The sequence below is a fragment of the Mobula hypostoma genome, chromosome 28 (assembly GCF_963921235.1).
Source record: "Mobula hypostoma chromosome 28, sMobHyp1.1, whole genome shotgun sequence".
Lineage (NCBI taxonomy): Eukaryota > Metazoa > Chordata > Chondrichthyes > Myliobatiformes > Myliobatidae > Mobula > Mobula hypostoma.
In genome coordinates, this window is record NC_086124.1 from 35,629,598 (window position 1) to 35,773,776 (window position 144,179).

The following is a 144,179-nucleotide window of genomic DNA, read 5'->3' on the forward strand; positions in this document are numbered from 1 at the left end:
GAGTTGTGGTCACTCTGCTGTAGGAAGGGTGTGACAAAGCCGGAGAGGAGAGGAGGGCAGGAAGATTCAGCAGGATGTTACCAGGCTGGACCCGGACAGGCTGAGGGCTGACCTGACAGAGGTTTATAAAACCACAAGGGGCAAAGATAAGGTGGGCAATCACAGTCTTTCTCCCCCGTGGTCAGGAATGCTAAACCAGTTTAAAATGAGAGTGGAGAGATTCAAATGGATGACTTTTGTGCCCCATATCGAGGGAAGGGTGTGCTGGCATTGCAAGGGGTTCAGAAGAGATCCGAATCAGGTTTATGATTGTTGTGATATTTCTAAATTTAGCAACAGCAGTTCAATATTCTATATGATAATATAGAATGAAAAAAATAAATAAGCCAATTACAGTAATCATAATTCTGTGTATTGAATAGATGAAAATCAGAGAAAAACTGAAATAGTATATATTAGAAAAGTGAGGTGGTGTTCACAGGTTCAATGTCCAGTTAAGAATCAGAGGGCAGAGGGGAAGAAGCTGTTCCTGAATCACTGAGTGTATGCCTTCAGGCTTCTGTATCTCCTACCTGATGGTGACATTGAAAAGAGAGCATGCCCTGGGTGATGGGGGGTCCTTATAGACTCAGCTTTTCTGAGGCACCTCTCCCTGAAGAGGTGAGTATGCAAGATGGAGCTGACTAACTTTACAACTTTCTGTAGCTTCTTCTGGTTTTGTGGAGTGCCCGTCCCCCACACCAGACAGTGCTGCGGCCTGTCAGAATGCTCTCCACGGTGCATCTATTGATGTTTTCGAGTGTTTTAAGTGACAAACCAAATCCCTTCAAACTCCTGATGAAATATAAAGTAGCTGCTGTCTTGCCTTCTTTATAGTTGTATCGATATGTTGGTACCAGGTGAGATCATCAGAAATCTTGACACCCAGGAAAGTGAAATTGCTCACTCTCTCCACTTCTGAACCCTCAATGAGGACTGGTTTGTGTTCCCTCATCTTACCCTTCCTGGAGTTATGTACAAGAGTGTATGATCACTCTGGGCCTGTACTCACTGGAGTTACGTACAGGAGTGCATGATGACTCTGGGCCTTTATCACTGGAGTTATGTACAGGAGTGTATGATCACTCTGGGCCTGTACTCACTGGAGTTACGTACAGGAGTGTATGAGCACTCTTACGTACAGGAGTGCATGTTGACTCTGGGCCTGTACTCACTGGAGTTATGTACAGGAGTGTATGATCACTCTGGGCCTGTACTCACTGGAGTTACGTACAGGAGTGTATGAGCACTCTGGGCCTGTACTCACTGGAGTTATGTACAGGAGTGTATGATCACTCTGGGCCTGTACTCACTGGAGTTATGTACAGGAGTGTATGAGCACTCTGGGCCTGTACTCACTGGAGTTATGTACAGGAGTGTATGATCACTCTGGGCCTGTACTCACTGGAGTTACGTACAGGAGTGTATGATCACTCTGGGCCTGTACTCACTGGAGTTACGTACAGGAGTGTATGATCACTCTGGGCCTGTACTCACTGGAGTTACGTACAGGAGTGTATGATCACTCTGGGCCTGTACTCACTGGAGTTACGTACAGGAGTGTATGAGCACTCTGGGCCTGTACTCACTGGAGTTATGTACAGGAGTGTATGATCACTCTGGGCCTGTACTCACTGGAGTTATGTACAGGAGTGTATGAGCACTCTGGGCCTGTACTCACTGGAGTTATGTACAGGAGTGTATGATCACTCTGGGCCTGTACTCACTGGAGTTACGTACAGGAGCGTCTGTTGACTCTGGGCCTGTACTCACTGGAGTTACGTACAGGAGTGTATGATCACTCTGGGCCTGTACTCACTGGAGTTACGTACAGGAGTGTGTGATCACTCTGGGCCTGTACTCACTGGAGTTACGTACAGGAGTGTATGATCACTCTGGGCCTGTACTCACTGGAGTTATGTACAGGAGTGTATGATCACTCTGGGCCTGTACTCACTGGAGTTACGTACAGGAGTGTATGATCACTCTGGGCCTGTACTCACTGGAGTTACGTACAGGAGTGTATGATCACTCTGGGCCTGTACTCACTGGAGTTACGTACAGGAGTGTGTGATCACTCTGGGCCTGTACTCACTGGAGTTACGTACAGGAGTGTATGATCACTCTGGGCCTGTACTCACTGGAGTTACGTACAGGAGTGTGTGATCACTCTGGGCCTGTACTCACTGGAGCTACGTACAGGAGTGTGTGATCACTCTGGGCCTGTACTCACTGGAGTTATGTACAGGAGTGTGTGATCACTCTGGGCCTGTACTCACTGGAGTTACGTACAGGAGTGTGTGATCACTCTGGGCCTGTACTCACTGGAGTTACGTACAGGAGTGTATGATCACTCTGGGCCTGTACTCACTGGAGTTACGTACAGGAGTGTATGATCACTCTTACGTACAGGAACGTCTGATGACTCTGGGCCTGTACTCACTGGCGTTTAGAAGAATGAGGGGTCATAGCCTTGAAACCTTTTGAATATTGAAAGGCATATTTAGATTCTGAGGTACCACCAGGCTTCAGTTATCATGTTGCCTACGAAGAACATGATAGCCATCCTCAATGACTTTTGTCTAGTGGCACTTACATCCACAGTGATGAAGGGTTTTGAGAGGCAGATGATGAAGCATGGCGACTGCTGTCTGAGCAGTCAAGCGTCTGCACTGATTTGCCTGCTGTCACAGCAGGTCAACAGAAGATGCCACCTTGGTGGCTCTTTACTGAACCCGGGAGCGTCCGGACAGTGAAGACTCGGGAGACTCTTCATCGACTAGAGCTTGGACTTCATTGCTATCGTCCCCTCAAAACTAATCAATAAGCTTCAAGGCCTTGGCCTGAATACTTCCTCCTGCAATTAGATCCTGGATTTCCTCACTAGCAAACACTAGCAGACTTCCAATCCGCGCCTTGTAAGGCATGAAAATGCCTGACGCAGGCCTCTCATGGTCTGAGTCGACGTTCCCTCCCCCCAAACACTAGTTGGTTTGGATCGGCAACAACTTCTCCAGATGTCCATCAGCACAGATGTGTGTGCTTAGTCCCCTGCTCTACTCACTTTACACTTACGACTGTGAGGCTAAGCACAGCTCCAATGCCACACTGTATTCGAGTTTGCTGATGACACCACTGTCGCAGGCCGAATCGAAGCTGGTGATGAATCAGTGAAAATCTGGCATCATAACAACAGCCTCTTACTCAATGTTAGCAAGATCAAGTAGCTGATAATAGAGGGAAGCAGAGATCTTGAGCAACTCTGCGTCACGGGGTCAGAGGTTGAAAGGATCAGCAACTTTAAAAGCAAGAGAAAATGAGCAGATGCTGGAAATCTGCACAACACACACAAAATGCCAGAGGAACTCAACAGGCCAGGAGGTTTCTATAGAAAAAAGTACAGTCAACATTTTGGGCCGAAACCCTGTGTCAGGACTGACGAAGAGTCTCGGCCCGAAATGCCGACTGTACCTCTTCCTATAGATGCTGCCTGGCCTGCTGCGTTCACCAGCATTTTTTATGTGTGTTGGAGGATAAATGCGTGGCTGAAGGAATGGAGCTGGGGGCGGGATTCAGATTTCTGGATCATTGGAACTTCTTTTGGGGCAGGCGTGACCTGTACAAAAAGGATGGGTTGCACTTGAATCCCAGGGGACCAATATCCTGGCAGGGAGATTAGCAAGGGCTATTGGGGAGAGTTTAAACTAGAATTGCTGGGGGGTGGGAACCGAACTGAAGAGACTTGGAGACAGTGTGAGAGGGAAGATAGGCAGGTGATAGAGAGGGGACGCGCTCAGACCGATGGTTTGAGATGTGTCTGCTTTAATGCAAGAAGTATCATGAATGAAGCTTAGAATGTGGATCAGTACTTGGAGCTGTGGTGTTGTGGCCATTACAGAAACTTGGATGGCTCAGTGGCAGGAATGGTTACTTCGAGTGCCAGGCTTTAGATGTTTCAGAAAGGACAGGGAGGGAGGCAAAAGAGGTGGGGGCGTGGCACTGTTGATCAGAGATAGTGTCACGGCTCTAGAAAAGGAGGAAGACATGGAAGGATTGTCTACCAAGTCTCTGTGGGTGGAAGTTAGGAATAGGAAGGGGTCAATAACTCTACTGGGTGTTTTTTATAGACCACCCAATAGTAACAGGAACATCGAGGAGCAGATAGGGAGACAGATTCTGGAAAGGTGTAATAATAACAGGGTTGTTGTGGCGGGAGATTTTAATTTCCCAAATATTGATTAGCATCTCCCTAGAGTGAGGGGTTTAGTTGTTGGGGTCGAGTTTGTTAGGTGTGTTCAGGAGGGTTTCTTGACACAATATGTAGATAAGCCTACAAGAGGAGAGGATGTACTTGATCTGTTATTGAGAAGTGAATCTGGTCAAGTGTCAGGTCCCTCAGTGGGAGAGCATTTTGGAGATAGTGATCACAATTCTATCTCCTTTACCATAGCATTGGAGAGACATGGGAACAGAAAAGTTAGGAGAGCATTTAATTGGAATGAAGGGAAATATGAGGCTATCAGGCAGGAACATGGAAGCATAAATTGGAAACAGATGTTCTCAGGGAAATGTATGGAAAAAATGTGGCAAATATTCAGGGGATATTTGCGTGGTGTTCTGCATACTGCATAGGTATGTTCCATTGAGACAGGGAAAGGATAGTAGGGTACAGGAACTGTGGTGTACAAAGGCTGTTGTAAATCTAGTCAACTAGAAAAGAAGAGCTTACAAAAGGTTCAAAAAACTAGGTAATGATAGAGATCTAGAAGATTATAAGGCTAGCAGGAAGGAGCTTAAGAATAAAATTAGGACAAGATTAAGGAAAACCACAAGGCATTCTACAAGTATGTGAAGAGCAAGAGGATAAGACGTGAGAGAATAGGACCTATCAAGTGTGACAGTGGAAAAGTGTGTATAGAACCGGAGGAAATAGCAGAGGTACTTAATGAATACTTTGCTTCAGTATTCATTATGGAAAAGGATCTTGGCGATTGAAGGGATGACTTGCAGCGGACTGAAAAGCCTGTGCATGAGATATTAAGGAGGAGGATGTGCTGGAGCTTTTGGAAAGCATCAAGTTGGATAAGTCACCAGGACCGGACAGGATGTACCCCGGGCTACTGTGGGAAGTGAGGAAGGAGATTGCTGAGCCTCTGGCAATGATCTTTGCATCATCAATGGGGATGGGAGAGGTTCCGGACGATTGGAGGGTTGCGGATGTTTTTCCCTTATTCAAGAAAGGGAGTAGAGATAGCCCAGGAAATTATAGACCAGTGAGTCTTACTTCAGTGGTTGGAAAGTTGATAGAGAAGATCCTGAGAGGCAGGATTTCTGAACATTTGGAGAGGCATTATATGGTTAGGAATAGTCAGCATGGCTTTGTTAAAGGCAGGTCATGCCTTACGAGCCTGATTGAATTTTTTGAGGGGCTAAACACATTGATGAAGCCTTAGATGTAGTGTATATGGATTTTAGCAAGACATTTGATAAGGTACCCCATGCAAAGCTTATTGAGAAAGTAAGGAGGCATGGGATCCAAGGGGACATTGCTTTGTGGATCCAGAACTGGCTTGCACACAGAAGGCAAAGTGTGGTTGTAGGTGGGTCATATTCTGCATGGAGGTTGGTGACCAGTGGTGTGTCTCAGGGATCTGTTCTGGGACCCCTTCTCTTCGTGATTTTTATAAATGTCTTGGATAAGGAAGTGGAGGGATGGGTTAGTAAATTTGCTGATGACACAAAGGTTGGGGGTGTTGTGGATAGTGTGGAGGGCTGTCAGAGATTACAGCGGGACATCGATAGGATGCAGAACTGGGCTGAGAAGTGGCAGATGGAGTTCAACCCAGATAAGTGTGAAGTGGTTCATTTTGGTAGGTCAAATATGATGGCAGAATATAGTATTAATGGTAAGACTCTTGGCAGTGTTGTGGATCAGAGGGATCTTGGGGTCCGAGTCCATAGGACACTCAAAGCTGCTGCGCAGGTTGACCCTGTGGTTAAAAGGCGTACGGTGCATTGGCCTTCATCAATCGTGGGATTGAGTTTAAGAGCCGAGAGGTAATGTTGCAGCTGTATAGGACCCTGGTCAGACCCCACTTGGAGTACTGTGCTCATTTCTGGTCGCCTTACTACAGGAAGGATGTGGAAACCATAGAAAGGGTGCAGAGGAGATTTACAAGGACGTTGCCTGGATTGGGGAGCATGCCTTATGAGAATAGGTTGAATGAACTCAGCCTTTTCTCCTTGGAGCGATGGAGGATGAGAGGTGACCTGATAGAGGTGTACAAGAGGCATTGATCGTGTGGATAGTCAGAGGCTTTTCCCCAGGGCTGAAATGGCTAGCACAAGAGGGCATAGTTTTAAGGTGCTTGGAAGTAGGTACAGAGGAGATGTCAGGGGTAAGTTTTTTTACGCAGAGACTGGTGAGTGCGTGGAATGGTGGAGGTGGAAACGATGGGGTCTTTTAAGAGACTCCTGGATGGATGCATGGAGCTTAGAAAAATAGAAGGCTATGGGTAAGCCTAGGTAGTTCTAAGGTAAGGACATGTTGGGTACAGCTTCGTGGGCCGAAGGACCTGTATTGTGCTGTAGGTTTTCTATGTTTCTATGTGTCATGGTGAGGGTACTGACTGGCATGGATACTCAAGTGGCCTTGAATGGAAAATCCTACAAAAAGTAGTGGATAGAACCCAGTCTATCAGGTGTAAAGCCCTCCATATTATTGACCAGATCTACATGAAATGCTACCACAGGAATGCAGCATCTGTCATCAGAGACCCCCAACCATCCAAGCCAGGCTCTCTTCTCGGTGCTACCATCTGGAAGGAGGTACAGAGCTTCAGGGCTCACAGCACCATGCTCAGGAACAGTTATCAGCCCTCAACCATCAACCATCAGGCACTTGAATCAGACGTGGTAACTTCACTCACCCCAACACTGAACTGTTTCCACAATCTTGGACTCTTCATCTAACATTCTTGATATTTATTGCTTTTTTAATATATTATTATTATTATCATACACAAAATGCTGGAGGAACTCAGCAGGCCAGACTGCATCTATGGAAAAGAGTAAACAGTCGATGTTTTGGGCCCAGACCATTTGGTTGGACTGGAGAAAAAATGAGGAGGTTTAAAAGGTGGGGGGATGGGAGACAGAAACACAAGGTGATATGTGAAACTGGGGGGCGGAGGGGCGGGAATGAAATACATAAGAACATAAGAAATAGGAGCAGGAGTCAGCCATCTGGCCCATCGAGCCTGCCCCGCCATTCCGTAAGATCATGGCTGATCTGTCTGTACACTCAGCTCCATCTACCTGCCTTTTCCCCATAACCTTTAATTCCCTTACTATGTAAAAATCTATCTAACTGTTTCTTAAGTATATTTAGTGAAGAAGCCTCACCTGCTTCCCTGGGCAGAGAATTCCACAGATTCACCACTCTCTGGGAAAAGCGGTTTCTCCTCATCTCCGTCCCAAATATTCATCCCTGAATCTTGAGGCAATGTTCCCTAGTTCTAGTCTCACCTTCCAATGGAAACAACTTTCCTACTTCTATCTTATCTATCCCTTTCAAAATTTTGTATGTTTCTATAAGATCTCCTCTCATTCTTCTGAATTCCAGAGAGTATAGTCCCAGGCAACTCAATCTGTCCTCATAAGTTAACCTTTTCATCCCCGGAATCAAACTGGTGAACCTCCTCTGCACTGCCTACAAAGCCAGTAGATCCTTCCTCAAGTATGGAGACACAGTACTCCAGGTGCGGCCTCACCAGTACCCTGTATATTTGCAGCATGACCTCCCTGCTCTTGAATTCAATCCCTCTAGCAATGAAGGCCAACATTCCGTTTGCCTTCTTAATAACCTGTTGCACCTGCAAGCCAACTTCTTGCAATTCATGAACAAGCACTCCCAATTCCCTCTGCACAACAGCATGCTGCAATCTTTCACCATTTAAATAATAATCTGCTCTTCTATTATTCCTTACAAAGTGGATGACCTCGCATTTAACAACATTGTATTACGTCTGCCGGACCTTGGTCCACTCACTTAACCTATCTATATCCCTCTGCAGACTCTCCACATCCTCTGTACAATTTGCTTTTCCACTCAGTTTAGTGTCATCAGCAAATTTTGCTACGCTACACTCAGTCCCCTCTTCCAAATCATCAATGTAAATGGTAAACAACTGCGGGCCCAGCACCGACCCCTGTGGCACCTCACTCACCACCGACTGCCAACCGGAGAAGCACCCATTTATACCAACTCCCTGCCTTCTATTGGTTAACCAAACCACTATCCATGCCAATACATTTCCTCCGACTCCATGCATCTGTACCTTATTTATAAGGCTCTTGTGCGGCACCTTATCGAACCCCTTCTGGAAATCCAAGTGTACGACATCCACCTGTTCCCCTCTATCCACTGCACTCATTATGTCCTCAAAGAACTCCAGTAAGTTTGTCAAACAGGACCTGCCCTTTCTGAATCCATGCTGCATCTGTCTAATGGAACCACTCCTTTCTAAATGTTTCGCTATTTCTTCCTTAATGACAGCTTCAAGCATTTTCCTGACTGCTGATGTTAAGCTAACTGGCCAATAGTTGCCTGTCTTTTGCCTACTTCCTTTTTTAAAACTTTCTTTCTTTTTAAATCTTTTTATTGAGTAAGTATACAAAAAAGGTAAGCCATATAAACATTAATACAATGTTAAAGTACAATAAAATTCCAAAAGATAACAATACCAAAAAGAAAATACTACAAACAATGTAATTTAAGCATAAGAAACCAAGATAACATAATAGTATACTAGATTTTATATATATCAATGGAAAAAAAAGAAAAAAAAACCCCCCAAAAAAAAACCCACCGTGCAACTACCTAAAAGCAAAGCAAAGCAATGGGCTAACTTGAAACCAAACAGAGTTAAACTTAAAATCACGTCCTCAATCCCGACCTCCATTAAAACAGTGAAAAAAAAACAAGAAGGGTAAATATTACATTAAATGAAAATATCGAATAAAAGGTCCCCAAATCTGTTCAAATTTAAATGAAGAATCATAAAGGTTACTTCTAATTTTCTCCAGATTCAAACATAAAATCGTCTGAGAAAACCAAAAAAAGGTAGTTGGAGCATTAAGCTCTTTCCAATGTTGTAAAATACATCTTTTCGCCATTAAAGTAAGAAATGCAATCATTCTACGGGCTGAAGGGGAAAGATTACTAGAAATTTTAGGTAGTCCAAAGATAGCAGTAATCTCCTTTTTTAAAACGTGGTGTGATTTTTGCTGTCTTCCAATCTGCCAGGACCTGCCCAGATTCTAGAGAGTTTTGATAAATGATTACCAACACATCTACTATAACCTCTGCCAATTCTTTCAGCACCCTGGGATGCATCCCATCAGGACTATGGGACCTATCTACCTTCAGGCCCTCTAGTTTGCTCATCACTATCTCTTTAGTGACAGTGATTTTATCGAGGTCCTCACCTCCCATTTCGTCCATAACATCATTCTTTGGCATACTAGACGTGTTCTCCACTGTGAAAACCAACACAAAATAGTGGTTCAATGCCTCAGCCATTTCCTTATTACCCAATAGCAATTTCCCCTTAGCATATTCCAAGGGATCTACGTTGACTTTGGCCACCCTCTAAAGAGCTGGGAAGTTGATTGGTGAAGGAGATACAGGGCTGGAGAAAGGGGAGTCTGATAGCAGAGCACAGAAGGCCATTGAAGAAAGAAAAGGTGGGGGGAGAAGGGGAAGAGGAGCACTGGAGGACCTACACTCTCTCTTCACCTGTGAGTCTGTTGGGGTCATATACTGTGTCCAGTGGTCCCGGTGTGGCCTCCTGTATAGTGGTGAGACCGGACACAGGTTGGGAGACCGCTTCACTGAGCACCTACACTCCGTCCTTCAGAAGAAGCAGGATCTCCCAGTGGCCACCCATTTTAATTCCACTTCCCATTCTCATTTTGATATGTCAATACTCGGACTCCTCTGATGAGGCCACACTCAAGTTGGGACAACAACACCTTATATTCCATCTGGGTAGCCTCCAACCTGATAGCATGAACATTGATTTCTTGAATTTCTGGTAATGCTTTCCTTTGCCATTCCCCATCCCCTTTCCTCTCTCTCACCTATCTCCTTGGCTGCTCATTGCCGTCCTCTGGCATTCCAGCTCATCCATGGCCGTCTGTCCTCTCCTATCAGACTGCTCTTTCTCCAGCCCTGTACCTCTTTCACCAATCAACTTCCCAGTTCTTTACTTCATCCCCCCCCTTCAGGTTTTACCTATCACTTTAGAAAAGAGGAACATACATTTAGTTAGATTAGATTATGAGAACACACAGTCTTTTGTTGCCATTTAAAACAGAAACAAGGAGGAATTTCTTTAGCCAGAAGGTGATGAATCTATGGAATTCATTGCCACAGACAGCTGTGGAGGCCAAGTTATTGGGGGTACTTAAAGTGGAGGTTGATAGGTTCTTGATTAGTAAGGGTATCAAAGGCCATGGGGTGAAGGCAGGAAACTTTGGTTGAGAGGGATAAGAAATCAGCCATGAAGCAGACTCGATGGGCTGAATAGCCTAATTGGACAGTAAACCCTTGTGGTCTTATGATGGAAAGGAATGGATGTCATCGAATGCCAATGTCACTTGAAATCATTGCGTATTTGCATTCAAAATTAGGCGTCAATTAAGAAAACTGAAACTTATATTTTCTCGCAAACACGAGGAAATCCGCAGATGCTGGAATTTCAAGCAACACATATAAAAGTTGCCAGGCAGCATCTTTGGGAGACGTTTTGGGCGAGATCCTTCGTCAGGACCGAAACGTCGAGAGCTGCTGCCTGGCCTGTTGCTTTCACCAGCAACTTTGATGCGCGTTGCTTACATTTTCTATCGATTTACGGTGTTTGGGATCTAACTTAACCCTTCAAATGCTCCCCTCAACCCCCCCCGTCACTTGTCATCTCCGGGCTCTGATTGGTCAGTAGCCTCGCCGCGGCGGTTGGCCGGCAGTTAACTTGCCCGAGCCGGCGTTCGAAATTTGAAAAGCGCCCAATCGACGCGCGGCGTTTATATCAGTCCCGCACATGGGAATGGCAGGAAGGCGTTGATTGGTAGAACGACGCGGAGTGGCTGGACGGATTGGAGGGGGACTGGTTAGAAAACGCTGATTGGTTGGTGGGGGAGAAGGAACGGAGCATTTGTTCATTGGCCGGAAGAGGCCGGAAGGGTATTGAATAGCGGAGTCAGAATGTCGTCTTATGACTGGTTGGCGGTCTTTAAAGGGGGCGTGATTGGCGAGTGGGAGCCGATGCTGGTTGGGCGTATGTGCAGGAGGGCGGGAATGGGCGGTGATTGGCTGAGGGGTGGCGGTGGGGGCGGGAGTGACAGAGAGAGGCGGTGGAGCCAGGATGGCGGCGGTGAGTGCGGCCTAGTTAGCATTGCGGTCCTGGGTATCGCCGCGGAGGGCGAGGGAGCGGAGAGCGCCCCGGGAACCTGTAGGAGAGGAAAGAACACCCTGGGAACCCATAGAGCAGGGGGCATGCGGCGCCCGATAAGAGAGGAGGGAGCGCCCCGCTAACCCGTAAGAAACGAGGGAGCGCCCCGGAAACTCATAGAAAGGGGAGGATCGCACCAGACTCCCGCCGGGTGCGAAAGTGCCTCTGTGGAGGAGGGAGCGCCCCGGGGAGCCCGTGGGGTGAGAGAGTGTAATGGGGAGGCCAACGAGGAGGGAACGCAACGGAAGGATAGGAGGTGGGGGGAGTGGAGGGAGCACCTTGGGGTGGTGGTGGGGGGAGAAAAGGATGCTCAGATCCCCAGGGGAGGGGACGTTCTGGGGAGATGCGGGAACTCAGGACCCTGAGTAGGGAAATGTGGGAACCCGGAGCGGGTAGAGAGAAGTGGCTGGAGCCAGAGGGGAGACCTGGAGGGAGCCCAGGGAATCTGAGGTGTTGGGAGGAGAGAGGGAGAGAGACGGGGGGAGGGTCTCGCATAGGTTAAGTCCCCCTCACTACCCCGTCCCTCCTCCATGGCTAATTGGCAGACTTTTGTGTGGTTACAAAGGACTGGAAGGTGGATTTAATCTTTAATTTAGAGATAGGGCAGCCTTTACCCTACCATGCCACCCTGAGTGGTGGGGAGAAGATGTCTATGGTCACTCATGACTCTGGTGGATGGCTGGTGGAAATGGGCATTGGAGGAAAGCATGGAGGGCTGGAAGGTGTCAGAGGTAGTTTTCTTTTGACATAGAGAGTGGTGGGTGTGTGGAACCCTGCCAGGGGTGGTGGTAGAGACAGATACATTAGGAACATTTAAAAAACTCTTAAACACAAGGATGATAGAAAATGGGAGGGCTATGTAGGAGAGAAAGGTTAGATTGATCTTCAATTAGATTAAAAGCTTGGCACAATATTGTGGGCCAAATGGCCTGTTCTGTGCTGTAAATTCAAAGAGATGGGGTGAATTTCTTCCCTGGAGGGGGAGGAGGTACATCTCAGGAATTCTCTCCATCACATAAGAAACAGGAGCAGGAGTCGGCCATCTGGCCCATCAATCCTGCTCCGCCATTCAATAAGATCATGGACTCACCTCCACCTACTTGCCTTTTCCTCATATCCTTTAATTCCCCTACTATGCAAAAATCTATCCAACCTTGTCTTAAATATATTTACTGAGGTAGCCTCCGGTGCTTCATTGGGCAGAGAATTCCACAGATTCACCACTCTTTGGGAAAAACAGTTCCTCCTTTTCTCCGTCCTAAATCTACTCCTTAAAATCTTGAGGCTATGTCCCTTAGTTCAAGTCTCACCTACCAACTTTTCTGCTTCTATCTTATGTATCCCTTATATAATTTTATATGTTTCTATAAGATTTCCTCTCATTCTTCTGAATTCCAGCAAGTACAGCCCCAGGTGACTCAATCACTCCTCATAGTCTAACCCCCTTGTCTCTGGAATCAACCTGGTGAACCTCCTCTGCACTGCCTCCAAAGCCAGTATATCCTTCCTCAAGTAAGGAGACCAGAACAGCACGCAGCACTCCAGGTGCAGCCTCACCAGTACCCTGTAAAGTTGCAGCATAACCTCCCTGCTCTTAAATTCAATCCCTCTAGCAATGAAGGCCAACATCCCATTTGCCTTCTCGATACCTGCTGTACCTGTAAACCAGCCCTTTGTGATTCATGAACAAGCACTCCCAAGTCCCTCTGCACAGCAACATGCTGCAATTTTTGCCATTAAAATCTGCTCTTTCATTTTTCCTTCCAAAGTGGGTGACCTCGCATTTACCAACATTGTATTCCATCTGCCAGAGCCTTGCCCACTCACTTAACTTATCTATATCTGTCTCCAGACTCTGTATCTTTTGCACAATTTGCTTTTCCACTCCATTTAGTATCATCAGTAAACTCGGATACACTACATTCTTTTCCAGATCGTTAATGTATATTGTTCTGCGGGCCCAGCGTAAACCCCTGCGGCACACAGCTCTCCACTGATTGCCAGCCAGACTAACACCCACGTATCCCAACTCTCTGTTTTCTATTAGTTAACCAACCCTCTATCCATGCTAATACATCACCCCCAACTCTGTGCAACCTTATCTAATGGATAAGTCTTTCATGTGGCACCTGCCTCTTGCCTACATCCTTTTTTCGAACAGTGGTATGACAATCACCGTCTTCCAATCTGCTGGGACCTACCCAGAGTCTAGAGAATTTTGGTAAATAATCACCAAAGCGGCTACTATAACTCTCTGCCATTTCTTTTCTGGGATGAATTCCATCGGGACTTGTCTGTCTATAGACACAAAAGTTTGCTTGGCACTGCCTCTTTAGTGATAGCTATTGTATTGAGGTCCTCGCCTGCCAACACATCCGTCTCTGATGTGGAGACTGCAGAGAGACGGCATAGAAGGGCTCACCAGGGTTCGAGGGCATCAGCTATAAAGACAGATGAGACAAACTTGGGTTGTTTTCTCTGGAGTGGCTGAGGGGGGATCTGATAGAGGTTTATATGATTATGAGAGGCACAGGTACAGTAGACAGCCTGTACCTTTGTACTGTCTAGGGTGGTGCTGGAAGCATGAACGATAGAGGTTTTTAAGAGCCTCTTAGACAGGTACAAAGATGTGTAGGAAAAAGTCAGTGTGTAGGCAGAAGAGACTGAGGGCAGAGAGTGGGGTATTGGAATTAGTTTGGGATTGGCACAGGACTGTGGGCAGAGAGTGGGGTATTGGGATTAGTTTGGGATTGGCACAGGACTGGGCAGAGAGTGGGGTATTGGGATTGGCACAGGACTGGGCAGAGAGTTGGGTATTGGGATTGGTTTCGGATTGGCACAGGACTGTGGGCAGAGAGTGGGGTATTGGGATTAGTTTAGGATTGGCACAGGACTGTGGGCAGAGAGTGGGGTATTGGGATTAGTTTGGGATTGGCACAGGACTGTGGGCAGAGAGTGGGGTATTGGGATTGGCACAGGACTGGGCAGAGAGTGGGGTATTGAGATTAGTTTGGGATTGGCACAGGACTGTGGGCAGAGAGTGGGGTATTGGGATTGGCACAGGACTGTGGGCAGAGAGTGGGGTATTGGGATTAGTTTGGGATTGGCACAGGACTGTGGGCAGAGAGTGGGGTATTGGGATTAGTTTGGGATTGGCACAGGACTGTGGGCAGAGAGTGGGGTATTGAGATTAGTTTGGGATTGGCACAGGACTGTGGGCAGAGAGTGGGGTATTGGGATTAGTTTGGGATTGGCACAGGACTGTGGGCAGAGAGTGGGGTATTGGGATTAGTTTGGGATTGGCACAGGACTGGGCAGAGAGTGGGGTATTGGGATTAGTTTGGGATTGGCACAAGACTGCAGAGAGTGGGGTATTGGGATTAGTTTGGGATTGGCACAGGACTGTGGGCAGAGAGTGGGGTATTGGGATTAGTTTGGGATTGGCACAGGACTGTGGGCAGAGCGTGGGGTATTGGGATTGGCACAGGACTGTGGGCAGAGAGTCGGGTATTGGGATTGTTACGTACCCCGTAACTGGGTTGCCAAACCAGCAGAAATGGATCACTCAGTTGGAGTCTGGATCACTGGAACTAAGAAAGTTTTATTAAAGAAACTAGCAATAGAGTACTCTAATGAAAAGGATAATAAATGCAACAGTTCAGCAATGATAAACACACATGTACACAGAATTAGGATAACAGGATCAGTCAAGCTCTATCGTCGTCTAGGGGTAACTGACCAGTTTCAAAGTGACGCAAAGTTCAGTTCAGTTCACAGTAATCACTGCCGTGGGAGATGGACAGTGGGGGGAAGGAGAGAGAGAGCAAAAATGAACGAATATTCAAACGGCTTCCACACAGACCTTCGATATTCTTCGCAGTCAGCTTTCGGGCGAGCCCTTTGTGATGTCTTCTGAGGTCACCGACTGTGACCCCTCCGTTTCCAGATACGATCGTTTCTCTGCGGTGAACCTGGCACCCAGGCAAGGACGGATACACACCAGGTTCCCGCCGATCGTACCTTTCCACCCTGTGTGTCTATGGCTTGGTCCCATGTTCAGCCCTCCAAAACTCCCACCGACTTGTGGGAGGCGCACCGCTTCCAGGGTCTCGTTACCTCGGGGTGTCGTGTGTGTCCTGCCTTAGCGAACCTGCCCCTTTTTATCCCCCTGCTGGGGTGTCGCCGGTCCATCACTTCAAACAGTTCAGGGTTCAAAGGGGAGCCGGTCTTGACAGCTCTCCCGTCTCTTCATTAACATCTCCAAATGCTGCTCCATTGTTTTCCTTATCTCTCTTTCTCCTGAAGACAGGTGGCAGGCCAACTGCTGATCCCACTGGTGCCAGCACAGGACAGCTACATCTTAATCTATGTGTACTCTTGTCACACCCCTCACCTTTAAGGATTTTTACCGGGGTAAAAATTACAGACATGAATACATTATTTGATACACACAAATATACATCTTCATGAGCTATTTGACTAATACAGCGAATTTTAAGTTGTCAACGCCTGACAGTCAGCAATCACATTTTCTGTTCCTTTTATATGTGTTATTAATAATCCCTCAAACCAGGCTCCAATTTATCAAACTTCATAGTGGCCAAAAACACTGATGAATTGCGATCAATGTAACCTCTCATTGGGTTTCGTCCCGGACCACAATACCAAGGGTCGTCCCATTCCGACTTAGTTTTCTCTCGCAAGGGCTTAGTAGGAGGAGGAGGGGTAGTAACCGCAGAGTTATTGCAAACTTCCTACAGTACCCCACCATCTCAAAGAGCCTTCTGAGGGCCCTCTTGTCTGTCGGGGTTGGGATGTCAGAGATAGCCCGCACCTTAGCTTGCATCGCTGCCAGCTGTCCCTGTGTCACCATAATTCCCAGATAAGTGACCTTCGTGTGGCCGAACTCATTTTTTTCAAGGTTCACAATCAAGCTGGCTTCAGACAGCCGTATTACATCACCAATACACACCTCTGTGTTCGTCAGCCCTTTCGTCACTGAATTACTCATTCTATAGGGGTGTTGCTCACTAGGCTGACCTAGCGTGACAAACACCACCCAACGTCCCAGTTCTTTGCATTGCCTCGGGACAATCAAACACTCGTGTGCAAACCGTTTAATTACTTCTGCTAAAGATGCGCTTTGTTCGGGGATTAAGGGAGAGACCTTATCAGCAGAGCTGGCCAAAACAATAGCCTTCTCCCATCTGGTCGATACCATACTCATCTTTTCAAAATGGTGTTTTTTTCTTATCAGGGGGACCCTAGCTTCATTGATTTCCGCGCTAAGACCGACTAGGTTTGTTAGCATATCAAAACCCTGTGACCGTCTCAGTTCGCGTCGGCCATAATCAATAACATCCTTCCTCCGGTGCAGCCGGTAAACCTCTTTCATGATTCCACCAACTGTTTCCTCCAGCACCTCAAAATATCCACCGAGGGGTACCTTGTGGGCCAGGTTAAAAACCTCATCCCCATAACTCTTTTGCACCATCCCCCATTCCTCATCTGCGGGTACGGTACTTGGTCTCTCGTTCTTCCTGAGCACTTCCTCCTCTACACAATAGCCTACTGGCTCCCTTCTTAATTCTGTGTCAGAGAGAGCTGCCTCCGCCAAAACCATCAGCCCCTCGTCTCGCTCCTGTGCCTGCACAAATTCCTTCCTGGCTAATGCTAAGCCTGTCTCAGCTCCCTCACTACCTCTTGTTTCACTACACTCCTTCTTTTCACTTTCTACCTCCTCCTGGTACGTCTCAGCTAAATTTACTTCGGCAGTCCCGGGATGAACCTGTGAGTCCATGGGCAGGGCCTCCATGCTGGCAGGCTGACCTGTCAATCTCACGGCTGGGAACATGATTCCCCCGGCGATGTCATTACTGAGCAAGACTTCCACGCCTTTCATCGGTAATTCGGGCCTCACCCCGATCGTGACTAGTCCAGAGACCAGGTTGCTTTGTGGTGTATCTGGTGCAAAGGGACTGCCTCTGTCCCTTCCCCAATACCTTTGACCTTGACCTCCCCAGTCCGGGTCTCTGAGCTAAACTCTAATACACTCTTCAATATCAATGACTGACATGCTCCCGTGTCTCTCCAGATCCTCACTGGAACTGGGTTTAGTCCCTCCTTCACTGACACCAATCCGGCTGAGATAAACCTCTCGTGCCCTTCCTGAACTTTGGCAGACCTTTCCTCTCCTAGTGGTTCGTTTACCAGCTCGACACAGCCAGTCAAAATCGCCGTTTTTCCTTTTCTCGTCTCCTTCTTTGGGGCAAAACATCTGGACGCAAAGTGTCCGACTCTCCCACAATTATAACAGACGACCCCAGGAGACTTCCTACCAGACTGCTCCTGGTCTACCTTATCCTTCTCACTAGTCCCCGGCTTACTTTCTGACTTTTCCGGCGGACTCTCCCCGCCGTCCTGACTACCCTTCTGGTAGCCTTTACTCGGGGCAAACTTCATTTTATGCGTCAACGCGTACTCATCCGCTAACTTAGCAGTTGCGGCTAACGTGGCTGCCTCTTTCTCATCGAGGTAGGGTCTCATACCCTCAGGGACACAACCTTTAAACTGCTCAATCAGGATCAGCTGTAGCAGTCTGTCATAATCCCCCTCTACCCCCTTAGAGGCGCACCAACGCTCACAATATGTCTGCATCTCACGGGCAAACTCTAAATACGTGCGGTCCCACTGCTTCCTCGCTTTCCGGAACCTCTGCCGGTATGCCTCCGGGACCAACTCATAAATCCTGAGGATGGCCTCTTTCACCACCTCATACCTCTGGGCATCTTCCGCAGACAAAGCTGAGTAAGCTTGTTGGGCTTTCCCTTTCAGTACACTCTGAAGCAAAACAGCCCACTTATCCCTCGGCCAGTCCTGACTTGTAGCAACTTTTTCGAAATGGAGAAAGTACCGATCCACATCGGTATCGTCAAATGGGGGAACCAGCCTAACCTCCTGGGTCGCTCTGAACCCTCCACCTTGGTTCGGCATGGGCCCCTGCTCTGCCCTGATCTTTAACTTCTCCAGCTCAAATTCCCTTTCCCTCTGTTTCTCCAACTGCCTCTCTTCTCGCTCCCATTGCCTCTCTTTCTCTTCGTGTTCTAGCTACCGTACCCGGAACTCGTGCTCGAGTCTCAGTTTTTCAAGCTGCACCTGTACCGCGTCTCCAGCAGGTTTTTCAATAGACACCACCTCCAGCTCCCCTTGGGGAAACACACCTTTAGATACATAGTGCTCTACGATAGCTCTGTGTATCTCCTCTCTCCTCATTGTTGACTTCCCCTTAACAAGATTCAACCGTTTGGCCACAGCTGCCAATCCGCTTTCCTGGCATCCTCTAATGCCCCCAAGGTCGGCGCCTCAAATTCCTCAATCTCCATTTCTGCTGTTTGTCTTTTCTTTCTTTCGGGAATTTTAACCCAATCAATTTACTCCATCCCAAATTTAGCGTTCAAAATTGCGGACGAGAACCCCACTTATGTTACGTACCCCGTAACTGGGTTGCCAAACCAGCAGAAATGGATCACTCAGTTGGAGTCTGGATCACTGGAACTAAGAAAGTTTTATTAAAGAAACAAGCAACAGAGTACTCTAATCAAAAGGATAATAAATGCAACAGTTCAGCAATGATAAACACACGTACACAGAATTAGGATAACAGGATCAATCAAGCTCTATTGTCGTCTAGGGGTAATTGACCAGTTTCAAAGTGACGCAAAGTTCAGTTCAATTGAGTTCAGTTCCGTTCACAGTAATCACTGCCGTGGGAGATGGACAGTGGGGGGAAGGAGAGAGAGAGCAAAACGAATGAATATTCAAACGGCTTCCACACAGACCTTCGATATTCTTCGCAGTCAGCTTTCGGGCGAGCCCTTTGTGGTGTCTTCTGAGGTCACCGACTGTGACCCCTCCGTTTCCAGATACGATCGTTTCTCTGCGGTGAACCTGGCACCCAGGCAAGGGCGGACACACACCAGGTTCCCGCCGATCGTACCTTTCCGCCCTGAGCGTCTATGGCTTGGTCCCGCGACCAGCCCTCCAAAACTCCCACCGACTTGTGGGAGGCACATCGCTTCCAGGGTCTCGTTACCTCAGGGTGTCGTGTGTATTGCCTTAGCGAACCTGCCCCTTTTTATCCCCCTGCTGAAGTATCCACTGTCCATCACTTCAAACAGTTCAGGGTTCAAAGGGGAGCCGGTCTTGACAGCTCTCCCGTCTCTTCATTAACATCTCCAAATGCTGCTCCATTGTTTTCCTTATCTCTCTTTCTCCTGAAGACAGGTGGCAGACTAACTGCTGATCCCACTGGTACCAGCACAGGACAGTTAACATGTTCATCTATGTGTACTCTCGTCACAGGATTAGTTTGGGATTGGCACAGGACTGTGGGCAGAGAGTGGGGTATTGGGATTAGTTTGGGATTGGCACAGGACTGTGGGCAGAGAGTGGGGTATTGGGATTAGTTTGGGGTTGGCACAGGACTGTGGGCAGAGAGTGGGGTATTGGGATTAGGTTGGGGTTGGCACAGGACTGTGGGCAGAGAGTGGGGTATTGGGATTAGGTTGGGGTTGGCACAGGACTGTGGGCAGAGAGTGGGGTATTGGGATTAGTTCGGGGTTGGCACAGGACTGTGGGCAGAGAGTGGGGTATTGGGATTAGGTTGGGGTTGGCACAGGACTGTGGGCAGAGAGTGGGGTATTGGGATTAGGTTGGGGTTGGCACAGGACTGTGGGCAGAGAGTGGGGTATTGGGATTAGGTTGGGGTTGGCACAGGACTGTGTGCAGAGAGTGGGGTATTGGGATTAGCACAGGACTGTGGGGAGAGAATGGGGTATTGGGATTAGTTTGGGGTTGGCACAGGACTGTGGGCAGAGAATGGGGTATTGGGATTAGTTTGGGGTTGGTACAGGACTGTGGGCAGAGAGTGGGGTATTAGGATTAGTTTGGGATTGTTTTGGGTTGAGTTGTGGAATTAAGACAGTGCACCCCAGCACTGCACATCCAGTGTAAGGCTCCTCTGCTGTCTTAACCCTGCCTCTCTTCCTCCTCTTAGAATGCCAATGTTGAGAACCTCCCTCCGCATGTCATCCGGCAGGTGTGGAAGGAGGTGTCCACTCTGTCTGCGGAGCCGCCAGAGGGAATCAAGATTTTCACCAATGAGGAGGACATCACAGACCTACAGGCAACCATCGAGGGGCCAGGTAGGGATATGAGGAGACGAGAGAGGAGGTGAAGAGAGGTGGGTGGGTATTTGATTTTGCTGTCTGTTTTACTGAGTCAGTGGGAAGTGTAGACGGAGTCCATGGAGGGGAGGCTGGTTTCCGTGATGTGCTGAGCTGTGTCCACAACTCTCTGCGGTTTCCTGCGGTCCCAGGCGGAGCGGTTGCAGTTTACATATCACATGTAAGTTGAAAACTACAGAGAAATGTGTCAACAAGAGAAATTCTGCAGATGCTGGAAATTCAGGCAACACACATCAAAATTGCTGGTGAATGCAGCAGGCCAGGCAGCATCACTAGGAAGAGATACAGTTGACGTTTCAGGCCGAGACCCTTCGTCAGGACTAACTGAAGGAAGAGTTAGAGATTTGAAAGTGGGAGGGGGAGGGGGAGATCCAAAATGATAGCAGAAGACAGGAGCGGGAGGGATGGAGCCAAGAGCTGGGTAGCTGATTGGCAAAAGGAATATGAGAGGATCATGGGACAGGAGGTCCAGGGAGAAGGAAAAGGGGGGAGGGGAAAAACCAGAGGATGGGCAAGGGGTCAGAGGGAGAAAAAGGAGACTGAGAGAAAGAATGTGTATATAAAAATAAAAAACGGATGGGGTACGAGGGGGAGGTGGGGCATTAGCGGAAGTTTGAGAAGTTCATGCCATCAGGTTGGAGGCTACCCAGACGGAATATAGTGTTGTTCCTCCAACCTGAGTGTGGCTTCATCTTTACAGTAGAGGAGGCCGTGGATAGACATGTCAGAATGGGAATGGGATGTGGAATTAAAATGTGTGGCCACTGCATTAACAACCAACACACCGTAAGGGCAACCCGCAAGATTCAACATACATTCCTGCGTCAACATAGGATACCCAGAATGCTTGATAGAACAATATAACCGGTCCTTTATACACACACACACACACACACACACACACTGACACGGGCAGGCGTGCGCGCGCACACACGTGACTTTGGTGGGGTACTACACTCGGTTTTGGTCTCCCTGCGACATGAGAAGTGTTTAGAAGTTGGAGAATATTCTTTGAACACATTTCTACACAGAGGGACTCAACGGAGAGGAGATGGGCAGGTTGGGACTTTATGGAGGTGTATAAAACCATCGGGGCACAGATATGGTCAATGTGCACAGTCTGGGCAATCAAGAACCAGAAGGCACATGTTTAAGGTGGGAGGAGTGAGAGATTTAATAGGGAACCAAGGGGCAATTTTTTCACCCAGAGGGTGGTCCATCCAGAGGAAGTGGTTGTGCCAGAGATATGGAGAGGAAAGGATTAGAGGCATAAGTGCCAAATACGAAAAGATGGGGACCTTGGTTGGTATGGACTCTGCGATCCCAATAATCTGCTGGTTCACTGGGTTAATTGACCGCTGTGAGTGTGGTGGTAGAAACCGTGGGGAATGGACAGGAATGGAATGAGATCAAGTGGCTAGCACAGGCCTGTTGGGCCAAAGGCCATGCCTCCGCTGTCTGACTCTCAGGAACAACCTGGGCAGGGAATGCGGAGTGGAGCATGCATAAAGAAAGCACCCCAAGGTCATAGTGCACCCGTGTTGGGAGGGAGAGTTCATTCAGGCAGCCAGTGCAGCGTCTTGAGGGTCTATCGGATATGCATTTAGTCCAGGGAGTGAGGAGTGTTTCCTCACACTCCCGACCTGTAGACAGTGGATTGTAGACAAGTGCAGTGGATACTGTTTATAATGGCTCTCTCCTTCGATTCTCCACCCTCTCCCTCTCCCCGCCTCCACCTCTCTCCCCCGCCTCCCCCTCTCTCTCCCCGCCTCCCCCTTTCTCTCCCCCGCCTCCCCCTCTCTCTCCCCCGCCTCCCCCTCTCTCTCCCCGCCTCCCCCTCTCGCTCCCCGCCTCCCCCTTTCTCTCCCCGCCTCCCCCTCTCTCCCCCGCCTCCCCCGCCTCCCCCTCTCTCTCCCCCGCCTCCCCCTCTCTCCCCGCCTTCCCCTCTCTCTCTCCCCCGCCTCCCCCTCTCTCCCCGCCTTCCCCTCTCTCCCCGCCTCCCCCTCTCTTCCCGCCTCCCCCTCTCTTCCCGCCTCCCCCTCTCTTCCCACCTCCCCCTCTCTTCCCCGCCTCCCCCTCTCTTCCCCGCCTCCCCCTCTCTTCCCCGCCTCCCCCTCTCTTCCCCGCCTCCCCCTCTCTCTCCCCGCCTCCCCCTCTCTCTCCCCGCCTCCCCCTTTCTCTCCCCGCCTCCCCCTCTCTCTCCCCCGCCTCCCCCTCTCTCTCCCCGCCTCCCCCTCTCGCTCCCCGCCTCCCCCTTTCTCTCCCCGCCTCCCCCTCTCTCCCCCGCCTCCCCCTCTCTCCCCCGCCTCCCCCTCTCTCCCCGCCTCCCCCTCTCTCTCCCCCGCCTCCCCCTCTCTCCCCGCCTCCCCCACCTCCCCCTCTCTTCCCGCCTCCCCCTCTCTTCCCGCCTCCCCCTCTCTCTCCCCCGCCTCCCCCTCTCTCTCCCCCGCCTCCCCCTCTCTCCCCCGCCTCCCCCTCTCTCCCCCGCCTCCCCCTCTCTCCCCCGCCTCCCCCTCTCTCCCCGCCTCCCCCTCTCTCTCCCCCGCCTCCCCCTCTCTCCCCGCCTCCCCCGCTCCCTGCCCCGCCTCCCCCTCTCTTCCCGCCTCCCCCTGTCTCTCCGCCGCCACCCTCTCTCCCTCTCCCCGCCTCCCCCTCTCTCTCCCCCGCCACCCTCTCTCCCTCTCCCCGCCTCCCCCTCTCTCCCCGCCTCCCCCTCTCCCTCTCCCCGCCTCCCCCCTCCCTCTCCCCGCCTCCCCCTCTCCCTCTCCCCGCCTCCCCCTCTCCCTCTCCCCGCCTCCCCCTCTCCCTCTCCCCGCCTCCCCCTTCTCCCTCTCCCCACCTCCCCCTTCTCTCTCCCCGCCTGCCCTTCTCCCTCCCCGCCTCCCCTTCTCCCTCTCCCCGCCTCCCCTTCTCCCTCTCCCTGCCTCCACCTTCTCCCTCTCCCCGCCTCCTCCTTCTCTCTCCACCGCCTCCCCTTCTCCCTCTCCCCGTCTCCTCCTTCTCTCTCCCCGTCTCCCCCTTCTCTCTCCCCGCCTCCCCCTTCTCTCTCCCCGCCTCCCCCTTCTCCCTCCCCCTCTCTCCCCGCACTCCCCCCTCTCCCTGCCCTCCCCCCTCCCCCTTGCCCCCCATCCCTGTCCCCTCCCCCTTGCCCCCCATCCCTGTCCCCTCCCCCCTTGCTCCCATTCCTTTCCCCCTTGCCCCCCCATCCCTGTCCCCTCCCCCCTTGCTCCCATTCCTTTCCCCCTTGCCCCCCCATCCCTGTCCCCTCCCCCCTTGCTCCCATTCCTTTCCCCCTTGCCCCCCCATCCCTGTCCTCTCCCACCTTGCCCCCCCATCTCTGTGTCCTCTCCCCTCTTGCCCTTTCCCCTCCCTCTTTCTCTCACCTTACTCGACTCATCTCTCTTCCCCTTCACAGATGGGACACCATATGCAGGAGGCCTTTTCCGGATGAAGCTGGTGCTGGGCAAGGACTTCCCTGCCCGGCCTCCTAAGGCTTTCTTTATCACCCGCATCTTCCACCCCAACGTCAGCCCCAGTGGAGAGATCTGCGTCAATGTTCTGCAGCGGGACTGGAGGCCGGAGCTGGGAATTCGTCATGTGCTGCTGGTGGGTGTCTCTGTGTGTGAGGTGTGGGGAGGGGAAGGTCGTCTGGTCCACGACAGCTGCTCCCTCTGCTAACGCCACCCTCCTATTTCTGTTTGTCTCCTCCAGACCATCAAGTGCCTGCTGATCCAGCCGAACCCGGAGTCAGCCCTCAACGAGGAAGCAGGTCGCCTGCTGCTGGAGGAATACAGCGAGTACGCATCGCGTGCCCGCCTGCTGACAGAGATTCACGCCCGCGCCCGTGATAATGACCCCTCCCCTCCGCCATCTTCCTCATCCACTTCGCCCCAGCCCCGCCCCCCTGATGGGCCCCTCCCCAAAAAGCACGCCGGCGACAAGAAGCCCCCCAAGAAGAAGGGTGAGAAGAAGCGGGCACTCCGTCGGCTCTAGAATCTGCCCTTCCCCCCTCCCTCCACCCCTACGGGTCACCAGGCACTAAGGTAATCCTCACTCCATTGGGCACTAGGACCCTGCACCACTTCTCCCAGTGACTGGCTACTGTGCACTAGGACCCTGCGGCACCCCTTCAAGTGAATATTGGATATCAGCTGGGCGGACCCTGTGGCAGCTCTTTTCCAACGACTAAGGCACTTGATGCAGCCCAGGAACCTGCATCACCCCCAGCAACTACAAGTACTGAATGCAGGGCACTGGGACCCAGGAGCACCCCTTCCTGCAGATACTGGCTCTAATTTCTGGACTCTAGGACCGTGCAGCATCCTACCAGTGGCTATAGGCTCCAGCTGCTGAGTTCTAGGACCCTGCAGCACACCATTCCTGATGAGCCTGGGCTTCCGTTTGACCCACAGGGGGAGCTGGAGCAGAAGATGTGGTTGCCTCATTTGCTTTTGTAACAAAAAGAAAAGGAAGAGGAAAAAAACACAAATTTCCCACCCCGCCCCTCTGGTTCCTCTCCCACCCACCCAGAGTTGAAAGGTCTGACCACTCTACATAAGTTATTGCAGATGTTCTCCCGCCCCAGCACACTCATCCCTGTCCTGGGCATCCCAACTCACTCCCCACACTCACAATTTCATTTGTGCTCTGACCAAGTCCTGGATGTGCGTGTGTCCCCTCTCGCCATCTCTTGCATTTCACTATTCATGCTCAACTTTCTTCTCCTCTTCCCTTTTACCAACCCTCACCATCCTACATCCTCCAACCCCACCTCACTCTCTCTCCCCTCTCCCTTCCTTCCCTCTCTGACTCACTCCTTTGTGCCCAGGACAGTCTGGAGGGGGCTTCACTCTGCTTCTAACCCCAGGAGTGTGTGGAGGGAGCTTCACTGTGTCTGACCCTGGGATGATGTGGAGGGAGCTTCACTGTGTCTGACCCAGGGATGGTGTGGAGGGGACTTCACTGTGCCTGACCCCAGGAAGATGTAGAGGGAGCTTCACTGTGTCTGACTCCAGGATGGTGTGGAGGGGACTTCACTGTGCTAACCCCGGGAGTGTGTGGAGGGGACTTCACTGTGTCTGACCCCGGGACGGTGTGGAGGGAGCTTCACTGTGCCTGACCCCGGGACGGAGTAGAGGGAGCTTCACTGTGTCTGACCCCGGGAGTGTGTGGAGGGAGCTTCACTGTGCTTCTAACCCCGGGAGTGTGTGGAGGGAGCTTCACTGTGCCTGACCCCGGGATGGTGTAGAGGGAGCTTCACTGTGTCTGACCCCTGGAGTGTGTGGAGGGAGCTTCACTGTGTCTGACCCCGGGACGGTGTGGAGGGAGCTTCACTGTGTCTGACTCCGGGACGGAGTAGAGGGAGCTTCACTGTGTCTGACCCCGGGAGTGTGTGGAGGGAGCTTCACTCTGCTTCTAACCCCGGGAGTGTGTGGAGGGGACTTCACTGTGTCTGACCCCGGGATGCTGTGGAGGGGACTTCACTGTGTCTGACCCCGGGAGTGTGTGGAGGGAGCTTTACTGTGTCTGACCCCGGGATGGTGTGGAGGGAGCTTCACTGTGTCTGACCCTGGGATGGTGTAGAGGGAGCTTCACTGTGTCTGACCCAGGGACGGTGTGGAGGGGACTTCACTGTGTCTGACCCCGGGATGCTGTGGAGGGGACTTCACTGTGTCTGACCCCGGGATGGTGTGGAGGGGACTTCACTGTGTCTGACCCCAGGATGGTGTAGAGGGAGCTTCACTGTGTCTGACCCCGGGATGGTGTAGAGGGAGCTTCACTGTGTCTGACCCCGGGACGGTGTGGAGGGAGCTTCACTGTGTCTGACCCCGGGACGGTGTGGAGGGAGCTTCACTGTGTCTGACCCAGGGATGGTGTAGAGGGAGCTTCACTGTGCCTGACCCCGGGAAGGTGTAGAGGGAGCTTCACTGTGCCTGACCCAGGGATGGTGTAGAGGGAGCTTCACTGTGTCTGACCCCGGGATGGTGTGGAGGGAGCTTCACTGTGTCTGACCCCGGGATGGTGTAGAGGGAGCTTCACTGTGCCTGACCCAGGGATGGTGTAGAGGGAGCTTCACTGTGTCTGACCCCGGGATGGTGTAGAGGGAGCTTCACTGTGCCTGACCCAGGGATGGTGTAGAGGGAGCTTCACTGTGCCTGACCCCGGGATGGTGTGGAGGGAGCTTCACTGTGTCTGACCCCGGGATGGTGTGGAGGGAGCTTCACTGTGTCTGACCCCGGGATGGTGTAGAGGGAGCTTCACTGTGCCTGACCCAGGGATGGTGTAGAGGGAGCTTCACTGTGCCTGACCCAGGGATGGTGTGGAGGGGACTTCACTGTGTCTGACCCCGGGACGGTGTAGAGGGAGCTTCACTGTGTCTGACCCAGGGACGGTGTGGAGGGAGCTTCACTGTGCCTGACCCAGGGACGGTGTAGAGGGAGCTTCACTGTGCCTGACTCTGGGATGGTGTAGAGGGAGCTTCACTGTGCCTGACCCTGGGATACAGAGACATTTCCCCAGTGACCAGGTCCCTTCTCATCTCAGGTTCTGGTTTGTTCTCATTCCGCGTCCCTAGTCAGGTACTGTGTTCCGAGATAACAGCCTCCCGGAGGGGCAGTTCTATGGTGAGGTTCTTCCTCATGCCCGACTCCCCATCTACACCTGTAAATAAAGAAATGGATACATTCTGTTTATATTAAACATTATCTGCTGCAAGACGTTTTTGTCTGTGTGGTCAGGGTACACCAGATTTTCCACTCCCCCACCCCTGGGGCAGTGCTGCTGCTGTGGGCTGCCCTAGGGTGATGAGGAGACGGGAACTGTGCACGGTGTTCCCAGTGGGGGTCTGACCCAGGGGGATATGGAGACAGGAACTGTGCATGGTGCTCCTGGTGTGGGTTTGACCCAGGGGGTTATGGAGTCAGGAACTGTGCACGGTGCTCCCAGTGAGGGTCTGACCCAGGAGGATATGGAGACGGGAACTGTGCATGGTGCTCCTGGTGTGGGTCTGACCCAGGGGGTTATGGAGTCAGGAACTGTGCACGGTGCTCCCAGTGGGGGTCTGACCCAGGAGGATATGGAGACGGGAACTGTGCATGGTGCTCCTGGTGTGGGTCTGACCCAGGGGGTTATGGAGTCAGGAACTGTGCACGGTGCTCCTGGTGTGGGTCTGACCCAGGGGGTTATGGAGTCAGGAACTGTGCACGGTGCTCCTGGTGTGGGTCTGACCCAGGGGGTTATGGAGTCAGGAACTGTGCATGGTGCTCCTGGTGTGGGTCTGACCCAGGGATACGGAGACAGGAACTGTGCACGGTGCTCCCAGTGGGGGTCTGATTCAGGGGGATACAGAGATGGGAACTGTGCACGGTGGTCCCGGCGTGGGTCTGACCCAGGGGGTTTATGGAGACAGGAACTGTGCACGGTGCTCCCGGTGTGGGACTGACCTGGGGATATGGAGATGGGAACTGTGCACAGTGCTCCAGGTGTGGGTCTGACCCAGGGGGTTACGGAGATGGGAACTGTGCACGGTGCTCCTGGTGAGGGTCTGACCCAGGGATAGGGAGACAGGAACTATGCACGGTTCTCTTGGTGTGGATCTGACCCAGGAGGATACGGAGATGGGAACTGCATGGTTCTCCTGGTGTGGGTCTGACCCAGGAGTGTATGGAGATAAACTGTTCACAATGCCTTTTTGCATTTACTCTATCTAAACCCATCATAATTTTGTATACCTCTATCAACTCTTCCCTCAATCTTCCATGTTGCAAGGAATAAAGTCCTGACCTATTCAATCTTTCTTTATAACTCAGGTCCTCCAGACCTTTCAAAATCCTTGTAAATTTTCTCTGTACTCTTTTAACCATATTTACATGTTTCCTGTAGGTAGGTGACCAAAACTGCACACAGTAGTGCAAATAGGCCTCACCAGTGTCTTCTACAACTTCAACATCCCAACTCCTGTACTCAGTACTTTGATTTATGAAGGCCAATGTGCCAAAAGCTTTCTTAATGACCCACTTTTTATGAATTAAAAACCTGTATTCCCAGAACCTTTTGTTCTACCACGCTCCTCATTGACTGTGTAAGATCTACCCTGGTTGGGTCCTACCAAAGTGCAGTACCTTGCACTTGTCTGCATTAAATTCTACCTGCCATTTCCCAGCTGCTCCAGATCCCAATGCTAGGTTTGATAATCCTCACTGTGCACTGCACCCCCAATTATCTTCAAATTTTCTGATCCATTTAACTGCATTGTCAACCAGATCTTCGATACAGAGGACCCAGCATCGATCCCTGTGGCACGCCACTAGTCTCAGGCCTCCAGTCAGAGGGCTCCCGCAAAGCCAATGTTTAATCCAATTTACTGCCTCATTCTGAATGCCAAGTGACTGAACCTTCTTGACCAGTCTCCCATGTGGGACCCTGTCAAATCCATGTAGACAACATCCACTGCCTTGCTGTCATCCACTGCCTTGCTGTCATCCACTTTCCTGGAAACACCCTCAAAAAAATCTCAAGATTGGTCAGACATGACCCTGCCATGCTTACTATCCCTAATTAATTCCTGTCTGTCCAAATACTTACATATATCAGTTCATTAGAATACCTTCCAATAACTTCTCCACTACTGATGTCAGGCTCACCGGCCTGTAATTTCCCTGTTTATTTTTAGAGCCTTTCTTTAACAGTGGAACAACATGGGCTATCCTCCAATCCTGTACACACAAAATAATCTGCAGATGCTGGGGTCAAAGCAACACTCCCAACACGCTGGAGGAACTCAGCAGGTCAGGCAGCATCCTGACGAAGGGTTCCGGCCCAAAACATGGACCGATCTTTTCCATGGATGCTGCCCGACCTGCTGAGTTCCTCCAGCATGTTGTGAGTATTCCTCCAATCCTGTTGTACATCACCTGTTGCAAAGGATGATTTGAAAAGCTGCAATTTGTGCGCTTACCTCTCACAGGGTTTAAGGGAACAGCTTGTCAGGCTCTGGGGATTTGTCCATCCTGATTTACCTCAAGACAGCACTCTCATCTGTGATCTGTACAGGGTCCATGGATTTGCTGCTGCTTTGCCTCGCTTCTATAGACTGTCCATCTCCCGAGTAAGTACAGATACCAAGAAAAAAAAGATCTCCATCCCTTTCGGATCCACTCATGAATTATAACTGATTTACCAGAGGACCAATTTTGTCTCTTGCAATCCTTATGCTAGGTTTTGAGAGGCTGGACAAAGTTGGGTGGTTCTTGGCAGAGGCTGAGGTCCCACAGCAGTTCATAAGATTATGAGAGGAACAGATCGAGTGTAGACTGCTTTTATCCCGGCGGGAAATGATCCATACCAGTTCCCACAAGGGACACCCCGACCGTATCCCGGGGGGGGGGGGGGGGGCGGGGGCGGGGTATGAGCTGGGAGTAGATTTTGGACAAAGTTTGGTTGTTTTCCTCCTGTGATGGGGGCTGAGGGGAAAGAAGGGGGAGAGAAAGAGAAGTTTATAAAATGATATGGAGACAATTTATTTCGGTCAGTTCTAAAATATAGAACTGGTATTAGTTTTGTTACAAGGATTTACCCCTTAATAGTGATGAACAGCGAGGCACAGAGTGAATCTGTATTTGCCTGCAAGTTCACAAGCGTGTGAATTTACACAGACAAGTTCTTGTGCACACCTACCAAGTTTCCCTGACACTCCACGAACAGTCAAAGAATAGAAAAGTAATACCCAGGAAAAGTGTTCCTGATGTAATCTCCATATGTCCGTGGGGTCCTCCACATCCTCGATGGTTGGTCTCTGGAGAGTTGTCACCACTTTGCATTCAAAGGCTCTGCTTTTTTAGTCTTTCCTTACCAGTTCAAATATCCCATTTCATTCCCAATGGCTGTGGTCCAGGCCAGAGTCCATTTATTTCCCTCTTCGGCAGGTGATAACTGGTAATTTATGGCTCTTTGGTTGAAATTAGTTACCAAACCAGTAACCAGCTAAAATGACGCAGGGCTGACACAGACCCCACCATTCACAAACCATCAAGGATGTTCATACCACAGAATATGTAACAAATTGCTTCCTATTTGGAAATTCTCCCTAGTCCAGCAGATTACCTGGAGCATCATTGTCTCTACTTTAAACCATTGATTCAGCCAAGCAAAGCCAATCCACAAAGTGGCAGCCTTCTTTCCTCTGACCTCATGGCAATAACAAAGACAATTGGTCTGTGTGCTTCCACCGTTCTTGATTCATTTGAATTCGTTGATTTCTAGACTGCTGCTTTCTGGCTAACAGTTTATTATTTTCACGTGGAAACAGGGAAAATCTTGACTTTTGTATTCTATCCATACGGATCATTTACACTAGTGCATTGAGGTAGAACAAGGGAAAACAGTAACGGAGTGCAGATTAAAGTGTTACAGTTACAGAGAAAGGGCAGTGCAGGCAGACAATAAGCTGCAAGGATCACGACGAGGTAGATTGTGAGGTCAAGAGCCCATCTTATCGTACTGGGGGACCGTTCAATAGTCTGATAACAGCGGGGTAGAAGCTGTCCTCGTACTGGGGGAGCGTTCAATAGTCTGATAACAGCGGGGTAGAAGCTGTCCTCGTACTGGGGGACCATTCAATAGTCTGATAACAGCGGGGTAGAAGCTGTCCTCGAGCCTGGTGGGACGTGCTCTCAGGCTTTTGTATCTTCTGCCCGATGGGGGTGGGGGGGAGAGAGAATGTCCGGTGTGGGTGGGGGTATTTGAACACACCGTCTGTTTTACTGAGACAGTGGGAAGTGTAGACAGAGTCCATGGAGGGGAGGCTGGTTTCCGTGATGTGCTGAGCTGTTTCCACAACTCTCTGCGGTTTCCTGCGGTCCCGGGCGGAGCGGTCGCCGTACCGAGCCGTGATGCATCCAAGACACGTACGTTCGAATGCTGTTCATAGACTTCAGCTCAGCGTTCAACACAATCATTCCTCAGAAACTGACTGGAAAGCTGAGCCTGCTGGGCCTGAACACCTCCCTCTGCAACTGGATCCTAGATTTCCTGACTGGGAGACCTCAGTCAGTTTGGATTGGAAGCCATCAACCATTCCACAGTCAAAGTCACTTCGACCACATTTATTCCCCATTCTGATGTTTGATCTGAACAGCAACTGAACCTCTTGACCATGTCTGCATGCTTCTATGCATTGAGTTGCTGCCACGTGATTGGCTGATTACATATTTGCTTTAAAGAGTAGAGTTATTAATAAAGTAGCTACTGGGTGGACATGTAAAAAAGCAATACTGAATAACTGGGTTGCCTTTCACTCTAAACCTGAAAAACCAGGGGTTTATTGGGGTCAGTCATCATGTCTTTGTGTGGGGCATGTCATGGCTTATGAACTTCCCCTAGCAGAGGAAGTATTGAAGGAGATCAATCATGCTTGGTAATGGATGTCGTCTGTGTGGATCTCAGTGGAGTTCAGGGAGCTGGACTTTAGAAGAATAAAGGTGGGGGGGGTGTGGGGAGGGTGGACTCTCACTGAAACCTGTCAAATATTGAAAGGGCTAGATAGAGTGGATGTGGAGAGGGAGTCTCGGATCAGAAAACACAGCCTCAGAGTAGAACAGAGATGAGGAAGAATTTCTTTAGCCAGAGTGGTGAATCTGTGGACTAGTCCTGACGAAGGGTCTCGGCCTGAAACGTCGACTGCACCTCTTCCTACAGATGCTGCCTGGCCTGCTGCGTTCACCAGCAACTTTGATGTGTGTTGCTTGAATTTCCAGCATCTGCAGAATTCCTGTTGTTTGGGGATATCTAAAGTGGAGGTTGCTAGGTTCTTGATTAATCAGGTTGTCAAAGGTTTCAAGGAGAAGGCAGGAGAATGGGATAATAAATCAGCCTTGATGGTATGGCGAATCGGACTTGGTGGACTGAATCGTCTATTTCTGCTCCCTATGTGTTATGGGAAACTAATCCAGAGGCTGGAATGTATGGGACCCATGGTGAACGGGCTGTCTGGAATTGCAGAGAGCAGATGCTTGTGAGCAGTTTGTATGTTCTCCCCATATCACATGTGTTTCCTCCGGGTTCCTGCCACAGTCCAAACACTATGGTCGGTAAGTTAATTGGTCATTGTAAGGCTGGGGTTAAATCGTGGGACTGCTCGGAAGGGCCTTTCCCACACTGCATATCAATCAACAAATAAGGAGTCTGGCTGGAGGGATTCACAGGGATCGTTGCTGGGACTTCTGCTCTTTGTGCTACCTACCAATGCCTTGGGTGAAAATGTGGGCTCGTAAGTTTGCAGAGGGAGAGGGCAAGAGACCACCCTTTATATGCCAGTGGAGTTGGTCCTTGCCCACATCATCCGACACATCACCCTTCCACTGCGTACAGGTCGGGAGTGTGAGGGAATCCCCTGGACGAAGTGAGAATTCCCTCGAGAGGCCCATCCACTGAAATCCTGAATGTGTCACAGTGGAGCACTGTCACCCCAGCGAGTGCTGCTCTGTAGACTGTCCCGTGATTCCCTATCCATGTGGCTGTGGAAGCCAAGTTAATGGGTATATTTAAAGTGGCGGTTGATAGGTTCTTGATTAGTCAGGGTGTCAAAGGTTACGGGGAGAAGGCAGGAGAATGGAGTTGAGAGGATTAATAAATCAGCCTTGATGGATTGGTGATGCAGACTCGATGGGCCGAATGGCCCAATTCTGCTGCTATGTTCTATAGTCATGTTGGTTATGTTTAATTCCCAATACAGACGATAGGCTCAGGAAGGGATTACCGGACCGATTCCTGTGAAGACGGGCAAGACACGCCGGGAGCTTGTATGCACTGACGCTGGCTTTCGAAGACATTAAGTGGTCACATGGAATTGGTTTCAGCCGGGGAGGTAGTGGGGACAAGCTCCCACTGCCATTTAAATGCTCCCAATCACGTGTGTCTCAAATAGTCTCTGACAGCCGTCCAGCTCCCGGCCTTCAGGTGTGGTTAGCTACTCAGCCCGGCGGGACCGTTTCTATTCACGGGAGAAGGGGCAAGAGCAGGTTACTGGAGCCTTAAAACAGTCACTTTGGGCAGAAGCGGCTTGACAGCCGTGGCTGGCAGCTCATCTTGAAGAAGGAAAACTCGGATCTGAAACCTCCGCTGCCTTGCGGCTGTACCCACATGAGAGGTTTCGGGACCAAGCCTCCAGGGAAAAGTCCCTCCGTTGTGTCAACGCGAACCGGCCATTCCTCTCTCTCCGTCTTGTTTTACGGCGGTTGGCACCCAGCTTAATGGTGCATTACTACCACATTTTGCTCCGGAGTGTGCAATAGACTTACATTCTAAATCCCTTCACCGGCAACCCCTGCGACGCCGCCGGTGCCCAACTATGCCGGTCTCTGAGATTCCTTTGCCTGAATCAGCTGTGCGGAGAGCCGAAGCCTGGCAGACGGCGACGGCTCGCTCTCTGTATTGTATTGCCCCGGCAGACGGCGACGGCTCGCTGTCTGTATTGTATTGCCCCGGCAGATGGCGACGGCTCGCTCTCTGTATTGTATTGCCCCGGCAGACGGCGACGGCTCGCTCTCTGTATTGTATTGCCCTGGCAGACGGCGACGGCTCGCTCTCTGTATTGTATTGCCCCGGTAGATGGCGACGGCTCGCTCTCTGTATTGTATTGCCCCGGCAGACGGCGACGGCTCGCTGTCTGTATTGTATTGCCCCGGCAGATGGCGACGGCTCGCTCTCTGTATTGTATTGCCCCGGCAGATGGCGATGGCTGGCTCTCTGTATTGTATTGCCCCGGCAGGTGGCGACGGCTCGCTCTCTGTATTGTATTGCCCCGGCAGATGGCGACGGCTCGCTCTCTGTATTGTATTGCCCCGGCAGGTGGCGACGGCTCGCTCTCTGTATTGTATTGCCCCGGCAGATGGCGACGGCTCGCTCTCTGTATTGTATTGCCCCGGCAGGTGGCGACGGCTCGCTCTCTGTATTGTATTGCCCCGGTAGGTGGCGACGGCTCGCTCTCTGTATAGTATTGCCCCGGCAGGTGGCGACGGCTCGCTCTCTGTATTGTATTGCCCCGGCAGACGGCGACGGCTCGCTGTCTGTATTGTATTGCCCCGGCAGATGGCGACGGCTCGCTCTCTGTATTGTATTGCCCCGGCAGACGGCGACGGCTCGCTGTCTGTATTGTATTGCCCCGGCAGATGGCGACGGCTCGCTCTCTGTATTGTATTGCCTCGGTAGATGGCGACGGCTCGCTCTCTGTATTGTATTGCCCCGGCAGACGGCGACGGCTCGCTCTCTGTATTGTATTGCCCCGGCAGACGGCGACGGCTCGCTCTCTGTATGATATTGCCCCGGCAGACGGCGACGGCTCGCTCTCTGTATTGTATTGCCCCGGTAGATGGCGACGGCTCGCTCTCTGTATTGTATTGCCCCGGCAGACGGCGACGGCTCGCTCTCTGTATTGTATTGCCCCGGCAGATGGCGACGGCTCGCTCTCTGTATTGTATTGCCCCGGTAGATGGCGACGGCTCGCTCTCTGTATTGTATTGCCCCGGCAGATGGCGACGGCTCGCTCTCTGTATGATATTGCCCCGGCAGATGGCGACGACTCGCTCTCTGTATTGTATTGCCCCGGCAGATGGCGACGGCTCGCTCTCTGTATGATATTGCCCCGGCAGATGGCGACGACTCGCTCTCTGTATTGTATTGCCCCGGCAGATGGCGACGGCTCGCTCTCTGTATGATATTGCCCCGGCAGATGGCGACGGCTCGCTCTCTGTATTGTATTGCCTCGGTAGATGGCGACGGCTCGCTCTCTGTATTGTATTGCCCCGGCAGATGGCGACGGCTCGCTCTCTGTATTGTATTGCCCCGGCAGATGGCGACGGCTCGCTCTCTGTATTGTATTGCCCCGGCAATGGCGACGGCTCGCTGTCTGTATTGTTCTGCCCCGGCAGATGGCGACGGCTCGCTGTCTGTATTGTTCTGCCCCGGTAGATGGCGACGGCTCGCTGTCTGTATTGTATTGCCCCGGCAGATGGCGACGGCTCGCTCTCTGTATTGTATTGCCACGGTAGATGGCGACGGCTCGCTCTCTGTATTGTATTGCCCCGGCAATGGCGACGGCTCGCTGTCTGTATTGTTCTGCCCCGGTAGATGGCGACGGCTCGCTGTCTGTATTGTTCTGCCCCGGTAGATGGCGACGGCTCGCTGTCTGTATTGTTCTGCCCCGGTAGATGGCGACGGCTCGCTGTCTGTATTGTATTGCCCCGGCAATGGCGACGGCTCGCTGTCTGTATTGTTCTGCCCCGGTAGATGGCGACGGCTCGCTGTCTGTATTGTATTGCCCCGGCAATGGCGACGGCTCGCTGTCTGTATTGTTCTGCCCCGGTAGATGGCGACGGCTCGCTGTCTGTATTGTATTGCCCCGGCAATGGCGACGGCTCGCTGTCTGTATTGTTCTGCCCCGGTAGATGGCGACGGCTCGCTGTCTGTATTGTTCTGCCCCGGTAGATGGCGACGGCTCGCTGTCTGTATTGTTCTGCCCCGGTAGATGGCGACGGCTCGCTGTCTGTATTGTTCTGCCCCGGTAGATGGCGACGGCTCGCTGTCTGTATTGTATTGCCCCGGCAATGGCGACGGCTCGCTGTCTGTATTGTTCTGCCCCGGTAGATGGCGACGGCTCGCTGTCTGTATTGTATTGCCCCGGCAATGGCGACGGCTCGCTGTCTGTATTGTATTGCCCCGGTAGATGGCGACGGCTCGCTGTCTGTATTGTTCTGCCCCGGTAGATGGCGACGGCTCGCTGTCTGTATTGTATTGCCCCGGCAATGGCGACGGCTCGCTGTCTGTATTGTTCTGCCCCGGTAGATGGCGACGGCTCGCTGTCTGTATTGTTCTGCCCCGGTAGATGGCGACGGCTCGCTGTCTGTATTGTACTGCCCTGGCTTGCGTATCGCGTCAACAGCTGCGATGCAACGTGCGTTCTCGACCCCGACCAACGGAGGGAGGCACAGAGATCGCCCCGTGTCAGCGGAAAAACCCGCAGGCTTTGGACAGGGTGCAGGAGGTTCACCAGGGTGCTGCCTGCATTAGAGGGTGTGAGCTACAAGGAGAGGGTGGACAAACTTGGGTTGTTTTCTCCAGAGCGGTGGAAGGTGAGGGGAGATCTGATAGAGGTTTATAAGTTTATGAGAGGCACAGCTAGAGAAGACGGGGAATATCTGTTTCCCCAGGGTGGAGATGTCTAATACCAGAGGGCGTGTGTTTAAGCTGAGAGGGGGAAAGTTCAAATGAGATGAGAGGGTGACGTTTTTTTTAATCACACATAGAGCTTTAGATACCTAGAACGTGCTGCCAGGGGTGGAGGAGGAGGCAGATACAATCGAGGGGGTTAATCGGCGAGGACACAGACACATAGATGTGCAGGGAAAGGGGAGAGGTGGACGGTTCCTGTCTCCGTATCACCCAGTATCCGCGTCCCTGGGTCAGACCCACACCGGAAGCACCGTGCACAGTTCCCATCTCCGTATCCCTGGGACAGACCCGCAGTGGAAGCACCGTGCACAGTTCCCATCTCCGTATCCCTGGGTCAGGCGCACACCGGGAGCACCGTGCACAGTTCCCATCTCCGTATCCCTGGGACAGACCCGCAGTGGAAGCTCCGTGCACAGTTCCCATCTCCGTATCCCCCTGGGTCAGACCCACACCGGGATCACCGTGCACAGTTCCCATCTCCGTATCCCCCTGGGTCAGACCCACACCGGGATCACCGTGCACAGTTCCCATCTCCGTATTCCTCCGGGTCAGACCCACACCGGGATCACCGTGCACAGTTCCCATCTACGTATTCCTCCGGGTCAGACCCACACCGGGATCACCGTGCACAGTTCCCATCTCCGTATCCCTGGGTCAGACCCGCAGTGGAAGCACCGTGCACAGTTCCCATCTCCGTATCCCCCTGGGTCAGACCCACACCGGATCACCGTACACAGTTCCCGTCTCCATATCCCCCTGGGTCAGGCCCACACCGGGAGCACCATGCACAGTTCCTCTCTCCGTATCCCTGGGTGAGACCCACACCGGAAGCACCGTGCACAGTTCCCATCTCCGTATCCCTGGGTCAGGCGCACACCGGGAGCACCGTGCACAGTTCCCATCTCCGTATTCCTCCGGGTCAGGCGCACACCGGGAGCACCGTGCACAGTTCCCATCTCCGTATTCCTCCGGGTCAGACCCACACCGGGAGCACCGTGCACAGTTCTCATCTCCGTATCCCCCTGGGTCAGACCCACACCGGGATCACCGTGCACAGTTCCCATCTCCGTATCCCCCTGGGTCAGACCCACACCGGGATCACCGTGCACAGTTCCCATCTCCGTATTCCTCCGGGTCAGACCCACACCGGGAGCACCGTGCACAGTTCCCATCTCCGTATCCCCCTGGGTCAGACCCACACCGGGATCACCGTGCACATTTCCCGTCTCCATATCCCCCTGGGTCAGGCCCACACCGGGAGCACCATGCACAGTTCCCATCTCCGTATCCCTGGGTCAGACCCACACCGGGATCACCGTGCACAGTTCCCATCTCCGTATCCCTGGGTGAGACCCACACCGGAAGCACCGTGCACAGTTCCCATCTCCGTATCCCTGGGTCAGGCGCACACCGGGAGCACCGTGCACAGTTCGCATCTCCGTATCCCCCTGGGTCAGACCCACACCGGGATCACCGTGCACAGTTCCCATCTCCGTATTCCTCCGGGTCAGACCCACACAGGGAGCACCGTGCACAGTTCCCATCTCCGTATCCCCCTGGGTCAGACCCACACCGGGAGCACCGTGCACAGTTCCCATCTCCGTATCCCCCTGGGTCAGACCCACACCGGGAGCACCGTGCACAGTTCCCGTCTCCGTATCCCCCTGGGTCAGACCCACACCGGGATCACCGTGCACAGTTCCCGTCTCCATATCCCCCTGGGTCAGGCCCACACCGGGAGCACCATGCACAGTTCCCATCTCCGTATCCCTGGGTCAGACCCACAGTGGAAGCACCGTGCACATTTCCCGTCTCCGTTTTCCTGGGACAGACCCACACCGGGAGCACCGTGCGCAGTCTCCGTCTCTGCCCTGTGCACAATTTCCATCCCCATGTCCCCCGCCCCCCACCTTGATTCCTCGTTATAGCTGGGGGAGGGGGGAAGGGGGATGAGGTCCCAGTAACTATTAAATGCTCCCAATGGCGCACGTCTCAAACAGCCTCTGACAACCAAGTCCAGCTCCTGGCCTTCACGTGTGGTTTAGCTACTGAGCCCGGCAGAACCGTTTCCATTGACAAAGGGGTAAAGGCGGGTGACTGCCGCTTCGGGCAGATGGGCTCATCAGTCGTGGCTGTCAGCTCATCGAGACGGAATACTCTGATCTCAAACCTCCACTGCCTTGTGTCTATACCCGCTCACGGGGAAGAATTCGGGAGTAAACCCCAGATCCGGAGCTGCAGTCCCTAAGTCAATACTGACCGGCAACTCCTGAAGCACCGCTGGTATCAAACTGTATCGGCCATTCCTTCGGGCTCATCGTGGAGAGCGGGAGCCTCCTACATGGGTAGCGGCTTGCTCTCTATATCGTTCTGCCCCGGCTGGCGTATCAGGTAGACAGCCCAGCCGGAACGCAATATCCTCAGTCGACCTGGCCGACGGAGGCCTCGCTCACTCACTCATCGCCTCTGGGGCGGAATTGTTCGGAACTGCATGAAGACGTACACCAAGATTCCTTTATTCAATTCAAAACATCAAAATATCTGAACACAGAACAAAAACCCAGAATAAAGTGATCGCATGCCCTCCCCCTGTAACCCCACCCAGCACACCCCGCTGCAGGGAGGGGAATAACTTCCCCTGTCTTGCCAATAAAAAGCCTTGGTAGCTAAAATTGGTTTTACAAAGATATACGAGACAGAATAAAACTTCTTTTACAAAAGTTCGTCCTGGCTTTTAAAAAACACACACAAACTCGTCGAGATTGCCAGCTGCGTTCTAACGCCCGGGGTTGGGGGTTTACTATAGCGAATGGGATCCCAGTTCCCTCTACTTGGCCGTTATCGGTCCATGGCCAACGCTGTCCGCTCTCCGCCTGGGGTTAGGGGTCTCCAGGTGCTTGGGGCATCTATCTTCTGCACACCTCCCCCACCCCCCACAAGCGCCCATCCCTACATCTCTTCTTCCTGGAATAAGATCTTCTCGAGGGAGAGTGAAGTCATGTCTCCGACTGGGTTCTCCATCTCCGACACCGTTTATGCCGCTGATGTAGTTGTGCTGAGGACGGGGATGGGTTGGGGGCTGGGCTGAAGGTGGGGAGAATGGGGAAGGGGTTGGGAACTCGTCCCCCTCCCTCCCCACCTCCAGCAAGGAGAGAACATCAAACCCCAACCCCATCTCCACCATGCATAGCCTGGATAAGGAAATCAAAATAATTCCAGTCCCGACCACATAACTCCATCACCCCCTCACCTCCCTCCCCACCAACGTCTCAGTGCAGGCAAGGATTGAACCCCCTCCGTATTTCGTCTCCTGTGCTGGAGTACTCCGTTGGGCTTCATCACCAAATAAATGGCCCCCATCTGCTGATTAGAAGCAATGGCCCTGTCACCTTTCAATATACCCAAACAGTCTCAGACATGGATGAGGATAGTCCAATAGTTCAAGTTGGTTGGCAGTGGTCCAATGGCCAGTGATTTTCCAACTCCATCTGACATGGTTGATATTGGTCCGACTTCCTTTGCCATGGACAATGGTGACCCAACCCCTTGAACTTGGCTGGCATTGATTGGTCCAATCCTCGCTGCAATGGCTAACGTTGTCCCAAGCTCCTCTAACCCTGTTCGCTATTGGTGCAACTTTCTCTGCAATGGCCAATAGTTTCCTAAATCTCTCAAATGTACCCGGTATTTGTCCAATTGCCTCTACACTGTTCATTGGGGTCACAAACATCTTTAACTTGGTTGGTATTGGTTTGATCTTCTGTGCTATGGCCAGTGATGTCCTAAACACCTTTAACTTAGCCGTTATGGATAATAGTGTCCCAAATCCTTCTAATGTGGTCAGTATTGGTGCAAAACCACCGGGGGGGGGGTGGGGGTGGGACCAAGGATACACTGAATTAACTCATGAGAACTAGTCTTCACCTACAGTGGTGGGGAGTGTGTCAATTATCTTCTTCAAAATGGCTGACAGAACCAATCACCCTCTAAAATGGTGGATGGGAGAGATCTTTCTCTAAAGTGGTTGACAATCACTCTAGACATCTACAGAAGGTGCCTTGATGGGAAAAGTCCTTCTGGAATACCAGGCCTCAGCTCACCACCCAATGCCAACCTCTCTTCAGTGAAGACTATGGAGGGGAGCCCAGGGTGTCTCTGAAATGTGGCTGCCTCATCCAACATTCCCGCTGGGAGTTGGAAGCTCCTTGGAGTCGGCTGGGGTGAAGTGGGAGAGGGTGTGGGAAGAGGAGGTTCCCCCATGGTGTAGCTGAGGATGAGCAGGCAAACTGAGATGGGTCGACTGGATGCCAGGGACGTGGTGCCCAGCTGTCCTCGTCCAGAGAGCTCGAGGAAGAGGGGAAGAGGGAGAAGGAGGGAGGAAAGGGAAAGGAAGCGACTGTGAAAGAGAAGGAGGGTGAGAGAGATGGGGGGTCTCACCTCAGGCAGTGAGGAGGAAGGGGAGAGAAGGAGGAGAGGAGGAGTGTTGAAGAAGATAGGGGAGGCAGGGAGGGGGAAAGAGAACGGGAGAGAAAGGAGGGAGAGGTAGAGAAGGGGACAGAGAAAGAGGGAGGGGAATGATGAGAGAGGGGAAGATAGGAGGAGGGAGAGAGAGATGAGGGTGGAGTGGAAGGTAGTGGGAGGGAGGGAGGTGGACAGTTGGGCTGGGCGGTGGAGCAGCAATAGGGACGGAATGCAGAGAAGGAAAGAGGGAGGATGGAGAGGGATGTTTGAGAAGGGCGGGGTTGAATCTCAGACGGTGACCTCGGCCTTGGAGCCCGAGCGGATCTGGGTTGCCGGGTGCCCTGGCAAGGGCTGGAGTTGGTCCACGGTGCTGTGCCTCTTGGCGGCGAAGGCTTGGCGGCGCTCGGCACTGGGCAGAGTTGGAGTGACACCCACCCCTGCCCCTCCCCCACTCCCCCCTCCTCCCCCACCCCCTCGGGGAGAGCCGGCCGAGGGGTGGGAGTTCATCTTGACGATCTGGTGACGCTCGATCCAGGGACGGGAGGGCGAGGAGACGTTCCCGTAGGATAGGGCCTTCTGCGAGAGTGGCAGGAAGAAGGGGGATAGAGGTGGAGGGGGTGGAGGGGGAGGAGGGGGTGGGGGAGGGGGCGGGGCAGTGGGGCAAAGCCGCTCGCGGGAGCGGGAGGAGCGTGGCCGCGGAGGGGGGAGAGGGGGGAAGGAGGAGGTGGCAGGGTGTCCCGGCTCAGACAGCAGACGGTCCTGGGAGATGGCCCGTCTCGGGCAGGGGGAGGGTGATGATGGTAGGGCACTGGAGGAGGGGTGGTTTCGGGGTGGGCGGCGCAGGGGGAGGGTGCCCCGTCCGGGAGTCTCGGGGAGGTGGCGGTGTTGGCAGCAATCCTCAACGTCCCGGGCTGGTGGGAGAGAAGGGATGGAGCGAAAGGTGATGAGATGAGGGGGGAGGGAGGAAACAGAGTGGCAGAGTGGTAAGGAGAGGAGGAAAGAGGAAGGGAGGGAAAGGATAAGAAGTGAAGAAAGGGTGGGAGGGAAAAGAAGAGAGGGAAAGAGGGAGAGGGACAGAAAGAGAGGGGAGAGAGGGAAGCCGAGAATAAGGGAGGGATTAAAGTAGGGAATGAGGAAGTGAGGTATAGGTGAAGAGAGGCAGAGAGGAGGAAAGGGGAGGGAGAGAAGGTGAGAGAGAAAAGGGGGAGAGGATGAAAGAGAGGCAGGTCAATCCCATGTGTGAAGATGTCAATTTCCAATGTCTAAAGATCCCCATTCACACCTGTCCCCACTCAAACCTGTCCCTATCCACACCTGTCCACATCCACACCTGTCCCCATCCACACCTGTCTCCATCCACACCTGTCTCCATTCACACCTGTCCCCACTCACACCTGTCGCCTTCCACACCCGTCCCCACAAACACCTATCCCCTGCCACACTCACACTTGTCCCCACTCACAACGGTTCCCACTAACACTGGTCCCCATCCACACCTGTTCCCACTCACACCAGTCCCCACTCAGACTTGTCTCCATCCACATCTGTCCCCACTCACATCTGACCCACTCATCCCTGTCCCTACTTACACCTGTCCGCACTCACACCTGTCCGCACTCACACCCGTCCCCGGTCACAGCTGTCCCAATCCACATGTGCCCCCATCCTCACCAGTGTCCACTCACACCCTCCCCAGCTCACAACTGTCTCCACTCGCGCGTCTCCAGTTAAACCTGTCCCCATTCCACACCTGTCCCCCTCACACCTACCCATCCCCACCCGACTCCACACACCTGACCCTACACACCTGACCCCACTCACACTTGTCTCCAATCACTCCTGCCTCCATGGACACCTATCCACACTCACATCTGTCCCCATCCACACCTGCCCCACTCACAACTGCCCCACTCACATCTGTCCCCACTCACACCTGCCTCCACTCACACCTGTCCCCATCCACACCTGTCCCCATCCACACCTGTCCCACTCACACCTGTCCCCATCCACACCTGTCTCCATCCACATCTGTCCCCATCTGCACCTGTCTCCACTCATACCTGTCCCCATCCACACCTGTCTCCATCCACACCTGTCCCCATCTGCACCTGTCCCAACACACCTGTGCGCCAACACCTGTCCCTTCCCTCCCCGCCCCTCTCCCCCCAAACCCGTCCCCTGATGAGCTCACCAAGCCTCCGGAGCGAGGAGTATCTGTTAACGTCCTGCCGAACAACGGCCTCGTACGTGGGTGGCAGGTGGGAGAGGTTGTGGTAGGAACACGAGGTGAGAAGTCCGCTCTGCCGGGAGTGATGGTGTCCTCGGGAGCGGTCTGTGCAAGGATGGAGTGAGAGGGAGGGGTTGAGAGAGAGAGGGGAGAAGGAGGGGTGGAGAGTGGAGAGGGAGAGGGAGGAGGAGATAGGGGAGAGGGGAAGGGAGAAATGGGAAGGAGGGAGAGAGAAAGTGAGGGATTGAACGAGAGAATGAGAGATGGAAAGGTAGAGGGTTAAATATGAAGAGAGAAAGTGGAAGGGAGATAGTGGGAGTGAATGAGAAGGATAGATGGAGGGACAGAGAGTAAGAGAGAGAGTGAGGGAGGGAGACACACACACACACACACACACACATACAGAATGGGAGCAGCGGTGAGGGAGAGGATTAACGATCGAACACCGTGTCCCTGTATAACCAGAGCGCAGCCAGGAGAGGGTTAAACAGACTGGCTTGTGTCAGTGTCTGTCTGTCTGTGTGTGTGTGCGTGTGTGTGAGAGAGTCTCCGAGGGTGGTGTCTGTCTCTCTGTGGGTAGTGGAGGAAAAAGCAATGAGAGGGTTAATCCTCATCCGTCTCACCCACCGCTCCATCCACCTGGTTCAACAGAGCCACGACTCCAGGGTGGGAAGCATCTCTCCCAATCCTACCCCCTCCGCTGTCGAATCGACCTTTGTTGCCTGTTGCCGTATTGAAGCAGGGGAGGAGGACGTGGTGTGGGTTGGCGTCTCAGTCTATGTCGGCGTAGAGCAGGAGAGAAGGGTGGGGCAACAAGAAGGGAGGGGAGACGTGTCTGCCCGTCGCTTTCTCTCTCTTTCTGACGCTCACCTAGGGGCAAGGTTCCTGCGTGTCCTGGGCTGCTTCCCACCACGTGTTTGAGGTTGTGGTATGTGTTCCCTGGGGACGAGAGAGGAGGATGGTTATTTTTGCGATTCCCTGCTGTGTCTACATTCCTCAAACCCATTCAGAATAAAAAGACCCACAACGTATGCCCGTTGATGTATGGCAGAATGGGAGTGATACCCTTTGGAGGCTCCAGTCTGAAGGCAGAAACTGTTTGTAATGGAACCCATCGAATGTGATAGAGTGGACGTGGAGAGGACATTTCCTATGGTGGGAGAGTCTAAGACCAGAGGATGCAGCCTCAGAATAGAGGGGTGTCCTTTTAGAACAGAGATGAGGAGGAATTTCTTTAGCCAGAGAGTGGTGAATCTGCCGAACTCATTGACACAGGTGGCTGTGAAGGCCAAGTCTTTATGTATATTTAAGGCAGAGGTTGATAGATTCTTGACTGGTCAGGGCATGAAGGTACGGGCAGTTGGCAGGGGATTGGGGTTGAGAGGGGAATGGACCAACCATGATGAAATGGCGAAGCAGACTCAATGGGCCGAATGGCCTAATTCTGCTCCCATATCTTATTCTCTTAGGTCACCGTCGCTTTCCCCAGGGTGGAGGAATCAAAGGTTCAAGATTCCAAATTATTTAATGTCATTTCCAGTACACGAGTGTAGTGTAAAGAGGAATTAAATAGTTGTCACTAGGGAAGCAATGCCCACAGAAACACACAATGAGATAAAGTATAGGCATAAAGTATAGTCTCGTGAGACCATGGATTTGTGCCTTGGTAGGCTTCCACAGCGCAGGCCTGGGCAAGGTCGTATGGAAGACTGGCAGTTGCCCATGCTGCAAGACTACCCTCTCCACACCACCGATGTTGTCCAAGGGGAGGACACTAGGGCCGATACAGCTTGGCACTGGTGTCGTCGCAGAACAATGTGTGGTTAAGTGCCTTGCTCAAGGACACAACACGCTGCCTTAGCCAAGGCTTGAACTAGCGACCTTCAGATCACTAGACGAATGCCTTAACCACCTGGTCATGTGCCAACACGAGATAAAGTACACAATAATAAAAAAACACAATAAATATAAAAAACATAGGCTACTTATACACACAGATTGTATGTTCATAAGGTGAGACCAGGCACTGGAGTGTCTGTACATAAGGTGACCGACAGGAAGTGATAAAGTAGTGGTGGTTGGGGGTTACTGGGTGGAGGTGTTGATCAGCCTCACTGCTTGGGGAAAGGAACTGTTTTGGAGTCTGGAGGTCCTGATGTGGATGCTACGTAGCCTCCTCCCTGATGGGAGTGGGACAAACAGTCCGTGAGCAGGGTGTGTGGGATCCTTCCTGATGTTACCGGCCCTTTTCCAGCACCTTTCTGTATCTATGTCACTGATGGTGGGTAGGCGGGTGCCGGTGATGTGTTGGGCAGTTTTGATTATCTGTCGCAGAGCAGTTTCCGTACCAAGCAGAGATGCAGCTTGTTAGAACAAAAGGGCAAAGGTTTATGGTCCGACTTTGGAACTGATATAGAACAGAGGGACCCTGGGGTACAGGGACATGGTTCCCTGAAAGTGGAGTCACAGGTAGACAGGGACCCTGGGGAGTGTTGTAGAACAGAGGGACCCTGGGGTACAGGGACATGGTTCCCTGAAAGTGGAGTCACAAGTAAACAGGGACCCTGGGGAACATTACAGAACAGGGACCCGGGGGTACAGGGACATGGTTCCCAGGAAGTGGAGTCACAGGTAAACAGGGACCCTGGGAAACATTACAGAACAGAGGGACCCTGGGGTACAGGGACATGGTTCCCTGAAAGTGGAGTCACAGGTAGACAGGGACCCTGGGGAGTGTTGTAGAACAGTGTGACCCTGGGGTATAGGGACATGGTTCCCTGAAAGTGGAGTCACAGGTAGATAGGGACCCTGGGGAGTGTTGTAGAACAGAGGGACCCAGGGGTACAGGGACATGATTCCCTGAAAGTGGAGTCACAGGTAGACAGGGAGGTGAAGAAGACGTTTGCCATGCTGCCCTTCATCAGTCAGGGCATGGAGTACAGGAGTTGGGACGTTATGTTACAGTTGTACAAGACATTGGTGGGACCAGACTCGGAGTATTGTGTTCAGTTTTGATCACCCTGCTGTAGGAAAGATGCCATTGAGCTGGAAAGAGTGCAGAGGAGATTTACGAAGATGTTGCCAGGATTCGAGGGACTAAGTTATGGAGAAAGGTTGGGACTTTATTCTTCGGAGTGTAGGAGACTCAGGAGTGACGCTACAGAGATGTATAAAACCAAGAGGCACAGAAAAGCATAAGCCCATAAGATATAGGAGCAGAATTAGGCCATTTGGCCCATTTCATCATGCCTGATCCATTTTTTCTATCAGCCCTTCTTTCTTCTCCTGACCAATGAAGAATCTATCAACCTCTGCCTTAAATATACATAAAGACTTGACCTCCAAAGCTGCCCGTGGCAGAGAGTTCTACAGATTCACCACTCTCTGACTATAGAAAGTGGTTCTCATCTCTGTTCTAAATGGACGCCCCTGTATTCCGAGGCTGTGTCCTCTGGTCTTAGACTTTCCCACCATAGCAAACATCCTCTCCACACCCACTTCAAACCTTTTCACCAAATCAATGGGTTTCAATGAGCTCATACGTCACTCTTCTGAATTCCAGCGGACGAGTTGGGCCAAAGGGCCTGTGTGTGCTGTCTGACACCAACAGTCAGTCCAACCAGATGAACATGGACGTTCCATGGCTCACTCTGTGAGGGCCACTTCTTCACACCCTGACACCACTATCCTCTCAACTCCCAGACATACCTGCTGACGATATCCTCCCTCCCCTCAAGCTCTGCCTTGTGGATGGTGGTGGGCTGAGGGTGGGGAAGGTTGGGATCAGACCTACCTTGCATCCGCTGGAGGGTGCCGTCTCCAGACTGTCTCCTGCCCTGTGGGACCTGGCCTGAGGAGAGAGGCTGGAGTTAGAGGGTGTCATCCAACATTGGCCGCCAGCCCAGCTGTCTCTGCCACCCTTTCGAAACTGCCCCGTCTGCTTGAGTTTGGCTCATATCCCTCTAAGCCTCGGGGTCATCTACTATATCCAGCGCCCCTCCACATCAATGAAATCTGGCGCAGACTGGGAGACCTCTTTGTCAAACACCATTGCTCCCCGTCCACTGTGGAAGGCAGGATTTCTCAGTGGTCACCAATTTCATAGAAATTATAGAATATAGGTGCAGGAGTAGGCCATTCGGCCCCGAGCCTGCACCGCCATTCAGTATGATCATGGCTGATCATCCAACACAGAACCCTGTACCAGCCTTTCCTCCATACCCCCTGATCCCCCTAGCCACAAGGGCCATATCTAACTCCCTCTTAAATATAGCCAATGAACTGGCCTCAACTGTTTCCTGTGGCAGAGAATTCCACAGATTCACTACTCTCTGTGTGAAGAAGTTTTTCCTGATCTCGATCCCAAAAGGCTTCCCCTTTATCCTCAAACTGTGACCCCTCGTTCTGGACTTCCCCAACATTGGGAACAATCTTCCTGCATCTAGCCTGTCCAATCCCTTTAGGATTTTATACGTTTCAATAAGATCCCCCCTCAATCTTCTAAATTCCAACGAGTACAAGCCCAGTTCATCCAGCCTTTCATCATATGAAAGTCCTGCCATCCCAGGAATCAATCTGGTGAACCTTCTTTGTACTCCCTCCATGGCAAGGATGTCATGACATGTCACTCCTCTATAACACCGTGACAACCTCCTCTGTAACACCGTGACCACCACCTCTGTAACACTGTGACCACCTCCTCTGTAATCCCGTGACCACCTCCTCTGTAACACTGTGACCACCTCCTCTGTAATCCCGTGACCACCTCCTCTGTAACACCGTGACCACCTCCTCTATAACCCTGTGACCACCTCCTCTGTAACACCGTGACCACCTCCTCTATAACCCTGTGACCACCTCCTCTGTAACACCGTGACCACCTCCTCTGTAATCCCGTGACCACCTCCTCTGTAACACCGTGACCACCTCCTCTATAACCCTGTGACCACCTCCTCTGTAACACCGTGACCACCTCCTCTGTAATCCCGTGACCACCTCCTCTGTAACACTGTGACCACCTCCTCTGTAACACCGTGACCACCTCCTCTGTAATCCTGTGACAACCTCCTCTGTAACACCGTGACCACCTCCTCTGTAACACCGTGACCCCCACTCTGTAACACCGTGACCACCTCCTCTGTAACACCGTGACCACCTCCTCTGCAACACCGTGACCACCTCCTCTGCAACACCGTGACCACCTCCTCTGTAATCCTGTGACAACCTCCTCTGTAACACCGTGACCACCTCCTCTGTAACACCGTGACCACCTCCTCTGCAACACCGTGACCACCTCCTCTGTAACACCGTGACCACCTCCTCTGTAATCCTGTGACAACCTCCTCTGTAACACCGTGACCACCTCCTCTGTAACACCGTGACCACCTCCTCTGTAATCCTGTGACAACCTCCTCTGTAACACCGTGACCACCTCCTCTGTAACCCCGTGACCACCTCCTCTGCAACACCGTGACCACCTCCTCTGTAACACTGTGACCACCTCCTCTGTAATCCCGTGACCACTTCCTCTGTAACACCGTGACCACCTCCTCTATAACCCTGTGACCACCTCCTCTGTAACACCGTGACCACCTCCTCTGTAATCCCGTGACCACCTCCTCTGTAACACCGTGACCACCTCCTCTATAACCCTGTGACCACCTCCTCTGTAACACCGTGACCACCTCCTCTGTAATCCCGTGACCACCTCCTCTGTAACACTGTGACCACCTCCTCTGTAACACCGTGACCACCTCCTCTGTAATCCTGTGACAACCTCCTCTGTAACACCGTGACCACCTCCTCTGTAATCCTGTGACAACCTCCTCTGTAACACCGTGACCACCTCCTCTGTAACACCGTGACCACCTCCTCTGTAATCCCGTGACCACCTCCTCTGTAACACCGTGACCACCTCCTCTATAACCCTGTGACCACCTCCTCTGTAACACCGTGACCACCTCCTCTGTAATCCCGTGACCACCTCCTCTGTAACACTGTGACCACCTCCTCTGTAACACCGTGACCACCTCCTCTGTAATCCTGTGACAACCTCCTCTGTAACACCGTGACCACCTCCTCTGTAACACCGTGACCCCCACTCTGTAACACCGTGACCACCTCCTCTGTAACACCGTGACCACCTCCTCTGCAACACCGTGACCACCTCCTCTGCAACACCGTGACCACCTCCTCTGTAATCCTGTGACAACCTCCTCTGTAACACCGTGACCACCTCCTCTGTAACACCGTGACCACCTCCTCTGCAACACCGTGACCACCTCCTCTGTAACACCGTGACCACCTCCTCTGTAATCCTGTGACAACCTCCTCTGTAACACCGTGACCACCTCCTCTGTAACACCGTGACCACCTCCTCTGTAAACCTGTGACAACCTCCTCTGTAACACCGTGACCACCTCCTCTGTAACACCGTGACCACCTCCTCTGCAACACCGTGACCACCTCCTCTGTAACACTGTGACCACCTCCTCTGTAATCCCGTGACCACTTCCTCTGTAACACCGTGACCACCTCCTCTATAACCCTGTGACCACCTCCTCTGTAACACCGTGACCACCTCCTCTGTAATCCCGTGACCACCTCCTCTGTAACACCGTGACCACCTCCTCTATAACCCTGTGACCACCTCCTCTGTAACACCGTGACCACCTCCTCTGTAATCCCGTGACCACCTCCTCTGTAACACTGTGACCACCTCCTCTGTAACACCGTGACCACCTCCTCTGTAATCCTGTGACAACCTCCTCTGTAACACCGTGACCACCTCCTCTGTAATCCTGTGACAACCTCCTCTGTAACACCGTGACCACCTCCTCTGTAACACCGTGACCCCCACTCTGTAACACCGTGACCACCTCCTCTGTAACACCGTGACCACCTCCTCTGCAACACCGTGACCACCTCCTCTGCAACACCGTGACCACCTCCTCTGTAACACCGTGACCACCTCCTCTGTAATCCTGTGACAACCTCCTCTGTAACACCGTGACCACCTCCTCTGTAACACCGTGACCACCTCCTCTGCAACACCGTGACCACCTCCTCTGTAACACCGTGACCACCTCCTCTGTAATCCTGTGACAACCTCCTCTGTAACACCGTGACCACCTCCTCTGTAATCCTGTGACAACCTCCTCTGTAACACCGTGACCACCTCCTCTGTAACACCGTGACCACCTCCTCTGCAACACCGTGACCACCTCCTCTGCAACACCGTGACCACCTCCTCTGTAACACCGTGACCACCTCCTCTGTAACACCGTGGCCACCTCCTCTGTAACACTGTGACCACCTCCTCTGTAACACCGTGACCACCTCCTCTGTAACACCGTGACCACCTCCTCTGTAACACTGTGACCACCTCCTCTGTAACACCCAGACCACCTCCTCTGTAACACCGTGACCACCTTGACTACAATGGACTTTAAAAAAATCTTATTTGTTCCAGAAAACTCAGGCCACCCCACACTTGGAGTATGGGGTTGCCTCATTATGGAAAGTACGTGGGAGCTTTAGAGAAGGTACAGAAGAGATTTACCAGAACATGTCTTATGAGGAAAGGTTGAGTAAGCTGGGGCTTTTCTCTTTGGAGCAGAGAAGGGTGGGAGGTGACCTGATTTAGTTTTATTTTTGGATCGTGATGCAGTGCGGAATTCGCCCGTCAAGCCTCCCCACCCAGCAATCCCTCAATTTAATCCTCGCCTAATCATGGGACAATTTACAATGAACAAATAATCTACCTAATGGTAAGTCTTAGGACTGTGGGTGGAAACCAGAGCACCCGGAGGAAATCCACATGGTTGTGGGGAGAATGTACAAACTCCTTACAGGCAGCAGTGGGAAAATGAACCCTAGGTGAGGCATAAATCGAGTGAACAGCCAGATATCTTTCCCAGGGCAGGAATGGCTGATAGAAAATGATTGTATTGGTGACTGGAGGGAAGTATGGGGACAGGGTGTCAGAGGGAAGGTTTCACACAGAGAGTTGTGTGTGAGTGGAATGCCCTGCCAGAGGCAGCTATGTTAGGGACTTTTAAGGAACTCTTTGATGGAGATGGAGACATGGAGGCCACCTGGAAGGGAAAGGTTAGAATGATCCTGGAGTAGGTTCGGTGAGCCCAACATTGTGGGCTGGATCATCTGTACTATTTTCTAATTGCATTCTTTCATGTCAAAAATATGTATAATTTATGTTTGTGTTTGATGCTGTGATGCTGCTTTTCATTGCAAATGTGTAGACATGACTTCTGCATTTCAGAATAAACTTCACTTTGTTTTGTTCCCTGTATGCCACTCCCAGAATGGGATGGCCTTCCCAGTGTTGGATATCGTGAGAGGAAGCCCAAATGCCCTCACCTTTCAGAGTGTTATATCGACAGAGGAACCCCATACACCACTCCCGGTGTGGAATATCGATAGAGGAACCCCAAAAACCACACCCAAGGTGGGAATTCGATCGAGGAACACCATACAAGGCACCCAGTGTGGTATATCGATAGAACTACCTCATACACCACTCCCAGTGTGGTATATCGGGATGGGAACCCCATACACCACTCCCAGTGTGGTATATCGATAAAGGAAACCCCTACACCAGTCCCAGTGTGGTATATTGAGAGAAGAATGCCATACACCATTCTCACTGTGGTATATCCATAGGGGAAACCCATACACCACAGCCAGTGTGGTATATCGATATAGGAACCCCATACAACATTCCTAGTGTGGTATATCGATAGAGAAACCCTATACACCACTCCCAGTGTGGTATATCGATAGACGAATCCCATACACCACTCCCAGTGTGGTATATCGATAGAGGAACCCCATACACGGCACCCAGTGTGGTATATCGATAGATGAACACCATACGTCATTCCCAATGTGGTATATCAATAGAGGAACGCATTACACCATTCCCAAGGTGGTATGTATGCAGAGGAAACCCCCTACACCAGTCCTGGTGTGGTATATTGAGAGAGGAACCCCATACATCATTCTCAGTGTGGTATATCGATAGGGAAAACCCATACACCACTCCCAGTGTGGTATATCAATAGAGAAACCCCCTACACTACTCCCATGGTAGTATATCGATAGAGGAACGCCATACACCACTCCCAGTGTGGTATATCGATAGAGGAAACCCCTACACCACTCCCGGTGTGGTATATCTGGATGGCAACCCCCTGCACCACTCCCAGTGTGGTATACCGATAGAGGAAACCCCTACACCACTCCCGGTGTGGTATATCTGGATGGCAACCCCCTGCACCACTCCCAGTGTGGTATACCGATAGAGAAACCCCATAAACCACTCTCAGTGTGGTATATCGAGATGGGAACCCCATACCCCACTCCCAGTGTGGTATATCGATAGAGGAAACACCTACACCAGTCCCGGTGTGGTGTATTGATAGAGAAACCCCATACACCGCTCCCAGTGTGGTATGACGGTAGAGGAACCCCCTGCACCACTCCCGGTGTGGTATATCGATAGAGGAACCCCCAATACCACTCACAGGGTGATTTATCGATAGAGAAACCCCCTACACCACTCTTGATGTCGTATATCAATGGAGGAACCCCATAAACCATTCTCTGTGTGGTATATTGATAGAGGAACCCGCTACACTATTCCCAGTGTGGTATTCAGATAGTGCACCCCGCTACACTATTCCCAGGGTGGTATATCGATTGATGAACCCCATTCACCACTCCCTGTGTGGTATATCGATAGAGGAATCCCCTACACAAGACTCGGTGTGGTATGTCGATAGAATAACCCTATACACCATTCCCAGTGTGGTATATCGATAGAGAAAGTCCATACCCTGCTCCCAGTGTGGTATGACGGTAGAGGAACCCCATACACAACTACCGGTGTGGTATATCGATAGGAGAAACCTATACACAACTCCCAGTGTGGTATACCGATAGATGAACCCCATATGCCACTCCCAGAGTGGTATATAAATAGAGGAACCTCATACACAACTCCCAGTGTGGTATAGCGATAGAGGAACCCCATACAGCATTCCCTGTGTGGTATATCGGTAGAGAAACCCCATACCCGACTCTCAGTGTGGTTTACGATAGAGGAACCACATACACCACTACTGGTGTGGTATATCGATAGAGAAACCACATACACTGCTCCCAGTGTGGTATATGGATAGAGGAACCCAATACACCACTCCCAGAGTTGTATATTGGGATGGCAACCCCGTACACCACTCCCAGTGTGGTATATCGACAGAGAAACCCCATACACCACTCCCAGGGTGGTATATCAGTACATGAATCCCATACATAGAACATAGAACATTGAATAGTTCAGCACAGTACAGGCCCTTCGGCCCACAATGTTGTGCCGACCCTTAAACCTTGCCTCCCATATAACCCCCACCTTAAATTCCTCTATATACAGTCTCTTAAATTTCACTAGTGTATGTCCCTCCACCACTGACTCAGGCAGTGCATTCCACGAACCAAGCATTCTCTGAGTAAAAAACCTTCCTCTAAAATCCCCCTTGAACTTCCCACCCCTTACCTTAAAGCCATGTCCTCTTGTATTGAGCAGTGGTGCCCTGGGGAAGAGGCACTGGCTGTCCACTCTATCTATTCTTCTTAATACACCACTCCTAGTGTGGTATATCGATAGAGGAATCCCATACACCACTCCCAGTATATATCTAGAAGGGAACCCCAGATGCCACTCCTAATATGACATTTCAAGAGGGGAACTCTAAACTGCCCTCGCAGGTTCAGGTACTTGTACGTGTGACAATAAGGCTGAAATCTGATAGCCCCAGCTGCATAGCACAGCCCTAGTACAATGCGAACCTCAGAACCCCTTCCCCAGCTCTGCTTACCTGAGGGATTCTTGCAGGCTTTGCTTGGGGTGTAGTGGTTCTTGACAATATGAGGCTGGTTGTCCGGAGCTGGCACGGTGCTCCCAGTGTTGGTCAGGTTGTTCTGTTCAGCATCTGGCGTGGAGACAGACTGGTGGCGCAGGATGCTCACCAGAGCTCTGTACCATCAGGAAAAGGAGGCGGTAGGTGGGGAGAGATTCAGGAGACAGTTCAGAACCGGTATGGCACGGTGATAGATTAACTGTGGTTGGAGGGGGCAGGTTTATCTGTTAACCAGTGTGCGAATCTCATCCGATACTCCCAATGTGGGATATTGAAAGTGGAATCCTGTGGACACCTCCCAATGTAGGATATCATGAGGGGAGCCCAGTAGCCCAGTATGCCTCTCCCAGTGCAGCATGTTGAGTAGGAAATCGAATATGGTATATTGATAGGAGACTCCCTGTACTTCTCTGAAAATGGTGATCCGTGAATAGCGTTCCCAATACTGCTGAGAGGGGCGCCCCATACACCCTAATATGGGACATCAAGAGAGGAACCTGGTACCACCCTCCCAGTGTGATATACCAAGTGAAAAACTTTGTAATGCACTCCCAATATGGTTCATTGAGACAATAACCCCATACATTCTTCTCAATACCGTACATTGAGAGGGGAACCCTATACGACCCTCCCAGTGTGGTATACAGAGTGAGGAACTCTGTATAACACTTGGCAATATTGTACATTGAGAGGGGAACCCTGGACACCCCTCCAGAAATGCTACATCAAGTGGGGCTGCCCTGACCAGGGAACTTACCTGGAGACGTTAAGGTGGCGGGGTCCGCGGGCAGCTTTGCGGAATGCAAGCCTGGCAGCAACGCCAGCGCCCAGAACCAGGGCCAGGCCGGCACAGACGACGTAGACTGCGGCATTGGCTCGACCAGCTCCCAGGCTGCGCTGCTCCTCATCGTCTTCTGCGTCCCCTGGGAAGTTGGCCGCCCCTGCCCTGGCACCCGCTCCGCCACCCCCATGGCGGGGGCCGGTGCCTGGGCTGGGCACCCCCTCCGCCCAGGCGGGGAGCCGGTAGTTGTTGCAGGAGGCCTGGGCCAGCCGGTAGCTGTGGAACTGGCAGCAGAAGCGGTAGTGACAACTTCCGCAGCAGTACAGGTAGGGGCCGGCGCTGCAGTTGAATGGTGGGTCCCAGTGGCCCATCACGTCGTAGTAACCCCAACAGGCATCCGTCACCTCCCGCTCTCCCCTCTCTTGGCTCCCGTCACTGGGTCCTGAGGCTGTCAGCCCCCTTGGGGCCAGCATCAGGCAGACGGTCACAGCTTGCCACCACATCTTGGCCTGGGGTCCTCTCTCCTCTCCTCCCCACCCTCCTGAAATCCTTCTCTTCTCCCTTTCTCCTCTCCTCTCTTTGCTCTTCACACTCTCTCCCCTCCTCTGCTCTTCCCTCTCTTCTTTGACCCCTGTCTCCACTCACCCACAATCCTCTTTCCTGTTCTCTGCTCCCCACCCTTCTCTCTCTCTACGCTCCTGTGATCTTCTCTTCCTGCTCACTCACTCTCTCCTCTTTGATCTCCCCTCTCTCCTTCTCTCTTCTCTCGTTTTGCTGTCGGCTCTCCTCTTCACTCTTTTATGATAATCTCTCTGATCTTTCTCTCTCCCTCTGCACTCTCACACTATTTTCTCTTTAGTTTCACACACTCTCTGCTATCTTTCTGCAATCTTCTCTCACTTTCTCTTCTCCTTTTCCTCCCTGGTGTCTCAGAGAATTCCCTTGACCCTCACTCTCCTTCCCACTCCCTCATGCTCTTCTGTCTCCTCTTTTCTGCTCTGTCTTTCCACTCCTTTTTAATTCTCTCTCTTCCTTCTCCTTCTCTTGCAGTCTTCTCTCCTCGCTCTCTTGCTTTCTCCTCTCCTCCCTCGCTCTTCCCTGGAGGATAAAGCGGAAGAGGTGGGGAGGGGGGGAGTTTATTCCGCTGAGAAATCCTTCTTCTTCCGATGGCAGGCCAGATGCTCTCCCTGTAGGACACAAGGAGGAGGTGAATCTGCAGCACGGAAGTGTGAAAAACCCCACACAACCGTGGAGATGCATTAAAGTGTCTCCTAATATAGGTGTCTCTCTCCCCCTCTCTCCCCCCTCTCTCCCCTTCCTTCCCCCTCCCTCACTCTCTCCACAGAAAATGGTGGATACAGCCAGTCCATCACAGGTAAAGCCCTCCCACCTCTGAGTGGGGCACTGCCATAAGAAAGCAGCAGCCATTGTCAAGGACCTCCAACGTTCAGCCCTGATCCCTTCTCACGCTGCCATCGGGCAGCAGGTACAGGAGCCTCAGGTCCGACCCCAACAGGTTCAGAAACAGCCGTCAGGCTCCTGAACCAGTATAGTTAACTTCACTCATCTTACCAAGAATTGACACTACAACCCACGAAATCACTTTCAACGAACCTTTGCAACTCATTCTCAGTAATTATTTTTCAAATTTGCCTCTCTCTGTTACAGAGGGTCTTTCCTCATTACCCCTGTTACAGAGACACTCTCCCCTATCACCCGTATTACAGAGGGAGTCTTTCCCGAATACCCCTGTTACAGAGGGAGTCTCTCCCCATCACCCCTGTTACAGAGGGAGTCTCTCCCCCATTACCCCTGTTATAGAGGGAGTCTCTCCCCATTACACCTGCTACAGAGGGAGTCTCTCCCCCATTGCCCCTGTTACAGAGGGAGTCTCTCCCCCATTACCCCGTTACAGAGGGAGTCTTTTCCCCATTACATAGAACATAGAACAGCACAGTACAGGCCCTTTGGCCCACATTGTTGTGCCAACCCGCAAACCCTGCCTCCTATATAATCCCCCACCTTAAATTCCTCCATATACCTGTCTAGTAGTCTCTTAAATTTCACTAGTGTATCTGCCTCCACCACTGACTCAGGCAGTGCATTCCACGCACCAACCATTCTCTGAGTGAAAAACCTTCCTCTAATATCCCCCTTGAACGTCCTACCCCTTACCTTAAAGCCATGTCCTCTTGTATTGAGCAGTGGTGCCCTGGGGAAGAGGCGCTGGCTATCCACTCTATCTATTCCTCTTAATATCTTGTATACCTCTATCATGTCTCCTCTCATACGCCTTCTCTCCAAAGAGTAAAGCCCGAGCTCCCTTAATCTCTGATCACAATCCATACTCCCTAAACCAGGCAGCATCCTGGTAGATCTCCTCTGTACCCTTTCCAATGCTTCCACATCCTTCCTATAGTGAGGCGACCAGAAATGGACACAGTACTCCAAGTGTGGCCTAACCAGAGTTTTATAGAGCTGCATCATTACCTCACAACTCTTAAACTCTATCCCTCGACTTATGAAAGCTAACACTCCATAATCTTTCTTAACTATCCTATCTACTTGTGAGGCAACTTTCAGGGATCTGTGGACATGTACCCTGGAGCATAGGAGATTGAGAGGAGTGTTTCCTCCACACTACCAGGCATCCTGCCATTTACTTTGTATTTTGCCTTGGAGTTTGTCCTTCCAAAGTGTACCACCTCACACTTCTCCAGGTTGAACTCCATCTGCCACTTCTCAGCCCACTTCGGCATCCTATCAATGTCTCTCTGCGATCTTTGACAATCCTCTACACTATCTACAACACCACCAACCTTTGTGTCGTCTGCAAACTTGCCAACCCACCCTTCTACCCCAACATCCAGGTCGTTAATAAAAATCACGAAAAGTAGAGGTCCCAGAACTGATCCTTGTGGGACACCACTAGTCACAACCCTCCAATCCGTATGTACTCTCTCCATCATGACCCTCTGCCTTCTGCAGGCAAGCTAATTCTGAATCCACCTGGTCAAACTTCCCTGGATCCCATGTCTTCTGACTTCTGAATAAGCCTACCGTGTGGAACCTTGTCAAATGCCTTACTAAAATCCATATAGATCACATCCACTGCACTACCCTCATCTATATGCCTGGTCACCTCCTCAAAGAACTCTATCAGGCTTGTTAGACATGATCTGCTCTTCACAAAGCCATGCTGACTGTCCCTGATCAGACCATGATTCTCTAAATGCCCATAAATCCTATCTCTAAGAATCTTTTCCAACAGCTTTCCCACCACAGACGTAAGGCTCACTGGTCTATAATTACCCTGACTATCCCTACTACCTTTTTTGAACAAGGGGACAACATTCACCTCCCTCCAATCCTCTGGTACCAGTCCCGTGGACAACGAGGACATAAGGATCCTAGCCAGAGGCTCATCAATCTCTTCCCTCACCTCGTGGAGCAGCCTGGGGAATATTCCGTCAGGCCCTGGGGACTTATCTGTCCTAATGTATTTTAACAACTCCAACACCTCCTCTCCCTTAATATCAACATGCTCCAGAACATCAACCTCACTTATATTGCCCTCACCGTCATCAAATTCCCTCTCATTGGTGAATACTGAAGAGAAGTATTCATTGAGGACCTCGCTCACTTCCACAACCTCCAGGCACATCTTCCCACCTTTATCCCTAATCGGTCCTACCTTCACTCCTGTCATCCTTTTTTTCTTCACATAATTGAAGAATGCCTTGGGGTTTTCCTTTACCCTACTCACCAAGGCCTTCTCATGCCCCCTTCTTGCTCCTCTCAGCCCCTTCTTAAGCTCCTTTCTTGTTTCCCTATATTCCTCAATAGACCCATCTGATCCTTGCTTCCTAAACCTCATGTATGCTGCCTTCTTCCACCTGACTAGATTTTCCACCTCACTTGTCACCCATGGTTCCTTCACCCTGCCATTCTTTATCTTCCTCACCGGGACAAAAACATCATCCCAATTCACACCTGCAAGTTCTAACCTTATAGCCTCATAATTTGCCCTTCCCCAATTAAAAATTTTCTTGTCCTCTCTGATTCTATCCTTTTCCATGATAATGCTAAAGGCCAGGGAGCGGTGGTCACTGTCCCCCAGATGCTCACCCACTGAGAGATCTGTGACCTGACCCGGTTCATTACCTAATACTAGATCTAGTATGGCAGACAAGTGGGTCATGGTTAGGAGGGGGAAGGGGAAGAGTCAGGTAATAGAGAGTACCCCGGTGGCTGTGCCCCTTGACAATAGGTACTCCTGTTTGAGTACTGTTGGGGGGGACAGCTTACCCGGGGGAAGCGACAGTGGCCGTGCCTCCGGCACAGAGTCCGGCCCTGTAGCTCAGAAGGGTAGGGAAAGGACGAGGAGGGCAGTTGTGATAGGGGACTCGATAGTAAGGGGGTCAGAAAGGCGATTCTGTGGACGCAGTCCAGAGACCCGGATGGTAGTTTCCCTCCCTGGTGCCAGGGTCCGGGATATTTCCGATCGTGTTCAAGATATCCTGAAGTGGGAGGGTGAGGAGCCAGAGGTCGTGGTACATATAGGTACCAATGACATAGGTAGGAAAAGGGATGAGGTCCTGAAAGGAGAATATAGGGAGTTAGGAAGGGAGTTGAGAAGAAGGACTGCAAAGGTAGTAATCTCGGGATTACTGCCTGTTCCACACGACAGTGAGAGTAGGAATGCGATGAGGTGGAGGATAAATGCGTGGCTGAGGGATTGGAGCAGGGGGCAGGGATTCAAGTTTTTGGATCATTGGGACCTCTTTTGGCGCAGGCGTGACCTGTACAAAAAGGACGGGTTACACTTGAATCCTAGGGGGACCAATATCCTGGCAGGGAGATTAGCGGGGGCTACTGAGGTGACTTTAAACTAGAATGGTTGGGGGGTGGGAATCAAATTAAAGAGGCTAGGCGTGAGGAGGTTAGTTCACAACAGAGCGATGGGAACCAGTGCAGAGAGACAGAGGGGTGTAAAGTGAGGGTAGAAGCAAAAAGTACTGAGGAGAAAAGTAAAAGTGGCAGGCCGACAAATCCAGGGCAAGCATTAAAAAGGGCCACTTTTCAACATAATTGTATAAGGGCTAAGAGAGTTGTAAAAGAGCGCCTGAAGGTTTTGTGTGTCAACGCAAGGAGCATTCGTAACAAGGTGGATGAATTGAAGGTGCAGATTGTTATTAATGATTATGATATAGTTGGGATCACAGAGACATGGCTCCAGGGTAACCAAGGATGGGAGCTCAACGTTCAGGGATATTCAATATTCAGGAGGGATAGACATGAAGGAAGGGGAGGTGGGGTGGCGTTGCTGGTTAAAGATGAGATTAACGCAATAGAAAGGAAGGACATAAGCTGGGAAGATGTGGAATCGATATGGGTAGAGCTGCATAACACTAAGGGGCAGAAAACGCTGGTGGGAGTTGTGTACAGGCCACCTAACAGTTAGAGTGAGGTCGGAGATGGTATTAAACAGGAAATTAGAAATGTGTGCAATAAAGGAACAGCAGTTATAATGGGTGACTTCAATCTACATGTAAATTGGGTGAACCAAATTGGTAAAGGTGCTGAGGAAGAGGATTTCTTGGAATGTATGCGGGATGGTTTTTTGAACCAACATGTCGAGGAACCAACTAGAGAGCAGGCTATTCTAGACTGGGTTTTGAGCAATGAGGAAGGGTTAATTTGCAATCTTGTTGTGAGAGGCCCCTTGGGTAAGAGTGACCATGATATGGTGGAATTCATTAAGATGGAGAGTGACATAGTTAATTCAGAAACAAAGGTTCTCAACTTAAAGAGGGGTAACTTTGAAGGTATGAGACATGAATTAGCTAAGATAGACGGGCAAATGATACTTAAAGGGTTGACGGTGGATATGCAATGGCAAGCATTTAAAGATCGCATGGATGAACTACAACAATTGTTCATCCCAGTTTGGCAAAAGAATAAATCGGAGAAGGTAGTGCACCCGTGGCTGACAAGAGAAATTAAGGATAGTATCAATTCCAAAGAAGAAGCATACAAATTAGCCAGAAAAAGTGGCTCACCTGAGGACTGGGAGAAATTCAAAGTTCAGCAGAGGAGGACAAAGGGCTTAATTAGGAAGGGGAAAAAAGATTATGAGAGAAAACTGGCAGGGAACATAAAAACTGACTGTAAAAGCTTTTATAGATATGTAAAAAGGAAAAGACTGGTAAAGACAAGTTTAGGTCCCCTACAGACAGAAACAGGTGAATTGATTATGGGGAGCAAGGACATGGCAGACCAATTGAATAACTACTTTGGTTCTGTCTTCACTAAGGAGGACATAAATAATCTACCAGTAATAGTAGGGGACAGAGGGTCTAGTGAGATGGAGGAACTGGGGGAAATACATGTTAGTAGGGAAGTGGTGTTAGGTAAATTGAAGGGATTAAAGGCAGATAAATCCCCAGGGCCAGATGGTCTGCATCCCAGAGTGCTTAAGGAAGTAGCCCAAGAAATAGTGGATGCATTAGTAATAATTTTTCAAAACTCTTTAGATTCTGGACTAGTTCCTGAGGATTGGAGGGTGGCTAATGTAACCCCACTTTTTAAAAAAGGAGGGAGAGAGAAACCGGGGAATTATAGACCGGTTAGCCTAACGTCGGTGGTGGGGAAACTGCTGGAGTCAGTTATCAAATATGTGATAACAGCACATTTGGAAAGCAGTGAAATCATCGGACAAAGTCAGCATGGATTTGTGAAAGGAAAATCATGTCTGACGAATTTCATAGAATTTTTTGAGGATGTAACTAGTAGAGTGGATAGGGGAGAACCAGTGGATGTGGTATATTTGGATTTTCAAAAGGCTTTTGACAAGGTCCCACACAGGAGATTAGTGTGCAAACTTAAAGCACACGGTATTGGGGGTAAGGTATTGATGTGGATAGAGAATTGGTTGGCAGAGAGGAAGCAAAGAGTGGGAATAAACGGGACCTTTTCAGAATGGCAGGCAGTGACTAGTGGGGTACCGCAAGGCTCAGTGCTGGGACCCCAGTTGTTTACAATATATATTAATGACTTGGATGAGGGAATTAAATGCAGCATCTCCAAGTTTGCGGATGACACGAAGCTGGGCGGCAGTGTTAGCTGTGAGGAGGATGCTAAGAGATGCAGGGTGACTTGGATAGGTTGGGTGAGTGGGCAAATTCATGGCAGATGCAATTTAATGTGGATAAATGTGAAGTTATCCACTTTGGTGGCAAAAATAGGAAAACAGATTATTATCTGAATGGTGGCCGATTAGGAAAAGGGGAGGTGCAGTGAGACCTGGGTGTCATTATACACCAGTCATTGAAAGTGGGCATGCAGGTACAGCAGGCGGTGAAAAAGGCGAATGGTATGCTGGCATTTATAGCGAGAGGATTCGAGTACAGGAGCAAGGAGGTACTACTGCAGTTGTACAAGGCCTTGGTGAGACCACACCTGGAGTATTGTGTGCAGTTTTGGTCCCCTAATCTGAGGAAAGACATCCTTGCCATAGAGGGAGTACAAAGAAGGTTCACTAGATTGATTCCTGGGATGGCAGGACTTTCATATGAAGAAAGACTGGATGAACTAGGCTTGTACTCGTTGGAATATAGAAGATTGAGGGGGGATCTTATTGAAATGTATAAAATCCTAAAGGGATTGGACAGGCTAGATGCAGGAAGATTGTTCCCAATGTTGGGGATGTCTAGAACGAGGGGTCATAGTTTGAGGATAAGGGGGAAGCCTTTTAGGACTGAGATTAGGAAAAACTTCTTCACACAGAGAGTGGTGAATCTGTGGAATTCTCTGCCACAGGAAACAGTTGAGGCCAGTTCATTGGCTATATTTAAGAGGGAGTTAGATATGGCCCTTGTGGCTACAGGGGATCAGGGCGTATGGAGGGAAGGCTGGTGCAGGGTTCTGAGTTGGATGATCAGCCATGTTCATAATAAATGGCGGTGCAGGCTCGAAGGGCCGAATGGCCTACTCCTGCACCTATTTTCTATGTTTCTATGTTTCCCCCTAGTCGGCCTGTCCACATACTGTGACAGGAATCCGTCCTGGACCCTTGGAACTAATCAGGAGTCAATCAATATTAGGGAAGTTAAAGTCACCCATGATAACAACCCTGTTATTTTTGCACCTTTCCAAAATCTGCCTCCCAATCTGCTCCTCTGTATCTCTGCTGCTACCAGGGGGCCTATAGAATACCACCAATAGAGTAACTGCTCCCTTCCTGTTCCTGACTTCCACCCATACTGACTCAAAAGAGCATCCTGCTACATTACCCACCCTTTCTGTAGCTGTAATAGTATCCCTGACCAGTAATGCCACCCCTCCTCCCCTTCCCCACGTCTCTATCCCTTTTAAAGCGCTGAAATCCAGGAATATTGAGAATCCATTCCTGCCCTGGTGCCAGCCAAGTCTCTGTTGTGGCCACTACATCATAATTCTATGTATGTATCTAAGCTCTCAGTTCATCACCTTTGTTCCTGTTGCTTCTTGCATTGAGGTACACACATTTCAGCCCTTCTACCATACTGTCTTTACACCGTTTATTCTGCTTCTCTTTCCTCAAAGTCTCTCTGTATGTTGGATCTGGCTTTACTCCATGCACTTCTTTCACTGCTCTATCGCTCCGGGTCCCATCCCCCTTGCAAATTAGTTTAAACCCTCCCGAACCATGCTAGCAAACCTACCTGCAAGGATATTGCTCCCCCTCGAGTTCAGCTGCAACCCATCCAATCTGTTCAGGTCCCACCTTCCCCAGAAGAGATCCCAATGATCTAAAAATCTAAAACCCTGCTCCCTGCACCAACTCCTCAGCCACACATTCAACTGCCATCTCCTCCAATTCTTACCATCACTGTCACGTAGCACTGGCAGCAATCCTGAGAACGTCACCCTTGAGGTCCTGTTCTTCAGCCTTCTGCCTAGTTCCCGAAACCCACACTTCAGGACCTCATCCCTCTTCCTGCCTATGTCGTTGGTCCCAACATGTATCACGACTTCTGGTTGCTTTCCCTCTCGTACCAGGATGTCGTGCACCCGGTCACAGACATCCCGGACCCTGGCACCCGGGAGGCAACAAACCATGCGGGTGTCCTTCTCACGTCCTCAAAATCTCCTGTCTGCTCCCCTGACTATAGAGTCTCCAATGATGACAGCTCTCCTCTTCTCCATCCCACCCTTCTGCACCACAGGGTCAGACTCAGTGCCAGAGGCCCTGCCACCCTGGCTCACACCTGGTCGGTCGTCCCCGCCAACAGTATCCAGGACGGTAAACTTATTATTCAGGGGAATGGGTACAGGGGTGCTCTGCACTACCTGTCTGCTCGCCTTCGCTTTCCCCCCTCTGACTGTCACCCAACGACCTGCTTCCAACAGCCTAGGTGTGACTACCTCCCCGTAGCTCTCATCTATGACTGCCTCATTCTCCCTTATGAGTCGTAGGTCATCCAGCTGCTCCTCCAGATTCCTTACATGGTCTTCCAGATCGTCCAGCCGTATACACTTCTGGCAGATGTGACTCTGCGGGAGAGGGGCGTTCCCCCAAGACTGCCACATCTCACATGAGAGGCACATCAGTTACAGAGGGAGTCTCTCCCCATTACCCCTGTTGTAGTGGGGTTTCTCCCCCATTATCCCTGTTATAGAAGGAGTATCTCCTCATTACTCCTGTTACAGAGGGAGTCTCTCCTCCATTACCCCTGTTGGAGATGGAGTCTCTCCCCATTACCCCTGTTACAGATGGATTCTTCCCCATTACCCCTGTTACAGAGGGAGTCTCTCCCCATTACCCCTGTTACAGACAGTCTCTCCCCATTACCCCTGTTACAGATGGAGTCCCTCCCCAGTACCCCTGTTACAGACAGAGTCCCTCCCCATTACCCCTGTTACAGACAGAGTCCCTCCCCATTACCCCCATTACAGAGGGAGTCCCTCCCCCCTGTTACAGACAGAGTCCCTCCCCATTACCCCTGTTACAGAGGGAGTTACTCCCCATTACTCTGTTACAGATGGAGTCTCTCCCCATTACCCCTGTTACAGAGGGAGTTACTCCCCATTACCCTGTTACAGATGGAGTCTCTCCCCATTACCCCTGTTACAGACAGAGTCCCTCCCCATTACCCCTGTTACAGACTGAGTCCCTCCCCATTACCCCTGTTACAGATGGAGTCTGTCCCCATTACCCCTGTTACAGAGGGAGTCCCTCCCCATTACCCCTGTTACGGAGGGAGTCCCTCCCCATTACCCCTGTTACAGACAGAGTCCCTCCCCATTACCCTTGTTACAGAGGGAGTTACTCCCCATTACCCCTGTTACAGACGGAGTCCCTCCCCATTACCCCTGTTACAGAGTGAGTTACTCCCCATTACCCCTGTTACAGACTGAGTCCCTCCCCATTACCCCTGTTACAGATGAAGTCCCTCCCCATTACCCCTGTTACAGAGTGAGTTACTCCCCATTACCCCTGTTACAGACTGAGTCCCTCCCCATTACCCCTGTTACAGATGGAGTCTGTCCCCATTACCCCTGTTACAGAGGGAGTCCCTCCCCATTACCCCTGTTACAGACAGAGTCCCTCCCCATTACCCTTGTTACAGAGGGAGTCCCTCCCCATTACCCCTGTTACAGACAGAGTCCCTCCCCATTACCCTTGTTACAGAGGGAGTTACTCCCCATTACCCCTGTTACAGACGGAGTCCCTCCCCATTACCCCTGTTACAGACAGAGTCCCTCCCCATTACCTCTGTTACAGAGGTTAAACTCCATCTGCCGTTTCTCTGCCCATATTGCACCTGATCTATAATGTGCTGTATTCTTTGCAAGTCATCTACCTAACCCACAACATTGCATCATCTGCAAACTTATTAATCCCCATCTAAATTTTCACCCCAGTCAGTTATATACATCACAAACATCAACATTCTTTGATAATCAATTTTACTTTGACTTTTGACTTCTATGAACATTGCATCTGCCTTCCTCACCACCAGCTCAACTTGTGAGTTAACCTTTAGGGAATCTCGCATGAGGACTCCCAGCTCCCTCTGCACTTCTGATGTCTGAATTTGCTCCCTGTCTAGAAAACAGTTTGGAGCTTTATTCCTTTTACCAAAGTGCATGACCACACACTTCCCAACACTGTATTCCACATAGACGTCACAGCCAAGTAAGCTCTCCAACACCTCTACATAGAGTCACAGCACAAAAAATACAGGCCCTTTGGCCTATTTAATCAATGTATCCATTGTAAATTACGGGACTGCTTTGTCCAGCACTATCTACCACAAGTGGGATTTCCTAGTGGCAAACATTTTAATTCAGATTCCCATTTCCATTCTGATGCGTCAATCTCGAGGCCACCCTCGCCTTGGAGGGACACCACCTTATATTCCATCTGGGATGCCTCCAACCTGATGACATGAATATTGGTTTCTCCTTCCAGTTCTGGTTGCCTCACTACAGGAAGGATGTGGAAACTATAGAAAGGGTGCAGAGGAGATTTACAAGGATGTTGCCTGGATTGGGGAGCATGCCTTATGAGAATAGGTTGAGTGAGCTTGGCCTTTTCTCCTTGGAGCGACGGAGGATGAGAGGTGACCTGATAGAGGTGTATAAGATGATGAGAGGCATTGATCGTGTGGATAGTCAGAGGCTTTTTCCCAGGGCTGGAATGGCTAGCATGAGAGGACACAGTTTTAAGGTGCTTGGGAGTTGGTACAGAGCAGACATTAGGGGTAAGTTTTTTACTCAGAGAGTGGTGAGTGTGTGGAATGGGCTGCTGGCGACTGTGGTGGAGGCGGATACGATAGGATCTTTTAAGAGGCTCCTGGATAGGTACATGGAGCATAGAAAAATAGAGGACTATAGGTAACCCGAGGTGATTTCTGAGGTAAGGACATGTTCAGCACAGCTTTGTGGGCTGAAGGGCCTGTATTGTGCTCTGGGTTTTCTATGTTTCTATGTTTTCCAGTGAATAAATCCCCCCTCTTCCTCTATTACCCCTGACCTTTCAATTCTCACCTGCCTATTACTTCCTCTAGTCACCTCCTCCTTTTATAGACATAGAACATAGAACATAGAATAGTACAGCACAGTACAGGCCCTTCGGCCCACAATGTTGTGCCGACCCGCAAATCCTGCCTCCCATATAAGCTCCCACCTTAAATTCCTGCATATACCTGTCTAGTAGTCTCTTAGACGTCTCTAGTTAATCTGCCTCCACCACTGACTCAGGCAGTGCATTCTACGCACCAACCACTCTCTGAGTAAAAAACCTTCCTCTAATATCCCCCTTGAACTTCCCACCCCTTACCTTAAAGCCATGTCCTCTTGTATTGAGCAGTGGTGCCCTGGGGAAGAGGCGCTGGCTATCCACTCTATCTATTCCTCTTATTATCTTGTACACCTCTATCATGTCTCCTCTCACCCTCCTTCTCTCCAAAGAGTAAAGCCCTAGCTCCCTTAATCTCTGATCATAATGCATACTCTCTAAAGCAGGCAGCATCCTGGTAAATCTCCTCTGTACCCTTTCCAATGCTTCCACATCCTTCCTATAGTGAGGCAACCAGAAATGGACACAGTACTCCAATTGTGGCCTAACCAGAGTTTTATAGAGCTGCATCATTACATTGCGACTCTTAAACTCTATCCCTTGATTTATGAAAGCTAACACTCCATAAGCTTTCTTAACTACCCTATCTACCTGTGAGGCAACTTTCAGGGATCTGTGGACATGTACCCCGAGATCCCTCTGCTCCTCCACACTACCAAGTATCCTGCCATTTACTTTGTACTCTGCCTTCCAGTTTGTCCTTCCAAAGTGTACCACCTCACACTTCTCCGGGTTGAACTCCATCTGCCACTTCTCAGCCCACTCCTGCATCCTATCAATGTCTCTCTGCAATCTTTGACAATCCTCTACACTATCTACAACACCACCAACTTTTGTGTCGTCTGCAAACTTGCCAACCCAGCCTTCGACCCCCACATCCAAGTCGTTAATAAAAATCACGAAAAGTAGAGGTCCCAGAACAGATCCTTGTGGGACACCACTAGTCACAATCCTCCAATCTGAATGTACTCCCTCCACCACGACCCTCTGCCTTCTGCAGGCAAGCCAGTTCTGAATCCACCTGGCCAAACTTCCCTGAATCCCATGCCTTCTGACTTTCTGAATAAGCCTATCATGTGGAACCTTGTCAAATGCCTTACTAAAATCCATATAGATCACATCCACTGCACTACCCTCATCTATATGCCTGGTCACCTCCTCAAGGTACTCTATCAGGCTTGTTAGACACAATCTGCCCTTCACAAAGCCATGCTGACTGTCCCTGATCAGACCATGATTCTCTAAATGCCCATAGAGCCTATCTCTAAGAATCTTTTCCAACAGCTTTCCCACCACAGACATAAGGCTCACTGGTCTATAATTACCCGGACTATCCCTGCTACCTTTTTTCAACATGGGGACAACATTTACCTCCCTCCAATCCTCCGGTACCATTCCCATAGACAACGATGTCATGGTCCCGATCGGGGTCCCTTTAAATTTAGTTTATTTATGTTACGATCCGGACCATTGATTCCCTGTTTTCGCCCGTCCCTTGACTTTGGTGATTAGAGACAACTAACACTCGGCTGAACCGGTAGTTTATAGTCTCCGGCTTTCAGCCGTTCAGGGCGGGAGCATCTGCAAAGTCTGCAAAGTTACAGCGTGCCAATGTCATCCGGCCGGAGCAAGCCTTGTCTCCGCCCGAAGCGAGTGCCGGTAATTCGCCCTTCCTCACCGGAGCAACCCTGTCCAGTTACCTCGCCGAAGGGAGCCTGCAAAGTTTCCTCATCAAGGTGGGTCTGTCAGTTAACGCGCCGGAGAGAATCAAGAGCCGCTGTCTACTGTTCCTGGGCCGAGTCGAGAGCTCAGCACTACCCGGAGGATCCAAGCACCACGTCCTGGCCCTGGCGGCGTCCAAGTACCACGTCTATGTCCTGGCCCTGGCGGCGTCCAAGTACCACGTCCACGTCCTGGCTCCAGCAATATCCAAGTACCACGTCCACGTCCTGGCCCTGGCGTCGTCCAAGTACCACGTCTACGTCCTGGCCCTGGCAGCGTCCAAGTACCACGTCTACGTCCTGGCCCTGGCGGCGTCCAAGTACCACGTCAAGTCCTGGCCCTGGCGACTTCCCAGTTCTGAGTCTAGTCCTGGCCCTGGCGGTCTGTGATTCCTGTCCTACCCCCTTGTCTGAATCCCTTCTCTGTCCTTCTCGCCTCTAGCCCTCGTCTGCAACCCCCGCCTGTACTTCGGTCTAGTTCCATCACCGGAGCTAGATAGGTACTGTCTGGTGTTCATTCGTGTTGGTCTTGTCTTGTTCTCGCCTCCGTGGGGTAAGTCAGGCCGTCTTGCCATTGCCCCACGGGGGGTCATGTCTTGTTGTGTTCAAAGAAGGAAGTCTGAGAATCGGAGCGGGAGTACGGAGGAAGACATTTGTGAATTTTTCGGTTTTTTTTCCATCGGCGTTCAGAGAGGCGGGACTACGCAGGCGTGTGACGTCGGGCAGTGAAGCACGGAAGATTTAAAAGGAACAGAGCCTTATACAGCGGGCAGCGTAGTTTGTGGGCTGTGGACTGAGCCAGGAACAGAGTGAAGGCTTAAGGGCTTCGGCTCAACGGGCTTAGGCGGAGACGGGTGAGGCGAGAAAGGTTTGGTATTCTCTTTTGTTGTTATTTGAGGAGAGGGGCAGTATGAGTGTGAGGGCAGTTTGTTGTTCTCGGTGCCGGATGTGGGAGGCCCTGGAGTCTCCAAGCCTCCGGGACATCCACATCTGCGCCAAGTGCATCGAGATGCAGCTCCTAAGGGACCGCGTTATGGAACTGGAGCTGCAGCTCGATGACCTTCGTCTGGTCAGGGAGAGTGAGGAGGTGATAGAGAGGAGTTGCAGGCAGGTGGTCACGCCGGGGCCACGGGAGGCAGACAAGTGGGTCATGGTTAGGAGGGGGAAGGGGAAGAGTCAGGTAATAGGGAGTACCCCGGTGGCTGTGCCCCTTGACAATAGGTACTCCTGTTTGAGTACTGTTGTGGGGGGACAGCTTACCCGGGGGAAGCGACAGTGGCCGTGCCTCCGGCACAGAGTCTGGCCCTGTAGCTCAGAAGGGTAGGGCAAGGAAGAGGAGGGCAGTTGTGATAGGGGACTCGTTAGTAAGGGGGTCAGATAGGCAATTCTGTGGATGCAGTCAGGAGACCCGGATGGTAGTTTCCCTCCCTGGTGCCAGGGTCCGGGATATTTCTGATCACCTCCAAGATATCCTGAAGTGGGAGGGTGAGGAGCCAGAGGTTGTGGTACATATAGGTACCAATGACATAGGTAGGAAAAGGGATGAGGTCCTGAAAGGAGGATATAGGGAGCTAGGAAGGGAGTTGAGAAAAAGGACCGCAAAGGTAGTAATCTCGGGATTACTGCCTGTGCCACGCGACAGTGAGAGTAGGAATGCGATGAGGTGGAGGATAAATGCGTGGCTGAGGGATTGGAGCAGGGGGCAGGGATTCAAGTTTTTGGATCATTTTGGATCATCGCTTTTGGCGCAGGTGTGACCTGAAAAAAAAGGACGGGTTACACTTGAATCCTAGAAGTCCAATATCCTGGCGGGGAGATTTGCGAGGGCTAGTGAGGTGACTTTCAACTGGAATGGTTGAGGGGTGGGAATCAAATTAAAGAGACTAGGAGACAGGAGGTTAGTTCACAACAGGGGGATGGGAACCAGTGCAGAGAGACAGAGGGGTGTAAAATGAGGGTAGAAGCAAAAAGTCGTAAGGTGAAAAGTAAAAGTGGCAGGCCGACAAATCCAGGGCAAGCATTAAAAAGGGCCACTTTTCAACATAATTGTATAAGGGCTAAGAGAGTTGTAAAAGCACGCCTGAAGGCTTTGTGTGTCAATGCAAGGAGCATTTGTAACAAGGTGGATGAATTAAAAGTGCAGATTGTTATTAATGAATATGATATAGTTGGGATCACAGAGACATGGCTCCAGGGTGACCAAGGATGGGAGCTCAACATTCAGGGATATTCAATATTCAGGAGGGATAGACATGAAAGAAAAGGAGATGGGGTAGCATTGTTGGTTAGAGAGGAGATTAACGCAATAGAAAGGAAGGACATTAGCCAGGAGGATGTGGAATCGATATGGGTAGAGCTGCATAACACTAAGGGGCAGTAAACGCTGGTGGGAGTTGTGTACAGGCCACCTAACAGTAGTAGTGAGGTTGGGGATGGTATTAAACAGGAAATTAGAAATGTGTGCAATAAAGAAACAGGAGTTTTAACGGGTGACTTCAATCTACGTATAGATTGGGTGAACCAAATTGGTAAGGGTGCTGAGGAAGAGGATTTCTTGGAATGTATGCGGGATGGTTTTTTGAACCAACATGTCGAGGAACCAACTAGAGAGCAGGTTATTCTAGACTGTGTATTGAGCAATGAGGAAGAGTTAATTAGCAATCTTGTCATGAGAGGCCCCTTGGGTAAGAGTGACCATAATATGGTGGAATTCTTCATTAAGATGGAGAGTGACATAGTTAATTCAGAAACAAAGGTTCTGAACTTAAAGAAGGGTAACTTTGAAGGTATGAGATGTGAATTAGCTAAGATAGACTGGCAAATGACACTTAAAGGGTTGACGGTGGATATGCAATGGCAAGCATTTAAAGATCGCATGGATGAACTACAACAATTGTTCATCCCAGTTTGGGAAAAGAATAAACCAGGGAAGGTAGTGCACCCGTGGCTGACAAGGGAAATTAGGGATAGTATCAATTCCAAAGAAGAAGCATACAAATTAGCCAGAAAAAGTGGCTCACCTGAGGACTGGGAGAAATTCAGAGTCCAGCAGAGGAGGACAAAGGGCTTAATTAGGAAAGGGAAAAAAGATTATGAGAGAAAACTGGCAGGGAACATAGAAACTGACTGTAAAAGCTTTTATAGATATGTGAAAAGAAAAAGATTGGTTAAGACAAATGTAGGTCCCTTACAGTCAGAAACAGGTGAATTGATTATGGGGAGCAAGGACATGGCAGACCAATTGAATAGCTACTTTGGTTCTGTCTTCACTAAGGAGGACATAAATAATCTTCCAGAAATAGTAAGGGACAGAGGGTCCAGTGAGATGGAGGAACTGAGGGAAATACATGTTAGTAGGGAAGTGGTGTTAGGTAAATTGAAGGGATTAAAGGCAGATAAGTCTCCAGGGCCAGACGGTCTGCATCCTAGAGTGCTTAAGGAAGTAGCCCAAGAAATAGTGGATGCATTAGTGATAATTTTTCAAAACTCGTTAGATTCTGGACTAGTTCCTGAGGATTAGAGGGTGGCTAATGTAACCCTGCTTTTTAAAAAAGGAGGGAGAGAGAAACCGGGGAATTATAGACCGGTTAGCCTAACATCGGTGGTGGGGAAACTGCTGGAGTCAGTTATCAAAGATGTGATAACAGCACATTTGAAAGCGGTGAAATCATCGGACAAAGTCAGCATGGATTTGTGAAAGGAAAATCATGTCTGACGAATCTCATAGAATTTTTTGAGGGCGTAACTAGTAGAGTGGATAGAGGAGAATCAGTGGATGTGGTATATTTGGATTTTCAAAAGGCTTTCGACAAGGTCCCACACAGGAGATTAGTGTGCAAACTTAAAGCACACGGTATTGGGGGTAAGGTATTGATGTGGTTAGAGAATTGGTTGGCAGACAGGAAGCAAAGAGTGGGAATAAACGGGACCTTTTCAGAATGGCAGGCAGTGACTAGTGGGGTACCGCAAGGCTCAGTGCTGGGACCCCAGTTGTTTACAATATATATTAATGAGTTGGATGAGGGAATTAAATGCAGCATCTCCAAGTTTGCGGATGACATGAAGCTGGGCGGCAGTGTTAGCTGTGAGGAGGATGCTAAGAGGATGCAGGGTGACTTGGATAGGTTGGGTGAGTGGGCAAATTCATTGCAGATGCAATTTAATGTGGATAAATGTGATGTTATCCACTTTGGTGGCAAAAACAGGAAAACAGATTATTGTCTGATTATTATCTATTATGGTGGCCGATTAGGAAAAGGGGAGGTGCAACGAGACCTGGGTGTCATTATACACCAGTCATTGAAAGTGGGCATGCAGGTATAGCAGGCGGTGAAAAAGGCGAATGGTATGCTGGCATTTATAGCAAGAGGATTTGAGTACAGGAGCAGGGAGGTACTACTGCATTTGTACAAGGCCTTGGTGAGACCACACCTGGAGTACTGTGTGCAGTTTTGGTCCCCTAATCTGAGGAAAGACATCCTTGCCATAGAGGGAGTACAAAGAAGGTTCACCAGATTGATTCCTGGGATGGCAGGACTTTCATATGATGAAAGACTGGATGAACTAGGCTTATACTCGTTGCAATTTAGAAGATTGAGGGGGGATCTGATTGAAACGTATAAAATCCTAAAGGGATTGGACAGGCTAGATGCAGGATGATTGTTCCCGATGTTGGGGAAGTCCAGAACGCGGGGTCACAGTTTGAGGATAAAGGGGAAGCCTTTTAGGACTGAAATTAGGAAAAACTTCTTCACACAGAGAGTGGTGAATCTGTGGAATTCTCTGCCACAGGAAACAGTTGAGGCCAGTTCATTGGCTATATTTAAGAGGGAGTTAGATATGGCCCTTGTGGCTAAAGGGATCAGGGGGTATGGAGGGAAGGCTGGTACAGGGTTCTGAGTTGGATGATCAGCCATGATCATACTGAATGGTGGTGCAGGCTCGAAGGGCCAAATGGCCTACTCCGGCACCTACTTTCTACGTTTCTATGTTTCTATGTGTCTTGTCCTCGCTTCCGTGGGATAAGTCAGGCCGTCTTGCTGTTGCCCCGCGGAGGGTCATGAGTCCTGGCCCTATGTCCTGTACCCAAGGAGGGGTCCCGGCTCTCTTTTCTGTGTGTGAGTCCCGGCCCTATGTCTTGTACTCTATGTTCTGTGTATGTGTCCATGGTTCCATGTACCTTCTCTCCTGAGGCCGAGGCTCTGTTTTCCATGTTCCTCCTCTCCCTCGCCCATGTCATATCCATGTCTGGTTCTGGGGTCCGAGCCCGAGGTAAGACCCAGGTACTGGGCCCTTGCCCGGTCTCGGGCTCGGAGTCCATACCCTAGCCTCTTCATGTCTCCTCTAGTTCTGGGAGCCGATTCCAAATCCAAACCCAGACCCTTGGTCCCAGCCTAGTTGTAGTCCTAAGTCCTTATCCTATTCGCTATTCCTGCTTCTGTCTTGCTCTCCTGGTATCGTACAATAAACTAAACCTAAGAAACCTCAGAAGATGTGTCTTGCATTTGGGTCCACCCTTGCTCCCAATGGCCCGTCAATGTGACAAACGAGGACATAAAGATCCTAGCCAGAAGCTCAGCATTCTTCCCTCGCCTCGTGGAGCAGCCTGGGGAATATTCCGTCAGGCCCCGGGGACTTATCTGTCCTAATATATTTCAATAACTCCAACACCTCCTCTGCCTTAATATCAACATGCTCCAGAACATCAACCTCACTCATATTGTCCTCACCATCATCAAGTTCCCTCTCATCGGTGAATACTGAAGAGAAGTATTCATTGAGGACGTCACTCACTTCCACAGCCTCCAGGCACATCTTCCCACCTTTATCTCTAATCGGTCCTACCTTCACTCCTGTCATCCTTTTGTTCTTCACATAATTGAAGAATGCCTTGGGGTTTTCCTTTACCCTACTCGCCAAAGCCTTCTCATGCCCCCTTCTTGCTCTTCTCAGCCCCTTCTTAAACCTCCTTTCTTGCTACCCTATATTCCTCAATAGACCCATCTGATCCGTGCTTCCTAAACCTCATATATGCTGCCTTCTTCCACCTGATTAGATTTTCCACCTCACTTGTCACCCATGGGTTCCTTCACCCTACCATTCTTTATCTTCCTCATTGGGACAAATTTATCGCTTACATCCTGCAAGAGATCTCTAAACATCGACCTCATGTCCATAGTACATTTCCCTGCAAAAACATCATCCCAATTCACACCCACAGGTTCTAGCCTTATATCCTCATAATTTGCCCTTTTCCCAATTAAAAATTTTCCTGTCCTCTCTGATTCTGTCCTTTTCCATGATAATGCTAAAGGCCAGGGAGCGGTGGTCACTGTCCCCCAGATGCTCATCCACCAAGAGATCTGTGACCTGACCTGGTTCATTACCTAGTACTAGATCTAGTATGGCATTCCCCCTAGTTGGCCTGTCAACATACTGTGACAGGAATCCGTCCTGGACTCACTTAACAAATTCTTTCCTATCCAAACCCTTGGAACTAATCAGGTGCCAATCAATATCAGGGAAGTTAAAGTCACCCATGATAACAACCCTGTTATTTTTGCACCTTTCCAAAATCTGCTTCCCAATCTGCTCCTTGGTATCTTTGCTGCTACCAGGGGGCCTATAGAATACCTCCAATAGAGTAACTGCTCCCTTCCTGTTCCTGACTTCCATCCATATTGACTCAAAAGAGCATCCTGCTACATTACCCACACTTTCTGTAGCTGTAATAGTATCCCTAACCAGTAATGCCACCCCTCCTTCCCTTCCCCCCACCATCCCTTTTAAAGCGCTGAAATCCAGGAATATTGAGAATCCATTCCTGCCCTGGTGCCAGCCAAGTCTCTGTAATGGCCACTACATCATAATTCCATGTGTGTATCCAAGCCCTAAGTTCATCACCTTTGTTCCTGATGCTTTTTGCATTGAAGTACATGCACTTTAGCCCTTCTACCTTACTACTTTTACACCGTTTATTCTGCTTCTCTTTCCTCTAAGCCTCTCTGTATGTCAGATCTGGCTTTACTCCATGCACTTCTTTCACTGCTCTATCGCTCCGGGTCCCATCCCCCTTGCAAATTAGTTTAAACCCTCCTGAACCATGCTAGCAAACCTACCTGCAAGGATATTGCTCCCCCTCGAGTTCAGGTGCTACCCATCCAATCTGTACAGGTCCCACCTTCCCCAGAAGAGATCCCAATGATCCAAAAATCTAAAACCCTGCTCCCTGCACCAACTCCTCAGCCACGCATTCAACTGCCATCTCCTCCAATTCTTACCATCACTGTCACGTAGCACTGGCAGCAATCCTGAGAACGTCACCCTTGAGGTCCTGTTCTTCAGCCTTCTACCTAGTTCCTGAAACTCACACTTCAGGACCTCATCCCTCTTCCTGCCTATGTCGTTGGTCACAACATGTATCACGACTTCTGGTTGCTTTCCCTCTCGTACCAGGATGTCGTGCACCCAGTCAGAGACATCCCGGACCCTGGCACCTGGGAGGCAACAAACCATGCGGGTGTCCTTCTCACGTCCACAAAATCTCCTGTCTGCTCCCCTGACTATAGAGTCTCCAATGATGACAGCTCTCCTCTTCTCCGTCCCACCCTTCTGCACCACAGGGTCAGACTCAGTGCCAGAGACCCTGCCACCGTGGCTCACACCTGGTCGGTCGTCCCCTCCAACAGTATCCAGGATGGTAAACTTATTATTCAGGGGAATGGCTACAGGGGTGCTCTGCACTACCTGTCTGCTCACCTTCACTTTCCCCCCTCTGACTGTCACCCAACGACCTGCTTCCAACAGCCTAGGTGTGACTACCTCCCTGTAGCTCTCATCTATGACTGCCTCATTCTCCCTTATGAGTGGAAGGTCATCCAGCTGCTGCTCCAGATTCCTTACACGGTCTTCCAGATCGCCCAGCCGTATACTCTTCTGGCAGATGTGACTCTGCGGGAGAGGGGCGTTCCCCCAAGACTGCCACATCTCACATGAGAGGCACATCACCGTCTCAGGAGGCATTGTAAAGACTAACTGGGAACAAGCTCGTCCTCTGCCTCGAGTCAAAGCCTCAAAGCTCCACTCCTTCACTGGCCCACTCACTCACTGGCCGCTTTCCTTTCTCCTATGGTCCACTCTCTTCTCCTTTCTTCTCCAGCCCTTGACCTTTCCCACCCACTTGGCTTCACCTGTCACCTCCTAACTAGCCTCTTTCCCGTACCCCACCTTTCTTATTCTGGCAGCTTCCGCCTTCCTTCTCAGTTCTGAAGAAGCGTCTCGGCCTGAGACATCGGCTGTTTACTCTTTTCCACGGCCTGTGGGTTTCCTCCAGCATTTTGTGTATGTTGCTTAATCCTGCTCCCATCGCACTGTAGCAGGACCATACCCCTCCGTACCCCTCCGTACCCCTCGCATCCGTGTACCCCTCCAATCCTCTCTTAAGCATTGAAATCAAGTGCGTCTGCAGCAAGATCTACACTCTCACCACTCTCGGAGTGGAGAAGATTCCCCCCATGTTCCCCTGAAACGGTTCACCTTTCACCCTTAACCCATGACCTCAGGTTGTAGTCCCACCCAACCTCAGTGGAAAAACTCTGCTTGCATTTACTCTGTCTATACCCCTCGTAATTTTGTATACCTCTATCAAATCTCCTCTCAATCTCCTGCGCTCCAGGGAATAAAATCCTAACCTATTCCACCTTTCCCTCCAACTCAGGTTCCGGGGACCTGGCCACGTCCTTGTCAATTTTCTCTGTACTCTTTCAATCTTATTGATCTCTTTCCTGTAGGTAGGTGACCAAAACTGCACACAATACTTCAAGTTAGACCTCACCAACTTCAATATAACATCCCATCTCCTGTACTTAATACTCTGGAGGCTGAAGAAATTAGAATTGGTTTATCATTGTCACACATACCGAGATACAGTGAAAATCTTGTCTTGCGTATGGATCAGATCATTACACAGTGCATTGAGGTAGAACAATGGAAAACAACAACAGAGTGCAGAATAAAGTGTTTCAGTTACAGAGAAAGGGCAGTACAGACAGACAATAAGCTGCAAGGGTCACGACAAGGTAGATTGTGAGGTTAAGAGTCCATCTTATCGTACTGGGAGACCGTTCAATAGTCTGATAACAGCGGGGTAGAAGCTGTCCTCGTACTGGGGGACCATTCAATAGTCTGATAACAGCGGGGTAGAAGCTGTCCTCGTACTGGGGGACCGTTCAATAGTCTGATTAACAGCGGGGTAGAAGCTGTCCTCGTACTGGGGGACCGTTCAATAGTCTGATAACAGCGGGGTAGAAGCTGTCCTCGTACTGGGGGACCGTTTAATAGTCTGATAACAGTGGGGTAGAAGCTGTCCTGGAGCCTGGTGGGACGTGTATCTTCTCTGGGACGTGTCCAGGATGGGTGGGTCTTTGATTATGTTGGCTGCTTTACGGAGTCAGCGGGGTGGAGGCTGGTCTCTTAAATGTCTCCAATGTTTATGCCTCTCCCTCCACCCCTGGCAGGGCGCCCCACACACCCACCACTCTCTGTCTACCTCTGACATCCTCCTGTGCTTTCTTCCATTCACCATAAAATTATACCCCTTCATATTAGCCATTTCCACCCTGGGAGAAAGTTTCTGACTATCCATTCTATCTCTGCATCTTATCATCTTGTACACCTCTATCAAGTCACCTCTCATCCTGCTTCACCCCAGAGGGAAACACCCCAGCTCGTTCAACCTATAAGGCAGCATCCAGGTAAATCTCCTCTGCACCCTCTCTAAAGCTCCCACATCCTTCCTATAATGAGGCGACCAGAACTGAACACGTTCCAGTGTGACCTAACTTGGACTTGGATCCTCCGCACTGCTAAGAGTCCTGCCATTAACTGTGTACTCTGCCTTCCAGTTTGACCTTCCAAAGTGAATCACTTCACACTTTTCTGGGTTGATTCCATCTGCCGCTTGTCAGCCCAGCTTTGCATCCAGTCAATTTCCTGTTGTAACCCATGACAACCTTCTACACTATCCACAACTCCACCAACCTTCAAGTCATCTGCAGACTTACTAACCCACCCTTCCACTTCCTCATCCAAGTCATTTATAAAAATCACAAAGAGCAGGGGTCCCTGTGGATCGTCACTGGTCACTGATGTCCAGGCAAACTGCACTCCATCTACACCCAGCAAGCCTTCTAGGGGCAAGGCCATTCTGAATCCATACAGGCAGGTATTCCTGGATCCCATGCCTCCTGACCTTTGCAAAGGCTCCTATAAGTTTCTACAAATGAACTTTGGAGAGCATTCTGACCGATTTCATCCGCGTCTGGTCTGAAGGCTCCACTGCTCAGGGTCGCAAGAGCTTGTGAAGGGTTGTATACTCAGCCGCCCAACCTTCCTCACCACCAAGAACAAAGCAACCCTCACTAAGGAGCCTCACCATCTAGGACATGCCCTCTTTCACTCAATGATTTACCAACGGCTTCATCACCAGATTACTGAATGGTCTATGAACTCAGGAACACCAGCTCGCCGTCTCTTTTTTTGCACAATTTGTTGACATTGTAACTGAGAATAATTTTATGCCTTTGCACTGTAGCACTGCCACAAAACAACAGATTTCATGTTATATAAGTGATAATAGACCCGATTCTGAGAAAGACGGCAAGATTCAGGAACCTTGGATGATGAGAGACGTTTGCAAATCCAGTCACGAAGACAAAGCAAGTTGAAGAAGCAGAAATTGAATATATAAAGGAACTAGAGAAAAACTGGGCATCAGGGACCACCATATGTCCTTGGAGAGGAAGAGTAAAGAGAATCTAAAGACATTGAGCAACAGGTATAGGTGAGCAGATACAGGTGAGCAACAGGTATGGACCTTTTGGCCCACCTGCCCATGTTTGCCCCGAATCCTTCTAAACCTTTCCTATCTGTGTACCTGTCCAAGCGCCTTTTAAATGTCGATAATGTACCTGCCTGAATCACTTCTTCTGGCAGCTCATTTCATAGATGGATCACCCTCTGGGTGAAAACATTGCCCCTCGGGTCCCTATTAAAAATCTCCCTCCCCTCTCACCTTAAACCTGTGCCCTCTGGTTCTTGATTGCCTGACTCTGGGAAAAAGACTGTGCACCCTATCTGTGCCCCTCATGGTTTTATGCACCTCAGTAAGTTCACCCCTCAGTTTCCTATGCTCCAAGGAATAAAGTTCCAACCTGCCCAACCTCTCTCCATAACTCAGTCCCTTGAATCCCAGTAACTTCCTCACAAAACTCTTCTGCACTCTTCCCAGCTCAATGGCATCTTTCCTACAGCAGGGCAACCAGAACTGAACACAATACTCCAAGTGCAGCCTCACCAACACCTCGTATAACTGTAACATAACGTCCCAACTCCTGTTCTCAGTGCCCTGATAACCTTAAGACCATAACAGAGAGGAGCAGAATTAGGCCATTTGGCCCATCCAGTCTGTTCCACCACTTCATCATGGCTGATCCAATTTTCCTCTCAAAGTTAATATCCGACCATCTCCCCAAAACACTTCATGCCCTGACCAATCAAGAATCTATCAATCTCTGCCCAGTGACTTGCCCTCCACAGCCACCTGCGGCAATGAGTTCCACAGATTCAACACCCTCTGGCTAAAGAAGTTTCTCCTCATCTCCGTTCTGAAAGGACTCCCCTCTATTCTGAGGCTGTGTCCTCTGGTCTTAGACTCTCCCAGTATCCTCTCCACATCCACTATACTGAGGCCTTCCAGCATCCGATAGGATTCAATGAGGTTACCCCTCAGTCTTCTGCGTTCCAGAGACTGAGATACATCAAACGTTTCCCGGAATCTTTTCTGTGAACCTCCTTTGACCCCACTCCAATGCCAGCACATCACTTCTTATATAAGGGGCGAAAATATTCCAACTTAGATAAAGCCCCAGCTCCTGTACTCAATGCCCTGAAGGTCAGTGTGCCAAACACCTTCTTCACCAACCTGTCTACCTGTGACTCCACTTTCAAAGTTCAGATTTATGATGTAAATATCACTACATACTACTCCAAGATTTATTTTCCTGCGGGCATTCACAGTAGATACAAGGAAACACTTTAGAACCAGTGAGAAACCACACACAAGGATGGACAAATGTGCAAAAGATTGTGCAAATTAAATAACAAGAACAATAATAAATAATGTATGTTTTAGAGTCCTTGAAAGTGAGTCCATAGATTGTGGAATCAATTCATTGTTGAGGTGAGTGAAGTTATCCCCTCTGGTTCAGGAGCCTGATGGTTGAGGAGTAATAACTGTTCCTGAACCTGCTGGTGTGGGTCCTGAGGCTCCTGTACCTCCCTCCTGATGGCAGCAGTGAGAAGAGAGTGTAGCCTCAATGGTTGGGGAAACATGTCCCCACAACCCTGGGTCCCATTCTTCCAAGAACACACATACTTACTGACTCACCCTCTCTCACAGACCTCACCCATCCATCCCTTGTCCCTTCACCCCTATTAACACACCCTCTCTCCTCCATCATCCCCTCTTCCCGGGCTCATTCAACCTCCCTCACTCCTCTCCTGTTCTCTCACACCCTCCCTCACTCAGTCCACTTTCTTCTCTGCCCGTCTCAGCCCAACCCCTTCCCTCTTTCTCCCCCTTCCCACCGTCCTGTCTCTACCCTTCTCTCTCTATTCCCCTCTCTACCCCCTCTCTTCCCTCCTACTATCCCTCTCTCTCCCTCGCCTCCCCTTTCTCCCCCTCCCTTTCCTTCCCCTCTCCTCCTTTTCCCCACTCGCTCTCCCCAAATTCTCTCTATCATCTCTCTCACCTGCCCCTCTCCCCTTCTCTTTCCTCCTCTCCCCTTTCTTTCTCTATTCCCCTCTCTCTCATCACCTTTCCCTGCCTCCTTCTTCTCCCCCCCTTTCGTTCTCACCTCGTCTCCTCTCACTCTCCCTATCTTCCCCTTTCCCCCCTCCTCTCTCACTCTCTCTTACCCATCTCTCCTTCTCCCCCTCTATCCCCCTCTCCCACCCATCCCTTCCCTTCACCATCTCTCCCTGCCTTCTCTCTCTATCTTTTTCCCTCCCTCTCACCCTCTTTCCACCCTCTCTCCCACTCTCTGTCTTCTCTCTCCCCATCTCTCTCCCCTCTTGCTCTTCCTCTCCCCCTCTCTCCCCTCTCACTCTCCTTCTCTCCCCCCCTCTCCCCTCTCACTCCCCCTCTCTCTCCTCTCGCTCTCCCTCTCTCCCCTCTCACTCTCCTTCTCTCCCCCTCTCTCCCCTCTCACTCCCCCTCTCTCCCCCTCTCCTCCCCTCTCCCCTCTCACTCCCCCTCTCTTCCCCTCTCTCCCCCTCACTCCCCCCTCTCTCCCCTCTCGCTCTCCCTCTCTCCCCCTCTCTCCTCCTCTCCCTCCTCTCTCCCCTCCCCCCTCTCTCCCCTCTCTCTATCTCTCACCATCTTTCTCTCTTCTTCTCTCTCCCCTCTCTTCTCTCACCCTCTTACCTTACCCCCTCCTTCTGCCTGAGCTCTCTCCTCCTCTGTCCCCACCTCCCTCTCCCTCTCACTCCCCTTCTATCCCCTCCCTCATTGTTCTTTCTCTCCCTCTCTCCACTCTTCTCTACCCCTTCCCCCTCCCCTCTATCCCCACTCTCTCTTTCCCCTCTCCTTTCCCCTTTCTCTACCCCTTCCCCGTCTCTACCCTCTCCCTTTTATGACCCCCCTCTCATCCTCCTCTCTCCTCCCCTCTCTCCCCCTTGCCCCTCGCTCTCTCCCCCTCTCATTCCCTTCTCTCTCCTCCCTCTACCCCTTTCCTCCCCTCTCTCCCCTCCCCCATCTACCCCTCCCTTTCTCCGTCCTTCTCTCATCCCCTCCCCCTCCCCTCCCTCTCTTCCCCTCTCTCCCCTTCTCACCCCATCTCTTTACCCCCCTCTCATCCCTCTCCCCCCTCTCCCCCTCCCCCTCTCTCCTTCTCACCGCTCCCTCCCACGATGTGACAACCTTCCTCCGCCTGTCTGTTGCCAGGCAACGCTAGTGAGTGGGAACACATCCCGGCATTTCTCCCAGCGGAAAACCTCCGGAGGGGAGGGGGGAGTGCAGAGAATGCAGGAGGGTGGGGGGCACAATGAAGGGGAGGGGGAGGATGAGGGTGTAGGGGAGGGGTGGGGGTAGAGGGAAGGGGAGTCAAAGCTGATGGGCAGTGAGAGGGGAGAGGGAAGGGAGCCAAGTGAGTGTGAGGCAGAGGGGAGAGGGAGGGGAGGAGAGACCGAGGGGAGAGAGGAGAGATAGAGGAGGGGGGGAGAGGGGAGGGGGCAAGGAAGAGAGATGGAGATAGAGAGGGGGTATCACAGAGATAGAGGGGGGAGAGGACGTACAGACAGGGAGACACACACATATTGAGCGAAGGAGAGAGAGAATCACACACACAGACATATAGAGAGCGAGCAAGGGAGCAAGAGAGAGACTGAGAGGGAGAGGGACACATACACAAACAAACACATAGACGGAGAGAGAGTGAGAGAGACACACATATAAAGACACTCACACTCACACACAGACTAACAGAGAGAGGGTTGAGAGAGAGTGTGAGAGAGAGAAGGGAGAGAGTGAGAGAGAGAAAAGGGGGGAGAGAGACACACAGACATACATAAACACACTGACACACACTGACACACACACACACACACACACACACACACACACACGCACACACAGATTGGGGGGGGAAGAAGCACAGAGAGAATCTCACACATAGACATGGTGAGGGAGAGTGCTGGAGGAGGGAGGGAGGGTTGGTGGAGGCACAGTCAGACCCTCCCTGGCCCGGACGGAGGTGTATTTGCCTACCTGAGCAGCAAACAGCAAGAGCTGTTATAGTGGCCGTGCCGAACTGCAGTTGAGGCTCCAGCTGACAGCCTGTGACAGGCTTCGTACTGGCACCGTCTCCCAGTCCCAGCGCACGTCCCACACAGCAGGCACTGCGTGCTGCTCCCTCACCAGCGTCCCCCTAACCCACCCCCACACCAACCCCAGAGAACAGCCTCCACACCCCCACCGTAGACCTCCCAGCACACTGACAGACAGATGAGAGTCGAGGCAGACACACACACACACACACACACACACACACACACACACACACACACAGAAAGAAAATGAGAGACAGGCAGAGAGAGAAAGAGAGACACATAGACAGTGAGAGAGGCAGACACACATACATGCAGAAAAAAAGAGAGAAACAGGCAGAGAGAGGGAGAGAGGGAGGGAGAGAGAGACACACACATACACATATCTATCTCCCCTTCCTCAAACTCTCTCTCCCCCTCTCCCCTATGCTCTTACACAAGTCTCTCCCCTCGTCTATCACACATAGACAGATACTCACGCACACACACTCACCCCTACCCTCTCTCTCTCTCTCACACACACACTCAGAGACCCCTACCCCCTCTCTCTCTCTCTCACACACTCAGAGATCCCCACCCCCTCTCTCCCTCTCACACACTCACTCAGAGACCCCTACCTTTCTGACAACAGGACGCAGAGGCTTTGAAGAGGAGACAGAGGAAGATCACCAGGGTGCTGCCTGGATTAGAGGGTATGAGTTATATGGAGAGGGTGGACAAACTTGGGTTGTTTTAAGACCACAGAAACAGAAACAGAAACAGAAACAGAAACGGAAATGGAATGAGGCCGTTTGGCTCATCAGGTGTGCCCTGTCATGGCTGATTAATTATCCTTCTCAACCCCATTTTCCTTCTCCCTATAACCTTTGACACCTGACTAATCAAGAACATATCAACTTCACTTTAAATATACTCAATCACTTGGCCTCTATAGCCATTTGTGGCAATGAATTCCACAGATTCACCCTAAAGAAATTCCTCCTCATCTCCGTTCTAAATGGACGTCCCTCTATTCTGACGCACTTTAGGAAACATTCTTTGCACATCCACTCAATCTAGATCTTCCAACATTTGGTTGGTATCAATGAGATCCCTCCCTCGTTCTTCTAAGCTCCAGTGAGTACAGGCCTGGAGTCCTATCTATGCCTTTCATAATTTTATTTGTTTCTGTAAGATTTCCCCTCCAATATTCTGGTTTCCAGAAGAGTCCAGTCAACTCAATCTCTCCTCAAAGGCAAAAGCCTTCATCCCCTGAGTACAGGAGTTGGGATGTTATGTTGTAGTTGTACAAGACGTTGGTGAGGCCACACTTGGAGTATTGTGTTCAGTTCTGGTCGCCCTGCTGTAGGAAAGATGCCATTGAGCTGGGAAGAGTGCAGAGGAGATTTACGAGGATGTTGTCAGGACCCTACAACAGCCTGCAGAGGAGAGGTTGACACCCTGACATAGTGGTTCCAGGAAAACAATCTCTCCCTCAATATCCAAAAAACAAAAGAGCTGATTGTGGATTGCAGGTGGAATGGAGACAGGTTCGGTCTGATCAACATCAATGGGTCTGCAGTTGGGAGGGTGAGTAGTTTCAACTTCCTCGGTATACACATCACCGATGATCTCACCTGGACTGTACACACCGGCTTTGTGGCAAAGAAAGCACTACAGTGTCTCTTCCACCTCAGACAACTGAAGAAGTTCTGCATGGGCCCCCAAATCCTCAAGACCTTGTACAGGGGCACCATCGACAGCATCCTGACTGGCTGTATTACTGCCTGGTATGGAATCTGCACCAAACTTGATCGCTGGGCACTGCAGAGAGTGGTACAGACAAGCCCAGCGCATCTGTGGATGTGAACCTCCCTCCACTGAGGACATTTACAGCAGCAGGTGCAGAAAGAAGGCCTGGAAGATCATCAGGGACACCAGTCACCCCGACCATAAACTGTTTCAGCTCCTTCCGTCTGACAATGGTACCTCAGTATTAAAGCCAGGACCAACAGGCTAAGGGACAGCCTCTTTCTACCAGCCATTAGTCTTCTAAATTCACATGTCTGTACATTATGACTGAGTCAAAACGCAAAGATTTTTACTCCCTCATGTTGTGGGACAGATGTAAGATTTAAATAAATCTTAATTCTAAATTATAAATTCACCAAGGGACTGAGTTATGGAGAGAGGTTGGACAGGTTGGGACTTTATTCCTTGGCATGTAGGAGATTGAGGGGTGACCTTACAGAGGTGTATAAAACCACGAGGGGCACAGACAGGGTGAATGTGCACAGTCTTTTTCCCCCAGGGCTGGGCAATCAAGAACCAGAGGGCACAAGTGAGAGGTGAGGGGGGGATTTAATATGGAATTGAGGGGCAACTTTTTTACCTGGAGGGAGGGTGATCTTTCTATGAAACCAGCTGCCTGGGGAAGTGGTTGAGGCTGGAACATTAACGACATTTAAAAGGAACTTGGACAGGTACACGGATAGGAAAGGTTTAGAACAGGGGTCCCCAACTTGAGGTCAACAGAACCACCCCCCCCCGGGTTAATGAGAGGGGTCCATGGCATAAAAAAGGTTGGGAGCCCTGGTTCGGAGGGATAGGGGCTTAGACGGAAATTTTGGTTGGCGAGGACCAGTTGGATATCATGTGTGCAACTTTTCAGAATTGGAATCAGAATCAGGTAGTGAAATTTGTTGTTTTGTGGCAGCACATTGCAATAATCAAAAATCACTCAAAATTACAATAGAAAAGATAAATATTGCAAAAGAGAAATACTGAATTCATGGCCCGTTCAGAAATCTGATGGCAGAGGGGAAGAAGCTGTTTCTCAATCATTGAGTGTGTGTCTTCAGGCTCCTGTACCTCCTCCCTGATGGTAGCAATCAGAAGAGGCATGTCCTGGGTGATGAGGGCCCTTCATGACAGATGCCACTTTCTCGAGGCAGCGTCTTTCGAAGATGTCCTCGATGGTGGGGAGGGTTGTGCTGTACAACCTTCTGCAACCTTCTGTGGTCCTGTGCTTTGGAGCTTCCATCCCAGAGGGTGATGCAGCCGGCCGGAGTGCTGTCCGCCGTAAGTCTGTAGAGTCCTTGCTGACACACCGAATCGCTTCGATGAAGTAGATCTGCTGATGGGCCTTCTTTGTGTTGTGCCTGGGATAGATCTTCCGCGATGTCGGCGCCCAGGAACTTGAAACTGCTCAGCTCTATAAAAGTTTGTTGAGGCCACATTCAGGGTGGCCTTCACTCACAATCGTAAAGAACTGTCTCGTTGCTAGGGAACAAGAGGATAAATTTCCATTTATATAGTCTCTTTTACACCTCAAATATATCCTGTTGAGCTCTCCGAGAGCGATTACAAATGCAGTTGGTCTGTGAGCCAGATGGGTAAACAGAAGCATCTATCTGCAAGATGTTGTGTCGAGGCAGCGAAGAGCCAGATCGAAGACATACGGAGACAGGAACTGTGCACGGTGCTCCCGGTGTGGGTCTGGCTCAGGGATATGGAGACAGGAACTGTGCACGGTGCTCCCGGTGTGGGTCTGGCTCAGGGATATGGAGACAGGAACTGTGCACGGTGCTCCCGGTGTGGGTCTGACCCAGGGATAGGGAGACAGGAACTGTGCACGGTGCTCCCGGTGTGGGTCTGACCCACGGGGATACAGAGACAGGATCTGTGCACGGTGCTCAGTGTGGGTCTGACCCAGGGATACAGAGACAGGAACTGTGCACGGTGCTCCCGGGGTGGGTCTGGCTCAGGGATAGGGAGACAGGAACTGTGCACGGTGCTCCCGGTGTGGGTCTGACCCAGGGATAGGGAGACAGGAACTGTGCACGGTGCTCCCGGTGTGGGTCTGACCCACGGGGATACAGAGACAGGATCTGTGCACGGTGCTCAGTGTGGGTCTGACCCAGGGATACAGAGACAGGATCTGTGCACGGTGATCCCGGGGTGGGTCTGACCCATGGGGATACGGAGACAGGACCTGTGCACGGTGTTCCCAGTGTGGTCTGACCCAGCGATACGGAGCTGGGAACTGTGCATTGTGCTCCCAATGTGGGTCTCACCTAGGGGGTTATAGAGATGGGAACTGTGCACGGTGACCCAGTGTGGGTCTGACCCAGGGATAGGGAGACAGGATCAGTGCACGGTGATCCCAGTGTGGGTCTGACCCAGGGATACGGAGACAGGATCTGTGCACGGTGTTCCCAGTGTGGATCTGACCCAGGGATAGGGAGATGGGAACTGTGCACGGTGCTCCTGGTTTGGGTCTGACCCAGGGATAGGGAAATGGGAACTGTGCACGGTGCTCCTGGTGTGGGTCTGACCCAGGGGTACGGAGACAAGACTGTGCATGCTGCCCCCAGTGGGGAACTGACCCAGGGGACAATGGCTTGTGCGGGAGAGCGAGGATATAATTGATCAAAGTTACAAGGAAGTAGTCATCCTGAAGTTGCAGGAGGCAAGGAGTTGGGTGACCATCAGGAGAAATGGAAATAAGTAGTTAGAGCAGAGCAGCCCTGCGGCCATTCCCCTCAAAAACAAGTACAGCACTCTGGATACTTTTGTGGGGAATGACCTCCCGGGAGAATGCCACAGTGACGGGTTACAGACACTGAGCATGGGTCCATGGTGCAGGAGGGAAAGGGAGCAGTAGTGATAGGGGACTCGATAGTGAGGGGAACAGACAGGAGATTCTGTGGACACCCGGATGGTATGTTGCCAAGGTCAGGGACGGCTCTGATCGCGTCCACATCATTTTGGAGAGGGAGGGAGAGCAGCCAGATGTCTAATGCGTGGTACCGATGACCTAGGAAGGAAAAGCAATGAGGTCCTGAAAAGAGAATGGAGGCAGAAAGCTGAGCAGCAGGACCTCCCAGGTAGTAATTTCTGGATTGCTGTCTGTGCCACGCGCCAGTGAGGTAGAAACAGGACGATTTGGCAGATAAATGTGTGGCTGAGAGGCTGGTGCGGGGGGCAGCGCTTCAGGTTTTTGTGTCCAGTTCTGGTTGCCTCACTATAGGAAGGATGTGGAAGCATTGGAAAGGGTACAGAGGAGATTTACCAGGATGCTGCCTGGTTTAGAGAGTATGCATTATGATCAGAGATTAAGGGAGCTAGGGCTTTACTCTTTGGAGAGAAGGAGGATGAGAGGAGACTTGATAAAGGTGTACAAGATAATAAGAGGAATAGATAGAGTGGATAGCCAGCACCTCTTCCCCAGGGCACCACTGCTCAATACAAGAGGACATGGCTTTAAGGTAAGGGGTGGGAAGTTCAAGGGGGATATTAGAGGAAGGTTTTTTACTCAGAGAGTGGTTGGTGCGTGGAATGCACTGCCTGAGTCAGTGGTGGAGGCAGATACACTAGTGAAGTTTAAGAGACTACTAGACAGATATATGGAGGAATTTAAGGTGGGGGCTTATATGGGAGGCAGGGTTTGAGGGTCGGCACAACATTGTGGGCTGAAGGGCCTGTACTGTGCTGTACTTTTCTATGTTCTATGTTCTCTATAATTGGGATCTCTTCTGGGGGTTGTATGATCTGATCTGTTCAAAAGTGAACCTGAGGGGGACCAATATTTGTTAGAGCTGTTGGGGAGGGTTTAAATTAACTTGGCGGTGGGGGGGGGGGTGTGCGGTAGCTGGAGTGAAGGGTCTCAGGAAAGGACGGATGATAACAAAGTGAAGATAGCGTGCAGTCAGGTTGTCAGAAAGGGCAGGCAGGTGATGGGCCAACAGGCTGAGTATCAAATGATTTGGGGATGCAGAATCAGAAAGGACAGCAAATACGGTACTCAAGGTGTTGTATCTAAATGTGCGTAGTATAAGAAATAAAGTGGATGATCTTGTTGCACTATTACAGATTGTCAGGTATGATGTTGTGACCATCACTGAATTGTGGCTGAAGGATGGTTGTAGTTGGGAGCTGAATGTCCAAGGTTGCACATTATATCGGAGGGATAGGAAGGTGGGCAGAGGGGTTGGTGTGGCTCTGCTGGTAAAGAATGGCATCAAATCAGTAGAGAGAAGTGATACAGGATTGGAAGATGTTGAATCCTTGTGGGTTGAGTTAAGAAACTGCAAGGGTAAAAAGACCCTGATGGCAGTTATATACAGGCCTCCCAACAGTGGCTGGGATGTGGACCACAGGTTACAACAGGAAACAGAAAAGGTGAGTCAAAAGGGCAATGTTATGGTAGTCATGGGGGATTATAACATACAGGTCGATTGGGAAAATCAGGTTGATAATGGACCTCAAGAGAGTGGGTTTGTTGAATGCCTAAGAGAAGGCTTTTTAGAGCAGTTTGTCATTGAGCCTACCAGGGGATTGGGATTGGGTGTTATATAATGAACCAGAGGCGATTAGGGAGCTTAAGGTAAAAGAACCCTTAGGAACCGGTGATCACAATATAGAAACATAGAAACATAGAAACATAGAAAATAGGTGCAGGAGTAGGCCATTCGGCCTTTCGAGCCTGCACCGCCATTTATTATGATCATGGCTGATCATCCAACTCAGAACCCAGCCTTCCCTCCATACCCCCTGACCCCTGTAGCCACAAGGGCCATATCTAACTTCCTTTTAAACATAGCTAATGAACTGGCCTCAATAGTTTGCTGTGGCAGAGAATTCCACAGATTCACCACTCTCTGTGTGAAGAAGTTTTTCCTAATCTCGGTCCTAAAAGGCTTCCCCTCTATCCTCAAACTGTGACCCCTCGTTCTGGACCTCCCCAACATCGGGAACAATCTTCCCGCATCTAGCCTGTCCAATCCCTTTAGGATCTTATACGTTTCAATCAGATCCCCCCTCAATCTTCTAAATTCCAACGAGTACAAGCCCAGTTCATCCAGTCTTTCTTCATATGAAAGACCTGCCATCCCAGGAATCAATCTGGTGAACCTTCTTTGTACTCCCTCTATGGCAAAGATGTCTTTCCTCAGATTAGGGGACCAAAACTGCACACAATACTCCAGGTGTGGTCTCACCAAGGCCTTGTACAACTGCAGTAGTACCTCCCTGCTCCTGTACTCGAATCCTCTCGCTATAAATGCCAGCATACCGTTCGCCTTTTTCACCGCCTGCTGTACCTGCATGCCCACTTTCAATGACTGGTGTATAATGACACCCAGGTCTCGTTGCACCTCCCCTTTTCCTAATCGGCCACCATTCAGATAATAATCTGTTTTCCTATTTTTGCCACCAAAGTGGATAACTTCACATTTATCCACATTAAATTGCATCTGCCATGAGTTTGCCCACTCACCCAACCTTTCCAAGTCACCCTGCATCCTCTTAGCATCCTCCTCACTGCTAACACTGCCACCCAGCTTCGTGTCATCTGCAAACTTGGAGATGCTGCATTTAATTCCCTCATCCAAGTCATTAATATATATTGTAAACAACTGGGGTCACAGCACTGAGCCTTGCGGTACCCCACTAGTCACCGCCTGCCATTCTGAAAAGGTCCCGTTTATTCCCACTCTTTGCTTCCTGTCTGCTAACCAATTCTCCACCCACACCAATACCTTACCCCCAATACCGTGTGCTTTAAGTTTGCACACTAATCTCCTGTGTGGGACCTTGTCAAAAGCCTTTTGAAAATCCAAATATACCACATCCACTGGTTCTCCCCTATCCACTCTACTAGTTACATCCTCAAAAAATTCTATGAGATTCGTCAGACATGATTTTCCTTTCACAAATCCATGCTGACTTTGTCCGATCATTTCACCGCTTTCCAAATGTGCTGTTATCACATCCTTGATAACTGACTCCAGCAGTTTCCCCACCACCGACGTTAGGCTAACCGGCCTATAATTCCCCGGTTTCTCTCTCCCTCCTTTTTTAAAAAGTGGGGTTACATTAACCACCCTCCAATCCTCAGGAACTAGTCCAGAATCTAACGAGTTTTGAAAAATTATCACTAATGCATCCACTATTTCTTGGGCTACTTCCTTAAGCACTCTGGGATGCAGACCATCTGGCCCTGGGGATTTATCTGCCTTCAATCCCTTCAATTTACCTAACACCACTTCCCTACTAACATGTATTTCGCTCAGTTCCTCCATCTCACTGGACCCTCTGTCCCTTACTATTTCTGGAAGATTATTTATGTCCTCCTTAGTGAAGACAGAACCAAAGTAATTATTCAATTGGTCTGCCATGTCCTTGCTCCCCATAATCAATTCACCTGTTTCTGTTTGCAGGGGACCTACATTTGTCTTTATCAGTCTTTTCCTTTTTACATATCTATAAAAGCTTTTACAGTCCGTTTTTATGTTCTCTGCCAGTTTTCTCTCATAATCTTTTTTCCCCTTCCTAATTAAGCCCTTTGTCCTCCTCTGCTGAACTCTGAATTTCTCCCAGTCCTCAGGTGAGCCACTTTCTCTGGCTAATTTGTATGCTACTTCTTTGGAATTGATACTATCCCTAATTTCTCTTGTCAGCCACGGGTGCACTACCTTCTCCGATTTATTCTTTTGCCAAACTGGGATGAACAATTGTTGTAGTTCATCCATGCAACCTTTAAATGCTTGCCATTGCATATCCACCGTCAATCCTTTAAGTGTCATTTGCCAGTCTATCTTAGCTAATTCACGACTCATACCTTCAAAGTTACCCCTCTTTAAGTTCAGAACCTTTGTTTCTGAATTAACTACGTCACTCTCCATGTTAATGAAGAATTCCACCATATTATGGTCACTCTTACCCAAGGGGCCTCTCACGACAAGATCGCTAAATAACCCTTCCTCATTGCTCAAAACCCAGTCCAGAATAGCCTGCTCTCTGGTCGGTTCCTCGACATGTTGGTTCAAAAAACCATCCCGCATACATTCCAAGAAATCCTCTTCCTCAGCACCTTTACCAATTTGGTTCACCCAGTCTACATGTAGATTGAAGTCACCCATTATAACTGCTGTTCCTTTATTGCACACATTTCTAATTTCCTGTTTAATACCATCTCCGACCTCACTACTACTGTTAGGTGGCCTGTACACAACTCCCACCAGCGTCTTCTGCCCCTTAGTGTTACGCAGCTCTACCCATATCGATTCCACATCCTCCTGGCTAATGTCCTTCCTTTCTATTGCATTAATCTCTTTTTTAACCAGCAACGCCACCCCACCTCCCCTTCCTTCATGTCTATCCCTCCTGAATATTGAATATCCCTGAACGTTGAGCTCCCATCCCTGGTCACCCTGGAGCCATGTCTCTGTGATCCCAACTATATCATAATATATCCCAACTATATCATATGATTGAGTTCAACTTGGAATTTGATAGGGAGAAAGTAAAGTCTGATGCAGCAGTATTTCAGTGGAGTGAGGGAAATTACAGTGGTGTGAGAGAGGAGTTGGCCAAAGTAAATTGGAAGGAGCCGCTGGCCAGGGATGTCAGCAGAGCAGCAATGGCCTGAGTTTCTGGGAAAAATGAGGAAGGTACAGGACATGTGTATTCCAAAACTGCTCAAATGGTAAAATAGTACAACTGTGGCTGACAAGGGAAGTCAAAGCTGTTGTAAAAGCAAAGGAGAGGGCATACAACAAAGCAAAAATCAGTGGGAAGATAGAGGATTGGGAAATTTTTAAAAGCCTACAGAACTAAAAAAAATCATTAGAAAGGAAAAGATGAAATATCAAATGAAGCTAGCAAACAATATCAAAGTAGATAGTAAAAGTTTTTTCAAGTATGTTAAAATAAAAGAGAATGAGAGTGGATATAGGACCGCTAGAAAATGAGGCAGGAGAAATAATAATGGGGGACAAGGAGATTGTTGATGAACTAAATGAGTATTTTGCATCAGTTTTCACTGTGGAAGACACTAGCAGTATGCCTGATGTTGTAGTGTGTGAAGGAAGAGAAGTGGGTGCAGTTACTGTTACAAGGGAGAAGGTGCTCAAAAAACTGAAAGACCTAAAGGTACATAAGTCATCTGGACCAGATGAACTGCACCCTAGGGTTCTGAAAGACGTAGTGTTAGAGATTGTGGCGTCATTAGTAATGATCTTTCAAAAATCATTGGACTCTGGCATGGTGCCAGAAGACTGGAAAATTGCAAATGTTTCTCCACTCTTTAAGAAAGGAGGAAGGCAGCAGAAAGGAAATTATGGACCAGTTAGCCTGACCTCAGTGGTTGGGAAGATGTTGGAGTCAATTGTTAAGGATGAAGTGATGGAATACTTGGCAACACAGGACAAAATAGGACAAAGTCAGCATGGTTTCCTTCAGGGAAAATCCTGCCTGACAAACCTGTTGGAATTCTTTGAGGAGATTACAAGTAGGATAGATAAAGGGGATGCGGTGGATGTTGTATATTTGGACTTTCAGAAGGCCTTTGACAAGGTGCCACACCTGAGGCTACTTACCAAGTTAAGAGCCCATGGTATTACAGGAAAGTTACTAATGTGGCTAGAGCATTGGCTGATTGGTTGGAGCAGTGAGTGGGAATAAAAGGATCCTTGTCTGGTTGGCTGCCAGTAACTAGAGGTATTCCACAGGGGTCAGTGTTGGGACCACTTCTTTTTGTGCTGTATATAAATGACTTAGATGATGGAATAAGCGGCTTTGTTGTCAAGTTTGCAGATGATACGAAGACTGATGGAGTGGCAGGTAGTGTTGAGGAAACAGGTAGGATGCAGAAGGACTTAGACAGATTAGAAGAATGGGCAAGAAAGTGGCAAGTGAAATACAATGTTGGAAAATGCATGGTCTTGCACTTTGGTAGTAGAAATAAATGTATGGACTATTTTCTAAACGGGGAGAAAATCCAAGAACAGGGAAATGAACCTGGTCAGGTGTCAGATCTTTCAGTGGGAGAGCATTTTGGAGATAGTGATCACAATTCTATCTCCTTTATCATAGCTTTGGTTAGGGATAGGAACAGACAAGTGAGGAAAGCATTTAATTGGAGTAAGGGGAAATATGAGGCTATCAGGCAGCAGCTTAGAATAATAAATTGGAAACGGATGTTCTCAGAGAAATATATGGAAGAAATGTGGAAATGTTAAGGGGATATTTGTGTGGAGTTCTGCATAGGTACATTCCAATGAGACAGGGAAAGGATGGTAGGGTACAGGAACCGTGGTGTACAAAGGCTGTTGTAACTCTAGTCAAGAAGAAAAGAAGAGCTTACGAAAGGTTCAAAAAACTAGGTAATGATAGAGATCTAGAAGATTATAAAGAGTTTAAGAATGAAATTAGGAGAGCCAGAAGGGGCCATGAGAAGGCCTTGGTGGACAGGATTAAGGAAAACCCCAAGGCATTCTACAAGTATGTGAAGGGCAAGAGGATAAAATGTGAGTGAATAGGACCAATCAAGTGTGACAGTGGAAAAGTGTGTATGGAACCAGAGGAGGTAGCAGAGGTACTTTGCTTCAGTATTCACTTTGGAAAAGGATCTTGGTGATTGTAGGGATGACTTACAGTGGACTGAAAAGCTTGAACATGTGGATATTAAGAAAGAGGATGTGCTGGAGCTTTTGGAAAGCATCAAGTTGGATAAGTCACCAGGACTGGATGAGTTGTACCCCAGGCTACTGTGGGAGGCAAGGGAGGAGATTGCTGAGCCTCTGGCGATGATCTTTGCATCATCAATGGGGATGGGAGAGTTTCTGGAGGATTGGAGGTTTGCGGATGTTGTTCCATTATTCAAGAAAGGGAGTAGAGATAGCCCAGGAAATTATAGACCAGTGAGTTTTACTTCAGTGGTTGGTAAGTTGATGGAGAAGATCCTGTGAGGCAGGATTTATGAACATTTGGAGAGGCATTATATGTTTAGGAATAGTCAGCATGGCTTTGTGAAAGAAAGGTTGTGCCTTACGAGCCTGATTGAATTTTTTGACGATGTGTCTAAACACATTGATGAAGCTAAAGCAGTCGATGTAGTGTATATGGATTTCAGCAAAGCATTTGATAAGGTACACCATACAAGGCTTATTGAGAAAGTAAGGAGGCATGGGATCCAAGGGAACATTACTTTGTGGATCCAGACCTGGATGTGGAAGTGGAGGGATGGGTTAGTAAATTTACTGATGACACAAAGGTTGGGGGTGTTGTGGATAGTGTGGAGGGCTGTCAGAGGTTACAGTGGGACATTGGTAGGATGCAAAACTGGGCTGAGAAGTGGCAGATTGCGTTCAACCTGGATAAGTGTGAGGTGGTTCATTTTGGTAGGTCAAATATGATGGCAGAATATAGTATTAATGGTAAGTCTCTTGCCAGTATAGAGGATCTTGGGGTCCGAGTCAATAGGACACTCAAAGCTGGTGTGCAGGTTGACTCTGTGGTTAAGAAAGCATACGGTGCATTGGCCTTCATCAGTCTTGGGTCTGACTTTAGGAGCTGAGAGGTAATGTTGCAGCTCTATAGGACCCTGGTCAGACTCCACTTGGAGTACTGTGCTCAGTTCTGGTCACCTCACTGCAGGAAGGACATGGAAACTATAGAAAGGGTGCAGAGGAGATTTACAAGGATGTTGCCTGGATTGGAGAGCATGCCTTATGAGAATAGGTTGAGTGAACTCGGCCTTTATTCCTTGGAGTGACGGAGGATGAGAAGTGACCTGACAGAGGTGTATAAGATGATGAGAGGCATTGATCATGTGGATAGTCAGAGGCTTTTTCCCAGGGCTGAAATGGCTAGCATGAGAGGGCTCAGTTTTAAGGTGTTTGGAAGTAGGTACAGAGGAGATGTCAGGGGTAAGTTTTTTACGCAGAGAGTGGTGAGTGCGTGGAATGGGCTGCCAGTGATGGTGGTGGAGGCGGATACGATAGGGTCTTTAGAGAGACATTTAGATAAGTACATGGCGCTTAGGTAAATAGAGGGTTATGGGTAACCCAAAGTAATTTCTAAGGTAAGGACATGTTTGGCAAGCTTTGTGGGCTGAAGGGCCTGTATTGTGCTGTAAGTTTTCTATGTTTCTATGAGATGCAGAGGGACTTGGGCGTCCTTCTGCAGAATACTCTAAAGGTTAACTTGCAGGTAGAGTCATTGGTGAGGAAGGCAAATGCCATGTTAGCATTCATTTCAAGAGGTCTAGAATACAAGAGAAAGGATATGATGCTGAGGCTTTATAAGGCACAAGTGAGGCCTCACCTTGAGTGTTGTGAACAGTTTTATGTCCCTCATCTTAGAAAAGATGTGCTGGCATTGGAGATGGTTCAGAGGAGGTTCACAAGGATGATTCTGGGAATGAAAGGGTTATCATACAAGGAACCTTTGATGGCTCTGGGTCTGTACTTGCTAGAATTCAGAAGGATGAGGAGGATCTCATTGAAAACTTCAGAATGTTGAAAGGCCTAGACAGAGTAGATGTGGAAAGGATGTTTCCCATGGTGGGAGAGTCTAGGACAAGAGGGCACAGACTCAGGATAAAAGGTGCCCTTTCTAAACAGAGATGCAGAAAAAATTCTTTAGCCAAAGGGTGGTGAATTTGTGGATTTTTTGCCACAGGCAGCTGTGCAGGCCAGATTGTTGGGTGTATTTAAGGCAGAGATTGATAGGTTCTAGATTGGACATGACATTAAAGGTTACGGGGAGAAGGCTGGGAACTAGGGTTGAGGAGGAGATAGAAAAAAAGTATCAGCCATGATTGAATGGCAGAGCAGACTCGATGAGCCAGATGGCCTAATTCTGCTCCTATGTCTTATGGTCTAAAACAGAGAGGAGAACTGTGCATGGTGCTCTCAGTGAGAGTTTGACCCAGGGATATGGAGACAGGAACTGTGCACGGTGCTCCCAGTGAGGGTCTGACCCAGGGATATGGAGACAGGAACTGTGCAAGGTGCTCCCGGTGTGTGTCTGACCCAGGGATATGGAGACAGGAACTGTGCACGGTGCTCCCAGTGTGGGTCTGACCCAGGGATATGGAGACAGGAACTGTGCACGGTGCTCCCAGTGTGTGTCTGACCCAGGGGGATACGGAGACGGGAACTGTGCATGGTGCTCCCAGTGAGGGTCTGACCCAGGGATACGGAGACAGGAACTGTGCACGGTGTTCCCAGTGTGGGTCTGTCCCAGGGGGATACGGAGACGGGAACTGTGCACGGTGCTCCCAGGGATATGGAGACAGGAACTGTGCACGGTATTCCCAGTGAGAATCTGACCCAGGGATATGGAGACAGGAACTGTGCACGGTGCTCACAGTGTAGGTCTGTCACAGTGGGATACGGAGACGGGAACTGCGCATGGTGCTCCCAGGGATATGGGGCAGCAACTGTGCACGGTGCTCCCAGTGAGGGTCTGACCCAGGGATACGGAGACAGGAACTGTGCACGGTGCTCCCAGTGTGGGTCTGACCCAGGGATATGGAGACAGGAACTGTGCACGGTACTACCAGAGTGGGTCTGACCCAGGGATATGGAGACAGGAACTGTGCACGGTGCTCCCAGTGAGGGTCTGACCCAGGGATATGGAGAAAGGAACTGTGCACGGTGCTCCCGGTGTGTGTCTGACCCAGGGATATGGAGACAGGAACTGTGCACGGTGCTCCCAGTGTGGGTCTGACCCAGGGATATGGAGACAGGAACTGTGCACGGTACTACCAGAGTGGGTCTGACCCAGGGATATGGAGACAGGAACTGTGCACGGTGGTCCCAGTGAGGGTCTGACCCAGGGATATGGAGACAGGAACTGTGCATGGTGCTCCCGGTGTGTGTCTGACCCAGGGATATGGAGACAGCAACTGTGCACGGTGCTCCCAGTGAGGGTCTGACCCAGGGATATGGAGACAGGAACTGTGCACGGTGCTCCCAGTGTGGGTCTGACCCAGGGATATGGAGACAGGAACTGTGCACGGTACTACCTGAGTGGGTCTGACCCAGGGATATGGAGACAGGAACTGTGCACGGTGCTCCCAGTGTGGGTCTGACCCAGGGATATGGAGACAGGAACTGTGCACGGTGCTCCCAGTGATGGTCTGACCCAGGGATATGGAGACAGGAACTGTGCACGGTGCTCCCGGTGTGTGTCTGACCCAGGGATATGGAGACAGGAACTGTGCACGGTGCTCCCAGTGAGGGTCTGACCCAGGGATATGGAGACAGGAACTGTGCACGGTTCTCCCAGTGTGGGTCTGTCCCAGGGGGATACGGAGACGGGAACTGCGCATGGTGTTCCCAGGGATATGGAGACAGGAACTGTGCACGGTTTTTCCAGTGAGGGTCTGACCCAGGGATATGGAGACAGGAACTGTGCACGGTGCTCCCAGTGTGGGTCTGACCCAGGGATACGGAGACAGGAACTGTGCACGGTGCTCCCGGTGTGTGTCTGACCCAGGGATATGGAGACAGGAACTGTGCACGGTGCTCCCAGTGAGGGTCTGACCCAGGGGGATACGGAGACGGGAACTGCGCATGGTGCTCCCAGGGATATGGAGACAGGAACCGTGCACGATGGTCCCGGTGAGGGTCTGACCCAGGGGGAGATGGAGACAGGGACCGTGCACGATGCTCCCGGTGAGGGTCTGACCCAGGGGGAGATGGAGACAGGAACCGTGCACGGTGTTCCCAGTGTGGGTCTGTCCCAGGGGGATACGGAGACGGGAACTGTGCACGGTGCTCCCAGTGAAGGTCTGACCCAGGGATACGGAGACAGGAACTGTGCACGGTGCTCCCAGTGATGGTCTGACCCAGGGATATGGAGACAGGAACTGTGCACAGTGCTCCCGGTGTGTGTCTGACCCAGGGATATGGAGAGAGGAACTGTGCACGGTGCTCCCAGTGTGGGTCTGACCCAGGGATATGGAGACAGGAACTGTGCACGTTACTACCAGTGTGGGTCTGACCCAGGGACATGGAGACAGGAACTGTGCACGGTGGTCCCAGTGAGGGTCTGACCCAGGGATATGGAGACAGGAACTGTGCACGGTGCTCCCAGTGAGGGTCTGACCCAGGGATATGGAGACAGGAACTGTGCACGGTGCTCCCAATGAGGGTCTGACCCAGGGATATGGAGACAGGAACTGTGCACGGTCCTCCCAGTGTGGGTCTGACCCAGGGATATGGAGACAGGAACTGTGCACGTTGCTCCCAGTGAGGGTCTGACCCAGGGATATGGAGACAGGAACTGTGCACGGTGCTCCCAGTGAGGGTCTGACCCAGGGATATGGAGACAGGAACTGTGCACGGTGCTCCCAGTGTGGGTCTGACCCAGGGATATGGAGACAGGAACTGTGCACGGTACTACCAGAGTGGGTCTGACCCAGGGATATGGAGACAGGAACTGTGCACGGTGCTCCCAGTGTGGGTCTGTCCCAGGGGGATACGGAGACGGGAACTGCGCATGGTGCTCCCAGGGATATGGAGACAGGAACTGTGCACGGTTTTTCCAGTGTGGGTCTGACCCAGGGATATGGAGACAGGAACTGTGCACGGTGCTCCCAGTGTGGGTCTGACCCAGGGATATGGAGACAGGAACTGTGCACGGTGCTCCCAGTGAGGGTCTGACCCAGGGATATGGAGACAGGAACTGTGCACGGTACTACCAGAGTGGGTCTGACCCAGGGATATGGAGACAGGAACTGTGCACGGTGCTCCCAGTGAGGGTCTGACCCAGGGATATGGAGACAGGAACTGTGCACGGTGCTCCCAGTGTGGGTCTGTCCCAGGGGGACACGGAGACGGGAACTGCGCATGGTGCTCCCAGGGATATGGAGAAAGGAACTATGCACGGTGCTCCCAGTGAGGGTCTGACCCAGGGATATAGAGACAGGAACTGTGCACGGTGCTCCCAGTGAGGGTCTGAACCAGGGATATGGAGACAGGAACTGTGCACGGTGCTCCCAGTGTGGGTCTGTCCTATAGGGATACGGAGACGGGAACTGCGCATGGTGCTCCCAGGGATATGGAGACAGGAACTGTGCACGGTTTTTCCAGTGATGGTCTGACCCAGGGATATGGAGACAGGAACTGTGCACGGTGCTCCCAGTGTGGATCTGACCCAGGGATACGGAGACAGGAACTGTGCACGGTGCTCCCGGTGTGTGTCTGACCCAGGGATATGGAGACAGGAACTGTGCACGGTGCTCCCAGTGAGGGTCTGACCCAGGGATATGGAGACAGGAACTGTGCACGGTGCTCCCAGTGAGGGTCTGACCCAGGGATATGGAGACAGGAACTGTGCACGGTGCTCCCAGTGTGGGTCTGACCCAGGGATATGGAGACAGGAACTGTGCACGGTACTACCAGAGTGGGTCTGACCCAGGGATATGGAGACAGGAACTGTGCACGGTGCTCCCGGTGTGTGTCTGACCCAGGGATATGGAGACAGGAACTGTGCACGGTGCTCCCGGTGTGTGTCTGACCCAGGGATATGGAGACAGGAACTGTGCACGGTGCTCCCAGTGTGGGTCTGACCCAGGGATATGGAGACAGGAACTGTGCACGGTACTACCTGAGTGGGTCTGACCCAGGGATATGGAGACAGGAACTGTGCACGGTGCTCCCAGTGTGGGTCTGTCCCAGGGGGATACGGAGACGGGAACTGCACATGGTGCTCCCAGGGATATGGAGACAGGAAATGTGCATGGTGCTCCCAGTGTGGGTCTGACCCAGGGATACGGAGACAGCAACTGTGCACGGTGCTCCCAGTGAGGGTCTGACCCAGAGATATGGAGACAGGAACTGTGCATGGTGCTCCCAGTGAGGGTCTGACCCAGGGATATGGAGACAGGAACTGTGCACGGTTCTACCAGAGTGGGTCTGACCCAGGGATATGGAGACAGGAACTGTGCACGGTGCTCCCAGTGAGGGTCTGACCCAGGGATATGGAGACAGGAACTGTGCACGGTGCTCCCAGTGTGGGTCTGTCCCAGGGGGATACGGAGACGGGAACTGCGCATGGTGCTCCCAGGGATATGGAGAAAGGAACTGTGCACGGTGCTCCCAGTGAGGGTCTGACCCAGGGATATGGAGACAGGAACTGTGCACGGTGCTCCCAGTGAGGGTCTGACCCAGGGATATGGAGACAGGAACTGTGCACGGTGCTCCCAGTGTGGGTCTGTCCTATAGGGATACGGAGACGGGAACTGCGCATGGTGCTCCCAGGGATATGGAGACAGGAACTGTGCACGGTTTTTCCAGTGAGGGTCTGACCCAGGGATATGGAGACAGGAACTGTGCACGGTGCTCCCAGTGTGGGTCTGACCCAGGGATACGGAGACAGGAACTGTGCACGGTGCTCCCGGTGTGTGTCTGACCCAGGGATATGGAGACAGGAACTGTGCACGGTGCTCCCAGTGAGGGTCTGACCCAGGGATATGGAGACAGGAACTGTGCACGGTTCTCCCAGTGAGGGTCTGACCCAGGGATATGGAGACAGGAACTGTGCACGGTGCTCCCAGTGAGGGTCTGACCCAGGGATATGGAGACAGGAACTGTGCACGGTACTACCAGAGTGGGTCTGACCCAGGGATATGGAGACAGGAACTGTGCACGGTGCTCCCGGTGTGTGTCTGACCCAGGGATATGGAGACAGGAACTGTGCACGGTGCTCCCGGTGTGGGTCTGACCCAGGGATATGGAGACAGGAACTGTGCACGGTGCTCCCAGTGAGGGTCTGACCCAGGGATATGGAGACAGGAACTGTGCACGGTGCTCCCAGTGAGGGTCTGACCCAGGGATATGGAGACAGGAACTGTGCACGGTGCTCCCAGTGTGGGTCTGTCCCAGGGGGATACGGAGACGGGAACTGCGCATGGTGCTCCCAGGGATATGGAGACAGGAACTGTGCACGGTGCTCCCAGTGAGGGTCTGACCCAGGGATATGGAGACAGGAACTGTGCACGGTGCTCCCGGTGTGGGTCTGACCCAGGGATATGGAGACAGGAACTGTGCACGGTGTTTCCAGTGAGGGTCTGACCCAGGGATATGGAGACAGGAACTGTGCACGGTTTTTCCAGTGAGGGTCTGACCCAGGGATATGGAGACAGGAACTGTGCACGGTGCTCCCAGTGTGGGTCTGACCCAGGGATATGGAGACAGGAACTGTGCACGGTGCTCCCAGTGTGGGTCTGTCCCAGGGGGATACGGAGACGGGAACTGCGCATGGTGCTACCAGGGATATGGAGACTGGAACTGTGCACGGTTTTTCCAGTGAGGGTCTGACCCAGGGATATGGAGACAGGAACTGTGCACGGTGCTCCCAGTGTGGGTCTGACCCAGGGATACGGAGACAGGAACGGTGCACGGTGCTCCCAGTGAGGGTCTGACCCAGGGATATGGAGACAGCAACTGTGCACGGTGCTCCCAGTGAGGGTCTGACCCAGGGATATGGAGACAGGAACTGTGCACGGTGCTCCCAGTGTGGGTCTGACCCAGGGATATGGAGACAGGAACTGTGCACGGTACTACCAGAGTGGGTCTGACACAGGGATATGGAGACAGGAACTGTGCACGGTGCTCCCAGTGTGGGTCTGACCCAGGGATATGGAGACAGGAACTGTGCACGGTACTACCAGAGTGGGTCTGATCCAGGGATATGGAGACAGGAACTGTGCACGGTGCTCCCAGTGTGGGTCTGTCCCAGGGGGATACGGAGACGGGAACTGCGCATGGTGCTCCCAGGGATATGGAGACAGGAACTGTGCACGGTTTTTCCAGTGATGGTCTGACCCAGGGATATGGAGACAGGAACTGTGCACGGTGCTCCCAGTGTGGGTCTGACCCAGGGATACGGAGACAGGAACTGTGCACGGTGCTCCCGGTGTGTGTCTGACCCAGGGATACGGAGACAGAAACTGTGCACGGTGCTCCCGGTGTGTGTCTGACCCAGGGATATGGAGACAGGAACTGTGCACGGTGCTCCCAGTGAGGGTCTGACCCATGGATATGGAGACAGGAACTGTGCACGGTGGTCCCAGTGAGGGTCTGACCCAGGGATATGGAGACAGGAACTGTGCACGGTGCTCCCAGTGTGGGTCTGTCCCAGGGGGATACGGAGACGGGAACTGCGCATGGTGCTCCGAGGGATATGGAGACAGGAACTGTGCACGGTTTTTCCAGTGAGGGTCTGACCCAGGGATATGGAGACAGGAACTGTGCACGGTGCTCTCAGTGTGGGTCTGTCCCAGGGGGATACGGAGACGGGAACTGCGCATGGTGCTCCCAGGGATATGGAGACAGGAACTGTGCATGGTTTTTCCAGTGAGAATCTGACCCAGGGATATGGAGACAGGAACTGTGCACGGTGCTCCCAGTGTGGGTCTGACCCAGGGATACGGAGACAGGAACTGTGCATGGTGCTCCCAGTGAGGGTCTGACCCAGGGATATGGAGACAGGAACTGTGCACGGTGCTCCCAGTGAGGGTCTGACCCAGGGATATGGAGACAGGAACTGTGCACGGTGCTCCCAGTGTGGGTCTGACCCAGGGATATGGAGACAGGAACTGTGCACGGTACTACCAGAGTGGGTCTGACCCAGGGACATGGAGACAGGAACTGTGCACGGTGGTCCCAGTGAGGGTCTGACCCAGGGATATGGAGACAGGAACTGTGCACGGTGCTCCCGGTGTGTGTCTGACCCAGGGATATGGAGACAGCAACTGTGCACGGTGCTCCCAGTGAGGGTCTGACCCAGGGATATGGAGACAGGAACTGTGCACGGTGCTCCCAGTGTGGGTCTGACCCAGGGATATGGAGACAGGAACTGTGCACGGTACTACCAGAGTGGGTCTGACCCAGGGATATGGAGACAGGAACTGTGCACGGTGCTCCCAGTGTGGGTCTGACCCAGGGATATGGAGACAGGAACTGTGCACGGTGCTCCCGGTGTGTGTCTGACCCAGGGATATGGAGACAGGAACTGTGCACGGTGCTCCCAGTGAGGGTCTGACCCAGGGATATGGAGACAGGAACTGTGCACGGTGCTCCCAGTGAGGGTCTGACCCAGGGATATGGAGACAGGAACTGTGCACGGTGCTCCCAGTGTGGGTCTGTCCCAGAGGGATACGGAGACGGGAACTGCGCATGATGCTCCCAGGGATATGGAGACAGGAACTGTGCACGGTGCTCCCAGTGAGGGTCTGACCCAGGGATATGGAGACAGGAACTGTGCACGGTGCTCCCAGTGTGGGTCTGTCCCAGGGGAATACGGAGACGGGAACTGCGCATGGTGCTCCCAGGGATATGGAGACAGCAACTGTGCACGGTGCTCCCAGTGAGGGTCTGACCCAGGGATATGGAGACAGGAACTGTGCACGGTGCTCCCAGTGTGGGTCTGACCCAGGGATACGGAGACAGGAACTGTGCACGGTGCTCCCAGTGTGGGTCTGTCCCAGGGGGATACGGAGACGGGAACTGCGCATGGTGCTCCCAGGGATATGGAGACAGGAACTGTGCACGGTTTTTCCAGTGAGGGTATGACCCAGGGATATGGAGACAGGAACTGTGCACGGTGCTCCCAGTGTGGGTCTGACCCAGGGATATGGAGACAGGAACTGTGCACGGTGCTCCCAGTGAGGGTCTGACCCAGGGATATGGAGACAGGAACTGTGCACGGTGCTCCCAGTGTGGGTCTGACCCAGGGATATGGAGACAGGAACTGTGCACGGTACTACCAGAGTGGGTCTGACCCAGGGATATGGAGACAGGAACTGTGCACGGTGCTCCCAGTGAGGGTCTGACCCAGGGATATGGAGACAGGAACTGTGCACGGTGCTCCCAGTGTGGGTCTGTCCCAGGGGGACACGGAGACGGGAACTGCGCATGGTGCTCCCAGGGATATGGAGACAGGAACTGTGCACGGTGCTCCCAGTGAGGGTCTGACCCAGGGATATAGAGACAGGAACTGTGCACGGTGCTCCCAGTGAGGGTCTGACCCAGGGATATGGAGACAGGAACTGTGCACGGTGCTCCCAGTGTGGGTCTGACCCAAGGATATGGAGACAGGAACTGTGCACGGTGCTCCCGGTGTGTGTCTGACCCAGGGATATGGAGACAGGAACTGTGCACGGTGCTCCCAGTGAGGGTCTGAACCAGGGATATGGAGACAGAAACTGTGCACGGTGCTCCCAGTGTGGGTCTGTCCTAGGGGGATACGGAGACGGGAACTGCGCATGGTGCTCCCAGGGATATGGAGACAGGAACTGTGCACGGTTTTTCCAGTGATGGTCTGACCCAGGGATATGGAGACAGGAACTGTGCACGGTGCTCCCAGTGTGGGTCTGACCCAGGGATACGGAGACAGGAACTGTGCACGGTGCTCCCGGTGTGTGTCTGACCCAGGGATATGGAGACAGGAACTGTGCACGGTGCTCCCAGTGAGGGTCTGACCCAGGGATATGGAGACAGGAACTGTGCACGGTGCTCCCAGTGTGGGTCTGACCCAGGGATATGGAGACAGGAACTGTGCACGGTGCTCCCGGTGTGTGTCTGACCCAGGGATACGGAGACAGGAACTGTGCACGGTGCTCCCGGTGTGTGTCTGACCCAGGGATATGGAGACAGGAACTGTGCACGGTGCTCCCAGTGAGGGTCTGACCCAGGGATATGGAGACAGGAACTGTGCACGGTGCTCCCAGTGAGGGTCTGACCCAGGGATATGGAGACAGGAACTGTGCACGGTGCTCCCAGTGTGGGTCTGTCCCAGGGGGATACGGAGACGGGAACTGCGCATGGTGCTCCGAGGGATATGGAGACAGGAACTGTGCACGGTTTTTCCAGTGAGGGTCTGACCCAGGGATATGGAGACAGGAACTGTGCACGGTGCTCCCAGTGTGGGTCTGACCCAGGGATACGGAGACAGGAACTGTGCACGGTGCTCAGGTGTGTGTCTGACCCAGGGATTTGGAGACAGGAACTGTGCACGGTGCTCCCAGTGAGGGTCTGACCCAGGGATATGGAGACAGGAACTGTGCACGGTGCTCCCAGTGAGCGTCTGACCCAGGGATATGGAGACAGGAACTGTGCACGGTGCTCCCAGTGTGGGTCTGTCCCAGGGGGATACGGAGACGGGAACTGCGCATGGTGCTCCCAGGGATATGGAGACAGGAACTGTGCACGGTGCTCCCAGTGAGGGTCTGACCCAGGGATATGGAGACAGGAACTGTGCACAGTGCTCCCGGTGTGTGTCTGACCCAGGGATATGGAGACAGGAACTGTGCACGGTGTTTCCAGTGAGGGTCTGACCCAGGGATATGGAGACAGGAACTGTGCACGGTGATTCCAGTGAGGGTCTGACCCAGGGATATGGAGACAGGAACTGTGCACGGTGCTCCCAGTGTGGGTCTGACCCAGGGATATGGAGACAGGAACTGTGCACGGTGCTCCCAGTGTGGGTCTGTCCCAGGGGGATACGGAGACGGGAACTGCGCATGGTGCTCCCAGGGATATGGAGACTGGAACTGTGCACGGTTTTTCCAGTGAGGGTCTGACCCAGGGATATGGAGACAGGAACTGTGCACGGTGCTCCCAGTGTGGGTCTGACCCAGGGATACGGAGACAGGAACGGTGCACGGTGCTCCCAGTGAGGGTCTGACCCAGGGATATGGAGACAGGAACTGTGCACGGTGCTCCCAGTGAGGGTCTGACCCAGGGATATGGAGACAGGAACTGTGCACGGTGCTCCCAGTGTGGGTCTGACCCAGGGATATGGAGACAGGAACTGTGCACGGTACTACCAGAGTGGGTCTGACACAGGGATATGGAGACAGGAACTGTGCACGGTGCTCCCAGTGTGGGTCTGACCCAGGGATATGGAGACAGGAACTGTGCACGGTGCTCCCAGTGAGGGTCTGACCCAGGGATATGGAGACAGGAACTGTGCACGGTGCTCCCAGTGTGGGTCTGTCCCAGGGGGATACGGAGACGGGAACTGCGCATGGTGCTCCCAGGGATATGGAGACAGGAACTGTGCACGGTTTTTCCAGTGATGGTCTGACCCAGGGATATGGAGACAGGAACTGTGCACGGTGCTCCCAGTGTGGATCTGACCCAGGGATACGGAGACAGGAACTGTGCACGGTGCTCCCGGTGTGTGTCTGACCCAGGGATATGGAGACAGGAACTGTGCACGGTGCTCCCAGTGAGGGTCTGACCCAGGGATATGGAGACAGGAACTGTGCACGGTGCTTCCAGTGAGGGTCTGACCCAGGGATATGGAGACAGGAACTGTGCACGGTGCTCCCAGTGAGGGTCTGACCCAGGGGGATACGGAGACAGGAACTGTGCACGGTGCTCCCAGTGTGGGTCTGACCCAGGGATATGGAGACAGGAACTGTGCACGGTGCTCCCGGTGTGTGTCTGACCCAGGGATATGGAGACAGGAACTGTGCACGGTGCTCCCGGTGTGTGTCTGACCCAGGGATTTGGAGACAGGAACTGTGCACGGTGCTCCCAGTGAGGGTCTGACCCAGGGATATGGAGACAGGAACTGTGCACGGTGCTCCCAGTGAGGGTCTGACCCAGGGATATGGAGACAGGAACTGTGCACGGTGCTCCCAGTGTGGGTCTGTCCCAGGGGGATACGGAGACGGGAACTGCGCATGGTGCTCCCAGGGATATGGAGACAGGAACTGTGCACGGTGCTCCCAGTGAGGGTCTGACCCAGGGATATGGAGACAGGAACTGTGCACAGTGCTCCCGGTGTGTGTCTGACCCAGGGATATGGAGACAGGAACTGTGCACGGTGTTTCCAGTGAGGGTCTGACCCAGGGATATGGAGACAGGAACTGTGCACGGTGCTCCCAGTGAGGGTCTGACCCAGGGATATGGAGACAGGAACTGTGCACGGTGCTCCCAGTGTGGGTCTGACCCAGGGATATGGAGACAGGAACTGTGCACGGTGCTCCCAGTGTGGGTCTGTCCCAGGGGGATACGGAGACGGGAACTGCGCATGGTGCTCCCAGGGATATGGAGACAGGAACTGTGCACGGTTTTTCCAGTGAGGGTCTGACCCAGGGATATGGAGACAGGAACTGTGCACGGTGCTCCCAGTGTGGGTCTGTCCGATAGGGATACGGAGACGGGAACTGCGCATGGTGCTCCCAGGGATATGGAGACAGGAACTGTGCACGGTTTTTCCAGTGATGGTCTGACCCAGGGATATGGAGACAGGAACTGTGCACGGTGCTCCCAGTGTGGGTCTGACCCAGGGATATGGAGACAGGAACTGTGCACGGTGCTCCCGGTGTGTGTCTGACCCAGGGATATGGAGACAGGAACTGTGCACGGTGCTCCCAGTGAGGGTCTGACCCAGGGATATGGAGACAGGAACTGTGCACGGTTTTTCCAGTGAGGGTCTGACCCAGGGATATGGAGACAGGAACTGTGCACGGTGCTCCCAGTGAGGGTCTGACCCAGGGATATGGAGACAGGAACTGTGCACGGTACTACCAGAGTGGGTCTGACCCAGGGATATGGAGACAGGAACTGTGCACGGTGCTCCCAGTGTGGGTCTGACCCAGGGATATGGAGACAGGAACTGTGCACGGTGCTCCCGGTGTGTGTCTGACCCAGGGATATGGAGACAGGAACTGTGCACGGTGCTCCCAGTGAGGGTCTGACCCAGGGATATGGAGACAGGAACTGTGCACGGTGCTCCCAGTGAGGGTCTGACCCAGGGATATGGAGACAGGAACTGTGCACGGTGCTCCCAGTGTGGGTCTGTCCCAGGGGGATACGGAGACGGGAACTGCGCATGGTGCTCCCAGGGATATGGAGACAGGAACTGTGCACGGTGCTCCCAGTGAGGGTCTGACCCAGGGATATGGAGACAGGAACTGTGCACAGTGCTCCCGGTGTGTGTCTGACCCAGGGATATGGAGACAGGAACTGTGCACGGTGCTTCCAGTGAGGGTCTGACCCAGGGATATGGAGACAGGAACTGTGCACGGTTTTTCCAGTGAGGGTCTGACCCAGGGATATGGAGACAGGAACTGTGCACGGTGCTCCCAGTGTGGGTCTGACCCAGGGATATGGAGACAGGAACTGTGCACGGTGCTCCCAGTGTGGGTCTGTCCCAGGGGGATACGGAGACGGGAACTGCGCATGGTGCTCCCAGGGATATGGAGACTGGAACTGTGCACGGTTTTTCCAGTGAGGGTCTGACCCAGGGATATGGAGACAGGAACTGTGCACGGTGCTCCCAGTGTGGGTCTGACCCAGGGATACGGAGACAGGAACGGTGCACGGTGCTCCCAGTGAGGGTCTGACCCAGGGATATGGAGACAGGAACTGTGCACGGTGCTCCCAGTGAGGGTCTGACCCAGGGATATGGAGACAGGAACTGTGCACGGTGCTCCCAGTGTGGGTCTGACCCAGGGATATGGAGACAGGAACTGTGCACGGTACTACCAGAGTGGGTCTGACCCAGGGATATGGAGACAGGAACTGTGCACGGTGCTCCCAGTGTGGGTCTGACCCAGGGATATGGAGACAGGAACTGTGCACGGTACTACCAGAGTGGGTCTGACCCAGGGATATGGAGACAGGAACTGTGCACGGTGCTCCCAGTGTGGGTCTGTCCCAGGGGGATACGGAGACGGGAACTGCGCATGGTGCTCCCAGGGATATGGAGACAGGAACTGTGCACGGTTTTTCCAGTGATGGTCTGACCCAGGGATATGGAGACAGGAACTGTGCACGGTGCTCCCAGTGTGGGTCTGACCCAGGGATACGGAGACAGGAACTGTGCACGGTGCTCCCGGTGTGTGTCTGACCCAGGGATACGGAGACAGAAACTGTGCACGGTGCTCCCGGTGTGTGTCTGACCCAGGGATATGGAGACAGGAACTGTGCACGGTGCTCCCAGTGAGGGTCTGACCCAGGGATATGGAGACAGGAACTGTGCACGGTGCTCCCAGTGAGGGTCTGACCCAGGGATATGGAGACAGGAACTGTGCACGGTGCTCCCAGTGTGGGTCTGTCCCAGGGGGATACGGAGACGGGAACTGCGCATGGTGCTCCCAGGGATATGGAGACAGGAACTGTGCACGGTTTTTCCAGTGAGGGTCTGACCCAGGGATATGGAGACAGGAACTGTGCACGGTGCTCCCAGTGTGGGTCTGTCCCAGGGGGATACGGAGACGGGAACTGCGCATGGTGCTCCCAGGGATATGGAGACAGGAACTGTGCACGGTTTTTCCAGTGAGGGTCTGACCCAGGGATATGGAGACAGGAACTGTGCACGGTGCTCCCAGTGTGGGTCTGACCCAGGGATATGGAGACAGGAACTGTGCACGGTGCTCCCAGTGAGGGTCTGACCCAGGGATATGGAGACAGGAACTGTGCACGGTGCTCCCAGTGAGGGTCTGACCCAGGGATATGGAGACAGGAACTGTGCACGGTGCTCCCAGTATGGGTCTGACCCAGGGATATGGAGACAGGAACTGTGCACGGTACTACCAGAGTGGGTCTGACCCAGGGATATGGAGACAGGAACTGTGCACGGTGCTCCCAGTGTGGGTCTGTCCCAGGGGGATACGGAGACGGGAACTGCGCATGGTGCTCCCAGGGATATGGAGACTGGAACTGTGCACGGTTTTTCCAGTGAGGGTCTGACCCAGGGATATGGAGACAGGAACTGTGCACGGTGCTCCCAGTGTGGGTCTGACCCAGGGATATGGAGACAGGAACTGTGCACGGTGCTCCCGGTGTGTGTCTGACCCAGGGATATGGAGACAGGAACTGTGCACGGTGCTCCCAGTGAGGGTCTGACCCAGGGATACGGAGACAGGAACTGTGCACGGTGCTCCCAGAGTGGGTCTGACCCAGGGATATGGAGACAGGAACTGTGCACGGTGCTCCCAGTGAGGGTCTGACCCAGGGATATGGAGACAGGAACTGTGCACGGTGCTCCCAGTGTGGGTCTGACCCAGGGATATGGAGACAGGAACTGTGCACGGTACTACCAGAGTGGGTCTGACCCAGGGATATGGAGACAGGAACTGTGCACGGTGGTCCCAGTGAGGGTCTGACCCAGGGATATGGAGACAGGAACTGTGCACGGTGCTCCCGGTGTGTGTCTGACCCAGGGATATGGAGACAGGAACTGTGCACGGTGCTCCCAGTGTGGGTCTGACCCAGGGATATGGAGACAGAAACTGTGCACGGTGCTCCCAGTGATGGTCTGACCCAGGGATATGGAGACAGGAACTGTGCACGGTGCTCCCGGTGTGTGTCTGACCCAGGGATATGGAGACAGCAACTGTGCACGGTGCTCCCAGTGAGGGTCTGACCCAGGGATATGGAGACAGGAACTGTGCACGGTGCTCCCAGTGTGGGTCTGACCCAGGGATATGGAGACAGGAACTGTGCACGGTACTCCCAGAGTCGGTCTGACCCAGGGACATGGAGACAGGAACTGTGCACGGTGCTCCCGGTGTGTGTCTGACCCAGGGATATGGAGACAGCAACTGTGCACGGTGCTCCCAGTGAGGGTCTGACCCAGGGATATGGAGACAGGAACTGTGCACGGTGCTCCCAGTGTGGGTCTGACCCAGGGATATGGAGACAGGAACTGTGCACGGTACTACCAGAGTGGGTCTGACACAGGGATATGGAGACAGGAACTGTGCACGGTGCTCCCAGTGTGGGTCTGACCCAGGGATATGGAGACAGGAACTGTGCACGGTACTACCAGAGTGGGTCTGATCCAGGGATATGGAGACAGGAACTGTGCACGGTGCTCCCAGTGTGGGTCTGTCCCAGGGGGATACGGAGACGGGAACTGCGCATGGTGCTCCCAGGGATATGGAGACAGGAACTGTGCACGGTTTTTCCAGTGATGGTCTGACCCAGGGATATGGAGACAGGAACTGTGCACGGTGCTCCCAGTGTGGGTCTGACCCAGGGATACGGAGACAGGAACTGTGCACGGTGCTCCCGGTGTGTGTCTGACCCAGGGATACGGAGACAGAAACTGTGCACGGTGCTCCCGGTGTGTGTCTGACCCAGGGATATGGAGACAGGAACTGTGCACGGTGCTCCCAGTGAGGGTCTGACCCAGGGATATGGAGACAGGAACTGTGCACGGTGCTCCCAGTGAGGGTCTGACCCAGGGATATGGAGACAGGAACTGTGCACGGTGCTCCCAGTGTGGGTCTGTCCCAGGGGGATACGGAGACGGGAACTGCGCATGGTGCTCCGAGGGATATGGAGACAGGAACTGTGCACGGTTTTTCCAGTGAGGGTCTGACCCAGGCATATGGAGACAGGAACTGTGCACGGTGCTCCCAGTGTGGGTCTGACCCAGGGATACGGAGACAGGAACTGTGCACGGTGCTCCTGGTGTGTGTCTGACCCAGGGATTTGGAGACAGGAACTGTGCACGGTGCTCCCAGTGAGTTTCTGACCCAGGGATATGGAGACAGGAACTGTGCACGGTGCTCCCAGTGAGAATCTGACCCAGGGATATGGAGACAGGAACTGTGCACGGTGCTCCAAGTCTGGGTCTGTCCCAGGGGGATACGGAGACGGGAACTGCGCATGGTGCTCCCAGGGATATGGAGACATGAACTGTGCACGGTGTTCCCAGTGAGGGTCTGACCCAGGGATATGGAGACAGGAACTGTGCACGGTGCTCCCAGTGAGGGTCTGACTCAGGGATATGGAGACAGGAACTGTGCACGGTGCTCCCAGTGTGGGTCTGACCCAAGGATATGGAGACAGGAACTGTGCACGGTGCTCCCGGTGTGTGTCTGACCCAGGGATATGGAGACAGGAACTGTGTACGGTGCTCCCAGTGAGGGTCTGACCCAGGGATATGGAGACAGGAACTGTGCACGGTACTACCAGAGTGGGTCTGACCCAGGGATATGGAGACAGGAACTGTGCACTGTGCTCCCAGTGAGGGTCTGACCCAGGGATATGGAGACAGGAACTGTGCACGGTGCTCCCAGTGTGGGTCTGACCCAGGGATATGGAGACAGGAACTGTGCACGGTACTACCAGAGTGGGTCTGACCCAGGGATATGGAGACAGGAACTGTGCACGGTGGTCCCAGTCAGGGTCTGACCCAGGGATATGGAGACAGAAACTGTGCACGGTGCTCCCAGTGATGGTCTGACCCAGGGATATGGAGACAGGAACTGTGCACGGTCCTCCCGGTGTGTGTCTGACCCAGGGATATGGAGACAGGAACTGTGCACGGTGCTCCCAGTGAGGGTCTGACGCAGGGATATGGAGACAGGAACTGTGCACGGTGCTCCCAGTGAGGGTCTGACCCAGGGATATGGAGACAGGAACTGTGCACGGTTCTCCCAGTGTGGGTCTGTCCCAGGGGGATACGGAGACGGGAACTGCGCATGGTGCTCCCAGGGATATGGAGACAGGAACTGTGCACGGTGCTCCCAGTGTGGGTCTGACCCAGGGATATGGAGACAGGAACTGTGCACGGTACTACCTGAGTGGGTCTGACCCAGGGATATGGAGACAGGAACTGTGCACGGTGCTCCCAGTGTGGGTCTGTCCCAGGGGGATACGGAGACGGGAACTGCACATGGTGCTCCCAGGGATATGGAGACAGGAACTGTGCACGGTGCTCCCAGTGTGGGTCTGACCCAGGGATATGGAGACAGGAACTGTGCACGGTGCTCCCAGTGAGGGTCTGACCCAGGGATATGGAGACAGGAACTGTGCACGGTGCTCCCAGTGAGGGTCTGACCCAGGGATATGGAGACAGGAACTGTGCACGGTGCTCCCAGAGTGGGTCTGACCCAGGGATATGGAGACAGGAACTGTGCACGGTGCTCCCAGTGAGGGTCTGACCCAGGGATATGGAGACAGGAACTGTGCACGGTGCTCCCAGTGTGGGTCTGTCCCAGGGGGATACGGAGACGGGAACTGCGCATGGTGCTCCCAGGGATATGGAGACAGAACTGTGAACTGTGCACGGTGCTCCCAGTGAGGGACCCAGGGATATGGAGACTGACCTCCCAGGGATATGGAGACAGGAACTGTGCACGGTGCTCCCGTGGGTCTGACCCAGGGATGGAGCAGGAACTGTGATGGTGCTCCCAAGGTTATGGAGACAGGAACTGTGCACGGTTTTTCCAGTGATGGTCTGACCCAGGGATATGGAGACAGGAACTGTGCACGGTGCTCCCAGTGTGGATCTGACCCAGGGATACGGAGACAGGAACTGTGCACGGTGCTCCCGGTGTGTGTCTGACCCAGGGATATGGAGACAGGAACTGTGCACGGTGCTCCCAGTGAGGGTCTGACCCAGGGATATGGAGACAGGAACTGTGCACGGTTTTTCCAGTGAGGGTCTGACCCAGGGATATGGAGACAGGAACTGTGCACGGTGCTCCCAGTGAGGGTCTGACCCAGGGATATGGAGACAGGAACTGTGCACGGTGCTCCCAGTGTGGGTCTGACCCAGGGATATGGAGACAGGAACTGTGCACGGTGCTCCCGGTGTGTGTCTGACCCAGGGATATGGAGACAGGAACTGTGCACGGTGCTCCCGGTGTGTGTCTGACCCAGGGATTTGGAGACAGGAACTGTGCACGGTGCTCCCAGTGAGGGTCTGACCCAGGGATATGGAGACAGGAACTGTGCACGGTGCTCCCAGTGAGGGTCTGACCCAGGGATATGGAGACAGGAACTGTGCACGGTGCTCCCAGTGTGGGTCTGTCCCAGGGGGATACGGAGACGGGAACTGCGCATGGTGCTCACAGGGATATGGAGACAGGAACTGTGCACGGTGCTCCCAGTGAGGGTCTGACCCAGGGATATGGAGACAGGAACTGTGCACAGTGCTCCCGGTGTGTGTCTGACCCAGGGATATGGAGACAGGAACTGTGCACGGTGTTTCCAGTGAGGGTCTGACCCAGGGATATGGAGACAGGAACTGTGCACGGTTTTTCCAGTGAGGGTCTGACCCAGGGATATGGAGACAGGAACTGTGCACGGTGCTCCCAGTGTGGGTCTGACCCAGGGATATGGAGACAGGAACTGTGCACGGTGCTCCCAGTGTGGGTCTGACCAGGGGATACGGAGACTGAAACTGTGCACGGTGCTCCCAGTGTGGGTCTGACCCAGGGATATGGAGACAGGAACTGTGCACGGTGCTCCCAGTGAGGGTCTGACCCAGGGATATGGAGACAGGAACTGTGCACGGTGCTCCCAGTGTGGGTCTGACCCAGGGATATGGAGACAGGAACTGTGCACGGTGCTCCCAGTGAGGGTCTGACCCAGGGATATGGAGACAGGAACTGTGCACGGTGCTCCCAGTGAGGGTCTGACCCAGGGATATGGAGACAGGAACTGTGCACGGTGCTCCCAGTGTGGGTCTGACCCAGGGATATGGAGACAGGAACTGTGCACGGTACTACCAGAGTGGGTCTGACCCAGGGATATGGAGACAGGAACTGTGCACGGTGCTCCCAGTGTGGGTCTGACCCAGGGATATGGAGACAGGAACTGTGCAAGGTGCTCCCGGTGTGTGTCTGACCCAGGGATATGGAGACAGGAACTGTGCACGGTGCTCCCAGTGTGGGTCTGTCCCAGGGGGATACGGAGACGGGAACTGTGCATGGTGCTCCCAGTGAGGGTCTGACCCAGGGATACGGAGACAGGAACTGTGCACGGTGCTCCCAGTGTGGGTCTGACCCAGGGATATGGAGACAGGAACTGTGCACGGTGCTCCCAGTGTGGGTCTGACCCAGGGATATGGAGACAGGAACTGTGCACGGTGCTCCCAGTGATGGTCTGACCCAGGGATATGGAGACAGGAACTGTGCACGGTGCTCCCAGTGTGTGTCTGACCCAGGGATATGGAGACAGGAACTGTGCACGGTGCTCCCGGTGTGTGTCTGACCCAGGGATATGGAGACAGGAACTGTGTACGGTGCTCCCAGTGAGGGTCTGACCCAGGGATATGGAGACAGGAACGGAGCACGGTACTACCAGAGTGGGTCTGACCCAGGGATATGGAGACAGGAACTGTGCACTGTGCTCCCAGTGAGGGTCTGACCCAGGGATATGGAGAAAGGAACTGTGCACGGTGCTCCCAGTGTGGGTCTGACCCAGGGATATGGAGACAGGAACTGTGCACGGTACTACCAGAGTGGGTCTGACCCAGGGATATGGAGACAGGAACTGTGCACGGTGCTCCCAGTGAGGGTCTGACCCAGGGATATGGAGACAGGAACTGTGCACGGTGCTCCCGGTGTGTGTCTGACCCAGGGATATGGAGACAGGAACTGTGCACGGTGCTCCCAGTGAGGGTCTGACCCAGGGATATGGAGACAGGAACTGTGCACGGTGCTCCCAGTGTGGGTCTGACCCAGGGATATGGAGACAGGAACTGTGCACGGTACTACCAGAGTGGGTCTGACCAGGGATATGGAGACAGGGATATGGAGACAGGAACTGTGCACGGTGCTCCCAGTGTGGGTCTGTCCCAGGGGGATACGGAGACGGGAACTGCGCATGGTGCTCCCAGGGATATGGAGACAGGAACTGTGCACGGTTTTTCCAGTGATGGTCTGACCCAGGGATATGGAGACAGGAACTGTGCACGGTGCTCCCAGTGTGGGTCTGACCCAGGGATATGGAGACAGGAACTGTGCACGGTGCTCCCGGTGTGTGTCTGACCCAGGGATATGGAGACAGGAACTGTGCACGGTGCTCCCGGTGTGTGTCTGACCCAGGGATATGGAGACAGGAACTGTGCACGGTGCTCCCAGTGAGGGTCTGACCCAGGGATATGGAGACAGGAACTGTGCACGGTGCTCCCAGTGAGGGTCTGACCCAGGGATATGGAGACAGGAACTGTGCACGGTGCTCCCAGTGTGGGTCTGTCCCAGGGGGATACGGAGACGGGAACTGCGCATGGTGCTCCCAGGGATATGGAGACAGGAACTGTGCACGGTTTTTCCAGTGAGGGTCTGACCCAGGGATATGGAGACAGGAACTGTGCACGGTGCTCCCAGTGTGGGTCTGACCCAGGGATACGGAGACAGGAACTGTGCACGGTGCTCAGGTGTGTGTCTGACCCAGGGATATGGAGACAGGAACTGTGCACGGTGCTCCCAGTGAGGGTCTGACCCAGGGATATGGAGACAGGAACTGTGCACGGTGCTCCCAGTGAGAATCTGACCCAGGGATATGGAGACAGGAACTGTGCACGGTGCTCCCAGTGTGGGTCTGTCCCAGGGGGATACGGAGACGGGAACTGCGCATGGTGCTCCCAGGGATATGGAGACAGGAACTGTGCACGGTGTTCCCAGTGAGGGTCTGACCCAGGGATATGGAGACAGGAACTGTGCACGGTGCTCCCAGTGAGGGTCTGACCCAGGGATATGGAGACAGGAACTGTGCACGGTGCTCCCAGTGTGGGTCTGACCCAGGGATATGGAGACAGGAACTGTGCACGGTGCTCCCGGTGTGTGTCTGACCCAGGGATATGGAGACAGGAACTGTGCACGGTGCTCCCAGTGAGGGTCTGACCCAGGGATATGGAGACAGGAACTGTGCACGGTACTACCAGAGTGGGTCTGACCCAGGGATATGGAGACAGGAACTGTGCACGGTGCTCCCAGTGAGGGTCTGACCCAGGGATATGGAGACAGGAACTGTGCACGGTGCTCCCAGTGTGGGTCTGACCCAGGGATATGGAGACAGGAAGTGTGCACGGTACTACCAGAGTGGGTCTGACCCAGGGATATGGAGACAGGAACTGTGCACGGTGGTCCCAGTCAGGGTCTGACCCAGGGATATGGAGACAGGAACTGTGCACGGTGCTCCCGGTGTGTGTCTGACCCAGGGATATGGAGACAGGAACTGTGCACGGTGCTCCCAGTGTGGGTCTGACCCAGGGATATGGAGACAGGAACTGTGCACGGTGCTCCCAGTGTGTGTCTGACCCAGGGATATGGAGACAGGAACTGTGCACGGTGCTCCCGGTGTGTGTCTGACCCAGGGATATGGAGACAGGAACTGTGCACGGTGCTCCCAGTGAGGGTCTGACCCAGGGATATGGAGACAGGAACTGTGCACGGTGCTCCCAGTGTGGGTCTGACCCAGGGATATGGAGACAGGAACTGTGCACGGTACTACCAGAGTGGGTCTGACCCAGGGATATGGAGACAGGAACTGTGCACGGTGCTCCCGGTGTGTGTCTGACCCAGGGATATGGAGACAGGAACTGTGCACGGTGCTCCCAGTGAGGGTCTGACCCAGGGATATGGAGACAGGAACTGTGCACGGTGCTCCCAGTGTGGGTCTGACCCAGGGATATGGAGACAGGAACTGTGCACGGTGCTCCCAGAGTGGGTCTGACCCAGGGATATGGAGACAGGAACTGTGCACGGTGCTCCCAGTGTGGGTCTGACCCAGGGATATGGAGACAGGAACTGTGCACGGTACTACCAGAGTGGGTCTGACCCAGGGATATGGAGACAGGAACTGTGCACGGTGCTCCCAGTGTGGGTCTGACCCAGGGGGATACGGAGACGGGAACTGCGCATGATGCTCCCAGGGATATGGAGACAGGAACTGTGCACGGTGCTCCCAGTGATGGTCTGACCCAGGGATATGGAGACAGGAACTGTGCACGGTGCTCCCAGTGTGGGTCTGACCCAGGGATACGGAGACAGGAACTGTGCACGGTGCTCCCGGTGTGTGTCTGACCCAGGGATACGGAGACAGGAACTGTGCACGGTGCTCCCGGTGTGTGTCTGACCCAGGGATATGGAGACAGGAACTGTGCACGGTGCTCCCAGTGAGGGTCTGACCCAGGGATATGGAGACAGGAACTGTGCACGGTGCTCCCAGTGAGGGTCTGACCCAGGGATATGGAGACAGGAACTGTGCACGGTGCTCCCAGTGTGGGTCTGTCCCAGGGGGATACGGAGATGGGAACTGCGCATGGTGCTCCGAGGGATATGGAGACAGGAACTTTGCACGGTTTTTCCAGTGAGGGTCTGACCCAGGGATATGGAGACAGGAACTGTGCACGGTGCTCCCAGTGTGGGTCTGACCCAGGGATATGGAGACAGGAACTGTCCACGCTTCTCCTGGTGTGGGTCTGACCTAGGGATATGGAGACAGGAACTGTGCACGGTGCTCCCAGTGAGTTTTTGACCCAGGGATATGGAGACAGGAACTGTGCACGGTGCTCCCAGTGAGAATCTGACCCAGGGATATGGAGACAGGAACTGTGCACGGTGCTCCCAGTGTGGGTCTGTCCCAGGGGGATACGGAGACGCGAACTGCGCATGGTGCTCCCAGGGATATGGAGACAGGAACTGTGCACGGTGCTCCCAGTGAGGGTCTGACCCAGGGATATGGAGACAGGAACTGTGCACGGTGCTCCCAGTGAGGGTCTGACTCAGGGATATGGAGACAGGAACTGTGCACGGTGCTCCCAGTGTGGGTCTGACCCAAGGATATGGAGACAGGAACTGTGCACGGTGCTCCCGGTGTGTGTCTGACCCAGGGATATGGAGACAGGAACTGTGCACGGTGCTCCCAGTGAGGGTCTGACCCAGGGATATGGAGACAGGAACTGTGCACGGTGCTCCCAGTGAGGGTCTGACCCAGGGATATGGAGAAAGGAACTGTGCACGGTGCTCCCAGTGTGGGTCTGACCCAGGGATATGGAGACAGGAACTGTGCACGGTACTACCAGAGTGGGTCTGACCCAGGGATATGGAGACAGGAACTGTGCACGGTGGTCCCAGTCAGGGTCTGACCCAGGGATATGGAGACAGAAACTGTGTACGGTGCTCCCAGAGTGGGTCTGACCCAGGGATATGGAGACAGGAACTGTGCACGGTGCTCCCAGTGTGGGTCTGACCCAGGGATATGGAGACAGGAACTGTGCACGGTGCTCCCAGTGAGGGTCTGACCCAGGGATATGGAGACAGGAACTGTGCACGGTGCTCCCAGTGTGGGTCTGACCCAGGGATATGGAGACAGGAACTGTGCACGGTTCTCCCAGTGTGGGTCTGTCCCAGGGGGATACGGAGACAGGAACTGTGCACGGTGCTCCCGGTGTGTGTCTGACCCAGGGATATGGAGACAGGAACTGTGCACGGTGCTCCCAGTGTGGGTCTGACCCAGGGATATGGAGACAGGAACTGTGCACGGTACTACCTGAGTGGGTCTGACCCAGGGATATGGAGACAGGAACTGTGCACGGTGCTCCCAGTGTGGGTCTGTCCCAGGGGGATACGGAGACGGGAACTGCACATGGTGCTCCCAGGGATATGGAGACAGGAACTGTGCACGGTGCTCCCAGTGTGGGTCTGACCCAGGGATACGGAGACAGGAACTGTGCACGGTGCTCCCAGTGAGGGTCTGACCCAGGGATATGGAGACAGGAACTGTGCACGGTGCTCCCAGTGAGGGTCTGACCCAGGGATATGGAGACAGGAACTGTGCACGGTGCTCCCAGTGAGGGTCTGACCCAGGGATATGGAGACAGGAACTGTGCACGGTGCTCCCAGTGAGGGTCTGACCCAGGGATATGGAGACAGGAACTGTGCACGGTGCTCCCAGTGTGGGTCTGTCCCAGGGGGACACGGAGACGGGAACTGCGCATGGTGCTCCCAGGGATATGGAGACAGGAACTGTGCACGGTGCTCCCAGTGAGGGTCTGACCCAGGGATATAGAGACAGGAACTGTGCACGGTGCTCCCAGTGAGGTTCTGACCCAGGGATATGGAGACAGGAACTGTGCACGGTGCTCCCAGTGTGGGTCTGACCCAAGGATATGGAGACAGGAACTGTGCACGGTGCTCCCAGTGTGTGTCTGACCCAGGGATATGGAGACAGGAACTGTGCACGGTGCTCCCAGTGAGGGTCTGACCCAGGGATATGGAGACAGGAACTGTGCACGGTGCTCCCAGTGTGGGTCTGTCCCAGGGGGATACGGAGACGGGAACTGCGCATGGTGCTCCCAGGGATATGGAGACAGGAACTGTGCACGGTTTTTCCAGTGAGGGTCTGACCCAGGGATATGGAGACAGGAACTGTGCACGGTGCTCCCAGTGTGGGTCTGACCCAGGGATATGGAGACAGGAACTGTGCACGGTGCTCCCAGTGTGGGTCTGACCCAGGGATATGGAGACAGGAACTGTGCACGGTGCTCCCAGTGAGGGTCTGACCCAGGGATATGGAGACAGGAACTGTGCACGGTGCTCCCAGTGAGGGTCTGACCCAGGGATATGGAGACAGGAACTGTGCACGGTGCTCCCAGTGAGGGTCTGACCCAGGGATATGGAGACAGGAACTGTGCACGGTGCTCCCAGTGTGTGTCTGACCCAGGGATATGGAGACAGGAACTGTGCACGGTGCTCCCGGTGCGTGTCTGACCCAGGGATATGGAGACAGGAACTGTGCACGGTGCTCCCGGTGTGTGTCTGACCCAGGGATTTGGAGACAGGAACTGTGCACGGTGCTCCCAGTGAGGGTCTGACCCAGGGATATGGAGACAGGAACTGTGCACGGTGCTCCCAGTGAGGGTCTGACCCAGGGATATGGAGACAGGAACTGTGCACGGTGCTCCCAGTGTGGGTCTGTCCCAGGGGGATACGGAGACAGGAACTGCGCATGGTGCTCCCAGTGAGGGTCTGACCCAGGGATATGGAGACAGGAACTGTGCACGGTGCTCCCAGTGTGGGTCTGACCCAGGGATATGGAGACAGGAACTGTGCACGGTGCTCCCGGTGTGTGTCTGACCCAGGGATATGGAGACAGGAACTGTGCACGGTGCTCCCAGTGAGGGTCTGACCCAGGGATATGGAGACAGGAACTGTGCACGGTGCTCCCAGTGAGGGTCTGACCCAGGGATATGGAGACAGGAACTGTGCACGGTGCTCCCAGTGTGGGTCTGACCCAGGGATATGGAGACAGGAACTGTGCACGGTGCTCCCAGTGTGGGTCTGTCCCAGGGGGATACGGAGACGGGAACTGCGCATGGTGCTCCCAGGGATATGGAGACAGGAACTGTGCACGGTTTTTCCAGTGAGGGTCTGACCCAGGGATATGGAGACAGGAACTGTGCACGGTGCTCCCAGTGTGGGTCTGACCCAGGGATACGGAGACAGGAACTGTGCACGGTGCTCCCAGTGAGGGTCTGACCCAGGGATATGGAGACAGGAACTGTGCACGGTGCTCCCAGTGAGGGTCTGACCCAGGGATATGGAGACAGGAATTGTGCACGGTGCTCCCAGTGTGGGTCTGACCCAGGGATATGGAGACAGGAACTGTGTACGGTACTACCAGAGTGGGTCTGACACAGGGATATGGAGACACGAACTGTGCACGGTGCTCCCAGTGTGGGTCTGACCCAGGGATATGGAGACAGGAACTGTGCACGGTACTACCAGAGTGGGTCTGACCCAGGGATATGGAGACAGGAACTGTGCACGGTGCTCCCAGTGTGGGTCTGTCCCAGGGGGATACGGAGACGGGAACTGCGCATGGTGCTCCCAGGGATATGGAGACAGGAACTGTGCACGGTTTTTCCAGTGAGGGTCTGACCCAGGGATATGGAGACAGGAACTGTGCACGGTGCTCCCAGTGTGGGTCTGACCCAGGGGATACGGAGATAGTAATTGTGCACGGTGCTCCCAGTGTGTGTCTGACTCAGGGATATGGAGACAGGAACTGTGCACGGTGCTCCCGGTGTGGGTCTGACCCAGGGATATGGAGACAGGAACTGTGCACGGTGCTCCCAGTGAGGGTCTGACCCAGGGATATGGAGACAGGAACTGTGCACGGTGCTCCCAGTGAGGGTCTGACCCAGGGATATGGAGACAGGAACTGTGCACGGTGCTCCCAGTGTGGGTCTGACCCAGGGGGATACGGAGACAGGAACTGTGCACGGTGCTCCCAGTGAGGGTCTGACCCAGGGATATGGAGACAGGAACTGTGCACGGTTTTTCCAGTGAGGGTCTGACCCAGGGATATGGAGACAGGAACTGTGCACGGTGCTCCCAGTGAGGGTCTGACCCAGGGATATGGAGACAGGAACTGTGCACGGTGCTCCCAGTGTGGGTCTGACCCAGGGATATGGAGACAGGAACTGTGCACGGTGCTCCCGGTGTGTGTCTGACCCAGGGATATGGAGACAGGAACTGTGCACGGTGCTCCCAGTGAGGGTCTGACCCAGGGATATGGAGACAGGAACTGTGCACGGTGCTCCCAGTGTGGGTCTGACCCAGGGATATGGAGACAGGAACTGTGCACGGTGCTCCCAGTGAGGGTCTGACCCAGGGATATGGAGACAGGAACTGTGCACGGTGCTCCCAGTGTGGGTCTGACCCAGGGATATGGAGACAGGAACTGTGCACGGTACTACCAGAGTGGGTCTGACCCAGGGATATGGAGACAGGAACTGTGCACGGTGCTCCCAGTGAGGGTCTGACCCAGGGATATGGAGACAGGAACTGTGCACGGTGCTCCCAGTGTGTGTCTGACCCAGGGATATGAAGACAGGAACTGTGCACGGTGCTCCCAGTGAGGGTCTGACCCAGGGATATGGAGACAGGAACTGTGCACGGTGCTCCCAGTGTGGGTCTGACCCAGGGATATGGAGACAGGAACTGTGCACGGTGCTCCCAGAGTGGGTCTGACCCAGGGATATGGAGACAGGAACTGTGCACGGTGCTCCCAGTGTGGGTCTGACCCAGGGATACAGAGACAGGAACTGGGCACGGTACTACCAGAGTGGGTCTGATCCAGGGATATGGAGACAGGAACTGTGCACGGTGCTCCCAGTGTGGGTCTGTCCCAGGGGGATACGGAGACGGGAACTGCGCATGGTGCTCCCAGGGATATGGAGACAGGAACTGTGCACGGTTTTTCCAGTGAGGGTCTGACCCAGGGATATGGAGACAGGAACTGTGCACGGTGCTCCCAGTGTGGGTCTGACCCAGGGATACGGAGACAGGAACTGTGCACGGTGCTCCCAGTGAGGGTCTGACCCAGGGATATGGAGACAGGAACTGTGCACGGTGCTCCCAGTGTGGGTCTGACCCAGGGATATGGAGACAGGAACTGTGCACGGTGCTCCCAGTGAGGGTCTGACCCAGGGATATGGAGACAGGAACTGTGCACGGTGCTCCCAGTGAGGGTCTGACCCAGGGATATGGAGACAGGAACTGTGCACGGTGCTCCCAGTGTGGGTCTGTCCCAGGGGGATACGGAGACAGGAACTGTGCACGGTGCTCCCGGTGTGTGTCTGACCCAGGGATATGGAGACAGGAACTGTGCACGGTGCTCCCAGTGAGGGTCTGACCCAGGGATATGGAGACAGGAACTGTGCACGGTGCTCCCAGTGTGGGTCTGACCCAGGGATATGGAGACAGGAACTGTGCACGGTGCTCCGGTGTGTGTCTGACCCAGGGATATGGAGACAGGAACTGTGCACGGTGCTCCCAGTGAGGGTCTGACCCAGGGATATGGAGACAGGAACTGTGCACGGTGTTCCCAGTGAGGGTCTGACCCAGGGATATGGAGACAGGAACTGTGCACGGTTCTCCCAGTGTGGGTCTGTCCCAGGGGGATACGGAGACGGGAACTGCGCATGGTGCTCCCAGGGATATGGAGACATGAACTGTGCACGGTGTTCCCAGTGAGGGTCTGACCCAGGGATATGGAGACAGGAACTGTGCACGGTGCTCCCAGTGAGGGTCTGACTCAGGGATATGGAGACAGGAACTGTGCACGGTGCTCCCAGTGTGGGTCTGACCCAGGGATATGGAGACAGGAACTGTGCACGGTGCTCCCGGTGTGTGTCTGACCCAGGGATATGGAGACAGGAACTGTGCACGGTGCTCCCAGTGAGGGTCTGACCCAGGGATATGGAGACAGGAACTGTGCACGGTACTACCAGAGTGGGTCTGACCCAGGGATATGGAGACAGGAACTGTGCACTGTGCTCCCAGTGAGGGTCTGACCCAGGGATATGGAGAAAGGAACTGTGCACGGTGCTCCCAGTGTGGGTCTGACCCAGGGATATGGAGACAGGAACTGTGCACGGTACTACCAGAGTGGGTCTGACCCAGGGATATGGAGACAGGAACTGTGCACGGTGGTCCCAGTGAGGGTCTGACCCAGGGATATGGAGACAGGAACTGTGCACGGTGCTCCCGGTGTGTGTCTGACCCAGGGATATGGAGACAGGAACTGTGCACGGTGCTCCCAGTGTGGGTCTGACCCAGGGATATGGAGACAGAAACTGTTCACGGTGCTCCCAGTGATGGTCGGACCCAGGGATATGGAGACAGGAACTGCGCACGGTGCTCCCGGTGTGTGTCTGACCCAGGGATATGGAGACAGCAACTGTGCACGGTGCTCCCAGTGAGGGTCTGACCCAGGGATATGGAGACAGGAACTGTGCACGGTGCTCCCAGTGTGGGTCTGACCCAGGGATATGGAGACAGGAACTGTGCATGGTACTACCAGAGTCGGTCTGACCCAGGGACATGGAGACAGGAACTGTGCACGGTGCTCCCGGTGTGTGTCTGACCCAGGGATATGGAGACAGCAACTGTGCACGGTGCTCCCAGTGAGGGTCTGACCCAGGGATATGGAGACAGGAACTGTGCACGGTGCTCCCAGTGTGGGTCTGACCCAGGGATATGGAGACAGGAACTGTGCACGGTGCTACCAGAGTGGGTCTGACACAGGGATATGGAGACAGGAACTGTGCACGGTGCTCCCAGTGTGGGTCTGACCCAGGGATATGGAGACAGGAACTGTGCACGGTGCTCCCAGAGTGGGTCTGAACCAGGGATATGGAGACAGGAACTGTGCACGGTGCTCCCAGTGTGGGTCTGTCCCAGGGGGATACGGAGACAGGGAACTGTGCACGGTACTACCAGTGGGTCTGACCCAGGGATATGGAGACAGGAACTGTGCACGGTTTTTCCAGTGATGGTCTGACCCAGGGATATGGAGACAGGAACTGTGCACGGTGCTCCCAGTGTGGGTCTGACCCAGGGATATGGAGACAGGAACTGTGCACGGTGCTCCCAGTGTGGGTCTGACCCAGGGATACGGAGACAGGAACTGTGCACGGTGCTCCCGGTGTGTGTCTGACCCAGGGATATGGAGACAGGAACTGTGCACGGTGCTCCCAGTGAGGGTCTGACCCAGGGATATGGAGACAGGAACTGTGCACGGTGCTCCCAGTGAGGGTCTGACCCAGGGATATGGAGACAGGAACTGTGCACGGTGCTCCCAGTGTGGGTCTGTCCCAGGGGGATACGGAGACGGGAACTGCGCATGGTGCTCCCAGGGATATGGAGACAGGAACTGTGCACGGTTTTTCCAGTGAGGGTCTGACCCAGGGATATGGAGACAGGAACTGTGCACGGTGCTCCCAGTGTGGGTCTGACCCAGGGATATGGAGACAGGAACTGTGCACGGTGCTCCCGGTGTGTGTCTGACCCAGGGATATGGAGACAGGAACTGTGCACGGTGCTCCCAGTGAGGGTCTGACCCAGGGATATGGAGACAGGAACTGTGCACGGTGCTCCCAGTGAGGGTCTGACCCAGGGATATGGAGACAGGAACTGTGCACGGTGCTCCCAGTGTGGGTCTGTCCCAGGGGGATACGGAGACGGGAACTGCGCATGGTGCTCCCAGGGATATGGAGACAGGAACTGTGCACGGTTTTCCCAGTGAGGGTCTGACCCAGGGATATGGAGACAGGAACTGTGCACGGTGCTCCCAGTGAGGGTCTGACCCAGGGATATGGAGACAGGAACTGTGCACGGTGCTCCCAGTGTGGGTCTGACCCAAGGATATGGAGACAGGAACTGTGCACGGTGCTCCCGGTGTGTGTCTGACCCAGGGATATGGAGACAGGAACTGTGCACGGTGCTCCCAGTGAGGGTCTGACCCAGGGATATGGAGACAGGAACTGTGCACGGTGCTCCCAGTGTGGGTCTGACCCAGGGATATGGAGACAGGAACTGTGCACTGTGCTCCCAGTGAGGGTCTGACCCAGGGATATGGAGACAGGAACTGTGCACGGTGCTCCCAGTGTGGGTCTGACCCAGGGATATGGAGACAGGAACTGTGCACGGTGCTCCCAGTGTGGGTCTGACCCAGGGATATGGAGACAGGAACTGTGCACGGTGCTCCCAGTGAGGGTCTGACCCAGGGATATGGAGACAGGAACTGTGCACGGTGCTCCCAGTGAGGGTCTGACCCAGGGATATGGAGACAGGAACTGTGCACGGTGCTCCCAGTGTGGGTCTGACCCAGGGATATGGAGACAGGAACTGTGCACGGTACTACCAGAGTGGGTCTGACCCAGGGATATGGAGACAGGAACTGTGCACGGTGCTCCCAGTGAGGGTCTGACCCAGGGATATGGAGACAGGAACTGTGCACGGTGCTCCCAGTGTGGGTCTGACCCAGGGATATGGAGACAGGAACTGTGCACGGTGCTCCCAGTGTGGGTCTGACCCAGGGATATGGAGACAGGAACTGTGCACGGTGCTCCCAGTGAGGGTCTGACCCAGGGATATGGAGACAGGAACTGTGCACGGTGCTCCCAGTGTGGGTCTGACCCAGGGATATGGAGACAGGAACTGTGCACGGTCCTACCAGAGTGGGTCTGATCCAGGGATATGGAGACAGGAACTGTGCACGGTGCTCCCAGTGTGGGTCTGTCCCAGGGGGATACGGAGACGGGAACTGCGCATGGTGCTCCCAGGGATATGGAGACAGGAACTGTGCACGGTTTTTCCAGTGAGGGTCTGACCCAGGGATATGGAGAAAGGAACTGTGCACGGTGCTCCCAGTGTGGGTCTGACCCAGGGATATGGAGACAGGAACTGTGCACAGGTGTGTCTGACCCAGGGATATGGAGACAGGAACTGTGCCCCCAGGGATATGGAGACAGAAACTGTGCACGGTGCTCCCAGTGATGGTCTGACCCAGGGATATGGAGACAGGAACTGTGCACGGTGCTCCCGGTGTGTGTCTGACCCAGGGATATGGAGACAGGAACGTGCACGGTGCTCCAGTGTGGGTCTGACCCAGGGATATGGAGACAGGAACTGTGCACGGTGCTCCCAGTGAGGGTCTGACCCAGGGATATGGAGACAGGAACTGTGCACGGTGCTCCCAGTGTGGGTCTGACCCAGGGATATGGAGACAGGAACTGTGCACGGTACTACCAGAGTGGGTCTGACCCAGGGATATGGAGACAGGAACTGTGCACGGTGGTCCCAGTGAGGGTCTGACCCAGGGATATGGAGACAGGAACTGTGCACGGTGCTCCCGGTGTGTGTCTGACCCAGGGATATGGAGACAGCAACTGTGCACGGTGCTCCCAGTGAGGGTCTGACCCAGGGATATGGAGACAGGAACTGTGCACGGTGCTCCCAGTGTGGGTCTGACCCAGGGATATGGAGACAGGAACTGTGCACGGTACTACCAGAGTGGGTCTGACCCAGGGATATGGAGACAGGAACTGTGCACGGTGCTCCCAGTGTGGGTCTGACCCAGGGATATGGAGACAGGAACTGTGCACGGTGCTCCCAGAGTGGGTCTGACCCAGGGATATGGAGACAGGAACTATGCACGGTGCTCCCAGTGTGGGTCTGTCCCAGGGGGATACGGAGACGGGAACTGCGCATGGTGCTCCCAGGGATATGGAGACAGGAACTGTGCACGGTTTTTCCAGTGATGGTCTGACCCAGGGATATGGAGACAGGAACTGTGCACGGTGCTCCCAGTGTGGGACTGACCCAGGGATACGGAGACAGGAACTGTGCACGGTGCTCCCGGTGTGTGTCTGACCCAGGGATACGGAGACAGGAACTGTGCACGGTGCTCCCGGTGTGTGTCTGACCCAGGGATATGGAGACAGGAACTGTGCACGGTGCTCCCAGTGAGGGTCTGACCCAGGGATATGGAGACAGGAACTGTGCACGGTGCTCCCAGTGAGGGTCTGACCCAGGGATATGGAGACAGGAACTGTGCACGGTGCTCCCAGTGTGGGTCTGTCCCAGGGGGATACGGAGACGGTAACTGCGCATGGTGCACCCAGGGATATGGAGACAGGAACTGTGCACGGTTTTTCCAGTGAGGGTCTGACCCAGGGATATGGAGACAGGAACTGTGCACGGTGCTCCCAGTGTGGGTCTGACCCAGGGATACGGAGACAGGAACTGTGCACGGTGCTCCCAGTGTGTGTCTGACCCAGGGATATGGAGACAGGAACTGTGCACGGTGCTCCCAGTGAGTTTCTGACCCAGGGATATGGAGACAGGAACTGTGCACGGTGCTCCCAGTGAGAATCTGACCCAGGGATATGGAGACAGGAACTGTGCACGGTGCTCCCAGTGTGGGTCTGTCCCAGGGGGATACGGAGACGGGAACTGCGCATGGTGCTCCCAGGGATATGGAGACATGAACTGTGCACGGTGTTCCCAGTGAGGGTCTGACCCAGGGATATGGAGACAGGAACTGTGCACGGTGCTCCCAGTGAGGGTCTGACCAGGGATATGGAGACAGGAACTGTGCACGGTGCTCCCAGTGTGGGTCTGACCCAGGGATATGGAGACAGGAACTGTGCACGGTGCTCCCGTGTGTGTCTGACCCAGGGATATGGAGACAGGAACTGTGTACGGTGCTCCCAGTGAGGGTCTGACCCAGGGATATGGAGACAGGAACTGTGCACGGTACTACCAGAGTGGGTCTGACCCAGGGATATGGAGACAGGAACTGTGCACGTGCTCCCAGTGGGGTCTGACCCAGGGATATGGAGACAGGAACTGTGCACGGTCGCTCACGGCCAGTGTGGGTCTGACCCAGGGATATGGAGACAGGAACTGTGCACGGTGCTCAGTGGGGTCTGACCCAGGGATATGGAGACAGGTGCACGTCTCCCATGGTCTGACCCAGGATGCAACTGTGCACAGTGCTCCCAGAGTGGTGTAACCCAGGGATATGGAGACCAGAACTGTGCACGGTGCTCCCAGTGTGGTCTGACCCAGGGATATGGAGACAGGAACTGTGCACGATGGTCCCGGTGAGGGTCTGACCCAGGGGGAGATGGAGACAGGAACCGTGCACTGTGCTCCCAGTGTGGGTCTGACCCAGGGGGAGATGGAGACAGGAACCGTGCACGATGCTCCCGGTGAGGGTCTGACCCAGGGATATGGAGACAGGAACTGTGCACGGTGCTCCCAGTGTGGGTCTGACCCAGGGATATGGAGACAGGAACTGTGCACGGTACTACCAGAGTGGGTCTGACCCAGGGATATGGAGACAGGAACTGTGCACGGTGCTCCCAGTGAGGGTCTGACCCAGGGATATGGAGACAGGAACTGTGCACGGTGCTCCCGGTGTGTGTCTGACCCAGGGATATGGAGACAGGAACTGTGCACGGTGCTCCCAGTGAGGGTCTGACCCAGGGATATGGAGACAGGAACTGTGCACGGTGCTCCCAGTGAGGGTCTGACCCAGGGATATGGAGACAGGAACTGTGCACGGTGCTCCCAGTGTGGGTCTGACCCAGGGATATGGAGACAGGAACTGTGCACGGTGCTCCCAGTGAGGGTCTGACCCAGGGATATGGAGACAGGAACTGTGCACGGTGCTCCCAGTGAGGGTCTGACCCAGGGATATGGAGACAGGAACTGTGCACGGTGCTCCCAGTGTGGGTCTGTCCCAGGGGGATACGGAGACGGGAACTGCGCATGGTGCTCCCAGGGATATGGAGACAGGAACTGTGCACGGTTTTTCCAGTGAGGGTCTGACCCAGGGATATGGAGACAGGAACTGTGCACGGTGCTCCCAGTGTGGGTCTGACCCAGGGATACGGAGACAGGAACTGTGCATGGTGCTCCCAGTGAGGGTCTGACCCAGGGATATGGAGACAGGAACTGTGCACGGTGCTCCCAGTGAGGGTCTGACCCAGGGATATGGAGACAGGAACTGTGCACGGTGCTCCCAGTGTGGGTCTGACCCAGGGATATGGAGACAGGAACTGTGCACGGTGCTCCCAGTGTGGGTCTGACCCAGGGATATGGAGACAGGAACTGTGCACGGTGCTCCCAGTGAGGGTCTGACCCAGGGATATGGAGACAGGAACTGTGCACGGTGCTCCCGTGTGGGTCTGACCCAGGGATATGGAGACAGGAACTGTGCACGGTGCTCCCAGTGAGGGTCTGACCCAGGGATATGGAGACAGGAACTGTGCACGGTGCTCCCAGTGTGGGTCTGACCCAGGGATATGGAGACAGGAACTGTGCACGGTACTACCAGAGTGGGTCTGACCCAGGGATATGGAGACAGGAACTGTGCACGGTGCTCCCAGTGTGGGTCTGACCCAGGGATATGGAGACAGGAACTGTGCACGGTGCTCCCGGTGTGTGTCTGACCCAGGGATATGGAGACAGGAACTGTGCACGGTGCTCCCAGTGAGGGTCTGACCCAGGGATATGGAGACAGGAACTGTGCACGGTGCTCCCAGTGAGGGTCTGACCCAGGGATATGGAGACAGGAACTGTGCACGGTGCTCCCAGTGTGGGTCTGTCCCAGGGGGATACGGAGACGGGAACTGCGCATGGTGCTCCCAGGGATATGGAGACAGGAACTGTGCACGGTGCTCCCAGTGAGGGTCTGACCCAGGGATATGGAGACAGGAACTGTGCACGGTGCTCCCAGTGTGGGTCTGACCCAGGGATACGGAGACAGGAACTGTGCACGGTGCTCCCAGGTGTGTGTCTGACCCAGGGATATGGAGACAGGAACTGTGCACGGTGCTCCCAGTGAGGGTCTGACCCAGGGATATGGAGACAGGAACTGTGCACGGTGCTCCCAGTGTGGGTCTGACCCAGGGATATGGAGACAGGAACTGTGCACGGTGCTCCCAGTGTGGGTCTGTCCCAGGGGGATACGGAGACGGGAACTGCGCATGGTGCTCCCAGGGATATGGAGACAGGAACTGTGCACGGTGCTCCCAGTGAGGGTCTGACCCAGGGATATGGAGACAGGAACTGTGCACGGTGCTCCCAGTGTGGGTCTGTCCCAGGGGGAGACAGGAACTGTGCACGGAGACTGGGGAATGGAGACTGCGCCCATGGGGTGCTATGGAGACAGGAACTGTGCACGGTGCTCCCAGTGTGGGTCTGACCCAGGGATATGGAGACAGGAACTGTGCACGGTGCTCCCAGTGATGGTCTGACCCAGGGATATGGAGACAGGAACTGTGCACGGTGCTCCCAGTGTGGGTCTGACCCAGGGATATGGAGACAGGAACTGTGCACGGTGCTCCCAGTGATGTCTGACCCAGGGATATGGAGACAGGAACTGTGCACGGTGCTCCCAGTGTGGGTCTGACCCAGGGATATGGAGACAGGAACTGTGCACGGTGCTCCCAGTGAGGGTCTGACCCAGGGATATGGAGACAGGAACTGTGCACGGTTCTCCCAGTGTGGGTCTGTCCCAGGGGGATACGGAGACGGGAACTGCGCATGGTGCTCCCAGGGATATGGAGACAGGAACTGTGCACGGTTTTTCCAGTGAGGGTCTGACCCAGGGATATGGAGACAGGAACTGTGCACGGTGCTCCCAGTGTGGGTCTGACCCAGGGATATGGAGACAGGAACTGTGCACGGTGCTCCCAGTGAGGGTCTGACCCAGGGATATGGAGACAGGAACTGTGCACGGTGCTCCCAGTGTGGGTCTGACCCAGGGATATGGAGACAGGAACTGTGCACGGTACTACCTGAGTGGGTCTGACCCAGGGATATGGAGACAGGAACTGTGCACGGTGCTCCCAGTGTGGGTCTGACCCAGGGATACAGAGACAGGAACTGTGCACGGTGCTCCCGGTGTGTGTCTGACCCAGGGATATGGAGACAGGAACTGTGCACGGTGCTCCCAGTGAGGGTCTGACCCAGGGATATGGAGACAGGAACTGTGCACGGTGCTCCCAGTGAGGGTCTGACCCAGGGATATGGAGACAGGAACTGTGCACGGTGCTCCCAGTGTGGGTCTGTCCCAGAGGGATACGGAGACGGGAACTGCGCATGATGCTCCCAGGGATATGGAGACAGGAACTGTGCACGGTGCTCCCAGTGAGAATCTGACCCAGGGATATGGAGACAGGAACTGTGCACGCTGCTCCCAGTGTGGGTCTGTCCCAGGGGGATACGGAGACGGGAACTGCGCATGGTTCTCCCAGGGATATGGAGACAGGAACTGTGCACGGTGCTCCCAGTGAGGGTCTGACCCAGGGATATGGAGACAGGAACTGTGCACGGTGCTCCCAGTGTGGGTCTGACCCAGGGATATGGAGACAGGAACTGTGCACGGTGCTCCCAGTGTGGGTCTGTCCCAGGGGGATACGGAGACGGGAACTGCGCATGGTGCTCCCAGGGATATGGAGACAGGAACTGTGCACGGTGCTCCCAGTGAGGATCTGACCCAGGGATATGGAGACAGGAACTGTGCACGGTGCTCCCAGTGTGGGTCTGTCCCAGGGGGATACGGAGACGGGAACTGCGCATGGTGCTCCCAGGGATATGGAGACAGGAACTGTGCACGGTTTTCCCAGTGAGGGTATGACCCAGGGATATGGAGACAGGAACTGTGCACGGTGCTCCCAGTGTGGGTCTGACCCAGGGATATGGAGACAGGAACTGTGCACGGTGCTCCCAGTGAGGGTCTGACCCAGGGATATGGAGACAGGAACTGTGCACGGTGCTCCCAGTGTGGGTCTGACCCAGGGATATGGAGACAGGAACTGTGCACGGTGCTCCCAGTGTGGGTCTGACCCAGGGATATGGAGACAGGAACTGTGCACGGTGCTCCCAGTGTGGGTCTGACCCAGGGATATGGAGACAGGAACTGTGCACGGTGCTCCCAGTGAGGGTCTGACCCAGGGATATGGAGACAGGAACTGTGCACGGTGCTCCCAGTGTGGGTCTGTCCCAGGGGGATACGGAGACGGGAACTGCGCATGGTGCTCCCAGGGATATGGAGACAGGAACTGTGCACGGTTTTCCCAGTGAGGGTCTGACCCAGGGATATGGAGACAGGAACTGTGCACGGTGCTCCCAGTGTGGGTCTGACCCAGGGATACGGAGACAGGAACTGTGCACGGTGCTCCCAGTGAGGGTCTGACCCAGGGATATGGAGACAGGAACTGTGCACGGTGCTCCCAGTGAGGGTCTGACCCAGGGATATGGAGACAGGAACTGTGCACGGTGCTCCCAGTGTGGGTCTGACCCAGGGATATGGAGACAGGAACTGTGCACGGTACTACCAGAGTGGGTCTGACCCAGGGATATGGAGACAGGAACTGTGCACGGTGCTCCCAGTGAGGGTCTGACCCAGGGATATGGAGACAGGAACTGTGCACGGTGCTCCCGGTGTGTGTCTGACCCAGGGATATGGAGACAGGAACTGTGCACGGTGCTCCCAGTGGGGTCTGACCCAGGGATACGGAGACAGGGAACTGTGCACTCCCAGGGATATGGAGACAGGAACTGTGCACGGTGCTCCCAGTGTGGGTCTGACCCAGGGATATGGAGACAGGAACTGTGCACGGTGCTCCCAGTGTGGGTCTGACCCAGGGGGATACGGAGACAGGAACTGTGCACGGTGCTCCCATGGTGTCTGACCCAGGGATATGGAGACAGGAACTGTGCACGGTGCTCCCAGTGAGGGTCTGACCCAGGGATATGGAGACAGGAACTGTGCACGGTGCTCCCAGTGAGGGTCTGACCCAGGGATATGGAGACAGGAACTGTGCACGGTGCTCCCAGTGAGGGTCTGACCCAGGGATATGGAGACAGGAACTGTGCACGGTGCTCCCAGTGTGGGTCTGACCCAGGGATATGGAGACAGGAACTGTGCACGGTGCTCCCAGTGAGGGTCTGACCCAGGGATATGGAGACAGGAACTGTGCACGGTGCTCCCAGTGTGGGTCTGTCCCAGGGGGATACGGAGACGGGAACTGCGCATGGTGCTCCCAGGGATATGGAGACAGGAACTGTGCACGGTTTTTCCAGTGAGGGTCTGACCCAGGGATATGGAGACAGGAACTGTGCACGGTGCTCCCAGTGTGGGTCTGACCCAGGGATACGGAGACAGGAACTGTGCACGGTGCTCCCAGTGTGGGTCTGACCCAGGGATATGGAGACAGGAACTGTGCACGGTGCTCCCAGTGAGGGTCTGACCCAGGGATATGGAGACAGGAACTGTGCACGGTGCTCCCAGTGAGGGTCTGACCCAGGGATATGGAGACAGGAACTGTGCACGGTGCTCCCAGTGTGGGTCTGTCCCAGGGGGATACGGAGACGGGAACTGCGCATGGTGCTCCCAGGGATATGGAGACAGGAACTGTGCACGGTGCTCCCAGTGAGGGTCTGACCCAGGGATATGGAGACAGGAACTGTGCACGGTGCTCCCAGTGTGGGTCTGACCCAGGGATATGGAGACAGGAACTGTGCACGGTGCTCCCAGTGTGGGTCTGACCCAGGGATATGGAGACAGGAACTGTGCACGGTGCTCCCAGTGAGGGTCTGACCCAGGGATATGGAGACAGGAACTGTGCACGGTGCTCCCAGTGAGGGTCTGACCCAGGGATATGGAGACAGGAACTGTGCACGGTGCTCCCAGTGAGGGTCTGACCCAGGGATATGGAGACAGGAACTGTGCACGGTGCTCCCAGTGAGGGTCTGACCCAGGGATATGGAGACAGGAACTGTGCACGGTGCTCCCAGTGTGGGTCTGACCCAGGGATATGGAGACAGGAACTGTGCACGGTACTACCAGAGTGGGTCTGACCCAGGGATATGGAGACAGGAACTGTGCACGGTGGTCCCAGTGAGGGTCTGACCCAGGGATATGGAGACAGGAACTGTGCACGGTGCTCCCGGTGTGGGTCTGACCCAGGGATATGGAGACAGGAACTGTGCACGGTGCTCCCAGTGTGGGTCTGACCCAGGGATATGGAGACAGGAACTGTGCACGGTGCTCCCAGTGAGGGTCTGACCCAGGGATATGGAGACAGGAACTGTGCACGGTGCTCCCGGTGTGTGTCTGACCCAGGGATATGGAGACAGGAACTGTGCACGGTGCTCCCAGTGAGGGTCTGACCCAGGGATATGGAGACAGGAACTGTGCACGGTGCTCCCAGTGAGCGTCTGACCCAGGGATATGGAGACAGGAACTGTGCACGGTGCTCCCAGTGTGGGTCTGACCCAGGGATATGGAGACAGGAACTGTGCACGGTGCTCCCAGTGTGGGTCTGACCCAGGGATATGGAGACAGGAACTGTGCACGGTGCTCCCAGTGTGGGTCTGACCCAGGGATATGGAGACAGGAACTGTGCACGGTGCTCCCAGTGTGGGTCTGACCCAGGGATATGGAGACAGGAACTGTGCACGGTGCTCCCAGTGTGGGTCTGACCCAGGGATATGGAGACAGGAACTGTGCACGGTGCTCCCAGTGAGGGTCTGACCCAGGGATATGGAGACAGGAACTGTGCACGGTGCTCCCAGTGAGGGTCTGACCCAGGGATATGGAGACAGGAACTGTGCACGGTGCTCCCAGTGAGGGTCTGACCCAGGGATATGGAGACAGGAACTGTGCACGGTGCTCCCAGTGTGGGTCTGTCCCAGGGGGATACGGAGACGGGAACTGCGCATGGTGCTCCCAGGGATATGGAGACAGGAACTGTGCACGGTGCTCCCAGTGAGGGTCTGACCCAGGGATATGGAGACAGGAACTGTGCACGGTGCTCCCAGTGTGGGTCTGCCCTGGGTCTGGCATGGTGCTCCCAGGGATATGGAGACAGGAACTGTGCACGGTGGTGAGGGTCTGACCCAGGGATATGGAGACAGGAACTGTGCACGGTGCTCCCAGTGAGGGTCTGACCCAGGGATATGGAGACAGGAACTGTGCACGGTGCTCCCAGTGTGGTCTGACCCAGGGATATGGAGACAGGAACTGTGCACGGTGCTCCCAGTGAGGGTCTGACCCAGGGATATGGAGACAGGAACTGTGCACGGTGCTCCCAGTGAGGGTCTGACCCAGGGATATGGAGACAGGAACTGTGCACGGTGCTCCCAGTGTGGGTCTGACCCAGGTGCTCCCAGGGATATGGAGACAGGAACTGTGCACGGTGCTCCCAGTGAGGGTCTGACCCAGGGATATGGAGACAGGAACTGTGCACGGTGCTCCCAGTGTGGGTCTGACCCAGGGATACGGAGACAGGAACTGTGCACGGTGCTCCCAGTGAGGGTCTGACCCAGGGATATGGAGACAGGAACTGTGCACGGTGCTCCCAGTGAGGGTCTGACCCAGGGATATGGAGACAGGAACTGTGCACGGTGCTCCCAGTGTGGGTCTGACCCAGGGATATGGAGACAGGAACTGTGCACGGTGCTCCCAGTGTGGGTCTGACCCAGGGATATGGAGACAGGAACTGTGCACGGTGCTCCCAGTGAGGGTCTGACCCAGGGATATGGAGACAGGAACTGTGCACGGTGCTCCCAGTGAGTGTCTGGGACTGACCCAGGGATAGGAGACAGGAACTGTGCACGGTGTCCAGTGGTCTGACCCAGGGATATGGAGACAGGAACTGTGCACGGTGCTCCCAGTGTGGGTCTGACCCAGGGATATGGAGACAGGAACTGTGCACGGTACTCCAGGGATATGGAGACAGGAACTGTGCACGGTGCTCCCAGTGGGGTCTGACCCAGGGATATGGAGACAGGAACTGTGCACGGTGCTCCCAGTGAGTGGTCTGTGCACCCAGTGGGGTCTGACCCAGGGATATGGAGACAGGAACTGTGCACGGTGCTCCCAGTGAGGGTCTGACCCAGGGATATGGAGACAGGAACTGTGCACGGTGCTCCCAGTGAGGGTCTGACCCAGGGATATGGAGACAGGAACTGTGCACGGTGCTCCCAGTGAGGGTCTGACCCAGGGATATGGAGACAGGAACTGTGCACGGTGCTCCCAGTGTGGGTCTGTCCCAGGGGGATACGGAGACGGGAACTGCGCATGGTGCTCCCAGGGATATGGAGACTGGAACTGTGCACGGTTTTTCCAGTGAGGGTCTGACCCAGGGATATGGAGACAGGAACTGTGCACGGTGCTCCCAGTGTGGGTCTGACCCAGGGATACGGAGACAGGAACTGTGCACGGTGCTCCCAGTGAGGGTCTGACCCAGGGATATGGAGACAGGAACTGTGCACGGTGCTCCCAGTGAGGGTCTGACCCAGGGATATGGAGACAGGAACTGTGCACGGTGCTCCCAGTGTGGGTCTGACCCAGGGATATGGAGACAGGAACTGTGCACGGTACTACCAGAGTGGGTCTGACCCAGGGATATGGAGACAGGAACTGTGCACGGTGGTCCCAGTGAGGGTCTGACCCAGGGATATGGAGACAGGAACTGTGCACGGTGCTCCCGGTGTGTGTCTGACCCAGGGATATGGAGACAGGAACTGTGCACGGTGCTCCCAGTGAGGGTCTGACCCAGGGATATGGAGACAGGAACTGTGCACGGTGCTCCCAGTGTGGGTCTGACCCAGGGATATGGAGACAGGAACTGTGCACGGTGCTACCAGAGTGGGTCTGACCCAGGGATATGGAGACAGGAACTGTGCACGGTGCTCCCAGTGTGGGTCTGTCCCAGGGGGATACGGAGACGGGAACTGCGCATGGTGCTCCCAGGGATATGGAGACAGGAACTGTGCACGGTGCTCCCAGTGAGGGTCTGACCCAGGGATATGGAGACAGGAACTGTGCACGGTGCTCCCAGTGTGGGTCTGACCCAGGGATACGGAGACAGGAACTGTGCACGGTGCTCCCAGTGTGGGTCTGACCCAGGGATATGGAGACAGGAACTGTGCACGGTGCTCCCAGTGAGGGTCTGACCCAGGGATATGGAGACAGGAACTGTGCACGGTGCTCCCAGTGAGGGTCTGACCCAGGGATATGGAGACAGGAACTGTGCACGGTGCTCCCAGTGTGGGTCTGTCCCAGGGGGATACGGAGACGGGAACTGCGCATGGTGCTCCCAGGGATATGGAGACAGGAACTGTGCACGGTTTTTCCAGTGAGGGTATGACCCAGGGATATGGAGACAGGAACTGCGCACGGTGCTCCCAGTGTGGGTCTGACCCAGGGATATGGAGACAGGAACTGTGCACGGTGCTCCCAGTGAGGGTCTGACCCAGGGATATGGAGACAGGAACTGTGCACGGTGCTCCCAGTGTGGGTCTGACCCAGGGATATGGAGACAGGAACTGTGCACGGTGCTCCCAGTGATGGTCTGACCCAGGGATATGGAGACAGGAACTGTGCACGGTGCTCCCGGTGTGTGTCTGTCCCAGGGGGATACGGAGACGGGAACTGCGCATGGTGCTCCCAGGGATATGGAGACAGGAACTGTGCACGGTGTTCCCAGTGAGGGTCTGACCCAGGGATATGGAGACAGGAACTGTGCACGGTGCTCCCAGTGAGGGTCTGACCCAGGGATATGGAGACAGGAACTGTGCACGGTGCTCCCAGTGTGGGTCTGACCCAGGGATATGGAGACAGAAACTGTGCACCGTGCTCCCAGTGATGGTCTTACCCAGGGATATGGAGACAGGAACTGTGCACGGTGCTCCCAGTGAGGGTCTGACCCAGGGATATGGAGACAGGAACTGTGCACGGTGCTACCAGAGTGGGTCTGACCCAGGGATATGGAGACAGGAACTGTGCACGGTGCTCCCAGTGAGGGTCTGACCCAGGGATATGGAGAAAGGAACTGTGCACGGTGCTCCCAGTGTGGGTCTGACCCAGGGATATGGAGACAGGAACTGTGCACGGTACTACCAGAGTGGGTCTGACCCAGGGATATGGAGACAGGAACTGTGCACGGTGGTCCCAGTCAGGGTCTGACCCAGGGATATGGAGACAGGAACTGTGCACGGTGCTCCCGGTGTGTGTCTGACCCAGGGATATGGAGACAGGAACTGTGCACGGTGCTCCCAGTGTGGGTCTGACCCAGGGATATGGAGACAGAAACTGTGCACGGTGCTCCCAGTGATGGTCTGACCCAGGGATATGGAGACAGGAACTGTGCACGGTCCTCCCGGTGTGTGTCTGACCCAGGGATATGGAGACAGGAACTGTGCACGGTGCTCCCAGTGAGGGTCTGACGCAGGGATATGGAGACAGGAACTGTGCACGGTGCTCCCAGTGAGGGTCTGACCCAGGGATATGGAGACAGGAACTGTGCACGGTTCTCCCAGTGTGGGTCTGTCCCAGGGGGATACGGAGACGGGAACTGCGCATGGTGCTCCCAGGGATATGGAGACAGGAACTGTGCACGGTTTTTCCAGTGAGGGTATGACCCAGGGATATGGAGACAGGAACTGTGCACGGTGCTCCCAGTGTGGGTCTGACCCTGGGATACGGAGACAGGAACTGTGCACGGTGCTCCCGGTGTGTGTCTGACCCAGGGATATGGAGACAGGAACTGTGCACGGTGCTCCCAGTGAGGGTCTGACCCAGGGATATGGAGACAGGAACTGTGCACGGTGCTCCCAGTGAGGGTCTGACCCAGGGATATGGAGACAGGAACTGTGCACGGTGCTCCCAGTGTGGGTCTGACCCAGGGATATGGAGACAGGAACTGTGCACGGTGCTCCCGGTGTGTGTCTGACCCAGGGATATGGAGACAGGACCTGTGCACGGTGCTCCCAGTGAGGGTCTGACCCAGGGATATGGAGACAGGAACTGTGCACTGTGCTCCCAGTGTGGGTCTGTCCCAGGGGGATACGGAGACGGGAACTGCGCATGGTGCTCCCAGGGATATGGAGACAGGAACTGTGCACGGTGCTCCCAGTGAGAATCTGACCCAGGGATATGGAGACAGGAACTGTGCACGGTGCTCACAGTGTAGGTCTGTCCCAGGGGGATACGGAGACGGGAACTGCGCATGGTGCTCCCAGGGATATGGGGCAGCAACTGTGCACGGTGCTCCCAGTGAGGGTCTGACCCAGGGATATGGAGACAGGAACTGTGCACGGTGCTCCCAGTGTGGGTCTGACCCAGGGATATGGAGACAGGAACTGTGCACGGTACTACCAGAGTGGGTCTGACCCAGGGATATGGAGACAGGAACTGTGCACGGTGCTCCCAGTGAGGGTCTGACCCAGGGATATGGAGACAGGAACTGTGCACGGTGCTCCCGGTGTGTGTCTGACCCAGGGATATGGAGACAGGAACTGTGCACGGTGTTTCCAGTGAGGGTCTGACCCAGGGATATGGAGACAGGAACTGTGCACGGTTTTTCCAGTGAGGGTCTGACCCAGGGATATGGAGACAGGAACTGTGCACGGTGCTCCCAGTGTGGGTCTGACCCAGGGATACGGAGACAGGAACTGTGCACGGTGCTCCGAGTGAGGGTCTGACCCAGGGATACGGAGACAGGACCTGTGCACGGTTCTCCCAGTGTGGGTCTGTCCCAGGGGGATACGGAGACGGGAACTGCGCATGGTGCTCCCAGGGATATGGAGACAGGAACTGTGCATGGTGTTTCCAGTGAGGGTCTGACCCAGGGATATGGAGACAGGAACTGTGCACGGTTTTTCCAGTGAGGGTCTGACCCAGGGATATGGAGACAGGAACTGTGCACGGTGCTCCCAGTGAGGGTCTGACCCAGGGATATGGAGACAGGAACTGTGCACGGTGCTCTCAGTGTGGGTCTGTCCCAGGGGGATACGGAGACGGGAACTGCGCATGGTGCTCCCAGGGATATGGAGACAGGAACTGTGCATGGTTTTTCCAGTGAGGGTCTGACCCAGGGATATGGAGACAGGAACTGTGCACGGTGCTCCCAGTGTGGGTCTGACCCAGGGATACGGAGACAGGAACTGTGCATGGTGCTCCCAGTGAGGGTCTGACCCAGGGATATGGAGACAGGAGCTGTGCACGGTGCTCCCAGTGAGGGTCTGACCCAGGGATATGGAGACAGGAACTGTGCACGGTGCTCCCAGTGTGGGTCTGACCCAGGGATATGGAGACAGGAACTGTGCACGGTACTACCAGAGTGGGTCTGACCCAGGGACATGGAGACAGGAACTGTGCACGGTGGTCCCAGTGAGGGTCTGACCCAGGGATATGGAGACCGGAACTGTGCACGGTGCTCCCGGTGTGTGTCTGACCCAGGGATATGGAGACAGCAACTGTGCACGGTGCTCCCAGTGAGGGTCTGACCCAGGGATATGGAGACAGGAACTGTGCACGGTGCTCCCAGTGTGGGTCTGACCCAGGGATATGGAGACAGGAACTGTGCACGGTACTACCTGAGTGGGTCTGACCCAGGGATATGGAGACAGGAACTGTGCACGGTGCTCCCAGTGTGGGTCTGACCCAGGGATACGGAGACAGGAACTGTGCACGGTGCTCCCGGTGTGTGTCTGACCCAGGGATATGGAGACAGGAACTGTGCACGGTGCTCCCAGTGAGGGTCTGACCCAGGGATATGGAGACAGTAACTGTGCACGGTGCTCCCAGTGAGGGTCTGACCCAGGGATATGGAGACAGGAACTGTGCACGGTGCTCCCAGTGTGGGTCTGTCCCAGAGGGATACGGAGACGGGAACTGCGCATGATGCTCCCAGGGATATGGAGACAGGAACTGTGCACGGTGCTCCCAGTGAGAATCTGACCCAGGGATATGGAGACAGGAACTGTGCACGCTGCTCCCAGTGTGGGTCTGTCCCAGGGGGATACGGAGACGGGAACTGCGCATGGTTCTCCCAGGGATATGGAGACAGCAACTGTGCACGGTGCTCCCAGTGAGGGTCTGACCCAGGGATATGGAGACAGGAACTGTGCACGGTGCTCCCAGTGTGGGTCTGACCCAGGGATACGGAGACAGGAACTGTGCATGGTGCTCCCAGTGTGGGTCTGTCCCAGGGGGATACGGAGACGGGAACTGCGCATGGTGCTCCCAGGGATATGGAGACAGGAACTGTGCACGGTGCTCCCAGTGAGGATCTGACCCAGGGATATGGAGACAGGAACTGTGCACGGTGCTCCCAGTGTGGGTCTGTCCCAGGGGGATACGGAGATGGGAACTGCGC

The 144,179-nt window shown here is 53.2% G+C and overlaps 2 protein-coding genes across 2 annotated transcripts; one reads left to right on the forward strand and one right to left on the reverse strand.

Annotated features, from left to right (window-relative positions):
* Positions 1 to 11,434: 11,434 nt before the first annotated feature.
* Positions 11,435 to 27,531, forward strand: ube2s (ubiquitin-conjugating enzyme E2S). Its single transcript, XM_063035031.1, has 4 exons — positions 11,435 to 11,474; positions 20,608 to 20,755; positions 24,213 to 24,403; positions 24,509 to 27,531. Exons 1-4 carry the CDS (start codon positions 11,466 to 11,468, stop codon positions 24,788 to 24,790), a joined length of 630 nt encoding a protein of 209 aa, XP_062891101.1. The 5' UTR covers positions 11,435 to 11,465; the 3' UTR covers positions 24,791 to 27,531.
* Positions 27,532 to 39,551: 12,020 nt separating this feature from the next.
* On the reverse strand, positions 39,552 to 84,252 carry LOC134338927 (protein shisa-7-like). Its single transcript, XM_063035129.1, has 7 exons — positions 84,103 to 84,252; positions 55,407 to 56,617; positions 54,608 to 54,765; positions 47,503 to 47,559; positions 44,580 to 44,648; positions 43,674 to 43,814; positions 39,552 to 42,393 (listed from the first exon to the last, which is right to left on the reverse strand). Exons 2-7 carry the CDS (start codon positions 55,931 to 55,933, stop codon positions 41,771 to 41,773), a joined length of 1,575 nt encoding a protein of 524 aa, XP_062891199.1. The 5' UTR covers positions 55,934 to 56,617; positions 84,103 to 84,252; the 3' UTR covers positions 39,552 to 41,770.
* Between the last annotated feature and the right edge of the window lie 59,927 nt (positions 84,253 to 144,179).

Excerpts from the sequence above, each read along its gene's own strand:
- LOC134338927 (XM_063035129.1), bottom strand. The coding sequence starts at position 55,933 with ATGTGGTGGCAAGCTGTGACCGTCTGCCTGATGCTGGCCCCAAGGGGG. Across the intron at positions 54,766-55,406 it reads CGCCACCTTAACGTCTCCAG|AGCTCTGGTGAGCATCCTGC; the intron begins GTAAGTTCCCTG and ends CTGATGGTACAG. Across the intron at positions 44,649-47,502 it reads CACCCTCCAGCGGATGCAAG|GGAACACATACCACAACCTC; the intron begins GTAGGTCTGATC and ends TCTCGTCCCCAG.
- ube2s (XM_063035031.1), top strand. Across the intron at positions 20,756-24,212 it reads GGCAACCATCGAGGGGCCAG|ATGGGACACCATATGCAGGA; the intron begins GTAGGGATATGA and ends TCCCCTTCACAG. Across the intron at positions 24,404-24,508 it reads GAATTCGTCATGTGCTGCTG|ACCATCAAGTGCCTGCTGAT; the intron begins GTGGGTGTCTCT and ends TGTCTCCTCCAG.